General features: G+C 43.6%; 3 protein-coding genes across 3 annotated transcripts; 1 reads left to right on the top strand and 2 right to left on the bottom strand.

Annotated features, from left to right (window-relative positions):
* The first annotated feature begins 16,692 nt into the window (after positions 1 to 16,692).
* Positions 16,693 to 75,441, top strand: fam222a (family with sequence similarity 222 member A). The gene is made up of 3 exons (XM_036527362.1): positions 16,693 to 17,784; positions 50,086 to 50,226; positions 70,407 to 75,441. Exons 2-3 carry the CDS (start codon positions 50,130 to 50,132, stop codon positions 71,891 to 71,893), a joined length of 1,584 nt encoding a protein of 527 aa, XP_036383255.1. The 5' UTR covers positions 16,693 to 17,784; positions 50,086 to 50,129; the 3' UTR covers positions 71,894 to 75,441.
* Positions 75,442 to 85,350: 9,909 nt separating this feature from the next.
* On the bottom strand, positions 85,351 to 111,160 carry trpv4 (transient receptor potential cation channel, subfamily V, member 4). Its single transcript, XM_036527551.1, has 16 exons — positions 110,829 to 111,160; positions 104,253 to 104,656; positions 102,331 to 102,506; positions 101,342 to 101,494; positions 97,227 to 97,367; positions 93,212 to 93,510; positions 92,902 to 93,081; positions 92,417 to 92,575; positions 92,214 to 92,306; positions 90,487 to 90,560; positions 89,966 to 90,131; positions 89,574 to 89,640; positions 89,164 to 89,471; positions 88,804 to 88,931; positions 88,546 to 88,667; positions 85,351 to 88,036 (listed from the first exon to the last, which is right to left on the bottom strand). Exons 2-16 carry the CDS (start codon positions 104,612 to 104,614, stop codon positions 87,906 to 87,908), a joined length of 2,559 nt encoding a protein of 852 aa, XP_036383444.1. The 5' UTR covers positions 104,615 to 104,656; positions 110,829 to 111,160; the 3' UTR covers positions 85,351 to 87,905.
* A 1,795-nt stretch (positions 111,161 to 112,955) lies between these two features.
* gltpa (glycolipid transfer protein a) lies at positions 112,956 to 121,526 on the bottom strand. The gene is made up of 5 exons (XM_036527253.1): positions 121,315 to 121,526; positions 115,990 to 116,048; positions 115,552 to 115,685; positions 115,307 to 115,457; positions 112,956 to 115,204 (listed from the first exon to the last, which is right to left on the bottom strand). Exons 1-5 carry the CDS (start codon positions 121,415 to 121,417, stop codon positions 115,022 to 115,024), a joined length of 630 nt encoding a protein of 209 aa, XP_036383146.1. The 5' UTR covers positions 121,418 to 121,526; the 3' UTR covers positions 112,956 to 115,021.
* Between the last annotated feature and the right edge of the window lie 2,963 nt (positions 121,527 to 124,489).

Raw genomic sequence — 124,489 nt, forward strand, 5'->3', positions numbered from 1 at the left:
CCAGTACAGTGGTTGGAAAAGCTACCTCAGATGAAGTCAGGTGTATTAACAATAGGACAGGGGTTCAGTTTTATACCATATTAATAACTTTGCTGACAGCCTCACAGTGAAAAGGTTACAGATATGCAAACAGTAACTGATACTCATGACATTTTAGATAACATTGAAGTAAGGGACACTGAAATATTGGAAAAACTACAAAAACTGAAACAAAAATGTCAGCAAGCCTGGGAATATATCAAATATAGGTCTTTAAAATGAAGTGAGACAATCAGCAAACCACTGACTAGAAGCAGTCTATGAAAACTGCAGAAATCCTGGAAGGCTAGAAACAAAGCCAAAGAAATGTGAAAACAAATTTGGAAAGAAATTAAGAATGGAATCAAATTAGCCCAAGAAGCTTCTGGCCTGTCTGTTTAATATGGATCTCATGTAACATATTGGGGATAAAAATGTCAATTTAAGGAAACTTCAGAAGGGGGACATCATGTTTAACTTCATTTACAATTAGGATTTATTGTTATAATTGAAAGTCCAGATTTGAGACGAGAATTATTAGACAATGCCTGTATACTTAAAAACCCATCTCATCCTCAAGTGTAAAAAAACCTACTCACCACTTCATTTTCATGTCAGCAGTTCACAGCATCCCTCCTCTACCCCATCTCCTCCTTTTTTCTATTCTTATGTATGATGTCCAAATGGGAGGGTCAACAACCTTGGCCCACAGCAAGGTGCGACCCCTTCCTCACACTCCAAGCTAAAGAGCTGTACCCCTATAACCTCATCGACAGCAACACCAGTTATTAAAATACATATCTACTGAATTCATTTTAACAGTATAAAACTTAAGTGTATGTTTTTGAGGAAGTTACAAAACATTTTGTCTTGAATAAAATGTGTGATATAGTGGATTTTCAAAATGACTAACGCAATTATTGCATGAGAAACACATTAAAGGATCAGTCTCTTAGAGGATTATAACAGGTTTCAGCGCAGAACACAAAGCGAAGTAAGAGGGATCAAATCTGAAAAGGGTGTTGTGGAAAGTGGAGTGCCCCAGGGATTAGTGTAGGGACCTCTGCTTTTTCGTTTTGATTATGCAGATGACTCAAAGCTGGGAGGTAAAAGCAGCTTCGAAGTTACTTAAAACAACACTGGACTTTTGAATAAAATCTGGAGAGAAGGGCACAAAGTATCTCAAAGACATGCAAGATGTTCACAAGACGAAAAGATGTCTCATAGGGAAAAGCTGTTATAATAGATTAAGCTGTGTCAGAAAGAAGACTGTGTAGAATTATTTAAAAATGCTACCAGGATGCTAAGATATATAGATAAAGTGTAAGTTGAAGGAGGTTGTGGTAAAACTGTACAATACCTCCAACTATATTTACAGAGATGTGTTCAGTATATCGTGGTTGAGGTCAACACTCCATGAAAAGGATATAGAATCCTCACAAAAAATACAGAGAATTGCAACAAGGCATGTTGTAGATCTTAAACAGATGATAAACAGAGAGAGTTAAAGCATTTACGATACTATCCAGATACAAAAGTAACTTTTTTCAGTTGCTTTAAAAAGGAATGATGTGGCATTGCAAAGTATAGGCAAAATAGTTGTGTTTTATGCAGCAATAATGAGCATGTGTGAGTAATCACCCAGTTTTCTACAATTTTTGTCTTGTATCTTAATGATTTCTACCCTAGTAGTTGTCTTGACACAGCCTGAGGGAGGATTTAACTGAAGTATTTAAAATCTTAGGGGTCGGGAATGAGATGGGCTATGGAAGCTTCAGATCATATTAACAGAACCAGAGGGCACATCTGTTCATCTCTATTCTAGTCTCTAGTCTAGACTCTAGTCTATTCTAGCTTTTAATAGATGTCCATGGCTGTAAATTACTATTACTAATACTATCATGACTATCACTAGTATAGACATGAAGATACATGATTCGTTCAACAAATGGCTTGTTCTTGTCATTGTTATGTACTTATGTTGTTAGGTTATTATTCTAATACTGTCTCAATTAAGTATCCAAAATCGTTGATATTGCACAGCTTCTGGAAAGGTGGCAAATGTTATGCTCATTGTATGACTGAGTTTTTGCTCTTTAGGAATGAAAAACTCTTGATAGTTCACCATTGTAAGGTTTTTAAATGCTTGTGGAATTTCCCAAATATTTCTCAAACCCAAGTTTGCTTGTGACAATCATTCAATCATGTCAGCTGAAATTGTGGCTTTGTGTTATCATATCAAAATCACATATGTAGTTTTGATGGGAGTCCAGGGGTTGGTCTGTGGGGCTGGTGAATGGACATCATACTTGGTGAGGTAAAAATCATGTAACAAGACAGAAATGACACCATGCTGGGAGATTGCACAGAAGGTAAGAAATTACATGGTGACAGCAGGGGCCATGTAGATGGCACCATTGACTATAACATCCTCCAACTTTATCTCTTTAAAACCTAAAATCCCTTAAAATTGCCTGCTGACATGGAAGGCATATTACTCACCTTACTGCCAGACCAAAGCAAATCAAACCTAATCCTGATCCCCTAACAAAATAGAAATCTGCATGATGGACCGAGAAGGCCATGATTCAGCCCTCATGGGATATACATTGAAATATTAAATTCAAAATTTGACAGAATATAGAACTGCATGTAACATGTGCTCAACTATGTAAACGTACAAGTGTATGTATTAAAGTGGCAGTGATTTAAATGTCAAAATATTTGCTCTGTACTCTGCATGTATGTATTTCCTATATGTAATATTTTATATATTTCACTGCATATCAGCGCATCCATAAATTCCATATTCTTTACAGATTTTCAGCTACTTTCAGTTTCATTCTGATTTTTAAAGAAATAAGTCCTTGAGGTTAACTCAGAGAGGAAGCATCAGACATGGCATTTTGAGGGGGGAGGGAGAGGGGTGGGGATGAGGATTACCTTGCCGCCTTGGCCGCCCATCGGGCAACAGGTTCAGATCCTTTGTTTCTCATAAGCCAGCGTGCACTTTGCTCACACAAATCCTGTCTTTTTCACAGGGCCGTGCAAAGTGGCTCGATTAGTTTCCTAAACTTTTTTCCTTTCTTCCAAGGGATTAGCATGACAGAAGCCAGGAGGGAAATGTGTTGCCGGGGCAACGGATTGCAGCCATTTGCAGTTGAAGCAGAGGTGTTAATAGCAGAGTTGAAGCCCTTGGCACTGAGTAAGGCGGACCCAAAAGGCTTCAATTTGTCAGCCTTTTGAAAAGGGGGATCAGTGCAATTGCACTGGTCGCTGATTCTGTGTCAAGATTGCAGAATCGAGACCCAAACTGGGGGAAATTCACCTGAGACTGGGATGTGTTATATTAGTGTTGATCGTTCCACACTTTAGTGCCATCTGAGCACTCAGGGGACCCCGGCATTGACCCAGTGTGTTAAAAAATGAGCAAAATGTGTCCAAGGACACAGCAAAAACAAGAGTCTACTCTTTTATCAAATTAGAGAGTTGATAGGTTAGAACTTCCTACACGTTTTTGTTATGGGATAGTTGTCAATATTCAAGCCCTTAAACCTCCATATTTCTTTTAAGAACAGAGAGCTCTTAGTCTGGGCCAGAGAAAAAAAAATGTAATATGTTTTATAGTACATTTACCTGCAAATGAAAAGCCAAATGTGGGAAAAAGTTATGAACAGATCAGAAAAGGGGCATTCTATGGCAATCTGTTTAATAGAGAGGAAACTTCACAGACTTTACAATCATTTACAACACCTCTTGAGAAAAAAAGTGTTTCTCCTTGGCTATGCATAAAGCAAAAGTCTGAGACCGCCACAAGGTTTGGCCAAAATGCAATGAAAGGATGATTTTTGAATTCCAAATGGGGCAAAACAAAGTTCACAAACTTATTCAGCTCTGTATGCGGGTTATCTCTGCTGCAAGCCACTTTAATAAATTGTGTAAGAAACCACAATCAAAAGTGTCAGAGGGGGCAACTTTCACTGTCTCCTTTTTTGTGAGGAAAGAAATGCAGCTAGAATGTCAGTGTTCCCATTAATTTGGCTGTAGTGATCTTGCCAGGTATTCTGTAGAAATCATCAAAAAACACTTCAGTGTGTTTGCATTAATAAGAGCCATCAGCCATCAAAACTGTCAAGTTGTTGAACTCACTGAGTTTGCTTATTTTTTTCTGTTGCAGAACAAAAGCCATGTTAACTTTTTTCTTGTCTGTAGGAAGCATTGACAAAGCCAAAACCTTAAAAAATGCCTGAGGTTTACTGAAGGTTTACTAAATCTTTGTTTTCTGGTATTCTGGTGTTTAATGTAATGCTCTGCACACTACGACTGTCTGAAAATTCAGGTATCATTACACACGCTTTCACATTAAGATGTAATAAAGAAAATCATGCATTGGTTCAATCCAATTTATACTTAAAGTAGAATGATTTCAGAAGGATGTTTCTTACACACCTGAGGCATCCCTGATCTACTGACTAACAGTGCAATAAACAAACATGTCACTCATTTTTTCTGCAGCCCAAAAGGCCAAGTGCCCTAAGCATTAAATATTTACATACATTCATCTTGTTAATGGTGGAGACACAATTATATTGCACATTCACATGTGCACATACACACACAATAATCACAATTGCCTTTACAAAAATAAAAGCAGTGGACTACCATTGCCCATTGTCCTGTTCATTGAAGAACTTCATCTCCGTATGGCTTGTTACTTCTCTGATTCTTGTTATCCAGACCTAAGCTGAATTATTTGATATGCATGAAAGGAATAAACATAAGGGAAATAACTAAAATGCACCAAAATGATTAAGGAAATTTGTTTGTTGGAGAAATGCAGTTCCTATCCTACAGGGCACAGCTCATTATGCATTCACCTTTATACACCTCTCTTCCATTGTACATATTCACTCTGTTCTTGTCTCCTAATTTAAAAAGTAATTGATTTTAAGGCCAGTTACCATTATTTGCATCTGCTGCTCCATGTCCATGGCAACATGACCATAATGTTTCTAGCTTCCATTGTAGATGACGTGATTGGGCTCTAAAAGAACTGAACTGGGATGGGGGGGGGGGGGGGGGGGTAGACCTCAGGACCCATTGCACCAAGGGTATTAGTGAATAATAATAGCAGCTTTCAGCAAACGCTAGTCCCGACAAATTGATTTCCAGGTGTGAAACAGAGCGGCCCCTGGGCTATAGCACCTAAATCCCTCTCCACTCACAACCTGCTAATTCAAAAGCAAAGGAAATTAATGTGAGGCAGAGATGGGATTGCATGGTAAAGGGATATTAAGAGGCAAAGCGGGGGGCGTGGGTGACGATTAGCAACAGCGGTTACGAGGCGGAAGGCATAGTCACAGAACGTCTCTCTCATGCCAGCTGCAAATCAAACGGAGCCTAAATTGAATAATGCAGTTTGCGGAAAAAGAGGGATTTGCACACAAAGACTGACTGACAGATGGGAAGGGAAGAGAGGCAGTCAACCTTTGAGAGAGCCAAAAAAAAGATAGTTAAATGGCAAGTCAGATTAATAGATAGGCAAGGCAAGCAGTAGACGGGGTAATTCAATTCAAATAGAGATTTTTTTAGGGGTCAAAGGTGGGAAGCCGAGAGTGAGGATATATGAATAAACAAATGGAACAGTAGAGGGAGAGCAAGTGAGAGAGTAGTGGATCAACACAGCAACACCCAGCAGAAAAGAAAAACAACATCCCTTTTTTCGTAGATATTTGAGCAAACAGAGAAACGAGTGACGTAAGAGGCAGACATGGTAATGAGCACCTGGCTCTTAGTTATCTAAAAGCTTCTAGAGGGTCTCTGTTTTTTCCCTTACCATAGCATAAGCTGAATAGCAAAAAATTTCACTTCGAAAGTCAATTACATCCTGCAAATGGGAAATGGACTATTTAATTGTACAGCGCTCCATCCTGTAACCTTACTAATTGCACACTGCTTATTTCAGCTGGATTCCCCCTTGTGTGTTGATTGCACGTTTCTTTTTTGCTCTTGCACTTTCACTCTTGCATCTAATGACTGATTTTAGCCCCCTCTCTGCCCCATTGTACTTAAGTGCTGTATTCAAGAACCGCTCTGGTGTACAACAGACATCCAGGGCAGAAGACATTTAGTGGAGGTGTTTCTTTTAAGTTGTCATGTCTGGTTCCTATGATCAAACATTTGTTTCTCTAAGCAATCACATTTTCAAGCCTGTTGAAAGGTGAAGCTGTTATCATCAGCAAGGGTTTCTTGGACTGATAGATCTGTCTTTGGTAAATCAAAAGGTTATAATCTTCACACAGTCATCATAGATAATATGACTCTCTGTTTGTGCAACTTAATATATCACTCTGGAGAGCAGGAAAATTTCTTATGATACCATCATATTAGCCAGGCTGGTTTCCTTGATGAATCAAACCATGCTAACATGAAACAGGGCTGGATCCACTTCAGCTTTGTGTCTGCCAGGGTACTGATACAAATTAAATGAACCATTGTGATGTGAATACAGAGCATACATTTCCTCCTTATTCAAGAACATTGCAGGATGGTCACCTATGACACAACTGGTGCATGCAATGTAATCAGACCGCAGTGATTAGCTTGAAAAGGAAATTACAAAATGGATCACAGAGTTTATACTTGCCAATTTTCCTGATACCAATTTAATGACGTCAAGCAAGAATGAAAAGCAGATGATTATGGAAATATATAATTCTGAAGTCAACAAATCATATATGGTTCTGCCCTTAATAAAGTCACAGTCATCCTGTGAAGACATTGAAAACCAGCAGACAGTAGCTAGTTGGCCAGATGTTCAAAATCAGAGTTACCCAGTATCGAGCAAAGACAGGATAAATATTAATTGTTTAGGCACTGAAGTATTGTAACAATTTGAGAGTAAACATAAAAGCAGAATGAAGAACTATGCAGATTAATTCAGAGAACACCTTTGATTAAAGGCTGACATCTCGTTGAACATAGCCCTGCGACATAGCATTAAATACCATATGACATGTTGTACTTTGAGACAGAATAATTTGTAAAAACTGAACTGCGATTTGACCCAAGAGGCTGTCACATTTTTAATGTAAGTGATTGTTTTACTGTAAATAAGGAGGAGCATTACAGTAATATAATGGGAAGTTCGCTGTGGAGTAATTAGCTGTCCATTTGAATTGAAACTGGGGTCAGCGGGTCCCATTGTCTTGAACATCCCTGCAGATCACTCTGTGTGGGTCTGAGGTTTAATTTCAGTCTTCTTTGACAGCTTTTATTCCCCCTTTCATTTTCAGCCGTCTCCTAAGAGAGCGAGGGGGCGAGAGAAAGAGAGAGAGAGCTCTCAAATCCCAGTGGCTCTGGGGAGCTGTCAGAGCTGGTAGCGCTCTATCACTCGTGAGTGGAAGTGCAAAATTGGGCAAAACCAAGTGCTCCGTGGAGTGGAGCATGAAGCTTCGCTTGGGAGCTTGGCTAGCTGTGCAGGAGAGGCCAATGAGTGCTGGCCAAAACTCATCGTGGTCCTCATATTGCAGTGGAATGAGGGAGCAGGTGGGATGTGCCAGGACAATCTCAGGAAATAACAATTTGCTAAAAGTACATACACAAACAAGATCACCACATTCTTGTCCCACTGTTTTCAACGATGCCTATTTTGCAGCGGTATGACTGATGATATTGTTGGTCTTACTTGGATCTTTTGCTGTATTAACCAGTGGAAACATTCTGAGTCTCAGTGAATTTCAATGTCTCTACGAAGGGAGATATTTCCACATTAATTCAATGCTTTTGGTTTTTACAGTCCAAATCCTTGCCCAAGGAAGAATTGCCCTAAGGTTTAACACATCACAGGCAACCAATCTCATACTTGCTCTATTCAGTATGTTTTTTTTTTCTGCTGATAATCTGTTTATTCCATAGCTTTGATTACAAGGCATACAATCCCAGAGGTAGGGCCGATTTTTTTGACGTGTCACACATAGCAAACATTCTTCTCTGTTTACAGGAACTGTAACTCTTATCAGGGCTGAAACTGTTCTTTAAAACCCCTCCTTTGTTCTACCTCTGTATGTGCAGGTGTGATGTAGTGCTCTCTGAACTGTCAGAGCCACAGACTGTTTCAGGTGCAGGCGCGATGTCATCGGGTCAGAGGGGGTGGCAGCTGGGACAGCTCTCAATGAGAGGAGATGAAGGGTTGCTTCTGTCAGCGCTGCCGAAAACAGCCGTCGAATTTGAGCAACCTTCAGTCCACAGCTTGGTCAGAGACAGAGGAAGTGGTGGCGGGCAGCTAGAATGCTGCTTTGTAGAAGACGTTTTCTTTGCTCTTTGTGGTTTTGTTGCGTCAGCCCTTCATAATTCCAGATGAGGAATAATGATTTTAAAGCCTTGTTTCACCAATGACAAGACCTCTTCGATGTTTCATTTTTCAGAGGGGATAAAACTGTCCTTAACATTTCTCTGCAGTTTAAAAAAAACGAGGACCCCATGGCCATTTTGATTTTCTTCCGCACACAGACACGTTGCCATTTTTGTTTTTGCGCAGACACCATACTCAGCACCTATGTTGTAAATTGGAAGTGTCTTTTCTGAAGGCCCACAATGGCATCTGACCCGGGCTCCTTGACACGGGCTGTCTTTCCATGTGAACACGCTGGGAGTGAGGGCCAGGGCCGGAGGGGGATCTGGCGTGCTCACTTGCCCCCGTGCGGATGTGTGAGCGGGCGCGCGTGCTGTGATTCACGCCGCCTGCCCCGGTGACAGGCAGATCTGTGTCATCTCGGGTGCGCTCCACTCCTCACGCCTCATCAAGCCTGCTCCCCTGGGACCGGGGTCTGCGGTGCAGCCACCACTCCATTCTCCTTGGGAATGGACCAGAATTAATAGTTCAGCAGCACCTCTCTTCACATCACAGTTAGCATTGAAGTTTATTGTGCCGGAATCCTTTCGGCCAATCAGCTCTCTTGTGGGCAAAAGTCCCCAATTATCCAGGCCTCACCGGTGGCCATAGCGTATAGCAGAACTGCAAGTTTTGAGGCAGTATGGCATCCTTCTTCAAAGTGAGTGCTGAGATAAATTGAAATAAAATTCAGGGGACATATTGCTATGATGAAGCATTTTTCCACTTTGCTTTTCAGTCAGCATTTGTCTGAGACTTTCTTCTGTGCTGTTCACACCTGAGGCGAAAGGGTGTGCCCTCAGTATAAACTGCAGTGTGGAGTAGCTTTTTGAGTAAGATATGCAAATCATAGTTTTGAGTCTGAGAGCACAAAATAACCCTTCTTTCAAGCCTTAATCTATAGACCAAATGAGCTATAACTAACTCATCCATAATTTACATTTGAAATACACTTTCAGCATCTGTTGCAATGATATGGTAGTGGTACACATTGCATATGCATTCTAGAGCAATGTAAACAGTCTTTGCTGAAAGGAGGTTTGCCTGTTGACAGGTAATATTACACCAAGGCACAAATATTAATTTCACCTATGTATGCAGTTTCTAGGTAGGGTATGTAGCTCATTTGATAGATTACTTCCATCTTTTGAGAAAGGCAGTAGGCATTGGTAGCAGCTGAGAAGTGTTTTGTGTTTGTCTTTGTGTGCAATGATGAGTCAGAGTGGAGCCTGTGGCTCTTTGCTCAGTATCAGGACTCTGACGACTGTCCATCACCTGACGGCATTAATGCGACTGTGGTACTGCAATCAGTGTCTCTTTGGCACATGATTTTTAATCCAATGTCTTCCTCACTTTTTCTTCCTCCTTTTATTTTTTCCACTTGTCTTCCTCCTTCTTTCTCTCTCTGTATGCACCCCCCACCCCCCCGTGCTCCCTATGCCCTCTATCCACTTGACACCTTTTCAGATTCATTCCCATCAGTTGGCAGACGGTGCACGTTTGCGCCCAGGGCACGGTGCAGTGATCCCGCGTATCGATGGCAGATAAATCAATGCTATCTCTTTTTTCCATGCCTTTGCCGCGATCGATTTTTCGTTACCTTGCTGTTTGTGGAGCATTTGAACTTTGCACAACTGAACCATTTCACTTTGCGGGGGAACAAATCGAAGCAGGGTACGAGATGCAGCTTTGAAAGAGAGAGAATTCACATTATAGCTTATGACAGACCACACTGTTTATGAGGTCCCCCATGAAAAACGGCTGAGGTATTGTCACGGTTAATGAAAACAGGGCCTTTATCACTTGAGATTGATTCCAGAAACTCTGCCATACATCTCTTGTAACTCTGTGAGACTTGTCGTTTGGATATGGATAGAGTTAGTCAGTGGCAAGTTCATTAGTCTGCACCTGCACACGGTGCAGTCTCTAAAGAGCTGCAGCAAAACTTACCCATGCTATTGGCCACTACCATGGTTTATTCTCACTCATTGACTTGTAGGACAGAGGTGTAGATTCATGGCCGCAGGCCAGAGAACACTGGATCTACAATTCACTTTTTAAAAGATGGGACACCTTTTCTGTATGCGTTCTGATGGCTTCCCCTGCGAGGACAGATTTCTCTCAACCATCCAAAAAAGTCATTTGATTCTGGTTGTGAATGCCTTGTTGGCTTTATTCAACACAGTCAGGCTGGAATTCATGCGGTGGCAGATAATGAAAACCTGTACTCTTGTCACACACGACTACTCTCCACTGCTCCATCACTGTACTGAGAAGGACGGACCAGTAATAGTATCAACCTTTACCCATCATAATTAGCTTGATGCTATATTCAGCTTAAGCTAGTGCTGATAAAAGCTTGAAAGTATTACCGAGACTTAGCTGCCTGCTATTCAGAAATCCATCTTGAGCCAGGTCATCAATTCTGCCCCTATCTGATGGCACTCAGATCAGCGGCAGACCTCTGCTGTGAGACGGCTCTGGTTTTGCACATTGGGATGCATGCAATGCAAGTTCAGGCAGGAAAAGCACAGACTTTGTAAGTGGGACTTTAATAATGGTGTGAATTTGTACGTGTTTCACTAATTGCCATCTCCTGCCCATGGTGCTGATGTTTCCTAAGCTTTTATTTGGTGCATTGCTGTTTTAAAGGGCATTGGCCTCCTCCACATCTCTTTTATGCATGCGCAATAAAGCCGGTACACGGCTGGCAACAGGGTTGCCGGCTTTGACTTTTCCAGCCAATTTGGCTGAATTGTGTCTGATTTTGCACTGACGTGTTGGATTAAAAAGCCAGCTGGCATTTTAGCTTTTTTTCTTTTTTTTCTCTGTAAATCATGCTAATCAGTTTACCTTTTAAGAAAAACATTTTGAATTGGAATTTCCAGATTATTTTTATAGCAACCATTGTGTTGTAAGAAGGCAGTTTGCTGTTTAAGCCTTTTTTGCCATTCCAGAGGTGTGATGTTGTCTATACCCAATAGTCCTCTATCAACTTACGGTCACAGTGCTTCTTATCACATTTAAACAGAGCAATAACTCAGCTGGAATGGCTGTGCTTGATTTTGAATAAAGAGTTCAAAATCTTAAATGTCTGTTGTCTTATATGTAGGAATGGCAAGGATACTAGTCCCAACATAGTGGATATTCCAATAATGCCATATGATAGGGTCTGCAATGTAATTACAATAGCAAACTGAACTGAAACCATGTTTCAATCACAGCATAAATTTTTGCATGATCAACATTAACAGTAACTACAAAGACCAGGAAAAATACAACAACATTGTTTTACACGCTATTATCCTTAGATTGAACAATTTAGTCCAAGTGTCAAAACAAAACTCCAATACATAATTGGAAAGAGATGCTGATGAGATGATGATGATGATGTTTGTTTTTTTTTGTTGATTTTATACATTATAATTTCGGCTTTTCTTCATTACACATATCATCCTGCCAAATATGACAAGCCTAAAATTTCTTGTGAGTTATGTTGCCTTGGTGAATATTTCTAACTATAAAAGCTATGTAAATCACTTTGAATAAGAGTGTCTACTGAGTAAATGTACTGTATTTCAATTTCATTTGGAAATTATTTCTCTGGCAAAAGGCCTCTACGATCCCCTTCCTGAACTTAAAAGGGCCTGGTGTTCCTGAGGGTGAAATTCGCCCTGTAGCCACCTGTTACAACTTTCTATACGCATTTGAAATACAGGAAGTTGGAATGAAAAATAATTACTGCAGATACAGATGTCAGATGTGTTGCCAAAATGCATCCATTGACATGATGTGATTATTTCTCTCTTCTAAAACCGCATTGAGAGAATTTTTTTTGTGAAAATAAAACGCAGGGCAAGTGTTTGGCTGTTTGGCTGCAGCGTGCTTAGTGAACTAGTCTTACACGCTTTGTAGTCACAGAAGTTTTGTGGAAAATGTTACATTGATTTCATGTTCCAACATGACTGTAAGATAAACTTCTTTGAGATTTTTAGAAAACAAGTCAATACACCCACGAATAATAGGTCTTCAATGACAAGGGTATAATAATCATATGAACAGAGAGAGAGCAAGAGTGATCTCTCTTCCTGATTTTATATTGTCAGTCAGGCAATCAGAGATGAAGAGAATATCAATTTCTGTTTGTTGCTGATTCAAAAGCATTAAGCCCTGTTTTTGTAAACATATACTTCCCAGTGCTATACACTGATCATGAGAATGTTAGCATTTCATTTTTAAATTAAATTGTTTGGATAATGATAATCATGGCTTGAATGAATACTTCTATTGATAGCAGGCCAACATATTTTGCAAGACAACTTGGCATGGAGGCCTGTGATTTAATTTTATTATGGAAATTGCTCATTTAAAATTTTGGGCTGCTCAAGTTTATCCTTGAATGCGTTTAATTAATATAAAACTTTGAAAGTTGATAGGGAAAATAATTATATTTCAACTAAAACTTCATGCAACTTCTCTTTCTCTGTTCTACACTTCATCTGCATAAGGACATACTGTGTTGTTTAAAACAGGACATGCATATAAACCATGTGATTAAGTTAAAAAAACAGATGAATAAACAAATATTCAAAGCATGTTGGCACTAGTTTGATTAGAATACACCCAACATGCACACACCACACACACACACACACACTTGGCATAAATATGGTATGAAAACACACAGTTCTGGTTGTCTTGTGGGTGTGGATACATGAAGGTGATTCTTCATACTAGAAAAAGCAAAGGTATGTGACAAAATATGACTCTGGCTTATTTTTTGCTGGTTATTGACCATACATGTTCACATTTTTAACAGGAGATATTTAATTTCTATCTAGTTTTTTTAATCTAGTTTCTAATTTCAATGCTATGCAAATTATCCATGCTGTTCAATGTGATATTACAATGATGATATAAAACAGTGGTAACATTGTGTCCAGTGCATTTAGTTAACTACACCCTGACAAACCACAGTCTCTTGCTTAATTACAGAGTTGTGTATTTACCTGCACAATCTAGCTGCTGTGGAAATCACTTTCTAAAGTCACAACTATGTACATTTGAGAAATCTGTATACAAAACTGGGAAATCAACATTTTCATTTTGCCAGAAACATTGCATTAGAAGTAATCACCTCAAATTCATTTTAGCATTCTGAGAAAAAAGTACATAAAAAAATACATTATTATTACTGTAAATTATGCACATGCTCTGACACTTGCCAGAATTTTCAAACTTCTGGGGTAAATAGATATCTCAAATAAATGCCTGCACATTTGGAAAATTATTTATATAGTCAAAAGAGGCTCCTATCAAATGAAGGTAGTAAATATTAATATTATTATCATTGTTACTAAGGTATTATGTGCGCTTCCACAGCTACTGCTTCTAGCTCTGCTAATGATAGTGCATCTCTTCTCTTAACGGAATCTCACATTAACAATCCATCCAAAACACAAGGTCTTTTACAAGACATTGTCCCTCTCATTGTCTATGATACAGGGGTCTTTCTTAGTTCCCTGGTACCTAGACACCATGCCTATGCTTCCAGTGTCTGTTTGCACCACATAAAAGATATCAGTTGAACATATTCCCTTAAATATGAATTCCAGTCCCTTATGCTGCAGGAAGTGGCATCACTGCTTTAATAAGGAACCATTTAATGAGGCAAGAAATGTCTACAGTGATGAAATTATGTCAACATACTCACAACTTCCTAATATGAAGCACAACTCTTTCTAGCCTATAACATTTGGAAAAAATCCTGGTGAGCTAATGTTAGTTTGTCAGCTAACTAGGTTGTTCACTAATAAACCAAATAAAAGTTAAGGTATAAGCATAATTTTATACAGTTGAATGTTTTAGCGGCATAGGAAGCTAGCTAACAAGCAAGAATAGGTGATCACATGGTTAGCTAGACTTCATGCATAATTTGTTGAACTATTACTCACGCCGCACTGTAGCTCAAGGTGTATGGTCGGGGCTCACTTATCTACTAAGGGTTGAACATAGCTGAACTGTTTTCAAAGAGAGCAGGGACGTAGTGCTGCACTGTAAAAGGAATTATGCAGTAAGCCAGTGTGTGTTCTGCAATTCACAACTGAAAACCTTTTCCAAACATAATCTAAATTTTGCTTTTGTAAAAAATTTGATTTCCTTCAATTATTTTGTTTTCAAATGAAGACATAATTATTTATGCATAAAAATAATAAGCCATGGTTGATTTAACTTTTTTGGAAAAACATGCTTTTCAAAGTGAAATTTTAGTACAAATCCAGATCCCAGGAAGCAGGGAATGACCAAAGTTGGTGTGTCTATTATTAGTTGTACATTTGAACAAAAATGCCATCAGTTACAATGTAGCTGTAATTACTTGTAAACTGGCTATTGCTGCTACATTGAATAAATCCATGAGTGTTTAAAAGGGAATACTCCTCAATCATATGACCTGATTACGCATTCTGACACCTACAGTGAATTCACACTAAATTCTTTATTAGATTTGAACTTATAAAACCAACCATAACGTTTGGAAACATTTGAAACAATTTAAAGCCACTCCCTATGCCTGATGGGTGGTGAAGTCCACAGTCTATGAAAAAATACTTGACAATAATTAACTATGTACTTCACCTCCCATCAGCAAAATTGTGGAATGGTGTTCGATATTTGTCACATTGGTGGATGTGTCACATGCACTAATGTGGAAAAACTGCATTAAAACAGAGATGAAATGTTCCTGTATTGCCGTCAGATTGCGATTTCTGCTTTTGCATAAGAATATTATGACAGTAATTGTTTGCTAGTGCTGCATGAGGTGGGAGTGTTTAGTAGGGCAGTCAGCCCTTGACATGGCACCAGGAATAACGGTAAAAACAAAACACTGTTTAGAATGTATGATTATGAGGGACATAACAAATTTGCCAAGAATGAAAACATGCGTTATTTTGATGAGGAGAAACTGATGCAAAAAGTTATAGAAACATGTACATTGATTACTGTAAATAAACTGTCAAAAGCATAAAACAGTTGGTCATTCCTTGAAGCACACATTGCTGATATGATAAACCATGGTGATTTGAGAATCCAGTCTGATCGTCTTTTGGTATTATAAGTCATCTAATACTCAGCTCATCTCAGTAAGGGGGAGGACCAGTGCAGCACAATGGTCTTAAAACGTGTCACTCCTCCCACAAGAACCCAGATAGTCTGACAGTCGACATCTCATAGTGGTAAAATTCTAGATTACACTTACATAAAAATTTTGTAAAAACTCATCACACACAGTTGAATTTGAAATGCAGTCTTTGTTGAAATGTTATCATATGGCAGATGGAGAAGTAAGAACAATGACTTTGTGTTACAGAAGTCGCTGCCAATGTGATATTGCCTACTTAGAGGATTTATCAGAGTAATGTTAAATCTCATCAGATAAACCCAACCTTCAGATAAACCCTAAGCTACAGGTGGATGGGGCTTTAAGCCCTGCTGGATTGTGGCATTCAAGGACCAGGACTGAATATCCCTGCATGCTGTAGCAGACACTTCACAGTGGTGGATAATGGGAAGTTCACAGAATGCTCATGCACCTCTCTCCTCTCTCACCCTTTTCTTCCCTGCATGACCCCCCTGATCTTGTCACTTCCAATTACATAAAGCAGGGCCTTTTGTTGAATGGTCATGGGCAATGAGGAGCTGTGTGTCTTGAAATACCATATCAAGGTATTCTGGTGTAATGCACACACACGTAAGCCTGCGTCAATTTTGAAGTTCTTAAAATACCTTAGTAAGGAAAATAGTATCTATCTATGTATCTATCTGTCTATCTATCTATCTGGATAAATTTAGGTGGCTACAAATACAGTTATAAGCATCGCAGACTTCTTTACATACTATAGACAATATTTGTACCTCCATCTGCCATGAAGGCTTATAATATATTAAACATTAAATAAGAGGACCAAGAGGTGAGATCCAAAGGGATCCATTGCGCACACAACCTGTTTGGCTTGTAGTATTTTGGTTTATAAACTTGACTAGCAGCCTAGCGAATGTATTAGTTTTTGGTCCTTTAAATTTTTCCGCGAATAAACAACGTGGTTTAGGACTTGTCGCCAGGACGCTTGCGGCGTCACCGTGGTAACAGCCCTCTATTACCAATGATTGGCCGGCCCGTGGGAATGTTTCAATCCCCTCTGTGGAATGATTGGTCGGTGGGCGGTCTGTGGAACCGTGAGAGTCTGCATCGTTCCGGGTTATTGTCAGTTTCGGCAGCTCGGTGCAGGGGAAAGGAAGAACGCCTATGAGAAACAGAAAGCTGCACGAAACATCCAAATTATTCATCCGTCATAATCGCTAACCGCTGGTTAATTCGATTTATGACTGGAACGATACGTAGGAGTAATTTTGGACCAATTTTTGTATTTTGAAAACAAGATTTTTATTCCAGGGGAAAGAGGTCTACGAGCAAGGGATGAAGGAACAGCCGCGGAGAACCAGTCAAACAAACAGAGCTTTATCATCAAGAATACATACCGTTAACTAATCTTTGCTAGCTTCAATTGATCAAAAGGATTTGGCCTTAAAAACTGTTCGGGGACCCAGTTCTTCAGTTTCAGCGAATTATTTTAGGCAGCTCCAGCTAGCTGCACTGGCAGCCTTGTATGAGAAAATTAGCTGCACATAGCAGGTGGATCCGATTGAATTATAAAGCACTTATCCATTTGTATCAATCATCGCTGTGTAGGGGAAACATAATATTTGCTGTTGGATTTATATTTGTCGGCGACAAATTGTCGCTCGCTTCCTTTTAAGATATCGTACTGTACAGATTGTCTCCGAAAACTGAAATATAGCCTACGACGAAGGAAACGGGCAAGAGAAGCTGGATCGTTTCGATACTTTGTTTCGGAGAGCAAAAGGTTCAGTAGCTATATGCATTGGCAGAGACCGCAGTTAATCGGAACGATTAACTAACGCGTTCCCTTCCTGGAATTGCTGACGGTGAGCTTTTTCTTCCCGTCTTTTCTCCATTGAAACAAGCAAAGAAACGTCTCAGAACAACCACATTTGTCCGTCTGGATTACTGGATCGCGGAGAAAACCAAATCACTAAGCGAGCGTCGATTTGGAACTTGATTCATTGTCCACTGCCATTGTGTCCTATCGCGGTGACATATGAAATAGGGGCAGAAGTAAACTGGACCGTTTCAGCGCAAGGGAAAGTAGGGAAATAAAGATTTAGGATTACTACTGAATTCTGGAATACGGGATGAAACCTTTGATTTCTCTCTGGACCGCAACGTTCTGAAGCAGATTGCACGGCGCAGCAACCTGCATGGAATTCTAGCCTGCACCACCAAACGATTTATGGTAAATATTCGTCTCCTTTTGTCCTTTAACTCGAGCGGCGCCAGATGTTACCTTTTAAAACATTGGTCTTACCGCATCTTTTTTGCTAAGTAGATTGAGTTTTGTGTAGTTTTTGGTTCAGTCTCGGATACGCCGCCGTATTCAAGTTGGCTACGTGTTCGTAGGTCATGTGTGGAAATGATTGCGTATAGCTAACGAGGGCAGTTGTATGTAAATCTTTGGCGCTTTTGTTACATATAAATTGTCGGTCGAATAGAAATGAGAAGCAAGAGGTGTTCTCGGAAATGCGAGTTGCCTTTCAAGCAAATACCCTTTAATTGTTCTCAGAGATTCATGTGCAACCTGCAATAAAGGAAGTGCTGTAAAATCAAGGTGTCAGAATCTGAATGGCTGTAGGAATTGCTTTGATGTGTAATATTGGCCTTTTAAAAGATCCCTAGCAATTACATATACTGCCGGGACGTGGATGGGAGGAATTGCACCTATGGCAAAACAGCTAGGTAATATTTGGCTGGCGAGATCCTCAGAGTTGAGGTGTGAAATTCTTTTTTACACGCCCCAATGTGTCAAATTATTTTCAGAGAACGGTGACGGGAAATTGTTACAGCAGCAATTAGCTGGCTAATGCTTTTCAACCCTGACCGTTACTGTCGCCCTGTTTTCCTTATTAAGTCTCAAGGAAAGTTATTACGGCTCTAAGACGTTGTTGATTAAGGCTCGAATTTCCTGTGAGACTAAACATATATGCCGGGAGCCGACCATAATTAACAGTTTGAAAAAAGGCAAAATCAATAAATCTGGAAAGTTCCAAAATTGGATAAACCGGCGTGCGTGTATTTGCAAAACATTTTATGTTCCTTTTGACGGTTTCCACAAAATTATTTGAATAAGATCAACACCCAAGCTAAATGTGCCCTGGGCTGTATTGGAAATTGGGGCAGTTTCCAAGAACAGGCTGTTTGCATATCTCAACAATCTAATCTTTAAACACACTCACAAGAAGGCAGGTTAAAGTGTACCCGGCGGCACATGGTTTCATTTGACTATGAGTACAGGTCAGTTGAAAAAGGCGTTTTGTAAGCGAGTGGCAGTATGGCACTGTTCCTTGTTATTATTTATTTATTTACTGTTGCATTCTAAACTTGTCTGGGGTTCACTTGCTTTCGAGTGTACTCAGTATGAAAGAACTGAAACTTTGAAGTAAGTTTCTACCGATCTGTAGTATGTAGCTTTTCCCACGACTTTATTTATTTAATATTAGACAATCAGTTTTGGCGTACATGTTTTAAAAGCTTATTTTGAATATGCGCCACATGTTGCTGTAATATTTCGCACGTAATCATTTGACTGTAGCATCTATGTGTCACAGTAGTTAAGAACAATGGTGAGATGCTTTTTCGAATTGGCTCCGGCAGGGGCTGAAGCACCAGCTATTTACTTTTACTGCCGGGTTCATTAGTTATGTGCGTGTTTGGTGCTTTCAGTTGGATGCAGTAATTTTTTGGAACGTTGTCGTTATTTTAAATGCCGTTTACAAAGGATTGACATGTTGCGTCAGGGACGTTCTTCATGCTTATATTATGGGTATGGTAAGCAGCAAAGATTCGCCTTTTTCAGTGCCAAATAGCAGCGTGCTATATGCAATTTATGGAAAATCGTACCCTTAGCAATTTCATCGCTGCAAGTTGTTAAAGGGTATTTTACGGGGCTGTTTATTTTAACCACCCGTATCTGCTGACCCAAGGCTTGTACAACATTTTGTAACGCATAAAAAGCAGCTATTTGAGAAGTTTGTTTCAGAAAGGGCAAAGGATAGATACAGTTAACGACAAAATTTTAAATAGGAGTGTAGTCTTGTGTAATTTGGGCTTTTGCACATATTGGTCTTTCATTATAAAGACATCGTTGTAACTATTCTAGCTGTAAATACATGCTTCTAAGTGGAACAGTGGGGAATATCGTCATACCTTCTGTTCCCCTTGACTTAACTTGTTTTGTTTTAAAACTAAACTAACAGAATGAAAAATTGTTTTACCACTAATGACCTTTTTTCTCTGTGTCAGTATTTCTCCACTGCCTTCTTTTACCTTTACAGTTTTAAACCATTCACATGTTAATCAATTCAGTGTTTTGCAACATAAAAAAATTCATTCATGCACGAATTATTATACTGCACTTGTCATTGTCATTAGTGCCTTGTGCATTCTGAATTGACCTGGAGAAGGTTGTCTGCTAAATGACAAAAAAAAGATAAAACTGGGCTTGGTGTTGAAATTTTTTTGTTATTCCTGGGTGACGAGATGGTACTTGTCATGGGATGATGACTCCTATCACGCTGTGGCTGAATATAATGGCACTGCCGCACCGCGGTTGGTTTTTGGTTGCAAGACATCAGTTATCACTCTGAAGGCTCTCTTCCTGCCTGCTGTACCTGAGGGCTTGGCGAGCTCCGGAGATGACATTGAATCTAACAGGGTCTCTCTGCATAAAGGAGCCCGGCACCTCTCGTCATTGGCAGCATACACCTGCCACACTGCCTGTTCTGTTCTATTGAATAAAACATCCGGTGATGTATGAGGCCTCGGCTACAGCCTCACCTGGGGGGAGAGAATCGCCTCATTTACTCCCCTACTGTACATTTATGACCTGCTGAGCAAATTGTGCCCGTATTAGCTATGTGGCTGTTTCTTTCCTAAACAAATTACGTCTCCTCAGCCTTGCACTGGCCTTAACTCAATGTGATGTGTCGACCATGGGGTATCCAGAATGGCCTAATATCTAGGTCACTGAATTACCTCTTGGTTTCTTTTTCTGTCTCTTGCTCTGTCTACTTTTTTCCTTTTTTGCTATGACTCATGTTGCCCCCTTAAAAGCTCCAAGTCTGTCAATAAACACACTGGCCTTGCAGCATTTTAGTTTGCTATTAAATTTGAAGTAATTGCAGTTTTTTCTGAGGGAAGTGACTTTATTAATATATCATAGTTTGACAGCTAATTAGCTTTACTGGTCTTATCTCAATTCTGTCAAGTTCATGTGGTTTGAATGGTTGTGGTTAAAAATCTTGACTTCGGTATATCACTCTGACAAGCGTAATACAGTTTAAAGATGACTTAATGAGTGTGAAATTCCCCTTTCTTTGACTTTTAGGGGTATCATTTTTGGAAATTAAACCAAGTGGAAGAGTTGAAGGACACAGTTAACATTAGGAAGACATCTTTATGCAAGGAACATTAGTTGTGAACCAGGGCTTTTTAAAGACAGCCCCCTTAAACTTCTCAGTTTCAAATTTGATTGATTGATGGCAATAAAACAATTCAGTGAGTATATTCTGTAATCATTAATACTTTAATCTGCAGAATAGTACGATCTGCTTATGAATATCTTTAGCATAGCTGCGCTTTAATTTCCTGTTCAGTGTCTTAATCTCTTTTTTCCCCATAGTGGCATTATTGTTGCAGTCTTTTGTAATGGCATTGGCCCATAAACTAGAGCAAAGTGTCTCAGACAGGGCAAAATGCAGCTGCAGACAGGGGAGTCCTGTGTTGCGTGTGTGTATGTGTCAGTCGGGGGGAGGGGTGGAGAGGGGGATGTCTCTAGTTGCTTTTCCATGCCTGATCAGAGTTGTCCAACCATCCCCCCTGAATTTACTGTATTTGGGACCTCTGCTCCTGTTCCCTTCACGCTCTGTCTCGTTCCCCACATTTCGCTGTGTGGTCTGGGGCCTGCTGTGCTCTCTGCTCTGCTTGTCTTTGTGTCCCGTGTTGTCACCTTATGACATGCCTCACTTGGCCAAGTGTCCACCCCCAAGGGCCGGCCAATCCGATCGCCCCCACCCTTCTCATACGGTGTTGTGCCTGCACGTTATCCCTGGACTTTCCTATCTATTGGAATCTGTCCTTCCCGCAACCCGCAGAGTCAGTGTTCTCGGGTGAACACCTTGTCTTTTGTCTGTCATTAGCTGTGTCCTTGAACTTTTTTTTCCTCAAACGTACCCAAATTGTATTCATTGAGTCCTGAGCAAAGCTTTTCAGCACTGTGTTTATTCCAAGTGTTTTTTTTTGTGTCCACTTTGCAGTGGCCTAACAGCTTGCCTTTTCTTTTAAATAAAACTGAAAATATGTAATTGGCACAAGCTGTGCATCTCTCACCTGGAAGTTAATCACTGTGGAATTATAAAGTGACCCTGGAGTTTTTAATGGCATTTTAGTTTTTGGGCAAAAAAAGCATCTACAGAATGGGCAATCTGCACAGGTGCTTGTGTGTGTTTTTCCAAAAGCTGCCATTTTCTGACTCCGTCGCAGTTCATTTCTGAAGCGGTGCATGCTGTGCTCTGTGGCATAGAGGTCGTTGCAGTGGGAGGTCTGTGGCAATTGGAGGGGGGGGGGGGGGGTGGAGGGCAGCGCCCTGTGCCGACCCCCCCCCCCTTCCCCTCCAGATCTTTCTCACCTGAGATCCCGGCTTGGGCTCAGCCCTCTCCCCCAGCTGCTCCATCACACCCGACAGCCGTCTGCCAGGGTACACGCCATCACCCTCTCCCATTCCCCTGGCGTTACTCCCCAGATCACAGACACTGTTTGCACAAAGCAATGCGTTCCGTGTTTGCACTGAAAGGGTACATTTCGTCTCGCTCTTATGATCTGTAATGGGTTCTCTGCGCAGCTCCGGTCGAGTTTGTGGTTAAATGAAGCTGTTGGAAATGATGAAATTTTCCATCTCTGTTTTTTGTGCATTAATGTGTGCAGAGAAGGATTACAGTATTTGCCTGTTCCGTGCTGTCTGTTTAGTGATGATGCGAAGAGGAGGAGCAGGCAGGGGGTTGGTGGCATGTTGTGGCATTGTGCTGATGTTCTGAGTCCTGTGCTTTATCTGTGTTCATAGTGGTGCATGTCCTGGATTACGGTCCTTTCACTGTGAGTAATGTGACTAACAGGTGTTAACCTGATATGACCATGCAGAATCTGCATAAGCAGGATCTGTCTTTTTTTTTTTTTTACTTTATAGTCTGCCTCCAATGGGAAAGGGTCTTCATTATGGGGAGTGACAAGTGTGGCGATGTGTCTGTTTGATTCCTCTCTCAGGCGTAGATTCCCAGGACTCTGCAAGACAAATGCTTTATTCCATCTTACTCAAACCAGTCACTTGGATGTTGCTCGTGGCAGGCGTTTGGGTGTCGTTATTACTGCTTTGCTAACTTCCAACGCTCCTTACAGGCTTGTCTGGAGATTAACAGATTTCAAAAAGCAAACGAACGGACCGCTACTGGGATCTCTCTTTCCTGCTTGTGGAAAAAAATCTCAACGAATCTGAAGCTGTGCTGGCTGTCGGTCCTCAGGGACGAACTGAGCATCAAAGCGTTTCCCTTTAGTTGAAACTGATGCATCCCACGTGGCATTATGATTGTCAGAATGATTGATTTCTGTTGGTTTCATCTAGTTGATGTTGAGCGGTGTCTGAAATGAATAAATTGCATTTCGACTATTCTTCATGGTTTATTTAATTCGCTTTTTCCCCCTCTGACTCTCTAATATGCAGTGTGGGTCTAGAGGAACAAAGTGCAGCGGGTGGGGTAAATTCAGGGTGCAGTGGATGAACGTGGCGGCAGCGCTGCCGTAACGACAACTCTGCAAGAAAACCTCCTTTGCTAGGGCATCTGTTTGCTAATCATCCACGAAAGATTTTTCTCCCTGTATCACGCCTCTGGGGCTCCAAAGCTGATTGGAGATGATACAGGATTGGTGTCCTTCGCTATCAGCGACAGACTGCTTTCATACTGGGCTAGGGGGATAACTCCAGCTTAAATGGGGTACAAATTAGAGCATGCTGCTGAGCCTGCATACTGTGCCCAGGCACTTTTATTGCTTATCGACTCAAGAAGCGATGGAGACATGTTGCTTTCCGCATCAAAAAAAAAAAGATTGTTTGGAGAGTAAACGGTGACCTCTTAAAACAACGACCCTACCTCTGCTCATAGGCACATTGATTTTCTTGCCCGTCAATGTTCTGCGGGATACAAGCAGAAACATGCCATATGCAATTGATCTTCAGCAAGGGGTGGGAAGAGACAGGGATGAGGGAACACTGGGAATGATGGATTGATCTGGGTACACACCTCTAGCTCATGCTTATTTATCAATAAGCTGGAAACGCAGGGAAAGCGAATGACTGCCCATCTCTGCCAGCACATGAATATGTGCATATGTTGATGCAGTGCATACTGTTCTTTGTAGGCGTGGAAAAGCTTGAGAACCGTGCAGAAACTTGAAGACTTCTGAAGCTTTATTTCTGAGATAGCTCCTTATTGAAGGTTTTTTTTTTTTTTTTACAGCCTGAGGATGGATGTTTTGATCCTATGGTTTTGTTTGAATAATCCTTCTACGTTGCTGTACTGTAAACTTGCCCTGTTAGGGCGCCATCAGATTTTTCACAGCTGTTGAGGAAGATCTGCTTTGAACATTGAGCTAAGAGATGCAAGCCATCCCCTTAATCTCTGCAAGGTTTCATTCGCCGCTGTGAGCTGTGTGTGTAGGGGGTTGTTCTTACTACGATGGCCCTCTTCTCTTTGATAGCAGGACCCAGATCACCGTAAAGGTGTGCTCGGCATCCAGCCAGTGAAAGCAGTAACGAGATCTGGGAAAAAAGGGCTCTTCTCAGTTGGTGAAGCTCAGATGGTCTAAGATTCTCCTTTTCAGATTTTTTTTGAGGCATTCAGACTGAAGCTCTGGAGAAAGTGGTGTTTGAGAGAATATTGATCTGTCTGTTCACCTAATAATCTCTCTCTCTCTCTCTCTCTCTCTCTCTCTCTCTCTCTCTCTCTCTCTCTCTCTCTCTCTCTCTCTCTCTCTCTCCCTCTCTCTCTCTCCCTCTCTCTGCCTCTCTCTCTCTCTCCTCCATCTCTGTCTCTCACTGCCCTTTTCTGTGTATTGTTAGGGTTCTGAGGTTTCTTGTAATGTCTTTGAAAATGTATGGATTCTCGATGCTCCTTTCCGGAGAGGAAAAACAAAGAAAGAATGTATTTTTTTTTCCATTGGCAATGAACATCCCCTTTACAATGCTGCTGATAGAATTCTGATATAGAATTCAAGAAATAACAAAGCAAAAATGACCATTCTATAAATGATTCACTGGAATAAGTGATTATGGGGCAGTATTATTTATTCCCCACATTTCCAGTCCCTGCAGCCATTTAAGTTGGTTTGCTCTGACAGCATTTCACAATGAAAGCGCAATGTTCTGTACATATCAGCAGATGTATACAAGTAATGGAGGCAGTAAATGGCTCCGGGGAAAATATTAGCCTATTCTGTCAATGGAATGGCAAATGGGTTCTAGCAGAGTTAATGGATCAGAGTTTGCTGTGTATAATTACATTGCAACGGTGCTAAAATGAGCTACAGAATGCAATTTGGATGTTTTTTGTTATTCTGAATGCCTGTGTGTGTGTGTGTGTTTGCAGACATTGGGATTGTAACAATGGGGGGGGGGGGGGGGGGGGGGAATGTCAATAGCAAATGGATAGCACTTTGAGGGGGTGACTCACTCGCCCGTCTACCGTTAGCGGCTATGATGAAGAGAAACTGTTACCCAATTCTGGTGGCATACTGTAAGGTAATGGAATTTCCACTGACTGGAGAAAACAATAGCAACTGTGCTGTAATTGCCAAAGCCATTCCTCTCCCTTTCTAACATGGCAACATGATTTAATAAAACTCCAGAGATTCCTATCTGTTATTTCCAGGCCAGAGCTCGCTGCCTCCCGTGGCAACAGAAGCTTGCGCAGTGAAATGCGTACAACTCACCTACCAGCTTTCAGTCCGACTAACTTTGGGTGTGTTTGCAAAGGGGATTCATTTGCTTTTATAATGTTTTGAATGCTGGGAACCCCCCCCCCCCCCCCAGCGACCAGTGACCACAGCAGTGGAGAGCGAAAGTCCCTCCTTATTGACTGCCTCCTCATCCCTGGGCTGCTGGTAGCGAGGAATTTCCGTCATTTTCTCCTGTGTTATTACTTGTGTCAAAGGGTACAAAATCCCTGCGATATTGCGCCCGCAGGCCCTCCAGGCTCCACTCATGCAGCCTGTGTTCATATGCAGAAACTTAGAAAGGCAAGCATGAAGACACACATGGGTGTGCACACACTCGCGTGCACACACACACACACACACACACACACACTCTCTCCCTCTCTCTCCCTCTCTCTCCCCCCCTCTCCTTTTCTCTCAGCCTTGTTTTATTACCTCCTGGCTGGTGGAATTGCTTTCCTCCCTCGAGTGAGGCAGGCAAAGCCGGCTTTATTGTGTTAACCTATTTGTGTGTCAAGAGCGATTGCGGCGTTCTTTATCTCTGTTTGTATTTGGTCGGGAGGGAGCGGAGGGGGTGCAAGCAGGAGAGCAGGGAAAGGGGACCCGAGTTAGACGGATGGCCGGTCACCTCGCTCCACTCCCAGGGATAATGACTGGTTGCTAAGCAATTTTTTCCCCCTGCATCCACAGTAATCACTTTTTATCTCCCAAAGATGTCATGCATAATTATAAGCCGGCTGCCATCTTTTGAAATCTGCCTAATGGGTCTTTTAATTTATTTGGGTGGGGTGGGATAGGGTGGGGGTGCTGGAGGTGAGGTGGGTAAGGGGTGGATAGATTGTGAGTGGGGATGCATAGGCTGAGGGTTTCCTAGATTACGGCATGGCAGGCAGGACCCCCCCGTATGTACATACACACATCCCAGTGATTACGTTCAGTGTGTTGGCTTATTTACTTATTTGAGTTTATTTTCCCCTTTCTAATTTATGCCTATACTGCCATGTTGATTGCGTTTTGCAAAGCGGCATTATCTGCCTTGCAGGGTAGGCAGTCTGCAGAGGTCACTCTGGATTAATCTGCGGAGCAGAGCTGTTTTCTCCGGGAACAGTGGGGCTTCTGTGCCGCCCCGGTGGAGATGGCGAGATCATTAGATGAAGTTCTCCCCGTGTGAATGTCCTGAGGGGGGACCCTTGCCTGGGCTCTTTTGTGAGCTCTTAGTTTTATTAACATTTTTATTGAGTTGAAGGAATCGCTGACCCTTAATGGCATAATGAATTGTCCCACTTGCACTGTAGCTTAGGGGAAATAAGAGTTTTGGCAGACATCGGCTCCTACACTGAGCATATCCTCTGCATATAATCTCTGTGGAGGCTGTGTGGACGTTTGTACACTTTGTGTGTGTATGTGTGTGTATGTGTGTGTGTGTGTGTGTGTGTGTGTCTGTGTCTGTGTGTGCGCACGTGCATGTGCATGTGTATGTGTGTGTGTGTGTGTGGGCGCTTCTTCACGTGTGTGCGTGTATGTTCAGGGTTCAGCGAATATTGGTAGCAGCCACTCTGGATTAATTAAACAGCCTCTTTGAGTATAATTGTTTTGTTGGTATTGTTTTGGGAATGAATGCAGAACTAGCTCTCAACATGTTTTTTCCTCTATGTACCCCTCTTAGATTTTTTTTATGTTCCAATGATTTGAGATGAAAACCTATTTCCCAGTATGGAAAAGTGACTGCGATGGTAATAAGCACTGTAGTGTTTATATAACAGCATGAAGGCACATTATCTTTGCCTGACCCCAATTTACTTAGCCCCTTACATCCTGCAGTCATTGATGTTTTTATAGCCCTGTCTGCCAATAGCCTCTCATAATTGTATCCAATTATCTTTCCTGCTTTTGGGAAAAAACTTTCTTGTATAAATCTGTAAAAAAAAGAGCTATTGGGGTATTTGAGTCTTGTAGCACATTTGACTTAAGTCAAAATTGTTTAGGTAGTTTTATGCAGATATAATTTTTCCAGTGCATTACTGGATGAATCCAGTAATTGAAGGGCATGTTATGGGGGTGAGTTTATTAAGTGTTGGTTCTTCTGCACAGACACATCCCCTTCCAGTGGGGCCCACCTCTCCTCATCCATGTTCGCTCAGATTTGAGCTCAGCAGTGTATTTCTCTGGAGAGGCCCATGTAGCGTTGCTAAACTTGACAGCCTGCCTTGTTCCTAGAGACATCTTCCAGCCACAGACGTGTGCAGCACCCCCCTCGGGTCCTTGAGCCCCCCAGCCCCCCCCCCCCCCCCCCAACAACACGCTCCCTTGCATGTTTCTGATGCCGTCTCTGTGAACAGCTGCCCAGCTGTCACCTGGGCCCAGCCAATCAGCCGTGCCCGTCTGCAACATCTGCGGAGGCCGAGGAGATGCCGGCGTGCTGTGATGCTGTCCTGCTCCCAGTGGACCGTGGAATCACGTCAGATCATTTCACCATGCACTTAAACTTATTGTACAGACAGCCTGGCTGTCAATGTCCATCCACGGGCCTCTGGCCTTCGTAAATGGGATGTGTCCTTTGTGTTCATTTCCTCTTTTTTCTTATTAGCCGTTTCTCTAAAGTGTCTGTGACCAAGTGGCTGTTATGCACTTTATGGCTTTCCTGGAGTAGCAGCTCGTCACTCAATCCAAATGGTTGTTCTTTGAGGTATATTGTAGTTCTTTGTGATGTTTGGGGTTTTGAAATTGAATATATTAATATAGTGTCACAAGAAGGTGACATCTTCACGTTTCGTGTCGACACCGTTGGGACCAGCCTGTCCTCGAAAGATCATTCTCAGATGAAGAGCGGCGGTTTCTGACCCAGCAGTGAAAAATCGTAGATTCGTAGATGTTTGGATGTGAAGCGTATTCCCCCCCACCTCATCCTCACGTCTTCTCCAATTATTAGCTCCACGTTCTCCAGCTCATTTTGACGCCTCTGTGCACGTGCGTCTCCACAGACTCCAGTATGAATTCCCCCTTGCAGCCTCCGCTCCGGAGCATTTCGGAGGGAGGAGGGCCTATTTATGGCTCCTTGTAAACAAAGTCCCAGCGAGTGAGGTGTAATGGCCTGGAACTGAAGAAGACCCACTGGGAGCTTCCTTCCGTCATGTCCCCCCCTGCCCCCCCGACTCCCCATCCCTCCCCTTCCGTCTTCTTGGCAGCACAGATTTCTCCGAAGAGACGGGAGCAAGGCAGGAGGCAGCGGAGAGCCACCGTAGCGTCAAGCCGCATGAACGGAAAACCACACACAGGCCCCTCCGCAGACCGGGAGACAGATCTGCAGGCCAGGTTCTGTGAAGCTGGATGCGCGTTCCCCTCCTCCCATGGGGCTTCTTGTAGAGGGGGGAAAAAACAGCTGTTCTCTTCTTTATTACCGTGGTTTTCTGATATATGTTCCCATTTGGGATACAGTTCTGGGGCCAGTGCTGCGTGGTTCTGCATGAGTTGGTCAGGGAGGAGATGGAAAGGTAGTCTAACTATGATGTCCACTCTTGTGAATGGGTTAAAGTGGTTTAGAAACATTACAACATGATTCAAATATCCCAATATATAGTTGCTGAAGCTTGATTTTTTTTCAATATCTTTTGATATAGATCAGATATTCTTGTCCGTGTCAACAGACCCATTAGAACCACTAGATTCTCACTTTCTGTCCTGCTACAGTGCTAAAACACACCGATCATGCATAACTGCCTTTTTTCAGAGATGGTCGCAAAAGCTTAAATGGGGTTTGAGCGGAGTTTGATTGATCTACTGTGTTTGAGCTCAGAAGCTGCATGAATGTCTCCAATTAAGTGTCACTTAGACTTGTCTTTTAACAAAACTGCCATTCTGTTCCCCGTCTCTGGTGACAGCCCTTCGTTGCAAATTGAAATGGGGGAATTGTGAAGAAGACATCCGGTGATTATGCATTGTGCCGTGATTGAAGGGCGAAGCTGCCGTCTGAAGGCGAAGCGAAATTCCATATGGCTCGGGAGAAACCTTTCTATTCCCCCCCCACACGCTCAAACCTTCAACAACCTCAATTAAATGAAGAAAAAAAATCCACTGATTATGATCTATTGTTTAGTTATTCAAATCTCTCAACTGATGTTGGCTGTTGTGATTGGCAGCGGGGGGGTTTGAAAGGGGAGGGGTCTGCGGCTCTCACCCGTCAGACCCCCGGCAGCTCGCTTGTGACGGTGACATTGGTTGTCTTCGTCGCTTTGTGTTGTCACTTCTTTTTTTTTTTTTTTTTGCGGCGCTGGGCGGAAACCTTTACGATCGTATTTCTGCCATAGCGGGATCCTTTTAATCTCTTAAATAAGGGTCAGACTGTGGCCGTATTGTGTGGCAGAATGAAGAAAGCCCACTGAGACGACACTGAAGGGCTTTAAAGGAAACAGGGTCTGCTTGTGCCCTCTCTGCAGCAGGAAACTTAACCTGCTCAAAAATGGCTAATATTAGAAATCGAATCCATCACTAGCGTTGCTCAAGGTCTGGGTACTGACAACAATCTGTGTGTAGCCGATACTCTCCGGGCCACCAGTTTGTTTCTCTAGTCTCCTCTGAAACAGCTGAATGTGATCATATCTGCCCAACATGGAGGAATAAAGATGTCTTTTTTTGGAACAGAAGGATGGATCCTGCCCATCAGAGGCTTCATTGTCTCCACATGAAGAAAGTAACCTTGGAAAAGAAACCTTGTTTTCATCCACGACGCCAGCCCATTTAACAGTGTCCATGCTGATGAAATAGCAAAGCATTGAGATTTCATGGTTTCCATTCATATACATAAATAAAGCCAGGTTGGGCTTTCTCAGAGCATATGCTTATGATTTCCATGGAAAAACAATGAGCAAAACAGTGGCGTGGTGTTTTAAATGTTGGGGCCATTAATTTCTTGTTGGAGGGGGGGGTGTCATTCATTATGAATAATGTTGTAGAGAAATGTTTTTCATATGGCTTACACACACAGGCATAGCTGTCCAGTTGTAATAAAGCATTGCCTTGTCACTGAGCTAAATTATTCCCTTTAAAGGCAAACTTTAAAGGCAGGGGCAGGTCTGCAGTAGCAAGAGACAGGCGGATTGAAGGTTTTAATTACAAGTATCAAAAGAAAACAGGCTGATACTTAGACACAGCCGAAATGTTTATTGGCCTGTATAAGGCACCCATTAAACATTTGCTAGGAGACAATATACTGGTGAGAGAAGACATAACAATTCTTTCTTGCGTGTCTGCACGCAAAACCAATTTTTTATTATTTTTTTGATTTTTGAAGTTTTTTTTTTCTTCTCCAGTTCAAAACAATAGAGTTCCCAGGAAATGTAAACAGTATTTTGTTTGAGCGGTGGCGTCTCTCGTTCAGCATTATTCAGACTTTTTTTTTGATGTTGTCGGCGTCCCAGTGTCCTTGTCTCCCCCGATGGGGACGTGGCACTCCCTGCTCTTAGAAACCAGATCCTCCCTGACCGGCATGTCCAGGCCATGCTTTGTGATGGCCCTATCACTGCCACCTGATAGGACTCTCCCTGAGCCAGACCCCCCGGTCAATGGAGCGGGATTGACTTTCCCCTCCAGCTAATCACCCGCACTCCAGAGATCACTCCCCATTCCTAGGGCCCAGACCCACTCATCTGCAGAGCTTAGCTGCAGGGCATTTAGCAGCTAAGTAATCTAAAAGAAGTCAAAATGGGGGGAAAAGGCAGTCCCTTACAGTATCTACTAGGTTGTAGAATTTTTTTGAATCTTGAGTTTTTGTGTCACTTTTTATCTGGTTCCTAGCTATGACCACATGCCTTGTGTTGGTACAAAAATGGTTTCATGTGCTGCTGACCATGGACTGCATTGATGTAAAAATGCTACACATGCAGTTTGTGTGAATTTATGAGATCCTCAGTTTGTGCTGGGACTGGATTGTTGAAGTCCATAGAAGGAGAACTTTGTCATACTTAAGTTGCAGGCGGACCCGTAGATACGGCTAGCAGTTTGAAGACTACTGTGTGTTTGAGTGTGTGTGCGTGTGCTAGTTCCCCCTGGCCTTGCAAAAGTGTGTGAGAAGGGATGTCTCTTTCATTCTTGTTTACTGTCGATTAGGTTAAAAGCTAACACTGCTGTCCCAGGCTCTGTGGTCTCCCATCCCCTCTCCACAATGTCTGTATGCACTCCTCGAGGGAAGATGGGGTGATGGCATGCAACTGTGAACTGAAAGCCAGTCTTTCAGCATTTTCAGTTTTTTTTTTTTTTTTTATGGCCCTCGCATAGCTTTACCGAGCACATGCGTTTCAGAAAAAAGTGCGTTCTCAGCCAGACCTCACTTTTGACCTGCTGGCCATTGTTTTCATTGGGGGGTGGGTGGAGGCCGCCCTGCCGGCGCGATCCTTCACTCAATGGCGGGTCCATCTGTCGGCTCTGCGACGCAGGGCCTGCAACCGGGCCTCCTTCGCTCTCTGTGTGAGCTGTGAAAAGAGCCATCTTGGGGGCCGGGTTGAATAGGGCCTAAGACAGCAGCGAAGGGGTGTTCCTCCCAACACAAACACAGCCGGCTGGGGCGTGTGGAGGATGAGAGGCCCTCCTTGCGCCTGTTCACAGGCCCCCAAGCGACAGGGTCACCTTGTCCCCAAACAAGTGGGGGGCGGGGAGGGGTGGAGAGAGGGGGAGATGGAGGGGCACCATAACGCCCCATCAGGGAAGGGGGCAGTGGCCTAGGCTGTGGGTGCATTTATCTGCCATCTCCCCCCCCCCTTTCAGATGCCTGCTTTCCATTGACTACTCAATCCAGCCTGTCTTATCTGATATCCCCCCACAAAAGCAAGCTTTTAATTTTTTTTTACCTTAGAAGAAGTGTAACAATCCCTTTTCAGGTCAAATTAAGCTTCTGGCTAATAAAATGGGGCGTGTATAGCTTTGGGGTGGGGGTAGGGGGAGTTGTTTTAGTGGCTGTGTGGAAATGAAAGCCTCTCAGTTTCCTTATGTTGTTGTTAGCTGTCGGGCCTCGACGCACTTATGATATTTGTTAGCGGCTCTAAAGTGAGGTTTGTTTACTGGCAAGGCATTCCAAAGTAATTGAAATCCTTGGATATTTTGACAGTTGGTTTATCTTGAGTGAGCAGTGCAGCGTGAAGAGGGACCAGGCCTTCATGCCGAAGCCCTGGGAGCACCTTCACCCTGCCACATTACTGTTTGGTCGCCGCCTTCGTTATTTGAACGTTGACTGCTTCTGGTATTCATTCCATCTGTCTTATTGCTGCCGTCTCCTTTGTCCGTCATCTCAAGCAGATCTTGGTATCACCAGTGGTCTTGTTCCTTCTTTGTATCCTCCCATTACATTCGGGGACAATAATCAATAGAACCCTCGCAGTATGCGGCTTGTGTGAAGGCCTTGGACTTTGAAGATTTCTCTTGTCAGATTCTCACCGGTGTTATAATTGTTTGTTTTGCCTGTTTGGCTGTTTCATGTACCTGCTTTGTGAATGTCTCTTTCACAACCATATGTTGTCACTGAATACACAGAGCATATATATATATATATGATGATCATCTTATACGTATGATCATGTTGCGTTGTGATGCTTCTTTGTTTGCAGAAGGCTCATGTTTGTTGCGATTGTTCTCCGCTTCATGTTTGTCTGAGATATACTTTGATGCTCCTCTGTTGATTCTTACTTAAATTCCTTTATTTATTCACTGTTTTGGTAACACAATGTGCTTTCTTCTAAGGCAACTGCATGTACAGTATTGGATGATTTATGGTAATGACACAAAATTCGCACTGGGACTGAATTCCCATCAGCCAGCATTGTCTCTTAAACCAGTTGTCTATTGCTTGGATTCAAGAAGAGTATAATTTATATTGTATATTTATATATATATATACAATGCATATACTTATGTTCAAAGTGCAACAAAATACACAATATCAGAGGTTATAACACTCAAAACTTTTCACCCATGAATCTGGAAAAAAAAAAGATGTCCTGAATTCCCCTAATGTGGAAGTATTTATTCTTTCAGTGATGCTGACCTCTTTCTAAACGTTTTTTTTTTTTCCTTTTGTTTGGTTCCTCTGCTCTGTGTCTAAGTTGGTCTGTGATGTTGGAGCAAGTAAAATCCAAGAAAATTGAATTTGGTCTCTTTCAATTGCGGGAGCAGTTTGTCATGACTCTGCTGTGAACATCCTGGAATTAAAAGTGCTTGCAGCCCCAGCCCCTCATCCCAGAGACTCAGCAGAGATTAATAACACACATTTTATACCACCTTATGAAAAAGGGTACGCCGTTTGCCGAAATGAGTGTCATTAAATAACCCTTACCCTATAATGATATTTCTTGAATATTAAAACAGAGGGTGTATAATTCACTCAAGCAAACAGGCATTCCAGAACCAATTGCAGAGCATGTTTTTAAGCTTGGTACAGTCCATCTTTCACTTTTGTGTAATGTATAGTCACAGATATTTTGTATGTTGATGAGAGTTCATTTTGGATATTTTTGAAGGTGCATGGTCCAAAATGGAACATCCATAGCCGTAGTAATGCCGTCAGGTCCTGAAACCCCTGTTTAGGACCACCTAGACTAGGAAATGCGGAGTGTGGATGGAACGCAGGAGCTGAATATCTGGTCATAATAAAGAATATATATAGTATGGTAGAGTTAATGGTAATTATATAAGCCTGCCTTTTTTCTGGCCTGGTAAGAAGGACATAATTAATGCTGTGGTCTGTAACGCTGGGACTGTAAATCCTTTCATAATCTCAAAATGAGAGCGAACGCTCTCTCCAAAGCTGTTACCGGGTGTGGATGGTGTCAGAAAGCAAAATGGTTTTCCCCTCGGTCGAAAAAGTCTGAAAAGAGTAAGTAATATTCCATTTGCTGAAACGCGTCGGTTGTTGGGAGTTAATGCCGCGTGCAGTGTAGCGCCGGGCCCCATTTAGTCTAACAGCCAGCTGGAGCCATCGGTTGGAGGCAGGTGACGGACTGGAAGAGGGAATCGATTACTGACCCACTCTCTGACGAGAGCTCTTACACGCTCGAGAACCCGTTTACGCCAGAACCGACCCTTGTGTTTGCAAGGAGTCCAATGGTGGGCTCGATTCTCCTGCTGAACAAGATTTTCTGCCTCTTAACTGTCCAGCTGGACAATTGGGGAATTTGGAAGGGGCAGGGGCGATCATCACTTGCCCTCTTTAGAATAGTGTCTCCAGACGCGTCCTGATTTGACTCATTTGTTTTATTGGGCTAAATGTCGGCCTGTTTGTGCTGGAAGAATAATAACGGACCTTAGAAGACATGAAGGATAAAGGAGGGAAATGAGCCAGTAAGTGATTGTAGATGTCTTAATCGGAGTGGCAGTGTGAATAATAAATGTCATGGGCAGCATAGCTGGTGAATTAATTCCTGATATCACCCGACCTTCAGATTTTATGAATATGAGGAGACGGACTGGGAACAAGGTAAAAAAAAAAAAAACTGCGGGAACCAGACTTTTCTCTCTTTGTCTGTGGTAGTATAATCACAATTGGGTTTCAGACAGAGTTCCTCTCGTCTTTAATTCATGCTCTTTCTCTCTCTCTTTTTCTCTTTGATTTAGCTAATGTACATATTGGACCTGTCTGTCATGTGAGGTTGGCTTGTTTATTTCCCATGACAGCTTGCTGAAACGTATTGAATTCCGCCTACAAAGCAGGAACGCTGCAGGAGTTGCTGATTTCTCCCTGTTTTTATGGGGATAAATGGATTGGCCGACTGACAGCCTGACGGTTGGATTGGAGCGGTGTGCCTCCGTCCACTGAGGATTGCAGCTGTCTGTTCCAGTTTGGCCCCCTGTTCTTCTCGCTGTAGCTCAATGTGATTGTTTACAGTTCAGGCCCATTGAAGTGGGCCAGCAGGGGGAATATCTGCGTGGAGGACCGCGAAAGGTTGGTAACGGGGCGCGTCAAGGTTTATTGCTTTTCTCCTCCTCAGTCGGCCGAGGTTCTCCTTCCGAGCAGCCCCGCCATGGACCCGGCCCTCCAGATGTGCGAGCTGACATCTATCAGCCGCCACATGTGGACCGCACACGTTGTTTAGAGCGGTCAAGATTCGACTCCAGACTGCCCCCCCAGTTGAGGCAGGAGGTCAGTGTGACCTCTCTTGACCCTCAGCTGCACTGGTAGTCACTTGCAGTCCTACACTTCCCTTCACCGCCTTTCCTGGAGTCTCCACGTAAGCCTGAAGGCAGCACCCTCAACCCGCCCCCTCCTGGGCCCTCGCGATACCCTCCGTTTTCAGACTGTTTCGGTGTCGGGGGGAAGTGTACGACATTATTCAGCGCTCCCTTTGTTTACCTCCTAATGGAAACACTCCCCGGCTATCTTCCCCAGCCAGGAGCTAATTTCTGACAAGCATAGTGAGGCTCTCTGCTTTTTTTCCCCCCTTCCCTTCAACGGTTTTATCGCGGTGCCTCAGCAGCCAAAACCCCCCGGCTGGGTGAAGCAGGCGCATGTCTGCCTTTTGTGTCTCTCTCGGCTTGCATCGGAGCCCTGACGCGACTCCCTTTCTATTAACATGATTTAAGCCACCAGTGCTCTCCCCCCTCCCCAATCCCACCAAATGCAGCGTCCGGCCGCGCTAGGACAGGTATTCGCCCCGCCAAAGATTGAGCGAGAAATCTACGTGGCCCAGACGAGTGGCGGCTGATTCGGGAGGCGAGCCCCTCCGTGGGGGGAAAAAAAACTGCAGTGACAGCACAATGAATAAATTGAATAGGCTCCCATAGTAAATTGTCTATCGCTTGTGACAAACGATCTGATGGGAGTGTGCAGGCTTCCGACGTTTACATCCCAATAGAGCCGTGAATAACCGTTCCTATCTCCACGCTGCTTAGCACAGGCCCAGCCGCTTAATAATTTATACAGTGTGAAATATTTCTCGGCTCAGATCTGCTGTCGAGCTGCCATTGCCATTTCCAGGGGCGTCCCTGCGGTGCTAATTTGGGGACGACGACGTGTGCTGATTTCCAAAGGCGCTCGCTGAGGAAAAAGGGCCTCTTTCCTCTTCCCTCTTTTTTCCCCTTCTCTCGTTCAACCTGCTGAAAGGGGGGGAGGCGTGGTTGGGGTGAGCTCTCAGTTGGTGTTTAACCCCTCTGTGAACCAGGCGAGAGAGAGAGAGAGAGGGAGAGTCAAACGCCATTAAATCTGACCTGGCAGGAACACTAGTGACTTTGGGGAAAGTGCGAGTTTGCGAACCCGTTAAGTAGATTTTGCTGTTGCCCTCTGTGCATGGACACCAGCACTCACTCAGTTTGTTTGGTTGGTTGGGGTTGGGGGGGGGGGGTGTTTGGAGGTATCCAGCATACGGTGTTATGGCCATTAGCATGGGTGAAAGATTTCCCCTTCAGCCCTGGCTGGGATCCCAGACCAGGTCAGAGATACAGAGGCCACCTGGCCTCTTTCCCCTTTGGTCTCTGGCAACAGGTTCTTCAGCAATCCATCTGTTAGACATTGCTGAAGTGAGATGTAATTTGTGGCCCAAAGACTGCGTAGACATGGGGAACAATTGGCTCTTTGTTATATTTTCAAAAACTGTTTTTTTTTTTTTTGTTTTATTTTTTGAAAATATTAATGCTCATGTTATGAGTGATTTTGTTACATTGTTAAGAAAATAACAGAGATGTAATAACTCTTCACCAACTATTGTTCAAAATAATAATGGTCTCCATTGTGTAGCAGGGGAATTGCTGCATGCATTTCCTTTGTGTAAGGCACACGGTTAGTGGCTTTGTTTGCCTGTTCCACACTTTAGCCTGGTAAAAAACTGGGTTTCTCACATATTCGGCTCTGATACCAATTATGCAAACTATTAAAAATTTAAGGAGGACAGTCTTTTATAATTTAATCCTAAAGTAATAGATTCCATTAAAAATGCATGAGAGGAGCTTTATAGATGAAACTAGAATTAGTGTCTATCAAATACTGTATTCCCAGCCACACAAGGGATGGGGGTTATCTTTTCATTATTCTAATAGGATCTGATTTCAAGTGAGTGGGAGTCTTTCCGTGGCAAGATACCATGCAGTGGCCAACAGTATCATGGTAGGTAGAAAAGACTATGCACATGGAAAGCTAAATGAGAGCTTTGATTTACACTAATACCCCAGTCCCATTTTGGGATACAGTGCTGAAGGAAATGTTTGAGATTTGCTCATATTCTCTTATCTGTATGAAACCGTACTGGTCAGGCACTCAGTTCAGTTTTTGTGGTTGTGTTTGTTGTGTTTTTTTATTATTATTTGCTCACAGATATGTGAGAATCAGAAGTCCCCCCCCCCCCCCGCCAACTCCCTGTTGTTTACTTGGTAGGCTTTTGTTTTTCCCCCACCAAAAACCATTCTCTGTTTAATATAGCCGGGCTGAAAACCATGCAGCTGAAAGAACTCATAAGTTCATGACCTGAATGTGTTGAGTTGTAGCCCTTTTACCAGCTCCAGTGCTCTAGGGCCTGGTTGTCAGTTGGTGAAAAGCAGGCCTCTCTCAGCACAGCTTGTCCTCACAGATTTGGGCATTACTCACTCCAGCGAATAATGCCAACCACTACTCGAGAACTCCCAACTTAGGTGTGCAGCTCTTGGGCTGTTCTTTCCCTATCCTGTTTTGAGGCTTTTTTGTTCTGTTAAAAATACAAATGTCAGTGATTTTCACTCAGAGTAGCTGGGTTCGCTCAGATATTGGCAGTTATTCATGTAGTAGGCATTCAGGGAGCTCTAGCTGCCTTTTTTGGTTAATATCTATCAATGAAAGTAGGCATTCAGGGAGCTCTAACTGCCATTTTTGGTTAATATCTATCAATGGAAGTAATGAAAAGTACAGCCAGAAATAAAAGAAATGTTAAGCTTTTTTCATGACAAATTTTACATAGGAGAGCTAACTAATAACTTTTTTCATTGCAGCACATTCCTCTGTATTTTCTTATTAATTGTACCTCCATGGAATAAATTGATAATATCTGTTGAAAGGTCAAGAGGAAGCCGGCTGTGTTTGAAGTGCTTATCCCAGGGTAGGGTACCAGAAACGTGACACCTTAATATTGGCAGCTGGGGCAGAGGGGATTAGTATGGAGCAGTGCAGCCTGGGGATGATTTGGGGATATTGAATTCATAATGCACCACGTATATCAAAAAGTGTCTTGATATATTAAAAAAAAGTTTTTTAAGCTGCCTAGTCCAATCCCCATTTTCAACAGAAATGCATATTAAAAGATTTTTTGAAAAAGTAAATTAAAAAAGCCGGAGGGGTCAACACTCGGGGAAAAAAAAGGAAAGTCAAGGAAGGTTTAACGCCCCGCTGGTGCATTTTAAAAGTCACCGGCCTCATCCGTATAATCTAATCTGGGGCCTGTGGTTTTGGGCAGCTCCTGCATGGGGAAGGGAGACAGAGGCTCCTGTCTAATCCTCGCGATTCTCGCCAGCCCAGAGATCACACAGCCGGGCGAAGACGATTACCATCCAGCTCTCTCATGCTAATGTAATCTCTAACTAGATCTTCAGAAAAAAGAGGGGGGAAAAAAGAGAGCCCAGCTAAAATGGGTTTTTAGATTAACATTTAATTATTAACAGGACCCTAGTTGAAAGGCCTGGGGTCAGGAGTGAGTGTGTGTGTGTGTGTGTGTGTGTGTGTGTGAGAGAGAGAGAGAGAGAGAGAGAGAGAGAGGGGGAGAGAGAGCAAGAGGAAAGGAGAGAGTATTAAAACCATTTCTCTCTGCATTAGACAGCACTAAGTGCAGAGGAAAGCAGGAGTGAAGGAGAGGATAGAGAGCCGAAGGTCGCTTGTTGGTACAACAGAAGCATGGCGTGTTTTATTACTGCCTTCGGCAAGGTGTCAAGCAGGGGGAAAAGGCTCCTTTTTTATTTGCGTTAATATGCAGGAATTTATAGAATGCAGCCTTGTGATGGGGAAGGAAAGGGTACCGCAGCCTCCATCTGCACTAATTACTGGATCTTGGCAGTGCTGCTTGTTTTCAGTGAAGGACAGACCTTGGTCCAGTAACTGCATGGGCCACATGAGCAGACATTTCCTTTATGGTGTTTGGAGAGGGGGGAGTAAAAGTTTCTGGGGCCTGATAAACTGAACCTCACCTTTTTGTATATTGCTGTAGAAGGCACAAGCAACAAACTGGAATGATGTAGGGGTGTAACCTGACGTGTAGGAATGATTAAAATTGAAATTCAGGGCCCTAGGGCCCCCGGTATATGTGAAATTCATTAGTTAAAGAAAGAATGCCTGAGACCTGTTTACTCAGGAAAGCTCTTGTGCAATGAGAAATGACAGACCTGGGAAGTATGAACCAGTGTTAACTTTGCTTTGGCATTATTTTATTATGAGGGATGGATCTAAGATCAACTGACAAACCTGTGTAGAAGGATTGTCACAGTTAGTCAAAAGCTTGGTGTGCTGGCTTGTTTTTAGTTCATGCTATTAGTATGGAGTTATCCCAGACAGAGTTTGGTTCTTCCTTTAACTGAAAAGCATGTACACCCCTTGAAATATTGCTGTGTGCTACAAGGGTCTATTTGTTAAAAGGACAGGGTGATGCCTGCAGTAGGATTCCCAAAAGGCTTTAAAAAACAGTTTAATTGGTTCAGTTGTTTCATGAGAAAGGAAATTGTGTCCTTTCGGCAAACAAAAAAAAGAAAGAAAATAGAGGACCAGGTCTGTGGAAAAATATATCTGTTTACATCGAAGTCAATATCTTTTTGGTCACGCTCTCATTGATTTTCTGCAAAAATGGACAAAGTGAGGTCTTTTGTCATTGAAACTGACAAACGGAGGCTTTTGGGAAGACCAAGCCTCCAAACACACTGCTCATCTCCTTTTGCAAAGTGACCTTTTTAATCTTGGCACACAAAGCCAGGCCTTGCCGGAACATCACCAAGATAATGGCCAGCCAGTCCCGTGGCTCTTAAAATTGGACACCTTTTCACGCCAAAAAGAGGGGGGAAACTTATCAAAATCCTTGGGAGAGAGGAGATAATCAGACAGCACGTGGGTGCGCTATCTCTCCGACAAACCCTCACCAGGCCACATTCTGTGATAAGGGGGGCTTATCTACTGCCGGTGTCACGGAAAGTGCCAACGATTTTATGTCATTACTGCTTGAGAAGTTTTTCACTTTTTCTCATTATTAGAAGACACCAAGACCTTGCAGATATAAATAGAGGGGAGAAGAGATCTCAGATAGGGAGTGCAGAAAGAGCTCCCTGGAGAGAATTTCGATATGGAAATTAACAATGGAAATGTTGGGGGGGGTGGTGGGGGGTGGAGCGCTGAAGCCCCTGGGTGGTAAGGGGGGAGGGGTGGTGTGCTGGTTGGCAAGAGTCTCCCACCACAAGTATCAGTGTAGCTGATGAGCAGCGCACTGTGCCGATTTTTCTGTTTTGCATACTGTAATTACTGATTGCATATTCTCAGAGTCTTGGACGTGTTTGTGTTTTTCTGTGTTTTTCTTAACAACTTCCTCTTTCATCTAAGGAGCTTGTGCGCGTGGGAAATGTGTTTGCCTCATTTAAGAATGGCCAATAACATTTTCTACCACTGCAGGCATGGCTTGGCTCTTTTCCGCAGCTCCTCTACCCTTTGATTAGGATTGAGCTCGAATCTCACAGCTCCCCCTGTCCAATGGGCTTCCCCCGATGCCGGAGAGGCAGGCTGACGTGAAGGGGCCCAGCAGAAGCAGGGCCAGCTCTGGGAACACAGAGGATGACAACAGCTGGGCAGAAAACATTAAAAGTAAAGAGGGTGTACTGCATCTACGAGGAGCATTCCGGAGAGGAAAGCGTGACAGAAAGGGGGGGGGGGGTAGGGAGGGAGGTTGGGGGGGGGGGGGGGGGGGGGGGGGGGTTTAATTGACTACGGAAGGAGGAGGAAAATACCTGCCAGCTTTTTAAGCGGATTTTCAGAAGCACTCACATGTGCTGTTATGAAAAAAGATATGGAAGTCCTCCCCGGCGGGCCTGTTGGGAATATGTGCCAGCACAGTACATGAAGCAAGGCCTTGTCTATCAGAGGCAGATTAGACGCAGTTTAATGAGACTGGGAGAGGAGAGGCTGGGGCTCAGTGCAACCCTTCTCTCGCTGTGTGTGTGTGTGTGTGTGTGTGTGTGTGTGTGTGTGTGTGTGTGTGGAGGAACACATTTTCTAACCGGTACCAGTTCCCAGAACAGTGTGCACACTGGTGAGTTCAAATGGAATTCCTCAGTGCGATCCTCAGTGGTACGCTTATGTACTATTAGGGTATGAGAAAATTAAGGCCTTTAGTGATGGGTTTTGAGGCTGTTGCTGAATGATTGCTCCTCTGTATGGCTGGTAAGTGAAAGGGGTTCTACGATTTCATCTGAATGGTACCCAGTGACTGACAAGTACAGTTTTTATCAAAGGGAAGGAATATGAGTATTAAACACAGAATAGTGCAATTTGAGGAAGACTAGCATTTCTGAGAAGCCACCTTATTTTTCTGTCTTCCGCTCTTGCAGAACCACAAGATGAAATCAGTCTACTGTCTACAGATGTGTAAGACAAAGTGTCATGTCTGCAGTTGTCATATTGTACTTTAATGATCCCTTGTGCTTCAACGTACACAGATCATTTATTAAAGGATACAGTTAACAATAATGATAATGAGTCAGTAAAGGTTTGTCTATTACAGCTCTTTGCCTTGTGAGTTTTTGGCTTCCTTCCTCAAATTACATGCAGGCCTCCCCTTTCCATTATTGATGCCCAACCCCAGTGAGCATAGGGCATGGCTGAAATTTCGCCATCCACTGGCTCTGTCATTGTGAAGTGTCCTTATTGGAGGGAAGTAATAATAATGGATTGCACTTATATAGGGCTTTTCATGGATCTCAAAGCACTCTACAGCAGGAGGGGAAGCTCACAGCAAACCATCTCAGTGATGGACTGCACATCACCACATATCAGCTGAGATGAACGAAGGATTTATTTAGCCAGTTAAAGACCATTCTCATTAAAGTGGGGGATGATTAGATCGAGAGCCAGATTGAGAGCGCTAGATCGGGAATTTTGCCAGGGCACTGGGGAGCTCACTAGTCGTCGCGATAAGTACCATGGGATGTTTAATAGCCACAGTGAGTCAGGACCTCAGTTTAACATGTCCTTCGAAAGAGGGTGTCTTCCAACACAGAGCTTCTTATCCCTGCAGTGGGACAGTGGGGGTTTTTCTGCCCGGTTCAGAGGGATGACAGTCCCCAGTGACCCACCGATTCGGCTTCCACGAGCAACCTTGTTTTTCTGGAAGGTCTCCCATGCAAGTGCTGGCCAAGTCCAGCCCCACTTAGCTTTAGCCACCAGACAGGGGGAGGCCACAGGGTGGTATGGCTGCTGGCATATGGCTAGGTGTGCTCCTTTGATGGCCAGCCCACTCCCCCCACCCTCATCATGTGGGGGAAAGAGGAGGGCGATCGCGCGGGGTGTGTTGGGGAGGGTCCTCCAATGGCAGAAGCTTTGCGAGGAGGCTGAGGGCTCCCCTCATTGTGTGGCATGGCAGGGGGACGAGAAGCATCCAAATTGAATCCGGCCCATTTGGAAGGAGCTCAGATGCAGATGGGAGGGTTGACGGCAATGCTGTGGTGTCGTTGGCTTGGTCCAACGCCAGCCCGTGCCAGTTCCCAGACAGCCCCCTCCTCATGGCACAACCAGATTGCCTCAACGCACCCATCCTGTCTGATGCCACATCAATGCCCAGTAGGAATTCCCCAAATCCAGACTTTCAGAATGTTTCCTGATCTTGAGCCAGTTGAACCTGATGGTTTGAAGTCATTTGGTTTCCAGTCCAGGGATTTGTAATTAAAATTGTGTTCTTTTTTAAATGGCCCCATCACTAGTCTCAAAATGAATTAATTATAATAAAGAGAAATGAGGGGAAAATAACACATTGCAGATGAACTTAAGTAAAGCAGATCTGTAGATCTGTATCTATTTTTTTAATGATCCAGTGACTACACATCTCGACAGTGTGCAACAACGTGTGACAATACAGTTTAGTTTTGGAAACATTTCTGCTTTAGCTGAACACGATAGTCTGCTCCTATTATCTATTGTGCGCCTCAAATGAACCTTAGCTGTGACACAGCTTAGCGCCTTTTGTTTGGAGAAATTGTCTCCTAATACGATGGTAGCCTGCATTTAAAATGGGAGCAGCGAGCAGCAAAGTGACAGCACCAAAAACAATAAACAACACAGGAAAAAGAAAACGCTTGGGGTTTGAATATTCAGACGATCCGGCTGGCGAGAGGGGGCGAAGAATGGACCATTGTTTATTTTTTTGTGTCCTAATCTGCAGCCGGGCCTATCTGTGGCAGATTTTCCGCACGTGACTCCGCGTTAAAGGAACCAGTCACACTCTGTGCTGTGTGAGACGAGGACCCTTTACGAGTCCATGTGTCCACAGATTAGAGCATTGTCTGGGGGGGTTAGTGTTTGCCGTTTCTATTTCGGGCTCTCCAGGCCTTGTGCAGAGCCCAGCGCCTGTGCTTTTAGGCTGAAACTCTGCAACAGGGGCCCCATGCAAGCCTTTGTACTCCGGTCCCACGTGGGAATGGAGATGTCAGACAGGAGTGAGGTATTATTTTAGATCTGGGACACAGGGGCCCTGTCGGGCTCCAGCTCTGAGCCGTCTTAACTGGCTGAAAGGGAACTAATTCTAGCAAGCAATCATTTCTTCAAATAACACATGCTCCCATCTGCACGTTCCAAGGCTGAGACCGTGAGGGCTGTGCCTTCAAGTGCGGTTCTCGAACGTTCGAGTGGCACAGTGCACGCTAATTGTATTTTGGTGCACCGGGGCTAGGGAAGGATATTGATGTCAAGTTGGCGTTCCCCTGCTACGGCTTCTCCGCTGGAAATGCAGATTGGTAGTCATTTTAAAAGCCTTTTTTGGGCTGTTCTTGGAGAACTGCTGGGGGAGGCTGCTCTCGGCTGGGTGCATCAAACATGAGTCAGCCTCGTAAGTGCCATTTACTTGCCTGGTGGTTAGTACGTCCAACTAAACACTTTCCCTGAGGTTCATTTTTAAATCTTTATTGACATTTTCCAGAAATAGCCCGAAATTGAATTCAAGCACCAGTGAGACGCACATGTTACAGGATACCTGTAAAGGAAACTGCTGGTAATTGTTGCTGGAGGAGCCATCGGTGCCCTTAAAGGTGGGCTCATCAGTCAAGCTCCTAATGACTACAGCAAATCCGTTCCAGTCCCGTGATGAATGCGAGGCGGTGCTCCTGTCGTGCCGCGCTGCACGCCGCAGAAGTTTCAGTTATTCGATTGCGGCCCACCGGAAGGCCAGATCGAGTGTGATAAAGGCGGGGGAAAAGCTACCACAAAACGCAAAAGCAATTGGTGTGGATGAGTTCGGCTCCCTGCATTTACCTGACAAGTCGCACCCCTGGTTTCATTTCTCACAGAAAACAATAGCAGCCAGAACTGCGCCAGCAGGGCGTGAGTTGCCAAAAGGTTGCATGGGAAGACAGCCACGGTGGCCATTTGAAGCGGCAAATGATAAATCAGCCAAGTAATTATCCTCAACCTTTGTGACTTATCATTTCTTACTTAGCGGAAGCCATTAAAGATGGATTAAGCTGCTGTTTGCTTTCTCATTGTTGTCACCTTTTAGCTTTGCCCATTGGGCAGATTTCACTTAACTCCCATGATTTGTTAACAAATTGTTTTGAACAGAATTGACAAAGATAAAAATGGCTCTGGAAGGGCATTGTTTTTTATCAAAGGTGACGCCCATGTCTTCTCAAATTCAAGTATAACTTACCACACCCATCAAAAGCATTTCCTAAAGTTTCCCCAGAGGCTCGTTTGTCATTTCTGCCACAATTTACATGACATGCCTGAACCAGACATGGTTTAAGACAACTGTGTGTTCCATCAGGCAGGCTAAAAAAATTCCTTATCATTCCTTGTTTTGTCTACTCCAGTGGTGTCATCACTGGACCTGAAATTGTGGAAGGAAATTGAAAACAAAAAATGCTGCAGGTGCTTAAAAGAAAAAAAAAGGATCTTTTTAAAATTGATGCACAATTGTAACTTTAACAAATCAAAAGACACAAGACCTGTTACAAAGCAAAACAGAAAAACAGTAATGCAGGGCAATCGCAGAGGCGATTGGGGTTTTGTTTTCTCCTCGTCATTAAGGGTTTGCCGTTTGTTCTCCTGAACCTCAGATTTGGGGACGGGGTGGGGAGGGGGGGGGGATGTCTATTGTTAATGAATTGCCCGCTCTTCTGTGCACCATGGAGTCTTGTTAACAATGCCTGGTTTTATATCCCAGTGTGTGTGCTGGTTTGTAAATAGTCTCTCAGGATGTGGCATGTGTGCGTGTGTGTGCGTGTGTGTGTGTGTGTGTGTGTGTGTGTGTGTGTGTGTGTGTGTGTGTGTGTCAGTAAGCTTTCGTGTGTGAGTGTGTGTGGATAAGGCTCTGTGTACATAGCCCTTTCCCATTGTGTGCTCTCCCTGCTATGTGGTAGTTTACTCAGATGGATAGGCAGTGTGTTTGGGGGGATATGGGTAGGGGGATGAAGGGGCAGGAGGGGTTGTCAGGCTCCTCTGAACGGAGTCTCCCTTATTCATTTGTGGGTGGTGGAAGCGGGAGGGGTGCGCCGAGGGAGGGGATTAGCTAGCGGTGCCAGTGTCTAGTTAAAGAAACTCGGGAGTGTGAGGATGGAGTGTGGCCATTGGATTAGCTTGTTTAGGCTTATTAAGAAGAGGCACTGCGGCTTGTTAAGAGCACTGGATGGTGTGCTCGCATTGAGCCGTCAGGTTGCGATTCAATCAGGGACTGACACTCGGCTCGTTTTGCGACGGGGCCCGTCCTCGAGTCCCAGCTACAGTCCCGGTTTTGGGGGGGGGGGGGGGGCATGACAGCGGCCACCCACATTGGTGCATCCAATGACGTGTTCCAAAGCGGAACCCTGGTGGAGCCCATTTCCCACACCTGTTACTCCACCACTGTTACCCAACCGCGGCCAGGAATCTCTTATCGTGATTATTTGCACCCCCTTGTAGGATGCTTATCAGCAGACACAGCTCAAGTGCAGAGAGATGACTCCCATGATCATTGCTGCAATTTGGAAGCCTTTTAACAGAGCAATGCCCCCCCCCCCCCCCCCCCACTTTCCCAACCACAGACACTCACACACTCACATACACATTCTTAGTCTCTCATCTCATGATATTGATTTTACACCCCCTTTGCAAAATGAATCAGAGTGACAGGAGCAAGCAGGGAATGATGAAACTGCCTTTAGAGTAACTCTCAGGTGTACAAAAGTGCCGTGAAGTGGGTTTGCTTAGTAAATTGAGTGTGTGGGTGTGTGCACCTTCCACATTTCTCTGGGATACACCCCAGATTTGTTCTCCCCTGCCTGTCAATCCACATGTTAGTGATAGGGATCCATCACATACCTTTGGCAGGACAAAAAGCTCATCCACAAAACAAGGTTGGTTTTTGGTCATTTGGACGTCAGATGGTCAGGAATTTTCTTTTACATGAAGGGATTGGGATCATTTCTTTCCATTGGCAGACATCTGCCAAGGAGTGTAAGAGCCAGGAAAAAAATGGGAGGGGGGTGTGACAAAGTAAGTCTTCCTCTTTTCCCTCTCTCTTAAAGGCAGTAATAGGAGAAAATTGGTTTTTGAAATGGAATAAAAAAAGTGGTCTCTTTCAGTGGAGGATAATGCCTTTCAGAATACATTTGCAGAGGAGCAAATGGAGAATAATGGAAGGTAGTTACAATTGTCTTTCATTTTCAGAAGGGAAAACGTACAGGCATTCCCCATGAGGCAAGGCTTTGGTCTCTGTATTCTTTCAGGATTTTTTCCCCTTCCGTCTTAACAAATGCTCTGTAACGGAAGGCTTGTTGTGAAATTAGTATCCTCACAAAATGGAGATGGAGGCTTTTAGCTTCTGAATAGTCAATAATTAGATGAAAGTGGCTGTGTGGTTTGAAGAGGGTTGCCTGTGTGCATAGGGGAAATTGTGGGGGGGTGATATCTTCAGGCACCTGGCTGGAATCAAATCTATTGTTCCCTTCCATCTCTTGCAGTGTGGTTAAATCGTGTTGATAATGCCAACTCTCCCATTTAGAGACGCTGTTCTCCCCTTTCAGGGGGACTTCAATTTAGCCGCTCTTGTGAAATGTATGTGTGGAAAATTAGCAAAAAGTGTTTTTTTCCCCTCTAGAAACATGCATGTGCTTGGGGAAGATAATCTGTTAACTTTGGTTTTTTCCTCAATTATTGTTATTTGTTCTCTCCGTTTTCTTTGATATACAGGACTGTGAGAACATTAGCTGAATTGATGAGTGCTTTTGTCAACACTGTTGCTGATGAAGTGGAGTAATTTTGTAACCTTTCAGATTACCAATCCATTATGCAACATGAAAGTGGTGAATCATCTTAAATTAGTCTCAAGCGATGGCTTTTGTCTTTAAAAAGAAAAGCTGACTTTTAAATTCTTCCCATTTGTGGTTTGGGATCGAAACCCTTTCTTATCTGAAAGGGTTGGCTGGTTGAAGGCCCTGCACATTGACATCACTGGTGATTTGGCTTGAAGTGAGGTGAAAGCGCTTGTGTTTGCTGTTGTCCGCCATTTTCTGTCACTTACAGCCCACGTTTCATTTTTGAAGTGTCTGTGTTTGCTGAAGAGGTCCCCAAAAGAAAGAGGCATGGGCGTCTTGTTAAGCGCCAGTCTGTTAACTCCTAATTATTGTGATGGCTTTCTTTCACATTAAAATGCTAATCTATAAAGCACAGTAATGGATTGATGGCAGGTGGCGTCGAGCCACTTTTATTTTCATTTAGTGGTTCATACAGAAAATAAATAACACGGGACAAGCCTCTGACTAGCGCATGAAAAATCATTTTTCAATAATCTGCCGTACATCACATCTGGAGACAGTGGCGCTGACAGCGAAGATGAAATATTTAACGGTGCTCTTTGTTTAAATGTGTGGAGACTGGCAAGGGTGGAAATTATATTGTTTGATATTGATGAGCGCTGACAAAGAGATGCAGGGTACATATTGACACACAGACACAAACAGACAACTCTTCTCACGTACTTGAGAGGTTCAGGGCTGAGCAGTGGCTTTGAACATTTATTTCTTTTGTGGCTCATCTATTGTGTGCTGTGATTGTGATTTCTGATGGAAAAACCAGAAGTCTGAACCATTTTTTTCTCCAAGGTCAGCAGCTGTTACTCTGCTCTGTGTTAGAGCATTTGTGAGCATGAACTGCTACCCTGTGTTCATGCAAGGCTTTGTCCAGGCCCTTTGTATGCTGTCCAGAGAGAGAAGTACACCAAGGGTATTTGTATGAAATACCCTTGGTGTCACCCTACTGTTGGTTTTCTGTTTTTTTTTTTTTAATTATGCATCGTTACAGGCCTGAAAATATTTTCAAAGTTTTCTGGAACTGGAACTGGAATTAAATATTGGAAAATGAAGCCCAGGGGAAGTGTTGTAGATATAGATGTCCAACCAAATACACTCCCGGGGTTTGATGACCTTTGATAATTGTGTTGTAATTGTATGTATGTATATATGTGTGTGTGTGTGTGTGCATGTGAGTATGCGTGCACTCTACCTCAATCACAGGCAAACTCAGTAGCATGGGCTTGCCTGCTGTGTTATGGGCTTCAGTTTTTTCTGTCTTAAGTTCCGTTGGCTCTGATGTGCTTTTGAGAAAGTGTTGGCGTTTCCTCTGGCGGCTGTCGGCTCGCCCTTGTTGCAGTTCCTCTGAAGCGGTGAGGGGGAGCCGAGGCAAGATTTATGGCTTGGTGGGAGATTGATTAGTGCCGTCACTGGCCCTGATGTACCACTGGCACTAACCCCCGCCCAATCCCCCCCCCCCACCTTGTACGTATACACATACACATACACACTCACACACGCAGACGCACACACACACACACACACTCACACTCCACCACATCCCCAGGCCCTGCCGACAATTTCCCTGAGCTGTCGTGCGCTCAAGTCGCCACAGACAGACTGCTGTTTTAGGCATTTCCATTTTTTGCTCTCGATAGATACGGCCATCAATCACAGAGCTCCCACTGCCCCAAAAGGGGGGGGGGGGGAGTTGGGGGTGCGGGGGGTGGGGGGGCTTGTAAATGAATGTCAGGCGAGTAGAAGTCCTGTTTCAAACTGCAGCACCAGAGTGAGGCTGCACAGAGGAGAGAGAGAGAGAGAGAGAGAGAGGCTTTGATGTGAACGCAAACGACTCCTCGTCCTGACGCCTCGGTGCAGGTGCGCCTTGTAATTCCGCACACGCACTCCGGAGGCCATGGCGTTTCCGCGAGCGGGCAAACGGCGACGCCGCAGCCACAGCCGCGGCTGCAGTTCGACGACGAGGTCCCACTTGCGTAGAAAGTGCGTGCTGGTACAGCATGCCGACGGTTAACGTTTTTTCCCTATATGTGTGTGTCTGTTTTCCTCGCAGGTTTGACACAGCGCCCCCCGGCTGCAGAACCCCCTCGCCCCATCATGTTGGCCTGTCTACAGAGGAGGCAGAACCCCCCGCCACAGCACCGGGTATGCGCTGGCAAGACCCTGGAAGCCCCGCACCCTGTCAGCCGAAAATGTAAGTGTCGGAAACGGAGCGGGGATAGGGGCCTGGAGATCCTGTACCTGTGTCAATGTGCAGCAGCAGTATGTCAGACAGAGGCAGCCCTCAGACTGGCCTACAGCTACAGCTGACAATGTGGTGTGGAGAGAAAGGGGAGGTTGATGGTAGTCCGTCTGAAATGGCAATTGGGGATTGTTGTGTTTTTGTTTTTTGTTTTTTTAGAAGTAATCCTGTGCTTTGTTTTTTTTCATAATTTTTTTCTCCACACATATGAAAACTACAATAGAGCAATGTGATTTTCCTTAACCCCCTCCAACTCCTATCGTCTGTTCTCATTGGCTGTCCTACTTGATCTACCTGACCCTAAATTACCATCTACATTTCCATGGACTGCATACTATTGACAATGTTATTTTCCTGTTATGGGGTCATTTCAAAGGGACCCATGTAGTAGTGGTTGGCATGTGAATTACTTTTGAAAATGAATGGAGGGTGAATCTAAATGAGGAATGAAGCAGAGTCGTAGGCCGGGTAAGCAGACGCATGGGGTAGTGTGTGGGGAGGCTGGGGAGGCTGGGGGGGCTGGGGGGGGACCCATCATTCAGTCACTTGTGTGCACTTGTGAACTTTTTTACTTTGCTGCCTGGAATGAAAGCAGCTATTTCAAGTGCTGAGTCGACAGGAGGGGAGCACTGAGCCAGAACACTGCGCTTACGGTCAGAGGCCTGACCAGAGAGGATCCGTAAACATTTACAGTGTCTGGCCTATCGACGCTGGCCATGAGTTATACTCCTAACAAGGCCGTAAAGGTCGAGAGCGGTTCTGTTTACGAGATGGGTCGTTTGCTCCAGACCTCCCTTGTATTGAACAACATCAGTCCCTGCAAGGCAAGATATAGAAAGACAGTAGGATTCTCTGAGCCCCGGCTAGTTCTGGTTGGCTAAGGAGCAAGGCAAAAGGTTACATCAATTTGACATATATCATGTGGCCGAATGTCTCGTGATGCACGCAATTGTAAAATGAAACAACTCATGTTAGTGCAGTCATGACTGATGAACATTTATCGGAAGAGGCTGGTTATTGTGGTGTAACTTTAAAGTTGTTGTATATATGGCCTGATTCACTGTGCACATGCCACTTTAATTTTTCATAAACTGAATGGATGGATGTGGTGTTTGAGTTCAAATGTGAATGCCTAATGGGCTTATGTAATTCTATAATTGGCTAATTATATTTCATAGGTGCTTATTTGTTATCAATTTGTCATCAAATTGCCTTTATTTCACCTGTGTGAGTTTTACCTTCCCCAACAACTCAGCCAGCCAGATCACGGGGACTTTATTTTTCTCTTGCCTTGTAGTTAAAATATTTACAAAAGAAATGGAGATGACTGAACCACAAAAAAATTTCTTCCATTGAATGCCTCTCTCCCTTTGCTGCTTTTGAAGTCATACATATTAGGGAATGAGAGCCTTATGTTTTCATCTGTAACTGAAAGATTCTTGGAGATTTTATGCATAATGATTAATAAAAGCATTTCAGATGTAGCTCTTTTTGTATTTTCTTGAGTTTTTTGTAGCCTAGAAATTGCCCAGTAACTGAACTGAATACCTGATAAGTGAGAGTTTGTTCTACATTTTGGAACTTCATTTTAGAAGGTCTCAATCTTGGTTATTGAGTATCCAACCACTGCAAGGTGATAATGAGGAAGGGCAATAATTAAAAACAAAACATATGCATAGTTTTGCCCCAAACTCAGAACAGTTTAAATGAGAGAGCACTGGTCTTTCCTCCCCTTCTTAGACACCATGTCTGTGCCCCCCCCCCCCCCCCCCCCCCCCCCACTGTGAAGCGGAAGGCATTTAAAAGACCTGATTGGCTCTTGGCCAAGGCTGGCTGGGGTCTTGCTCCTGTACGCAGCTTGGGCCAATCACCCCCGCGGCTCCCGCCCTCCCCAGCCTCCGCTCTCCACAGGAGAACAAGGACGAGGCTGCACCTCTCTGTGCGGCTTTCATCCCGGCCACACTGGGCGCTTTTAAGAAGTGCAGGAGAGAGAGGGGCCGGGGAGCGGCTGAAAGCAGTCGAGGGGGAGGGGGGGGAGGTTCAAGAGCGGAGAGCAGAGGGGTTCAGCCAGGTTCACTAATGAGGTTTCGGCGAGGCCTCCGCGGGACGAGGAAGAGAGGCCGCCCACGGCTCCCTTAATCGATTCCCTCCTGCTCATTTCTGCAGGATTAGCCCACTTCCTCCCAGCCTTTATTGAGGAGTGCCAATGGGAGTCAGGGCTGGAATCAATGGAGAAAGAACAGTTTCTTCTGCCCTCCACTTCCCCCGTCCCTACCCCCACCTGTTAAGCGGCTGATTGAGAGATTACTGTAGTGGCGGAGCTGAGGTTGATAATGATTGTGTTTGAGAATAATAACTTGACATTTCCTTTTCTCTGCCCATTGAGGGGCAAGTTTCGGGTTTCGGTGCTGCGCGGCGTGGGTCTCAATGAGGGATTGTTCGATGAGGGAAGTGCAGAAAGGCAGATGTCAGATTTAGCCGGTGAGGTAGACTCACTTGGTATGCAGCACAGAGCTGGCCCCTCATGCCGGTCTGTGAAGGGGGGTCGGTGCTCAAGGCGTGGGCGGTCACAGGCAGGGACATGGGTCGTTGCCCTGGGGGTGGAGGCCAGGACATGTGAGGCCACTACCTAGCAGCAGGAGAGAAGTGAGCTTTGAAACTTGTGTCTGCATTTACTGTCCTTTACTCAAACATGGTGGTGCCAGAAGAAGGTGGGGTGGGGGTGGGGGGGTGGTGCATGTGGTGGTGGGGTGGTTATGTCTGGGGGGGGTGCTGTGTGCAGATGCTGTGCGCCTGCACAATTCATTGACGTGGCTCACATTAAAAATCCCTCATACCCTCAATAAAAAAGGGCTTAACTGGCTGTGCCATCAGCTGGAAGCGCTCAGATCAGCTCACCAGACAATCAATTTCCCGAGCGCATGGGCTTAGTGAGCGAAACGGGAGGTGGAGGGGATGTTTCCATTATCACAGTCCGCTCATCGTCTGAGCAAGCAGAGAGAGGCAGGGAGGGAGGGAGAAAGACAGAGAGAGAGAGAGAGAGAGAGAGAGAGAGAGAGAGAGAGACGGGCATTTTAAAAAGCCATTGACCGCCTGCCCTGAAAAATATCATATTGGATTAGCTTCACGGGGGCGGCCTTTTGATTTTTGCTCGACGCGAATTAAAAGGAATGCCGAGCATTACTTAAATTATAAATCACAGCACTGCTTTCAGCGTGCCCAAATTCCCTGCATGTACGACTGCACTCTCCAGCGCCAGGCCCTGTCGTTTTTAATTAAATCCTCCCTTACGGGTGACATTTTTAGCGTGCCCCCCCCCCCCCCCCCACGCCTGTCTGCTGCTGCCCTAGATGGGGACTTAAAAGCCGGAGACTGTGATGGAGCCGGATCGCTCATTATGTTCAACCCGAAGAGGGCACTGGGTCCAATCAGACGAAAAGACCCGGTGGACACAGAGACTCGGCGCTGACCCCCACAGCCTGGACCTTTATTTTTTTTTCACTCTCCCCTGCTTTCCCCATGTCTCCCCGCAACAGAGTGGGGAGTTTAAACCTCAAGAGTGCTGACGTGAGAGCCAAGGTCCGAATGCCCTGGAAAGAAATTGGGGGGGGGGGTTGAGGAGGAGGGAGGTGTGAGGACAGTAAATTAAGGTTACAGTGCAGCCAAAGGAAACAGAACACGCTACTCCATGTTACTTCAGCGGCGGCCCAGAGGAGCCAGGCCCCAAGGTCAGGTCAGCTGCAAATGTTTCCGGCCCTTGGACACAGCATGCTTCGTCCTCTCATTTCTTTCCCTTCGACGGATGCTGCTGCTTCTTTTACAGATGCAGTTGCACAAAATCACAACCACAAAAACAGAATGCGTCCTATCTGTCCTGCTACTAAGAAGTTGCTAGAATAGCATATTTGATAACATTGTTGTTCCACAGTTTGTTCACTCTTAAACCCGTCGCTGGCTCTCAGCTTCACCCCGGGTAGTGTCAAGGATTTTGCCCTTCGCACAAAAGACACTTTTGGGTAATGGATGGCTCTGTTCATTCCGCCTCCCCCTGCCTAGCTGATGGGGATATGATGGTGACTGAGGCCTTTGTGAGCTCTCCTGCTGAAGCTGAATGCCTGTCTCCATTATTAATAATGTCTGTCTCACGTACTCTAGTTAGGGCCATCATCGGGGTATTGATCGGCTGCAGCGACGAGCAGAATAACCCTCTCCCTCTGGCTTTACCCACCGAAAACAGCTCGCTCTCCCCATCCCGCCCAGTATGAAGATATTCAGCAGAGCTCTTGTCTTAGCAGATGGGTCCCTTGCAGTGAAAAGGAAAGCCTTTGTTTTAGAAAACAGATTATGGGATACAGTACATAGTACACAGTGCAGTCCATAACTGTTAAATATTATTCCCAATCTTCAAATTGACACTGTAAAAGGAAGACATTGGGGTATTTTTACTGAACTTCAAAAAAATAGGATGTCATTTTTAGAAATAGCACATTTCCATTCTCTCTTTTTTGCTCTCACTCTCTCTCTCTGCCCTCCTCTCTCTCTCTCTCTCTCTCTTTCTCTCGCACCAAGATAAAGTGTGTTCTGCCAGGTATCATAGGGGCCTTATCTTCCTATCCACCACTGTTTAGCCTACTGCTGACACAGGGTGGGCCCACAGCACACTGAAGCGTTTCAGACAGGTTCCGTGAAAGACAGTGATAATGGCACTGGCTGTCCCAGTGCACCGGTTCACTTCCCTCCGCTCTTCATGGCTGGCTGCCTGGTGGAGCTCTGTGGGCAGTGACTGTACCAAGCGACTGGGAGGTCGTCCTTGTCGTGCCAGTCATAGCGTGTGCCAGCGGAGGCCTCCTCCGGGGGGCATGCTGGGAGCAGAGGTGGGCTGTGGCAGGCAGAGCGCCTGCAGCCCGGGTCAAGTGCTTCAACTGCCAAACACACTTTTTTTTTTCCCAGCCACCCATTCCCCCCTTTGCCCACTCCTGTAAAGGCTGGCTCCACTTGGAAGATTCCAGGAAGTCGCCGTTTTGTTTGTTTTTTGCTTGCTTATACTGTCGTTCTGTCCCAGGTGTGCCAGTTATGTCCTTGACTCTCCAGCCTCCAGGGCACTGTCCCCCCCCCCCCCCCCCCCCCCCTCAATCCAGCTCATTTGCTACTGTCACAGACATGTTATCCATCTAATGCTTTATTTCTCTCTGTTATCGGGTGCGCCCTCCCCCCTCAAATGTTTACAAGTACAAATTAAACACGACATCAGGAGGTTTGACCCTGAGGTTTGTGTGGTTTTAATGAAGGTCAGCCAAGATCAAAGAACCATCATCATAAAGAGGGGAAAAAAACACCCCATTAAATGGAGGTTAGCTAACGCCAGTTTGCTCTGCTGTTTCATCCACTAATGCACCTACAGGGCTGGTCTCTTCATCTCTGCTCTGCTATAGATCTGATCCGCAGCACACAGACATCAGAGTGTGGAGGGGGCTTATGTGTGCACCTGGCCTCTGATGGATCAGAACAGAGGCACAGTCTGTGTCCCACTTGTCCCTCTGGCTCAGCAGGTCCTGGCTCTAAAACACCTGTCCATATGGGACGGTGACATCATCCTGTAGCCCCTGGGGCCAATAGGAAAGGGGGTTATTAACACAGAAGACCTGACTACAGGTTCATTCCGTGTCAAGGGGGCTTCACAAGCAAGCCGTGTCCCTAAGAAAGACATCATCATTATCTCCTTCCCTCTTCGCACACTCCTCATTTGTCTGATGGAGAGGCCTTCTATGTTCACCCACTGGTTTCCACAGAAACCGGTGCAGGAACATGACAGCGTGTCACCTGGGAATTGTAGTCCTGTCTATTCCGGTCCTCCTGAAGGAGTCCCATAAGGCTTGCAGTACATTTCAAAATGCACCTCAGCCTTAACTAGCTTAAATAAGAATGAGGTGATTTTTATTGGAAAACACTGGTGTTGTCATTCTGGGATACACACCAAATTTAATGGTTGAATATGATCTTAATTAATTTTAGAACAAGACATCTTTTAAGAACTGCTGTAAGTCACTGGTTTCAATGAAAAGAAAAAACTATTCCCTGTCATGCTGAAAAGGCTTTATTAGTGTTGTATATAAGGACATAAATTATCAATGCTTTTAAGAGGACAGTCTCTCTTTTGTGATACTTTATGCACCTCATAAACGGCTCTGCAATATTTTTCGAGGAAAGTAACTTTCCATTGCGCTCTGCAACACCGTAAGCACCAGCCAGTGCTCCAGCCTTGGCTTCTTTTGTGTTGTGAGAAAAATGGGTGCATTTTTGGTAAAATATTTAAATGCGGTCACAAGTGGAGGCTGAAATAACAACCTTTTCCCTGATTGCGTTTGTGCCCTGGAGGGAAAGGGGAAGATCGGAGGAGCAGTGTGAAGCCGCATGCTGCCAATGAAATCTGCATACAGTTGACCTTTTCCATTGATTGAACCGCGCTCCGTTTCCCACCTTAAATTTGCCTTTTGACTGTGCAGCCGCTGTCATTTTTACGGTCCTGTTGGACCAGGAAGCAGGCCACCGTCTGTGTGCAAGATAGCTGAGGGCCCGCCCTTGAAAAATCATCATGGAACATCTGTGAGCATCTTTTTTTTTTTTTAATTTTTTGGATGGCACACCCAGGCATCAGAACCCAGTTCTTCTATTAGGAGGGTGCGGTAAATTTTTTTGGTTTACTTTCTTTGGAAAGGAGCAATATCCATAGCCTTCTGTTTAAAAGCCCCTCCTCAGCGCTGTGTGTGCTGAAGAGCACAATGACGGGTGTGCTGTGTCCGGTGGGCAGGTCCCTGTGTGGTGTCCTGTGTTCTGGTGTCTGTTTAAGATGCGCAGGCTGTTCATTACAGGCCAGGGGGCTCCTGTGTGAAGCTATAGGGGCGCCGTCTTTTTTTTTTTTTTTTGGCTGTGACAACGCTGGTGGAAATTGAGTTTCCTCTTTCCAACCTGCTGCCATTTGGGCCTCCCAGGTGCATGTTAGTCATGCCATGAATCCCAATATGTTTGAGGGCTGAGGGGGGTTCAGGCCGCCTGCAGCACCACAGGAAGTGATGCACTCTGTTGCCATTGCAGAGCAAAGCTACTGTCTCTCAGGAGTTGTGACTTTTGAGTTGGTTTCCAGATATAGTTCCGTTGGTCCCCAGTTAGTGACATTGGTCTGGGTGTTGCATTTCTCAAAATGGGTGAGCCGAAAGATTTTGAATAGGCAATTAAAGATGTATTGGGCTCATTTGTTCGAGAAGTCCGCATCAGTTGATGATATTAAACGTATCCATTTTTCAAAGGCTAATGTTCAAAATGCTTTTGTTGACTGCACTCCGCCCCTGTTGTCAATGCACGTTACAATCAGCTTAATGAGGTATTTTTGAGATATGAAGCCCCGAGAACCTACATATAATTGCTACTCTCATGCATCTTTTGTGCACTGGGCACAGCGTAATGACAGTCACTTTAATTGAAATGTGTATCTGAGTTACTCCTCCCGCTTCTTCCCAAGCTGGGAGAGTTGATTTATTTGAGCAGAGACAGGAAGGCAGTGTAAGATGATAGACGGTAAAAGTCCATCCGAGAGGGAAAAAAAAAAAAACACGAGAGATAAAGAGATGGAGGGAATGCATGCTGGCTGTGCAATGCTAATATCATTGCTCCTGTGGGACCTTTAACATCAATTAGTGTGGCTTGCTTGTCTGCGGCAGTCAATCTCAGCTGGGTAATGTGCTTGGGGCAAGACCCCCAGGTGCTGGTTACAGGCCTTGGGAGAGCACTCAAATTGAGAATCCTGGCTTCACTTGCGGCCTGCTTCTGGGTGGCTGATGGGGGCAGCCATACCCATCTTTAGCAATAAAAGAGTATAGATCAACAGATCCGAGATATGATTTACATGATTTATCAGGCCTGTCTTTTCAGCCTTTATGAGCTGAGGGCCTTTGAAGGCCCTGAAAGGCCAGGACTGGTTAGGAGGCCAAAAGAAATAGACCCTGCTCTCTTTGCAGCTTCAGTCGACTTGAATTGATTTCATGATTATTGTATTACAGTTTGAAGGGAAATTCTTGTGTACATCTACAAAAAATACGAACGCATCTCTCCAAAACAAGTATACGAGGCAGGTGAAATAAATATATAAATGAAGCTTTTATGCGTTGACCTTGCTTTGCCATGAAACATTGAAGCTGTTTACTGTTTACTGGAGAACTAAGAGGGACTCTTCCTTCCTCCACCACCACCCCCCCACCTCCCCCAAATCCCCCACTCCCCCCACCCCATCTCTCCCCGCTCTGTATGGAATGCGTTGTTGTCTGTGTGGTATTAAATATTAATTGAGAATCAGTGGAGGACTTGTCTCCTAAATGATGGAACAGAAGGGCCCGGCTCGCCCCAGGCAGCCCGCAGGCGCCTTTCTTCTCCCATTTACCTGCGGCCCTGCGCACCAGCACTTCCCCCACCCTGACAGGCCTGCCCAGACGCAGTAGGGCTCTTCTTCCCCTGTTCATACAGTGTCTTTCTTCCACTATCTCTTCCTTTGAGCTTGTTGTCCTATAATCTCACCTCTTTTTCTTTTTTTTTTTTACATACACCCCCCCCGCCAATGTGCATGTGTTTGCTCTCAGGCATACTGTTGTGGAAAAAAGAAAATAAAACTACTAGATATCATCTCCAAGAGAGTCATAAGAAAAGAGGCATTATCATGAGAGGAATGTTAATTCAGATGGCAGGCTTTTAATGTGTAGCTTTGCCTTTTTCCATTTCCCTTGGCTTTTTACCTATATGTGCATGTACTGTTTATTGTTTTGGAATATGTACTTCATCCTAAGTCTAAGTAATTTTTGTGTTTTTTTTTTTCCAACTTCCAGCTTCCCAGTAGAATATCATAGGAATATTATATCATGGTGGCCACACACAAGGAATCTGTCAACAGGTCCTTTTGTCATTTTGGTCTGATGGGATCTAGTTTGCTCATGATTTGCTAAGAAAAAAATGAGCAATCTGGCACCAGAGGTTTTCACTTGATTTTTTTTTTTGTATGGTTTGGTTCAGATGGATAGCAGCGCTGCACAGGTCTGTGGTCTGGGAGGGAGAGAGGGGGATGTGTGTGGAGGGGGGTGGATCTGATGCCGCAGGAATGAGTTCACAGGCTCGTGAGCACAGCCCTAATCGCACATGACAACATGGGCTGGTGTGCCAGTCGCAACGCATAACGGCTCACTGTTTGTGCTGAGCCGGGGTATTTGCTGATAAAGCTGTGCTTTCTAGACCATGCTGTGAGCACAATGGGATGGCCAGCGCTAGCCGAGGGGCACGCTTGCCACAGCAGAGAGGGACTGCCCCCCCCCACACACACACCCAACCCCCCCCCACCTACCCCCTCCCAGACCAGCGCAGTGGCAAGGCCATGTTCCCCTGAGTTGTGTCTGCATTTACTCTCATTTTAACAGACAGGTCTGGTAACTCGAAGGCAGGATTTGGTTGGATTATTTTTTAAATCTTTTTTGTCATCTTGCCCTCCCACATCCCACAGAGGGCATGTGAAAGCACTCTAAATGGGAGGGGGGTGCTCTCTTCACTAAACCATGGGTGTGACACTTTCGCCAGTTTGACTGGGTCACCCCCACTGGCTGGTCCAGAACAAGTGGGGTCTTCTCTGGCATCTCGCACGAAGCGTGGGGTAAACAAATTGCCCCAGATTCTCCGCTGTACACAGATTTCTCACAATGGGGTTGACACGCATAGTGACGACTTGCATTCTCCATCAAAACAAAGGGGCTCACCGGCGGTAGCTGGACAAAGTTCAGGGGTGTGGTCTCTGGGGGGTGGGGGTATTCACGGCAGACACCTTGGTTTGGTAGCATTTGTCATCAGTCCTCCCCGCTACATATGGCAAAGAATCACTGCCCTGCCCTCGCGGGCATTCCAGACGACATTAAGCAAACGAGTCCTAATGGCCGCTCGGATCGGAGTGGGGAAGTGGCGATGGGGCAGGAATGCGCCGCGGCCCGTCATTTGTTTTCCCACGCTGTTTGTTTTCCTCCGCCAGGCGCTTTGAGACGAGAGCCCGGGCTGGCTGCGCTCGCCTAATGCCGCCGAGCAGAGACAAATGGAAAGTGACACTTGTGTGTGTAGAATGGTATTTGTGGTGACGCTTCGACTACAGATAATAAAGTGTTCGCCCTGAGGTGATTTCGCTCGGCGAGCACCCCCGATGAAACTCACTTACTCAGAGAGGGAGAGAGAGGAGACAGACAGAGGCTCTGAGAGAGAGGGAGGGAGGGAGGGAGAGAGAGAGGGAGGGAGAGAGAGAGAGAAAGGGGGAGAGAGAGGATAAAGGAGACAATGTGAGAGTGGGGGGAGAAAATCCAGACTCATCGGAAATGACACACAGAATTACTAAAAAGGAAGTGAGATCCAGCTGGCGGGCGGGTGCTGGGATCCCAAGGCCTGGTTTCAGGGCCAGGGAGGGTTGCTCTGCGGCGTGTGTGTGTGTGTGTGCACGCATGTGTGTGTGGCCCTGGTGGTCACAGAAATCAATCGGTACAGATCAATCAGCAGCCACGTTCTCCGGGAGTGAGCCTTTATAGGACAAAATTCCTCTGCACAGCACTCACGGGAGAAGAGGAGACATGTCTAAGATGGAGTGACAGGCACAGCCTGACCTGCTTTGGGATTGCTTGTGGACTGTCATCTCGGCATCTGTGTGCCATGCTCTGACCTGCATCTATACTTCATTAGGAGCGCAGCAAAGAAAAATAAAATGCTTAATCGAAAGTCACAGCGATCTTGGCTTCTCACAAATGTAAGCCCCCCTCCTGACTCCCCACCCCTCCCGAAGGACAGATCCCATCTCCTTCCTAATAAAGGCCAGCAAAAGGCTCTGGCAAAGAGGAAGAGAGAGGGGTAGAGCAGACGAGACTTTCTCTTTTTCCTCTCCTGGAAGAGGCAGGAAATGAATTGACTGAATCAGAGACGAGATTGGCCTTAATGAAATAAAAGATTAAATTTGGAAGGCACGTCCAAGCTTTTACATTTTAATGACAAAATCCATTTTTGACAGCGTGCCATGTTCCCCCCTCTGTGATGGATCATGGCTGAGATTGCAAAGTGCTGCAAGTGTCTCCAATCAGACCGTCATTTATGCACATTCAGCCTCCTTTCACCCGTTTTTTGAAACGCGGGTCATTTGTAACCCTTGACAGTCATTAGAGACAGACAGGAATTAGGGTGCAAAGTTCAGCATGTTGCCCCGCACACTTGCAACCGCCATATTCTTGGTGCATTTGCAGAATGGGCGATCTTTTGAGAGAGAGTGCGCGGCGTCTTCGATTTCTGCATGTTTTCTCGAGCTGTATTCAGGAGAGAAATCTGAAAACACGGCGGTGGCAGTTAATTTGAAGTGGCAGGCAGTTGTTAATGGGTGAAAGGATCTCTTGCAGAGCCCATCCATCAGCAGATATTTAGTTCAGACGTTTTTTGTGTGTGTGTGTGTGTGTGTGTGTGTGTGTGTGTGTAGATTCAGAATGCTGATGCACCCAGTAGATAAGACGCAATAGTGGGGGAGCTACAGAAAATAGTATACCAAAATTAAAAACCGAGCACTGTATGTCTAGATTGGAATCTGTAAAGCTTTTGTGTCTGAATACAATACATATGCATTAGAGATATTTGAAAAATGTAATAATTATGATTGTTACTATAATTATTTGAAAGAAGGGCTCGGTCAATTATGGATATAATTTGCTTCCATTGTCCACGGTTGAAATCACTTTGAAGCAGTTATTGAGGACAACCGTTGGGGTCTGGATCAGTAGATTACCCATAGAGCAATTGGTTCTCAAAGCCGGGGACATACTCCCTTCCCAGTCTCCTCCAATTAGAACAGCAATTGATGTGGTCAATTCATCCCCGGCTTCACCTTATCCAGCTGGCTCTTGTGTCATTGGACAGTACAGAACCGTCTGTCAACCTGACCTAGTAACGGCTACCTACGGCTTTCTGGGTGAAGACAGAAGAGAGGAGAACAGTGCTGCTTTGTGTGAGGCTTTTGTCATGCCTGGTACCTCTGTGTGTTTGTAGCAAAGGCAGATGATGCTTCAGAGGGATGGTAATGAGTCTGGAAGTTTCTTTCTCACATGACTATGATTTTGTCCCTCTATCTTTTCTTCCTGAGAACATTAGCGAAGAGGGTTGAAATGAGTTACCTTCCTACTCAACTGTCATGTCCTTGTGTTCTTTATTGCTGTTTATTTTTTATTTTACTGTATTTGATTGAAATAACTTACACCTTTTCAAGTTTTACAATGCAATTGTGTGCGGGTAGTTATGGTTGTGTGTAGGTTTAGGCTTCACAGGCAAACTGTGACTAGTAACTGTAACTTGTTCTGTCCCCGAACTTAATTCCCATGGATTTTCACTGAACTGCTCCAGAAAGACAGAATCACAAAATAAGCACCTTCAAAATGTTTTCTTTGACTCCAAGCGGTTTTCTATGTGTGCTTGTCAGCGTGCACTTGAATTGTTTGAGACCTCTCCTAAGCATACAGCATTCAACACATCTCCCTCGTGAAGCAGTACCCCGCTGACTGTCAGCGCACAGATGCTCCTCCACTTACGCCAAGCAGGAAACTCCCGCCGCGTGCTGTGACTTTGATTGACTGACAGCCGAGCCAGCAGGACGCCTCTATTTTCTGAGCAGAGGGCCTGTGCTGAGGCTGCGATTCGGGGGGTCTGGCGGCCAGAATTGCTTGAAGTAGCCATGCTTTGTGTGAGCAATAGTCAATTAATGGGGCTGCGGCTGAAGCCGAACGGTAGCAGGGTTAATTGAAGGGGCCCAAACAGCTGGCTCTATCAGGGCCTATTGTGTTTTCACAAGCAGTTGTCACGGCGATTGAGGCCTAGCTTTAATCGCTGACTAATCAGCCCTGTGCCAGATGACACCTCCATTAGCACAAGGCAGGTATTGTTTAGGATGCAAAGCCACTGGCTTCTCTGCCTCTACATCCTTAAAGCCCCCTTTGTCAGCCACAGCACAAGAGGAAGAAAGGGTACCGTGAACTCTGATCTTATTAGGACTGAAACCAAGGTGGTTACAGTGCACCACAGGACATTGTCAAACAGGATGGGTGAAAATATTCCTGTGTGTCAATACTGTGAGCCAGAAAGCAGCCAAACCTGTGAAAAAAATCAGCCTTCACAAATATCCTGTCAGCCTACGGATTTTTATCAGTCAGGCATTGCATATTCAGGGCAGGATTTTAACCATTAATCATTGATTAACTTGAATAGCTACATAGCAATGAGGTAGAAAAGGGCATGACATTGCTCTGAGGTGAATAGATTTAAAATTCAGCATGACTGTGGAAAAAGTAGATTAACTTACCACGACCCAAAAGCGTCATAGTCATACGGTACGGACTGAATTGTGTTAAAAGGACACCGTCACAGTGGCTGGACTTGTGTAACTCATAAGGTCCTTTCAAGCTCTTTGCAGGTCTGTAGCCTCGTGTATGTTGAACAGCAAATGTCTTTTAAAAGGTTTGGTGGAATCTGATGGAGATTTTACTGCAACCGATTCCTTGTGGGCTTCGGACCACGACTTGTTATTTTTTCAACAATTGACCTTATTTTTTGAAATGGTTTATTTACTAGTTCTGTGTTTGTTCGTGGGTTGCTCATTGTTTGTGCATTCTTTCCTTCATGCAAGTAGTTACATGCATTGATGCCTTTTTTTTCCTCAGGTCAACCCACTTTGTACTTTCATTAGCAAGCAACAAGTGTTTATTTAAGTTTATTCCAACATACCCCACATGTCAATAAGTACAGCGCAGCAGTGTTTCCCTGCTTGTTGGTAGACAGAGGAACATCACTCAGCCTGTCCTCTCGAATTGATATCTGAGATCTGAGTCATATTACTGGAAAAAAAAATTGTGCAGATTGTTGTGCTGTTTATTCAATCTATTATTTATTATTATTAACCTTTATTTTAAAATTAAAAGTATATTTTTATTCTGGGTTCCCCTTTATACTGTATAGCCTCAAGGACGCTGCACTGGTCTGGAGTGTTGTCTGGTCTCCATTATTGTCTGTATCCCTCGGAATTGAAATGTTTTCCATCCTTCTCTTTGTGAAGAACTTTACTCCACCGTTTCCCCTTTATCACATTCCCTCTGTCATTCTTCCTTCAGTTCTCTTTTTTAACCCAATCTTCCTTTGCTCTCCATCTCTCTACCTTCACTCTCAAGCCAGCCTCATCTGTCACTGCTCTTTGTGATTTCCATAACCCTTTCAAGAAAAAGACTCCCATAAATTAATGGATTTTTTTTTTTATTTTATTTTTTTATGAATTATCTAAACCAGCCTTTACCTCCTTTATTGCATTTTATTCAACCACCCCCCAGCACCCCCCAGCACCCCCCCCCCCCCCCCCCAACCTCCCCCCCCCCCCCCCACCCGCAGCCCTGAAATGAGTTCATCAGAATTCAGAATGTGCCAGTGGCTAATTAGCAGAGTGTTAATTGAGTGTTCAGGATCGCGCCACCCCCAAGGACAGCACAGGCCGCATGAAGGAGACTGCAGCTGGGAGTGTTCCGTGATTCAAAGGCTGCCCTTTGTTGTGCGGCTCGAAGACCAGTAACAGCAGGAGCAAGGCCGCTCGTCGCCCCTGTACCTAACCCTGCTGCACAGAGCCATCGTTCCCATTTGGTCTGGGTGTCTGGCTGTGTTCAGTCAGTGATGACAGGATCTGAGCGTAGTTTTACAAGCTCCTAGACCTTTCCTCTTGCACAATGTGTTGGAGGATGTCATTGGAAGAGCTGGTCTTCACACATTGGCATTGTGTTCCAGGTGCTGTGCTGTTACAGATTAAGGCTGGGTTGTTTACTGCCTGTCTCTGTGGCTCTTCCTGCATGCGTGAAGCTGGAAACTTTTCATGTGTTTCATGCTGTGTTCTTAGATCCTGTGTTTTGTTGGCAGGGTTTCCAGTTCCCTCATATCGGGCTCCAAACTCTGGCCCAGTTTGTCTTTCCATGTAGTGTGGGGCTCTATTCAAGTTTTGTGGGCTGTAAACATATTACAAATGGCTGTGGAAGAGTGGATTATTTTGATACAAAGTTCATCATACGAAAACTATTGAAATGTACGAAAACTATTGAAATGTTTAAATCTTGTGAGGGTTTTCCTATTTTAGGTCTTTACCCATAAGGCAGTGCTGCACGAAACAGACGATAACTCCCGCTCTGGTGGTGGCAGACGAGCACAGCCGTGCCTTCTGAGGCGTCGTGAGGAGCTAACGCTGAGCACTGAGCTGCCGGGAAGCCAGAGTCTACATTCAGAGTATATTTGTCACCACACGCCATCTGCACGGCATTCATAACCGTGATCGCCAGCAGCCGGGGCAGATAAGTCACACAGCGATGGTCTTATGGAGGCGGCGCGCACCTCCCCGCCCTCAGTGTTATTCCCACATCTAGAGTTCCAGGCATATAAACCATGCGGGCTTCCCGCCAGTCAGACAGAAATGTGTGACCCGGGATGAAAGGGGTGGCACCCGAGGGGAAGAGTGAGCGAGAGGGAAGGGAAGGAATCGTAAGACCATGGCTCTTACCAGAGGAAAGGAGAGGAAGGAAATTCTCAGCAAAAAAAGCCGGAATCTAAATAGACTCAGACCCTCATTTGTGTCCTCCTTGCCGCTGGTGCCACTCTGGGTTCTAATAACACGAAACCTTTGTGGAGCCGAGATGGGTTTTATGGGGCTGAAAGGCCTCTAATCCCCGTGGCCTATGAAGTGTGAAACCCTTTGAAGCCAGGTTGGCATTTGAAGCCTCAAATGTTTACAAACAACAAGCGCGGTAGAAACCAAGCGGGTTTGCAAATGCAGGAGAGGCGCAAGAGCCAACCCGAAAAATATCGACGCGGCCAGGAAGGACACAGAGTGGAGCGAAATTAGTGGCTCTTCAATTAATTTCATCTTTGTTTTTCTCACAGCAGTAATTAGGAAGAGCGATGAGCATGCAGGGGAAAGGGGCGGAGCTCAGGATTTGGCGACACCGAGCATCGCTTCTCATTTAAACTGCTTGATGATCAAAGATTTTTTTTTAAAACATGTAAAGGAGTTTGCAGAAAAAATTTGCCATTCCGTTTGCATGCAGGCTACCAATGTGCTTTGAAATGAGCATGTTTTTGAGCAAATTAAATGAGTCCGCTGTCAGCTTTGCACTGACTCGTTTCATCGTGGGTACATCAAAGCATGTTGATACTCTGCATATTTTTGGTTTGGGAAGATCTGCTGTCTTTGGTGTACAAAAGCATTTAGGTTGTGACCTGTTTCAGCCACCTCCATTTCAAATTTAACCACTTTGGCAATGATTTTTAAAAACAAGGTTAGCCAACCCAATTCTTTAGCGGCCACAAACCAGCAGATTTTCTAGGTCGTTGCAAACAGTAAAGCGCTAATGACCTTGAACCCATAATCACTTGAATTTAATTTGATCTCATAGTTAATTCAGTCTCATAATTAAAAGTTCAGATGGAACTAAAATATAAGAGCGTCTCTTACACTCAAAGACAAGGCTTTCCATCCTTTGCAGTAAATTGTGAAACCATTGAATGACTGGGGCTGAGCTCAGGTGGTGCTAAAAAGAGTCGGGCATTAGGAGATGAGCTTGTGTCTCTGAATAAACCATAAGAATGTTCTGTCAAGGAAAATGTCCCATTGTTGTGGAAACTAATTAGGCATGGAATACAGCATTTTGTTGGTTGTAATTTGTGATTTAGTGTCAAATAATACCTTTGCAAAAAAGTTGGCCATGAGGGCTATCAGCCATTGCAAGAAATGTACGGTGTACATTTCATTTCATCTTTCTGGATTACGCCGGGCAGCTTGCTCTGGGACTGCGTTTGACGTTTCCAGGAAAATGCATTGACACAAAGCCGTACCTCGTCTCTCCATTTTAAACACCCAATTTATTTCCTTTATGAGATGGATCTTGTAGATTTAATCATTTTCACAGTTGGAGGCTCATTGGATACTTGAAATAAACTCCCAATGCAAGCTCAAATGGGAACAACAAATGAGTTCTGGCTGCCCAGCTGCAGAGCTTGTTTAAAATGACTTTGTTATGGAAAAAGAAATGAAGTGCGGTTTCTTCATAGCCTCCATCTCCCTATTCTTTAGGTTGCGTCGTCTTTTGCTGACTGCGTTGTTATAGCAGTTAATTTTAGCACTTTTTTGTTCATCTGTAAAATTGCATAAAAGTGTCATTTTTAGGAGGGTGCAAGTAATTTGCAGCAGTTGATTTATTGCTTGTAAATGGAGTGCTTTTTTCCCCCCTTTTTTGTAGCAGTGAGCTAAGTAGCCATGAAATTGCCTGAATAATGTAGTTTAAATCCAATCTCGGCACGGCCCTTCGCCTTCCCCCCACACTGACACACGTTGGGCCCTTGGAGATTGCCATTTCCCTGCTCTCAACTTCTTTTCAGACTGGTTAAGCTCCGGCTTTTTAAATAAGGGCCGATATGGGTGCGTGACCTGGTTTTATCACTGTGGAATTGAATTTCGAAGTCAGGGCAGCCTCAAAAACTATTATCCAGCCTGGCTGTGAAGTCAACTGGGTTGCGCAGTCACCGGAGGCACAGTCTGCATGGCGACAGAATTAGAGGGATGGATAAGCCAAGTGGTTTTCTTGTGCCAGGCAACTAAATCTTAGCAAAGCAGAGGAGTTACCAGTTATTTGTCCTCTCGTCTGGACAGCTGGGGCTTTGGGTTATTAATATTTAGTAATAATAATATTTATATTAATATAAGAGTTTATTTGTATTAATAATAATATTTTTTCCCACTGTCGTAATTGCTTTCAGAAAAGAACCACGCTCAAGATTTTTTATAAGTTGAGGCTAGATTTGAGCATGCTGTATGTACCTGTGAAATGATTTTATTCTGACCAAATCAGTCGATTTATAGATCTTGACTGTGTGAATGTTACTGAATTTCTTTTGATCTTCACACTTCTGTTGTTAATCCATGGACTTTGATAATAATTTTTTTTTAAAAAATTATGGATTTATTTCCATGAGTATAGAGCTAGTTGAATAGCCTTTATGGAAAAAAGAGGTGCTTATTATCAGTTCCTCTCTGATTAACTGGTACACCTATGATGACATTGTACACTAGGTTTGTGTATGTAAAAGCCACCAAGTAGTATTACCAGTACGCCAAAAGATTAGAATTTTTAGCCTCATCTCATATAGCCGGAATCTCTTAAGAATGTAGTGACTGAAATTGTTTTCATTACACTAAGTACACATTTTATCAAATTAAGTTAGCTAGCGAGATACCCAACTATCAACATTTTTCCCGTCAAAAAGAGTATAAGAGCACGTTCTTTACACAAGTGCATTCTTGCACTTGTGATCCATGTGGGGGAGTGAGGGGGAGAGTGGGCCTGCCATGAACCTACCAATGGCCTCTTCTGCTATAGCTCAGCAATGTTACCACCTAGGTAAACTCTGATGTCCCGCTAATTAGTCTAGCCTCCTCTTCTCCTGGGATCTGCACCAGTATCTGATCAATTTGCTCATGTAAAGGCAGAGCGGCTGCTTTGTGTAGCCTAGAGTTAAGAAGTTAATTAAAAATGGTCACTCTTCTCCAAATATCTAGAGATGTGCATCAGTAAAAATGTTTCCTACCTGCGTAAAAAACATATCCAAGCATTCCTACCTGAATTAAAAACACATCCAGGCATATCTAATTCATTGTTGATGTGTAGATCTGAAATAAAGTTTAATTTGTAAGTATTTTTAGCTTTGTTCTTTTTAAACATGTGGCTCAGGTGGTCATTTCATCTTCTATGTTTTTCTCTCTTTTATGTTCTAATGCTCTTGTAAAGCACTTTGTGACTTATGTCTGTGAAAAGAGCTATACAAATAAATTTTACTTACTTACTGTTTTGAACAAGGCACTCATTGGGCGTTAGAGACTGGAATTGCATCATGACATTGGTTTTTTAATCTTTTTTAAGTTTCTGTCATCTATTTATAGAAGGGATGGATCAAAAGTGGGAAAGATGTCCACATTGTTTTCACAAGCAACTACAAACAGACCACATATGATGTGTAGTATACAATTATTGTCTTGTCTGTTTATTTCTTTTTATTCTTGTCTGCTATTATTGTTATTATTAAACAGTATAGTAATGCATTTGGCAATCAGATGTTTTTAATACAGGTATTTGTTATGAAGATGACACCAAGCAGACATAAATGGTATAGTACTGTCCATTATGAAGGTTTATGCTCTGGGTCTGTGACTCTTTGTTTGACTAGGTTCGCAGTTTCTGGCTCACTCAGGTTTATATTAGCATTCCCATCAGCAGGTTTGTAGGGCTACAGGGTTTTGTAGTTGTATCTCTGTCGTCCTGGTCTGATTGAATAATTGAGGAAGTCACGTGGCCGAGGGTAAGACCAGAAGAGGCTTCTTATAAATCTCAACTGAGCCACTGCAATTAAATGAGTTCGTATTCCTCCTCCTCCTCCTCCTCCTCCTATTCCTCCGCCTCCTCCTTCTGATTTCCCAGGGTAACCCAATTTTGGACTAAAAAAAAGTAAGAATTAATTTCACAAAGCACTGATTTAACAGTGCCTGAGGTGTCTCCTTCGACAGAATGAGTTTTTAAAAAGATGCATTTGTCTAGGGATGAACTTCCACGGAAAGAAATAAGGGATAAGAGAGATGGAGAGAGAATTAAGGAAGAAATGCTCGGTAAATGTCTTGTTTGCTAGACGATTGTAAAGTTTTCTTGTCTGGAGCTGTTTTGGCTGGGTTTTTTTTATTGCTGTGTTTCTACATCACGCTTTATGGTGCAGCATTGTGCTTGTTGTTGTGAATCTCGGGACCATGATGGTGGACAGAATTTGATGTTCCACACTGATCCCAGGTTTAATTTGCAGTGTTTATTCTGTGCAGCCTGACCAAGCTAACAATAGTACATGTGCTGCAATGGGGGGAAAAAAGAACAACTTGTATGAATTAAATGTCTCACTTGCCCCTTGGTGTAAGAGTCCCTGGAGATTAATTTCCTGTGGTGATATACCTTGTCCCATTCACAGCCATTTCTGTGCTTGCCTCGCAGGTGAGCTGGCGGCTCCCACGCACTCCCCACGGTATCCCAGCGTGGCTGAGCTCGATGCCTACGCACAGAAGACCGCCAACAGCCCGCTGTCCATCAAGATCTTCCCCACCAACATCAGGGTCCCACAGCACAAGCACCTTAATCGGACTGTCAACGGCTACGACACTACGGGCCAGCGCTACAGCCCCTACCCGCACCTCCACACGGGCGGCTACCAGGGCCTGCTGGCGATCGTCAAGGCCTCCTCCACGCCCACGGCCAAGGGCGTGCTCAAGAACTCTGAGGGCAGGCGGACTAAGCTCTCCCCGGCCCAAATTGCAGTGGCCCCTTATCCACCACCCAACAGCAGCACTTTAGCCCACGGCCACGGCCAGATGACGTACCACACAGGGCCGCCCAAGCCCCCCGAGGCCCCCGCAATGTCGGTACCCCCCAATGTCACGGTGGCGGCTTCGGTGATCCCCATCACAGGAGGCCGAGGTCTGACCCTACCCCCCCAATCCAATCTCCCCTCCATTCAGAGCATCATCTATCAGATCAACCAGCACTGCCAGGCCCAGGCCCTGCAGCAGGTGTGCCAGGGGGTGGTGGTTGCCACGCCAGCCAACCCTAGCCCCTCCAAGCAGGCCACGGCTGCAGCGGCCGCGTCCTCCAACTCCTCGGGCGGGGGCTTTGCCGTGGGCATGGTGCCCCAGGGCAGCTTGGCATACGCTGGAGCAGTACTGCCCACCCAGGGCGCAGAGATGGTCAAGGCCGGGGCCTACGTGGACAGTATGGATTACATCCTGTGGCAGCAGAAACAGCAGCAGCACCAGCAGCAGCAACAGCAGCAGCAACAGCAGCAGCACCACCAACAGCAGCAGCAGCAGCAGCAGGCAGTGCTCCGGATGTACAGTGGTGGCAGTGGGGGAGGCGGAGCCATCAGCAAGTCTCCGGAGACGTGCGCTCCCGGGGGCGGGGCTGGAGTGGTGGTGGGCGGTGCCCAGGTCTCCTCCAGGCCCTACCCCCTTGCCAGTGCAAGTGGGGGCGGGCTGGACAAGGTCAGCTCTTCCCCTTTGAACTGCGTTGGCATGCACGGCAACTTCTCCGTGGGCCAGTACTTCGCTCCCCCCTGGAACAGCGTGCTGGTGACCCCCGACAGCGACTGTTACAACCCTCAGGAGCTGCCGGGGACGAACACAGGAGGTCCGGGCACTGGGCACCGAGACCTGGGCTTCCCTCCCCACCATCACCACCACCACCACCATCATCATCATCATCACCCCCCCATAGACAGTGGCGGAGGCCTCTGCTGCAGTTTGCCCAGCAAGAGCCTGTGCAACACCTCCATCCTGAGCAGCAGTCTGCAGTCACTGGAGTACCTGATCAATGACATCCACCCCCCGTGCATCAAGGAGCAGATGTTGGGCAAAGGGTACGAGACTGTTGCCGTGCCGCGGCTGTTGGACCACCAGCATGCGCACATCCGGCTGCCGGTTTACAGATAAGAAACTGCGACGCCGGGAAGAATGAAAAAAAAAAAATCTTAATTGAAGACAAACAAAGACACAGAAGAGGAGATCTTTATTATAAATCAATAGATATATGTGTGATTGGCACTGCTTTAAGAGGACAGAGGGCTCAGAGGGGTTAGGCTTGCTGTGGAGCGGAGGGGTCCTGGCATCAGTGGCAAGGGGTGCGAAGGTGTAAAAGTAAGAACGATTGGCTGGGGAGGGAGGGGGAGGGTTATTTCCGCGTGGGCCAATCGGAAGTTCCGTGGTGTGGTTTGCCAACAGGGATTTGCTCGTTGATTTTCTATCTTAGTTTTGAGGTTTTTTTTTTCTTTTTTTATTTGTGGATTTTTTTTTTGATTTGATTAAACTTTGTGACAAGATTCAAGGCTTGACATGACGTGCACACAACCTCCTCTCCCCACAACCCTAGCCACCCACAACGGAGAGTCTGGACCTTCATTGTTACCTTTGTATTCCAAAGGGGCATGGGTCAAGACTGCTTGAGTAACTCCAGGAAAATACACACACACAAACAAAATGTAAAATGTTGCTAAGATTTGATGGTCATGAAATCAGTACTTTGAAATGTTGTAAGAATCATTGTGCTTAAGAAAAATGATAATGATAGTAATTGTATTCAAATTGCACTGTTTGGAGTTAAAGAAGCTAGTAAACAGATTGGGAGGTTGGAGTGGGGTGGTATGGACATACAATATATTTAAGAAACTTGAATACTTGAACCTATTTTTTGTTGTTTTATATATTTGTAGGTATACAATATGCGTTGGCTGCTAAGGGGAAAAAGTGTCTGATAATGCTTAGTTTTTCCATTTTTTTTAGTTGGTTTGTATATTCTTCCTCTGGCTGCAGCTTCTGGTGTACGAGTTGCAAGGCTTCATCACTGCTTTGGTTCCATAGGAACCGTGAGCAGGACGGCTTGCTCTGGTAACCAGCACTGGAAACTACACGTAACCTTAAAACCACAAAAAAGTAACAAAAAGGTTCAGAAGTGTCACAAATGAAGAATGTTATTAATAGGAGGCTGACCATTAGCGGCCTCCCTTTCCCCAACGTCCCCCCCCCCCACCCCATCTGACTCACCCTATACAAAATACTACAACATGACTCTTGTGTTTGTGGTGTGCTGCTTGGATGTTTTTTTTTTTTTTTTTGTTACCTAAGCTTTTTTGTTCATTTTTTCAGAGCTTTTAAGGTATTAAATTGACCTCCCCCCCAATCTGTCATTCTGAAGCATCATTTAGGGTTCTTCTACGGGGGGAGATCGTGGGATAAAAACATGTGAGCTTTGACCCCAGGAGAGAGGACCAACTAGGGACCTTTAGTAGTGCCAGTCTAGAGAAAAAAAAAAAAACTAGCCGGCCAACCCCTGTGGCTCGGCTCACTTCATTGGCAGACGTGGTACAGGGGACCGTGAACTTCGTCTCTCAGGCTTTTTGAGAGGATATGGAGAACATCATCCACCTCCCTCAGCTCTCCCCTGTCCTGCAGTGGGGTAAAAGAGCAAGCCAAGACAGGTTGTGCTTATAACTGGAATAATTTGTGTGCTACTCACTCATCTCGCTCATCTCACTCATCATCTAGCAGGGCTTTAACCTACCGAAGGAGCTGGTTGTGATGGACCTGAGGGTGAGGGTGGTGTATTTTTGGGAACTGAATATGGGAATGGTCAGAGCAGAAGTGATGCACCATTTTTCCTGGCAGTTTTTTAAAGGAGTCATCCTCCTTTGCACTGAATGCAATGCACAGGGCCAAAGTCTGACAGCGGCTCTCAGGTCAGAACCCTGAAATATTTATGACTGCGACCTTCCTATGAATGTTCAGCGTTGCACTTAAATTAAGTTTTCAAACTGAATGCCTTGTTGGACTGTAATGGAAGATAAAGTAAAGAACTGGATCAGAGCCTCAGTTCTCTGTTCCAATTAGGGCTTTTCTCGTCAGCCAGATTTTAGCAGCACATGAAATTAATTTCACTTCAGATAGGTAGCATTCTCCTTAGGCAAAATGTTAAGAGGCTGAAATGATACAATTTAGTTACAACTGTGCTAACGTTCATCCAGACTTTCACCAGAAGTCGAGTTGTGTGGAATGATTGCATGTCCCTCCCTTTTTAATTGCCATGTAAAACAAGTCACATTTAAGAACATTTTCAGGACGCAGACACAATCTTTGTTGTTCTCGCTTCTAATAAGCCAGTCCTATGAAAGCAGCATGAGTAAATGCTACAGCCCTGATGATTTGTGCTGATCCCTGCTATCGGGGTTTTTTCAGCAGTGTGGGGAAACGTTATTGTGGGAGCTCGCAAAACAACGCTCGTGAATCAAAAGAAATTCCTTATAACTTTGGGAACTCAACAAAGGGCGTCGGCGGTGCTCTTGAGCAGAATCGTGCTTTTCTGCGTGAGTGCACGCGTGAATATATGACTTCATAAACACTCGTGTTTTATGACGGAGCCTCGGAGACCGAACCAACTTATTATCTTGCCACTCTGCAACAACACCGCGAGCGCATTCATCATATCGCAGCGCCGCGGTAGGAGCCGCGCATTCGCCTCACCCCTGTTCCCAAACCATGAATATCCATAAAAAAGAACACCCTGCAGATAGATTTGGAGCAACTGCAAAGGAAAAACGCTGGACTCCCTGAAAGGAATTAATTGGATCTTGTTTTCCACCTTCAGACAATGCAAACGTGGAATGCTTAATTTGATTTTCTGTTAATAAATATCCCTGCCAGCGAAGAGAAAAAAAAGAGGACCTTGGAACTAATAAGCTAATAGTTTATGTAAAAGCAGCACTGTCTTGGAAAGCTGACGGAGCGAGTGGGCTGTTGAATACCCAGCCCCTGTGCTTGCTCCCCATAAGCCGCCTTAATGATACGGTTTAATCTTTTGGGTTGTTGCATGGGCTTAATACCCCTGCCGCAGTTTTGTGTTGTGAATTTCTCATAGAGCTACTACACAGCTTTACAGAGACGCATCCGCCTACAAATCCAATCTTCTTTGCAAGTAAAACTAAGCACATATTAAACCCTTCACTTGACATGGTTGTCTTTCGTTAACTCCGCTGTAACGGAGCTCTTTGCTCTAACCCTTTTCCTGTAAAGCCTAACCTGGGTGATGTTTTGGCACAGATCTCCTGCAGGAGCCAATCATACTAAGAATCTTTGGTCAGTGCGGGCTAGGGAGGGGAGGCATGCCTTGGTTTTGAAATGAGTTGTGTTGGCCATTTCCTGGGGACGTTATTGATCCACAGTTCATATTCTTTGGGTTGCGATTAACTCCCATATTGATTGGAGGCGAGGGTAATACACATAGAATGTAAATGTAAAATCTCCACACCTTCCGGTAATACTTCCTCTCTCTGCATTCGATCTGAAGTGTAACTTCATTTTGTTGCTTTCTGAACTTTCCATTGAACCACTTACCGCTGGAAATTTAGTTTAATGGCATATGTAATATGCATGAGGGGGCCTCATTTAATTCTTCGGTAAATAATTCTACATACATAACGCATGCATAATTGACCAGGAGATGAAGGTAAAGATCAAATGAATACCTTTTTCGTATTAAGACAAGTATAAGTCAGTGATTGCGTTATGGAGGAGTTTGAAGATTTTATTTAGATTTACTGATTTCTTTCCAACTTAGGATCAGATGATCAAATGAGTAGACTGAGACCATGCTTCCTTGCTAGCTTTCACTCAGAAATGTCATCAAAGACTCTCAAGCTGGCCAGAGTGGTCTCTTAGGATTTGGGTGTGGTTGCGGATTTCTTTCAGATCTTTGTCAGCTGAAAAGAAATTTCTCTTGTCGTGTCCCTCGGGGCCTGCTTTTGGTTTTCCTTCCCTCCTGTCATCTTTTATCTCTGTTGCTTTTTGTCTTGTTATTGTAAATGGATCTACTGGAAGTTGGGAGGGGGCTTTCTTTCCCTCCTCTTTCCTTCCCCCCTCCTGGTAGGACTCCAGTGTGGGATCTCAACTCCTAAGCTCTCTTGTCCTGCCCCAAAGTGCGGTTTTGATGTTTTAGCTGAGTCAGCGGGGGGTGTTTCTGTCAAAGACTCTAGCTGGTGATGCTGGGGTATATGGGATTTCGCTCTGCTGAGGAAATGAGACCTCTTCATTTTTATTATCAAACGATGGTGCTGGGCCGGGGCATTGATAACCGAAATGATTTTTTTAAATTGCAAAATTTCATTCCATTATTCAATTTTTGTCCCACCACATAGCTATTTTTCCTTGCGTTGCGCTAACTTGGAGACTGCAATCTTGTCACTGCTGTAGCAAGTCATGCGTCCTTTTCAGTGATTGTGGATTGGAGGGAGGGGGGCCTCCGTCTTTATTTTGGGGATGCAGAGGCTCCATGATGTCTCTTTGGGGCTCTGGGCTTTCTGTGGTTCTGTGCCTGTCTGGGGGGGAATGTATTCCGCCCACCGTAACCTCGTCCCATTCTCGCAGAGCAAGCGGATTCCTTCCCCGGACAATGGGCGTGCGGCCCGCACTGGGATAATGGTATTAAATTCCAAATAGATTTCTACCCGCAGCTCCTCCACACTGGGCTCTCTCAGCTGTTGAAGCACAGTGACATATGGCGAGTCGTTATCTAAACCCCCCCCACCCCCCCCACCCCCGCCCCTCCTCAGGCCAAGCGCCTTCAACAGACTTAGTGCTCAGCGCTTAAACAAACGGAGATGCCAAGTTCGGGGACAGGCGTTCATCCGTGGCTATGCTCTGGTCTCTGAGGGCCCCCTCTCTTCTGAAAGCTCCCTTTGAAAGCCGGGTTTTGTTTGATTGGTGGGGTTTGTCTCATGTCAGATTATGCACAGGCTGTGCAGATCTTTGGGGGGGGGGGAGTATGTGTTCTGTGACACGTCGTTCTGGGAGAGCGGGTCAGAGCAGCCCTGAAGCATTGGAGCGCCCTATTTGGTAATCAGGATAATTGCTGCGTTGCTGGTGCCGGTTCCAGTCCCGCGGCCTGTGACTCGGCTCCACATTCGACAACACCCCCTTCCACCTCCACCCTGAAGGCCAAGGGTGAACTGGGCCACTCCAGTCTTTGCTGTAGCAAAGAGTTTACCATCTCTGGCACACCACCACAGTTTTTATTTTATTAGCTCCTGAGGGACAGAATACTTGTGAAATTCAGGTTGGTGCTAGAATAAAAGAAGTATTTTTCTCTTTGGAATGTGGTGGGATTTTTTTCTTCTGGTGACCCTCCACATACTTCTCTCGCTCTAATTTCACAACGCCTGTGTTGCTTCACCCCTGTGAGGCCTTACCACTTGACCACTGTCCACTCAGTCACTTGAAAGCGAGTGTGTATGTAGGTGGGGGAGACTGAAATACAGCATAAGTTCCTGTTGTGGCTGCAGTGGGCTTCTGAAGCAGAAGTGAAAGGCGAGAAAAAGAGGAGCAGTCTGTAGGATGTGCACATTTTCATGGGAGGAACATGTCATTGATAAATTTCCTCTACTGCTACAGGCTCACTTATTTTTTGCCAGTCATTTTCACAAAGGACTGCGCTTTGGAGAGCTGCAGCATATTTGCAGCATAGAGTCCTTCCAAAAATGACATGGAGGATGGAAAGGAATGCATTTGTACCTCCATATATGAATATCTGTACCAAACAGAATACAATAGATTAACTGGGAATGAGAATTATGTTGCAGTTTATTCCCACACTCTTTGTTATGGATTCTTTGAAACTGAAGCCCAACTTAAAATGTCCCATTGCAAATTATCCCCCTCTAGTGTTGGGTCTGGGTATGGTCTAGAAAGATGCATGCTCCTGGATCTGTTTTTTTTTTTCCTTCAATATTATGTCAGGTTGAGTCTGAGTTGGTCCTTTTGAGACCTGCTGGTGCAAGTGGATGTATACACCGGCCCACTCGGAGGGTATAGCGTGAGAGCCGGCGTTGGCCGGCCTATCTCTTGTTTATCCCCCTATGGCCCTGGGGACAGCCGCTAATCAGCTTTCCGCAAGACCTCAGCTCACACACATTCCTCTCAACTCGTTTTTATCAACATTTCAAGCATTTCAAGGGCACGAGGAACAAGGAGAGCGAGAGGGTCCTCAGAGACCAGGAGGAAAGGCTAAAGGCGGTGGGGGTGGGGGGTGGGGGTTCACAAGCTGGCTCATTACTTGTATCTTTTCTACCCATTTTTCATCTCCAATTTGTTAGGGTGAATAAAATAGAGAGTGAAAGAAATGAACTCCAAGGAGAGTCCCAAGGCCGTTGATAGGCAGGTGTAGTTTAATCGCGCATTCAATCATTTACAATTGGTTCCTTGGATGCAGTTGATTGGAGGGCCTCATTGGTGGGAGGGGTTTGTTAGACTCAGCTGTTTAAAGGCCCCCTTTCTGATTTGCCTTTATAAATGATTGGAGCTTTTCTGTTGAGTGGAATGACCTGCCTAGTCATTAAACAGCTTGAGAGGGCCCCCGAAGACCTTGGCAGTCCTGTTTTAGAAGAATACAATTTGAGAGGTGTATTCTTTGTCCAGAAATAAAGAATTTGGATGATTGCCTTTTTTAACATTTCAGGATCCCTTTTATCTTCCCTGTGCTCTCCCGTTGTTGGGACAGATGCATATGGCCTTCTTGTGAGGGTTTTTTTTGAAAGCTTTTAACACATGTGTTTGTGTGTGAGGGGGGCTGATAATATGTGTCGGACAAACAGTGGTAATACAGTGGCAAATTCCTTAGGCCAGTCAAGCCATGAGCCTTGACCTAGGCTGGGTGTGTCCCATGTTTGCCCCAACAGAAACTGCCAGGTAGCAGTGGCGAGCAAGCCTGGGGCAGAATGAACGAGGAGAAAGGGCACGACGGGCTGGGCAGGGCCCCCACCCCAAAAAAAAAAAAAATATCGAGAGGCAGAAAAACAAGGGCAGCTGCTTGCTCTGTGGAGATCGGCACTCCCTCCCGGGCCCGCGTGCGGACAAATGGGGTGACTGTCCCCCCGGCACATGCACGCCACCACTCTAATCCCCAGGCCCGAGGAGAAGCTGGAACGGGGCCTTGGCTCCGTCCCCCAGGCCCAGCGCGCCCACTCATCATCTCCTCCCATCGCTTCCCATCTACCTCTCGCCTCCGCCGGCACGCCTGCATTCGGAGGGCACGGGCACTCTTGTGTCCGCTCGCGGCACTACGTGCCGGGGTTGGCGTTCGCAACCATATCATCTCTTATCGCTCAGCGGGCCGCAGGGCCACTGTCCTTTATGACATTCCGCTAAAGCAAAAAAAAAAAAAAGAAAAAAGAATAAGGGGACGGTTATGTGGTTTTTGGACGTCGCAGATGGAGTGTGCTACTTAACGTTGTGTCACCCAACGAGGCTGCCAGCTCACGCGCACGTTGCTGTATATGGGCAGTGACACTCGGCTGCTTTGCTGACGGATAGCTGGCTGCAGGCTGTATACTCACTGGTTTGTCAGAATGTACTGTTCTGTCTTGGTGCTGAAGACTGCTGCTTGAACAGAGGGGGAGATGAGTGGAGAGTCCTTCTCTAAATTTGAGACTTGCTGATCCTCCAATCCATTTGTACCTGAAAGGGCTTTGTCTGCTAAAGACCCTGCGTTCCCTCTTCACTGGCTCTGTCCTTTACTCATGTGAAACTTGGCACATTTTCTTTGTTTTGCTCAAATGCCGCTGTTTAAAACATAATAAAATTACGATGTTAGCCAGAGAAGGCGAAGACACAAACATATGTGTGCTTTCAAGCTGACCCTGTGCATCACATCCAGTGATCTGAGGTGCTCTGGTGCACATGAGCCAGCAGAATCCTCTTGTTCCCTTTGTCAAAATGCTCATTTACCGAGATGAGAACAAAGGAAGCCAATTCATATTTTAAGTTGCGTGTGCAGTTGCATTTCTTTAATGTTACTATGTAACTATGCTTTGATGCAGCTTTAAGTTTTTTTTTCCCCTCCATTCATCATCTTATTGGTACTTTTCATCACAGCAGCCATCGCAAACACAAGAGTCTGGGGATTTTTATCTTACTTTTGTTATTGTGTGATTCAGAATGTCCCTGCGAAGGAGAGGGGGGCAATTCTGGAGCGATCTTCACTGCACCAGCGCTGCCAAAGTCTGGGGGTGCCGCAACCTTGGAAAAAATAATATATATGGAAATGGAAATCTATAAAGCATCTCTTATTGTTCTCCCTGCAGTGTTGTATTTATGTTTGAAAATGGTTTGTCTCCTCAGGATAAATGTGTAAAGAATATATTACTTTTTTTTAATAATATATATAAATCTATGATTTTGAAAGAAGGAGCCTGACTCAAACAAAGCTGTAAAATCTTTAGCCTTGGGATTTTCAACTTTTGAATGTGCCTACAGCCTTGTTTCCCTGTGACTGCTTACTTCAAACCCCCTTCCAACCCTTATCTGCCCCTGCCCCAACGACCCTGCCCTCTCCCCCCTCCCCCTCCTAATACCGCCACCCTGTCCCCAGGTACCTTAGTGAATAATCTTACTGTACTTTCAGAAACCAACCCCCTGCTTTTTTGTCAATCTCAGGACTGAAATCTCTTTATTTTGATGTAGATGTTTAATTTATTCTCTCCTCCGTTATGTTATTATTGTTTGACTTGAAGTAAATAAAGCGGATAACTTCTACATTCCAGGCTCTGCTTCGGCTCTGATTGCTTCGGCTTACTCTCATCCCCTCCCGTTTAACCCCAATTAAGGGGTTAACTTAAGGGGGTCACACATTGTGCAAAGCCTGTCCCATGAAATCTTAAACCAAAGTCCGTATTTAGACAGCAGGAAGAGCCTGAAACACAACTGAGTTCAACAGTGAGTTCAACAGTTAAAACATGCAATGCAATGGAGGAGGAGGCTCTGGCAATGGATGTTCTAATGGGTGGTTAGGTCCAGACCCTCTTTAATTCACAGTCTGTAACTAGGCACTTCACGTCCCCATATAGCATAGTAGGTCAGCATTTATAAATTAACACTCCTGGGTATGCTCATCCCTGGTTTGAAGATACCGAGGCTCATCACTGTATGTCAGTGGCATGGATTCAAACGGTTTGTGTTCCTTTCAGCTGCAATAGCAAATAGGTTGATTTATACATTCTTCACAAGTTTGAATGTTGCAGGTTTCTGGTCAGCCCCCAGTATCATCCAGTAGTACCGTGAGGCTCAACACCTGAATTCTAACAGTCTGCTGAAAGGCAAAGTCTGGATTTCAACAGCAACAAGTAGTTTGAACAGTAATTTCCTGTTGAACATTACTAGTGTCACTTTGCAGCCCTTTGAGGGCTTTCAGTGGGCAGAATTTAAGCCCTTATTCAGCAGAAAAACGGAGAGGGGATGCCTTTTCTGATTGTGTAACGAGATGAAATTCCTTATGGAATAAGATTGGCAGGACAACCCGGCAGCCCAAATCCCCAGGAACCTCTAAAGATGGGCTTAGATAAAGAGAGGATGAGATAAGGCAAGCTTTAGATTATGCTCTCTTTACACTTAACTTTAGCAAGATGGCTGAATCGCAGTGGCCTTCCTGTGGGATCTCAATGCGGAGACAGCCTTTGCGGGGGGGACAGTAGCATTTCTTCTTGACCCATTTCTAAACTGATTACTTTGAGGTTGGCCCCCAAAGTAATCAGTCCTGCCCTCCCCAGTGGTCACAATTCTGTTGTCCCGATAGACATTTCTGTAATCCCAGGACCAACAGTTTGGTCAGATGGAAACTTCCGACTGGCCCCTGTGACCCTTTTTCCATTCCCAACTGCCGTCCTTGAATTTGTGTGAGCAGAAATTCTAAAGGTGCTTCTATTTATACCCCTGCAGGTTCAGCGGCTCGGCGCTGGCCGAGCGGCTGAAATCTCCGCGGGCTAATTGGCTGATTAGCTATTGTGTTGGATTCCCGCTGAAGTGCACGTCCGGGGCTGTGTGTGCATGCATGTCACAGCCCAGTCTGGGTCGAGTGCATTTTGCAAAAGCGCCACAGCAGAATTCCAAGCATTCAATTTAAATGTTTAATGACTCGCCATGCTAAACCCCCCCGGGCTTGAAGTTTGGCTGTCCTCGCCAGTCCACCGCAGATAAGCCCCCCTGACTGGCGATACGCTGGAGCGAGCGGCGCAGCTACTTTATACAGGGTCGCTCAGACAGACAGGGGCTGTGGAGCAGAAACGCGACTCTTATTAGCAAAACTCATTCACCTGCACGCCGCATTGAGTCCCTGGCAATTTCACAATAAATCAGGGCTCGCCCCCGTAGCGGGGCAGCCAGTGGGCCGTCGCCGCGCCTTCTCCTGTCACTCAGCTTCTCTGAATCATGGCTTTAGCTGGAGCAGGGATGTATGTATGTACGTGTAGGGGGGAAAGGGTTGGTGTTTGGTTCCTTCAGATCGGATTCTAGGTCTTCATGTGGGCCTACACCCAGATTTACCTCGCACTAATAACATGCCTCCTAGAATCTCTTTGGTGAGTTTAGTAGGCCTTCCTTGTAGGGGGGGTTGGCTGATAACTGCCACCCTCTACATCGCAGTATACTTGCAGTCTTCCGTCTTCCTCCTGCGAACATGGCTGTTGATAAGATCTGTGGACCCAAGGCCTTTTGGGTTTGGGCTGGAACCTTTCAATCAGCACATCACGATTCAAGATGGGGGATTAATGTGTGTGTTTTTTTTCTGTCATGGAGAACCTGAGAGGTTTAGGATGAGGCCATAGTGACACTTTGAAAGCAGGGATCCCTGGGGAGTGTGGTTATTTGTTTCACATTGATGCGGTTCCCTCTCCTGGGGCATCTCCCCTCCCCTTCTCCCTGTACTGTCTAGGCAAATTGATGGGCCTCTGCAAGCCGCAGGAAGTGCTGGTGGCTGGGAGAAAACAATACTACCTACACTAACTTGAGAGGGCAGGAGGAGGTTGAGGGGGAAGAGGTTTCTGCATTGTTCAGAGGTTGTGAATGGAACATGGCCACCTGATTGGCTAAAGATGAATGAACAGGGATACAGTGATTCCACAGTGCCACCAGGCTTTCAGGGCAAAAAGAATTTTTAGCATTCAGCTGAAGCTGGTGTGTGTGCTTGTGTGCGTGTGAGTGTGTTTGTTTCTTACAAAGAGAAAAGGGCCGCCTGCCTGACCACAGACCTCCCTTCCTGCCCTTCTAGGCCTCTCAGTCCATATTGAGTCGTCTGGCTCATCAAAAATGTCCCACCTGTGTGTAATATTTCAGTGGTGAATATGAAAATTGTTTGAGTGTCTGCCTTCAAAGGCAGTAAACATTTGCTTTGGCAGTATGTGTTTGTCAGACAGTGAGAGAGATGGAAAAAAGAAAGGAAGGGAAGCGAAAGTCAAATGACACGTCGTTTTTTTGTCCGTGACTTGAAAGGGCTTGTTTGATCTGATGTCTGAGCAACACTTAATGGTAGCAATGATGTGTGCAGTGCTATGAAGAGCTTCTCTCTTGCACCCACTTGAAAGCTTCCTTTTACGTTTCCCACCATTGTACACGTGAAACGATTGGACTCTGCTGCACCCCTACTCCTTTCACAGGGAGGAATGAGTGTGTTATTTTTCAAGGAAGACTTGAGTTCAGCTACACCCATTTTAATTCCTATAATCTACATTTGTTAACATTAAAAGGGATCTATGTCCCCAGCCATTGCCAAGGTTATTTCGTCTGATGTAAAGCAAAGCAACTTCTGAAGCAATACGATGGCACTGTTGTGTTTTCACCTCCCAAGGGCTTTAACTAAACTGCAGGTGTTCCCATGATATCACTCTTACACAGGGGGCGAATGAATGGATGAGCTTACAGTCATTAATAGATCCACAGGGGCCATGGCTGTGTGCTTGTCCCTGGTCTTAATGTGCTTGCTCTGGGGAAACAGCCCAAAACAGCCCCCCCCACCACCCCCGGATCCTCAACATGAGCCTGGGACATGCCGGAAAGATTGTGCTTCAAGGTCTCAAGAGTGTTTGAAAGTGCTGATGCCACAGCACCAGGACTAAATGAGTTTTAGAATGGGTTTTAAGTGACTTTGAAACCGCCCAAGCCTTTGCGCTGATATTAAGCAAAGCGCTTCATGCAGCTGCTACACCACAAGCAGAGCTCAGGTGTGAGAATTTCTTTATCTCCATGCAAACTCGTCTAGCGCTCACAGGAACCACACGTACATACGCAAAACCACCACCAACGACAACAACAAAAAAATACACACAGAACAAGGATCACTGGTAGAAAAGGTCAGACAGCAGCACAAGAGACACTCGCGCTGTGGTTACAGTCGCTCGCCCCGTGCGACTACATTCACTCCTGCAACGCTTTCCTTCTCAAACATGTTATGAGGGCGCCAAAGAAACATTTGTTAGCCGCTTACATTTCCTGTGGAAGACTGTGGTTAAAGACTTGCTGACTATGACACTCGCGGCCTGGCCCTGCCCTACTTAGCAGTGCAGGAGGGCAGGCCAACTTGTCAGCAGTGCTAGGTGCTCACTGCTAGATAAACCTCGAGGATTAGTGGCCTAGTTTAAGTTGGGCAAAGAGGATTAGCTTCCCCTGTGAGGTGAGATTCCCTGTGTCCTTCAGCAGCAGGATCCCTGAGGGAGAAGGAGGGTAAGTGAGAGGTAAGACCATGGGTGACTGCTAAACACGCCACAGCAAGGGGTCCTAAAGCCCTACAGCAATTACACAACACCATTAAGTCACCTCAGTGTCTTTTTCAGTCTATAGGAGAGGGGTAGGGAAACATGGCTGCCAGACGTATGTACACAAAAAAGGAAAAAAAAAAAAACACAGAAGGTGGTCCTGTCCAGTTTGTTACAAATTTATGCTTTTGAAATGCATTTGTTTGGAATTTTCCAGCTGTTGTGATGCCACTGAGCCACAAGGGGGAGACACATCTTGTCAAGTGCACACATACTGTACTTGGTTTGGTGTTATCACATGTGCCCTGACAGATTCCTTCTTGCAGGGATTAACTTCACAGTACCTACAATATATTTTTCACTAGTTTAATTAAAAAAGGTGGAAATGGGTAAGTGTGGTAGCAGCTTTAAGGACTCATACTGTAAAAGTATTAGTGCTATAATTTAGGGAGTAAGATATTCAAATATTAGGGTTTATGTGAGTATTTAATATTATTGTTTCTTTTAAGATTTGATTTAGGTGCTGCATTAACTTAGATTTTGTCCTAAACTAAAATATGAGGTCCATAGATGTCTGTGTTCCCCCGGTGGACAATGTCTGTATTGCAACATAATGTAAATGAAATCACCTGTATGAAAAAAAAATCTTTGGCCAAGACTGAGGTGTTGAAATTCATATATAAAATGGACAAGGAAAGAAACACTGGTATTGTACAGCAATTATATTTATAAAATCGCACCCTTTTCAATTCCAGTTGATAGAATATTGTATAAAATATAATTGAAACATATTGTCATAACTGAAACACTTTACCCACAAACCATAGAGGATGGAGGGTAAACAGAAAGAAGGACTTGAGAAGATGTTGAGATAGAAAAGCACACTAAAGTATACTGTATGTAAAATGAGGTTTCAGGGACATTTTTGGCCGTCATACATACATAACAAACAGATGAAACACCTTTTCACACACACATTATGAAAACCCCTCTTTAAATAAACCATTTTAGTCAAAACCTTTATAAGACTAGGTCAATCATAAATGTTCCACCATGACATTTCATTTGGAGACATTTTCATTTTGGCACATGATCCTCATATATACCTTTGAGTATTTTAGTTTCCGCAAAACAGATTAAGTGCATCTTTTTCCTGATCTCCTGATATTGTTTTTTAATCTTGGAAATTCAGTGTCTTCCTGACCAACATTACAATGGCAAAACAAATGTGCACATTGATAGTCTAATACACTATTGAATACATTTAAAAAGTTTCATCATGGAGGTATTTTTGTAACAGCAGGTCTGTACTCTATTGCTCTTGCGCTGTACTCTTTACTCTTACTGTACCCAAAAGAGAATCTCAACAGGACCAGATCAGTAAGATCCAATCAGGAGGCAGGATAAAACTAAAATCCAAAGAAGGCCTCAAGTTCTGTTTTGGTCAACATGTAAAATGCACCCTTTCCACATCTTCAATGCATCTAATATGAAAAATTCATTTCTATTTTCAAGGCAGCAGTAGCTGAATACTGCAATAAGTTGACTCACTACATTCACTATGGAAATAATTGAGAAATAAAATATCAAAGAGTATGCTGACTGCCCCTAATCAGTACTGATATGGTCAAAACTAATGCCAAGCTTTATACTTTGATGTGCTAAATTACATGCCATGCAGTAACTTTCAGCTCTGATTCTATGCTGAATACATATATATGGTTTATGTGCTATGTCTAATCTTGAAATCTAATTTGGTTTAAAAACCAGAAAAATAAAAAATATGATATATTAATCTTGCAGGTTGGTATTAGTGTTTCACTACCTCAGTCTAGTGCTTATATTGTCTCTCATAAACAAATACAGGCCCGCACTTCGGTGGTCTACCAGAACTTTGTGTTCACTACCTAAATGAACCACTTCAGGTCTTGGTCTTCAGATTAAAAAAAAAAAAACCCAGAACAAAGCAAAAACCACAAGTATGTCTGAGGTCACAGAGCACTACAATACCTGACTATGTTCAAGATTCATTACTTTGGTGGTGGTATTGAAGCTGGAAATAACACAATCTATAGTCTACTTCAAACTAATACAAGTCATTTATCTGTTTTAGTATTAAAATTTAGTAGTAGATATTTGACCTGTGTCCTATATGTGGCATTCATAGTACAAAACAAATAACTGAGGCAATAAAATATGATGGAGATGCTGGCTAAGAATGCCTTCTTTTTAGGTTACTGCTCAATAGCACGATAACCTATTGGCATCAGGAATTGTCTGTCTTGTCTATCCACGTGTTAGCAGCTCAGTCTCAGAAACCACACACACATTCATTTGAGTAACTGCAGGATTTCCCATGGTCCAGTATCACCAGAAATCTTTTTTTTGTGAATTGGCTGTGAGATTGGTTTAAATTTTTTGGTGAATTTTTGAAAATATTGTCCGATGATAAAAGATGGAGATGAATATCGTCCAATGGTAAAGGTTTCTCAAAATCCACGACCCAGGTTATCCATCTACAGTTCTGAATAAGGAATCTGAACGCAACAGTTACGACAGTGTCTAACAGTGTCTGATTGTGTATTTTGTCGAATCATCCTAAAAGTTTTGAAAATTTTTTTAAAAATTGGCCCAGTGTTAAAAAAATCAATAAACCCACAGAGCCCTGAGCTCTGCTTTCCTAGTGTATAAAATCCCTGAGCAAAGTTCACAAAACACAAACACGTATGACATACACATAAATAGATTTCTAGTCACCGACATTCATTTTAAAATGTCTTCATAAATACGCCACCTTCCTAGCTGAAAAAAAAACAGGTGCTTTGCTATGCAGCTTGATGGATGGGACTGCAGACTCCAAAAGGCTGAGCTCCAGGTGGCTTTCATGTCAGATGAGAGGAGGGGAGGCCACACATATGACCAGGAGTTTCCTACCTGGCTACCTGGAGCCCCTGAGCTGCTCATTGCTTCCATCCATTTCCCTGTCCATGTTCTTTCATTATAGCACCAGAGCAGTGCCTGTACATTGGACCACATTCATAATATGTACAAAATTCCTTAAAGGAGGGCCCATATGTTTTTGGCAGTTTTGAGAAAATAACAGTCATTGTAATTTATGATTTAAGCATCTTGCATATGCTTAAACTGGGTTGATTCAAGTGTGCTTTGGAATGAGGGTGTTTTTATGCTTCTGAATTCTCTTTTGAAAGTAAAAAGCTTTCTGATCCTTGTCTTTTCTCTGGAAACAAATAATATACTTAACTCTTCAAAGACAAGGCAGCTGATGTTTGTGCAAAGTGGCAAATTTGGGCCATGGCCAGAGCCTGTCTCCTCTCCATTCACTGTCAGTCTCTTGTGAATGGAGGCCACTCATTGGCCGCTCTGGGTCAAACACGACCCTCGGCACTTGTCCTGTGCCTGTGTCCCGGGCTCAGGGGCTCCATCTCCAGCACCAGGTCCCCCTGTGGGCCACTCTTATTCAGCTCCATCACCCGTGGGACCACCGTGGACCAGCGATCTAGTACAGAAGGAGGTTGAGATCCATAAATACAGCTCCCTCAGCCTGTCTGAGAATGTGTGTGTTTGTGTGTGCCTGACTATACATGTGCGTGTCTGTGTGTGTGTGTGTGTGTGCGTGTACGTGTGCCCATCTGATTGTAAAAGGATGCAAGTAGCATAATTAAATAAAAGGAGAAAATTAGATTGACAAATAAAGGAGTGCCAACTGGATGCAAAGCAAGTGGCACGAATGAAACTAACAAATGCCATTTATAATCCTGACATATTCGGTCTGAATTTGCATGCACCCAGTGTGCACAGACTAATGACTGTGCATAAGTATGTGACTTCATGAGTGCTAAGGGCTCTGTTTGAGTATTTGAGTGTGTCCTGATTAAAACCTGTATTTGTATATGTGTAAGAGTGAGTGTCTGTAAATGTATGAATGTATCTAATTGTGTGTGTGTGTGTGTGTGTGTGTGTGTGTGTGTGTGTACATGGGTGTGTTGGACAGGCATTGTTCCTCACCTCTCCTAAGGCCCCAGCCGGTCTGCTGTGGGCCGTAATATTGGTAAGTCTCATTCCTCCCAGGATCCTCGTTAATGATTCCCAAGTTCTGGTTCCAGTGGGACCAGTTCACCTCATCCACCCTGGGACAGGAGGACAAAACAGAATGGGGGCTGTTAGTCTCACACACGTGCCCATGCACTGACCACCACACTGCTAACTGTACTTATCCCCATTTGGCAGGAGTAACAGTGAGGGTCGAGAGAACCCAGACGGTACCTGAAGCACCACCTGCGGTCAGGTGTCCCGTCACAGCTCTTGCCCACTGTCACCATCTCCCCCGCCCGGAAGGACTTGCGCAGACACACAGGGAAGGAGCGTTCAATGTCCAGGATGGTCGTGGCCCACTGGATGATGCACAGAGGAGGTGACATTAAACAGGAGGAGAGAGGGAAATGTGGCTGTTGATACTCAAAGTAGCATGAAAGAAGAAGCATGATGTGTTTGCCTTTGAGTCGTCTTGTGCACAAGAATGTGTGAAAGTGGCTAGAGATCAATCAAGCCTGCTTGATCGTGGCCACTAGAGGCTAAGGATGGTGAGCTGACCTAGGAACCGTGCCCCGTCTCCCTGCCCCTCACCTGCAGCTTCCAGATCTTCTTGCTCTCTTTAGACACCTGCCCCACCGTCTCACCCATCAGGGCGATCAGCATGTTGAGCAGCAGCACGAAGGTGAGGATGATGTAGGTGACCAACAGGATGAGGAAGACGGCCGGGTACTGCGCGCTGGCGATCATGTCCATCTCGCCCATGCCTATGGTCAGCTTGAACAGGTCCAGCAGGAAGTTGCTGAAAGTGTGATTGTCGCGACACTGTGGGTAGGTGGGGCAGCCCTCGGGAGGGCACGGGGCATCTGGACCGGGGCAGACAGCTAGGAGGGACACCAGAGCTGGAGGGGGGCGCAGAGAGGACAGTTACTAGTTATATGCAACCCAAGATGGAACATGTTAATTGTATTGCCCTGGGGGCCGAAAGGCTGGGTGTACTGTACCTGAGGCATATCCAATCATAAAGAGCACATAGACCAACAGGAATCGGAAAAGATCCTTGAAGAGAATCTGAAACCCAGTGGCGGAACGTTAACATATTTTGAGCTTATTGAGTCAGCCGCAAGACTTTTAAATAGTGCTGTGTCAGTGACTTAATGACTTAAGTGACCTAATTAATGTTAATGGCTTAAAATGCATCAATCATGTGGTTTTCCCAAATATGCCAAAGGAAAAAAGGCCAAAATGTTGTGAAAGTCAATATAGTTCTCATTCAAATTCCAGTTAAGATTTAACTCTTTACTGTGACCTAACTGCACATTTATACACCAAGTCCCTAGTGAGATCTGAACCTCTGAAGGGGTTGAAGATTAGGGTGCCACCCTTCTGTCCTCACCTTCTGAATCATAATGCTGTAAGTTCCAGTTAGTTTGAGGCCTCTAGTGAAGTACAGAGTGTTCATCCAGCCCAGCACCAGGGCAAACACCATCACAGACAGGTAGGCCTCAATCCCAGACAGATAGAGTGCTGCAGTGACCAGAACCAGCACGGAGTAGATGAAGCTGGAAAAGGAAGCAGGTCTTATTGGTCTTACCGGTGAAGGCACTGTAAAACAATCACCTTTCATTTCCTACCACACTGCCGCAAAGGTGTTTTAATCCCTAATAACGTAATGATTCAGATGCAAAATAAACATGTCTCTCTACCAAATACTGCAGGCATCCTCAGCACCTTTGTTTCTTTGTTTGAACCATGGGTTTAATTAAAGGAGATGTTAATTATTTAAAAAAACACCAAGGGGGGGGGGGGGTTGTGGAATTAATTAGATGGCTCAGTGAAAAGGAGGAGAAATTAGACTCTGGAAAAGTCAGTGGGGCTGAAAAGGAGGTACTTGGATAAGGGTCCTGAGTTACTTACTAGAGCAGTTGAAAAGAGCCATCAATGAATAAAGAGTTCACCCCTGGGCATTTCTTCAGGAAGAGATCCTTAACCTATACAGAGGGAGACAGACTCTGGTTATGACAATCCAGGAGAGAGAACATAACACACAGAGTGACAGACAGATAAACAAGCAGACAGAAAGAAAGACACAGACAGACAGAAAGTTAGACAGCTAGATACACAGATAGATAGACAGAATAGATAGAAAGGGGGGGAGAGAGATTGAGGCAGCTAGAAGTAACTATATAGAAACCTTGTAAATGAGCTGGGACTGAAGTTGAACATCCATCTAAGAATAACACACCAGTCTCAGACCAGCACTACTACAATTTCCATCCACAAATGAGGAAAGACTCAAATTATAACATAAAACATTGCACGAGGAACAACTGGAGAATGAAACCAAGCACAACACTAACACCACTGCTGCCTGGTTTTACAGAGAGCATTCACTCTTGGTAGATATCCTCATCCTGTCAAGAGACAGATTCTAACAATGTACAGACTGAGTGGCCACAGGCTGACAGAGTGAAATATGCTGTTCCCACATCCCACACATGAATAACCCTACAGCAATCAATCTTGTCAGGGGAGGGACACAAAGCACCACTGGCTGCCTTAGTGTGTGGCAGCGTATCATAGCCTAAGGAATAGGGGCCAGCCAACCCGCAAAACCAGCCACAGCCTTTGTCCAACAAGCAGATTAATGCAAAATATAAATATTATATTAAACTAATATTATATTAACAACATTATACTGAACTGAATTATTCATAAATTAGTCATAAATGGATCAATATTTAATCAGTTAATTACCCCCGCCTGAGGGTATTGCATTTGGCATTCAGTATGTTTGTCTGTCTGTCTGAATCAAATGGGGTGGAGTCTCTGATTCCTATTTATTTAGATGCCAGTCTTTTTTGGTCTGGTATATTAAACACATAGAACAAGAGCAACGGCAATAACAAGAATGTAGGCATTAAATAACCAGTAACCAGTAGTTGAGCATCAAAATTAAAAATCATGCTAAAACGTAAGTAAACAACAGTAACTGTTATCCTTAAAAATAATATTCCCATATCATCTTAACATTTACAGTGAAACTGACAAAGATCAGTTGCAACAACACTGGTAATACCATAGAATTCATATTTTGTAAAACAATGCTCCATAAGACAAGAAGTATCTTTACACACACTCAGTGCCTACAAAATTGCCTAAGAAAAGAGCAGCTACTGTATATACTACATACATCACACTTTGTTACTCAGGCTTTGGAATGATCAGGCTTTTAATACGTCCAGGTTCTGGGGAGGTTGAAAACCAACCAAGACACATCACTTTGTGGGAACTTTTTATTACTGTAGTAATTAAGAATTATCCTATGTCATAAAGCTTTGGCAATACTCTACCTTCCGCAATTATGCCACTAAAGCATCTTTGAATTGGAATCTGAGACAGATAAAGGCTTTCAAGAGGTGAAACTGCTGGCAGAGGGCAGAAAATGGAGGCATTGAATGAAAAACAGGTGAGAGAAGAGGGGAGATGGGTGGAGAAACAGATATTAGAAAAGGAGTTTAGAAAAGGAAGGAGAAAAGCATGCACACTGCTGAAACATGATCTTATTCAAAGCACTGTTAACAAAGCAAAGCAGCTTGTGAAGAGTCACATGAGAGTGATTCTCTGGAAGGGAGTGGACGCACGTTGGTGAGGAAGAAGAAGACTCCAGATAACAGGATCACAACCTCCCCAGCAAGGCGCAGGTAGTCTGTGGAGGAGCTGTAGGAGTACGGTGGCTGGGAGGGGGTGAAAGGCAGGACACAGAGTTAAACCTAGGGACAAAACGTTAAATCTATAACATATGAGGCACCCCACTCCACAATCTGTGCTGCCCAGCGGTACACACCTTTCCCTCAGATGGATGGTAATATGCCACCAAGGTGAAGATGATCATGGTGACCAGGTAGGACACCACGCTGATGTAAAAAGTGGCAGCTGCAAATTTCTGCCACTTGGCTCTCAGTAGCTCATTGATGGGTTCCACAGCCAGCATTTCATGACGATTCTACAGAGGATAGGAATTGTCCAAACGGGTGGATTTTTGACACTAAACAATAACTGTCAAATAGAGATTTTTCTTGCTAATAAATTCATTTCACATTTTGAGCATGTAAGCAGGTAGTCCAGAAAAACAGTGGAGATATCTCCCATTTGCACAAAAGCATCAGAGAAATACACAGTCCATTACGCCAACACTGACAATTGGGAAAGCATTCTCTCACAGACATGAGACAAGCACTCACAAGCATACACGCACACACACACACACGTACACTAACATGTACACACACACACACACACACACTCTGTCTCTCTCTCTCCCTCTCTCACCTCAATGCGGCTGTTGTACACCAGGATTTCCAATACGGAAACTTCCTCCCCGCAGGTGTCCAATGAAGAGAGGTCATAGAGGGAGGAGTAGACGGGCCCGTAAGCCCAGTCCCTGAACTTGCGGGAAAGGTGGCGCACCTCCTCATCTTTGATCTCCCTGCGGATGATGTGCTGGAATACCTGGAGGGAGGAAGGATCGCACAGGGTCAAAGTTCACAGAATCAGAGACATCGATGCTCCAATAAACTGCCCGTTCTGCAGCCGCACGTTCAGCTACATCTCCCTTGAAACTGAAAGTGGCCCGGCTCACCCCGATCTTGCCCAGCTTGGCGGCCATCATGAGCGGGGACATGCCGTCGTTGTTGAGCACCGTCTCCAGGTTGCAGTCAGGATAGAGCTTGGCCCCTTTGATCAGCAGCAGGTCGTACATCTTGGTGAGGAAGCGGGTGTTGTCGCGGGTGTTGTCAGCGATGTGCACCAGGGCATGCAGCACCGTGTTGCCGCGGGAGTCCTGCCGCCGCAGGTCTGCCTTCTTGTGAGCATTCTCTGTGAGGTAGTGCACCATGTCCGGCTGGTTGGTGCAGGCTGCCAGCGACAACGGGAGCTCACCTGGATGGAGACAAGCGACCCTGACTGGTCACTCAAGGGCTTCTCAGTCTGCCCATCTCACCTACTGGACCCTGACAATATGTATTAGGACTGTGTTTTGAAAAGGCAACCCTTCCTGAATCTTTCTGCTCTACATAAGATAGGTACATAGAACAGACGCCCCATTCATGTGGGATGGAGTATCACGAGAAAGAGAAGGGACACAGAAAAAAGGGATCAAAAACATACAGCTCGTGTGGGATTTGAAGCCATGACTCCCACCACAGGTGGAAATATACAGGTTAAGTGGTCTGCTTTTTAACCGCTACACAAAGAATCCACACCGTCAGGTAGCATTTCTAAGAGCAACATTCAGGTCAGCACACTTCCTCATCCACTGAGCAGGTGTAGCATGCCAACAGTGACCACTGCTGTCACTGCATTCCGATTATCTACCATTGATTAGGAACTTGCTCACTCTCTCTCATGCCTTCAGAAGCATTGGATTGGGACAAGTCTGATGGGAGAGAGTTTCCACCATATTCCATTCAACAGGCCAATGGCTGAGAATGGGAGAAGGGAGGCATCAGGTGGGACCACAGAGAACTGGATCACAGTGTGATTACCTGTGAGAACTGATACTAGAAGCTGGATTGCAAAAACCAAAGTAGATAAGAAACATCAGAGAAACAAGGTAAGCTACATTAAAAACCACAACATCGTAAAAGCCGATATTTCTTCTCAAAGTCGGGTAAAGCTCAGAAGTTGTTCAATGAGGTGAGGGAAATATGGAACTGTTGATGTTTCATGGATGTACTAGGCCTAGCTTGAGTCTATATGGAGTTTGTAGTAAAGCTGAACTGTTTATTTGATGATGTTACTTGATTCTTATATCTTTTTGTAGAAGCTTTTGCTTTTACAACTTGGACAAGCAAAGAGGTATGCCAGTGTCTTGAGAAAGGATTTAGGCGATCATATAAGCTCTTTCTGGTGAGAAGGTTTAAGGCACTTTTTATTAGAAAAAATGTGCTCTAGAAACACTAAATACAACTTGAGCACTTTGAGGTATATCATCAAGTCAACCAAATGATTTCTGTGATTTGGTGCCAATCAATCTATTCTACTCTCACCATTATAATATGCCCACCCTCCAACTGCTCCTGTAGGACCCTCTGTTGCTTTATGTTGTTTATAGATAGCAGGGTCAGATTTACTTCATCTGGTGTACTGAGTGGACTTGGTCATGCTATGTCTCTATGGCCAGAGGTTACACAAAGACATCTGCTGAGGACAGCCTGACATGACTAACTTGTGCCTTTTCAGCCATGTTGATGATTCCTCTGCTCCTATTTGCACGTATCACCCCTTCCCCTTGTGAGATGTTTCCACTGGACCCTCCTGCCCTGATTGCTCCTCTTCGGAGGATCTCCCCACCATTGCAGCAAGATTTCAAAATAAAACTGTTTTCTAAATAAAACACTCTCATTTAAAATATGTTAATAATAATTGTAACAAAGAATGTGCTAAAATGATGATGAATGACAAAAATCATTACCATACACAATCTATGTTGCAATCTATGTAATTTTCTAACCCTTACAACACAAGATGGTTCTGAGTAGGCTCTAGGCAGAACCCTCTGGAAGGCCAAAGCCAAAGTAGGAACCATTGCCCTATATTTTATAAAGACTTAAAGCTAGTTATAACATATGACCTTAGTAGATAAAATCAGCAAGATTGTGAGTTGATGCTGCCAGAGCACTATTATGAATACTTGGTGTGTTGGTGTGAAGCCAGGTCAGTCTGGTTTGCTGCCTAAGTGAATATCCTTTAGCTGTCAGACTGGGCTATTCAAACAGTCAAACACAAGTGGATATGGTTTCATTCCCCTACTGTGAAAGCCCCATTGGTGGATGTCTGAGGAACCATCCATCCAAATAAGAGTGCCCGGAGCCCTGGCTGCCTCCGAGAGTGGGGGCTGGCGGAGACTGAGCTGTTGCCATGGGTGACAGATTACTTTACGCTGTCACCTCACATAGAAACGCTTCTCTTCATCAATTTGCATGGGTCCTTGGTGTGTTTTTGCATGATTACTAAATCATATTAGCTGTCAACTGTGCCAGCTTCTCATTCAGAGCACCGTGAGGCTCCACAACCAATTACTCATTCAGTCATGTTTGGCTGCAGAGGGTTTTGAGATTGACAGCTGTAGTTTACCCCTAATGAAAATTATTACCTGCAAGTTAGGGATGAAAGTGCCACAATGAAACCATCAACCTAGAAAGAGCCAACTGAGAGGTGATAAGGCTTCTTCTAACGAAGGCAACTTCGTTTAGAAATGGGTGGTTGGATGTGAGGACTGATCACTTGAAAATGACTTGTCCTGTTCATTATGAAAGTGGTGCAGCAGCATTAACAGCCTCTGAGATGTGTTGTCGCTGGCAGAGAGAAGCTGGTGTGTACTTCCTTTTACGAGGAATTGGACTAAGCTCTCCTGACAGCAGAGGGCAGTGTGGAGCTAGGAGCTTCAGTCAGTGGTAAAGTTTTAATGCCCTCTTGGCCACTGACCTACGTCTGTTTAATGTGCCAGGGACTCTGAGAAAAAAGAGCACTTTTTTTCCACAGGAGAGACAGGGGCGTCTTTCACTAAAGGGCGTATGCTCTTCCTCTTTCAGGTGAGCTTATTTTCATTCCTGGTTTAATTTTTTTTATTTCATTGTATACCGAATTTCATTTACTTTCACCTCAGTCTCTCCACACGTCTCTCCTTTCAGTGGAAGAGAAGAGAGTCAGTTTTGGGGGCGGGTTGTGCATCACCTCACTTTGCCATGGCAATGTGTGGCATGTTTTAAGCAAGAATCAGAAAACACCCACCAACTGGAACAGCAAACTTCATATTCTGTCACTCATCCTTTTTAAAGAAGCACTGCTATCCATTATTTTGTCCTGTATAATCTGCTTTATCCTTCATCTGAAACTCATAATGCAAGCATAGTATAAGCCCACATGATTAGTACCATGAGGCTGTTCTTAAAATAAGGCGGATACTCAACAGATTGGCCATGAAAACAGTACTAGTAAAAGGCACTTTCAGCCCTTTTACGACATGACCTAATAGTGTCTGGAGAAGCAAAGGAACAAACATGTAAAATTATTAACAGAAATAACGGTTAGTAGAAAGCACTCTTTTGAGGGCAGTTCCTGTATGACTACATCCTCATTACTGACAGAGGACAAAGGAACCTATAAATAGATGGATGACTAGAACACATATGCTGATAAAGGCATCACAAAACAATTACTATATTAATATTACTGACAGACATATTTTATTGGTGACTGCACAGATTTCCACTTCCCCAAGAGGCCTGCCAAACTTTTTGTAAACTTCTCCCAACTTAGAGTAGTGGGGAATGTTTCAATGTCATGTACCAGGTGATTGCAGCTTGACAGCCATTCCAAAGGGGGCATATCCTGTTCCATACCCTCCTGCCCATTCCCTCAGTCTTTCTAAAAGTATTGAAGAATAAAAAATAAAATCTGCCTATGAAACAAGATGTGAGATTGACGAGATTGATCCCATGAAATAATGATGGTGAAGTGGAATAATAATAAAGCAGAAAATGATGCAACACTACAAAGATAGGCAGTACTCGACCACACCCCGCGTCAGACACAGTTCACACAGACACAGAGACAGTTTGCCCTGAGTTATGGTTAACTGAGAAGCCTCTCACCAAAGTAGAAGTATCCGCCCTCATCCCTGGGCTGGAAGAAACGGCCCCGCGCCTGAGCATGCACGTCCGCCCCATTCTCCACGAGCAGCTCCACATACTGCTTACAGCGCCTCTCGATGGCAATGTGCAACGCAGTCTGGCCTGCAATGAGAGGGAGGACATCACACGTCCATGTCAGTCTTCCCTCAAACATTCAGGGCATTCCTTCATCAACGATGTCACTGTGACGGCCGTAAGAACGACTTTGAGAGGAAGTGCCCTATTGGCTGCACTTCACATGGGGAAAAAAATGACTGAGTGTCCTCTAGGGTGCCCCTTCATGCAATAAATTATGATGATGTGCCCTCCTGAGCAAGAAAATTCGGTAACATGTCTTAATGAGTGCCCTTCTAGTGAAGAAAACGTGATGCAGTGCTCTATAAGGTGCCCTTACAATGGTCTAAACTTGACGTTCTTTATGGGTGCCCTTACAATGGTCTAAACATGAGGTTCCCTACAGGTGCCTTTCTGAAGAAAAAAAAACTCATGAAGTGCCCTCTTAGATGCCCTACCAAGTGAGAAAACATGATGAAGTGCCCTTGCAATAGAGAGAAAAAAATCCCAGTGAAGAAAATGAGATGCAGTGCCCTACAGTCTCCCCTACAACGTGCCCTCTAGGGCAGGCTTTCCCAAAGTGTCATAAATTAGGCTAATATCTAGCAAGCATTTTGATGTAATCTCATCTGCACTGTCCCTGTTTTTTTTTATTTTTCAATGTACCCAGGGGCGCCACTAGAAATTTTGGGCCCTATGAAAGAATATAATATTGGGCCCCCCAAACCTAGACCATCCACCAACCTAGAAAACCCATCTGATGACCCAAAGTTTAATAATTTGTAGACTGGTAGTTCTAGTGTAGTCTAGTGTTAATTACCTAATACTTAGCCTACTTTCATTGACCATTGATGTATGGATGGTCAGAGGTACATGAGTGGCATTAGTGGCACCTCTCATTAGTGTTATTTTCTAGCAAAAAGGCACTAACGTTCTGCTGATTGATTTGAAATGAGCTGGGCTGCATCCTTAATTAGTACCAGTGGTTGATTGGAAAAAATAATCATAAAAAAGGTGACAAAAGTGTCAATACCCCCTTTATACCAGATGAGCTAGCTTAAATGTTATCTAGCTATCTAACCATTACATTTTAATGTGCCAGTTGTCAATGTTCATTACTGGAAGAACTAGATAAGCTAAATGTGACTATTAGCTAAAGTTGTATTCCTAGTTCCCTCTGTGTTTTACTTCGGAGGTGTCTGTGAAATAAAACATTTTAAAGATTTATAGTTCCCAGTGTGTTTTTAACATAGAGGTGTGGTTACACTTTTAATCTGGATCGCTTAATAACATAATGTTAATCTTAATCAAGGATGAAGACTATTTCATCATACATGATGCATCACAGCTGTTTGCGTGCTGGTGGGGCCCCGTGTCGTGCACTAGGTGCCCTTTTAATTTTTTCACCCCTGCCCTTCAAACAGCCTGAGTCCACCACCACCACATTGTTTTAGGGAGTGTTTGTGCTATGAGCACAATATTAAAAGGGGTGTTTTGGAATTTTTGACATTTCCAGGTTCCTGACTGGATCCCATCAGAATAATGCTAATTTGGTCAGATCACAAAACTCCAACCAGCAAATTCCTGTTGTCTTGCTTGAGAAGTAATGATTAAGTCATCGTGACAGTATACAATCTCTTTTGATGGGTTAAGACCACCGTCATTGGACAGATTGGCGTAAGTCTTCAACAATTAAGCTGACAGCATGTTAGGATCGCAGCAACAGGCTTGGCAGGGTGCTGAAATGAGGCCCAACAGAGAGCATGCCATAATCCATAGTGATATCACTGTTTAGATTTAAGCCATCGCGTCTCTGCTAGACTCTGGAATCATGATGGGTGGGCTTTTTCAGAGATCCACTACAGCCATACAGGATACTGATGGGAGTGACAGCACCATACACCAAAGTATTCACTTTTCCTATAACGAATAGTATCACATACATTAATATTTGAAAATTATATTGTTGTGATGTTAATATCGACAATATTTGCTTTAATATGACTGTGCATCAAGATATACGCAAGACGATCTTCAAATGTGGTGGTGAAGCAATGAAACACATTTCCCTTTGATGGCAAAATTGCAAAGGTACCTGTGTATCTGTGCCACTGATACAATGTCAATAAGATTTTCCAGCACGTTTCAGTGAATATTGTGACCCGTTTTTGATCACTCTGAAGAAACGTGGACAGGCTGACATTTCTCACTAAAACCTATAGTTAGCTTAAGTTAAAACAACAGTGGAAACACTGTGAAGCTTCAGTAATGTAATTTTTTTTTTTTTTACGCACATGCACTGGTTCACATGGAGTGTTTGCAGAAGGAAGTGATTACAAACTTTACATATGGTTTGCATAAAGAAAGAAAGAAAATGTTTGTAATCTGTATGTGAACCCTATAGTATAGGCCCATAGCCTATAGCAGCTAGTAAATGGACTGTGCAACTTTTCATGTTTGATCAATGTGGGCAATATAACAAATTGAGATGAGCGAAGAAAAAATACCTTACAGTAATCCATATGAATATGCCAAAGTTTGTTGTAGGCAAGATATAAAGAAATCTCAGTACCTTTGCAAAGAAAACAGAGGCATGTAAGTAATGCCATCACCCCACTTAACAACGTTAACAATGAGAATGAGAATTTTGCAATATTGCCCTGCTCTTATGCACAAACACATTTCATTGTGCTAAAAAATCTATGCCAGTAGGAATAGGACTGTAGTGAACTGTTCTACATAAACCAATTCTATGCCTCAGGACTCATATATGAATACATATATGATTATAACATTTTGGGGTATAACATACAAATTAAAAAAAAAAAACCAAGGCACTAACAAAATTTCAAATGCTACCACCATGACAGGGGTTCACATTCCCTTGTCATGGCAGTCAGACTTGAAAGTTGTTTCGTGAAGATGGTGGACACAACTTGCTTTGGTTATCTTACATGCAAGATGAGGCCAGTTTTACAATGACAGCTTGTCATCACTGTCATTTTTGTGTATGTTATGTTTGTATGGTTAATTGGACAATCATCAAGAAGAGTAATCTATTGACAGCTATTGAGTCACAAAGTGTACCAGCCAGCCAGCTCCAACCAGCTGCCAACCGTCTCCTATTGCATGTTCACATCACGCAGGTTGCCAAAAAACTATACAAGTCTATACATGTAGTGAGTGTGGGTGTGTATGATCTTAACTCAGTACAGTCCCAGCATCAGTCAGTGGCTCTAAAATAAGCATCATCTCATACTTCACAGCTGGAGAGGAACCAATGCAAAACAGTCTAGCAAAGGTATAAGATCTTGGCATGGCAGGCGTATTCCTTGAAAGTAGTTTTTCACAGTTTAATATCAAACTGTCCATTCTGAATTCCTCTACGAATATCACCCTGTTGGTTGCTGAAAGGTTCAAAGGGGTTACAAAAAGCAAAACCTCAGAAAAGACTTTTTTACTTTCGACATGGGCAGCAGGGAGTCGTCAAAGTTAAGGTACTTCAGACCAAAACACTATGAGGAATGCACACTAAATTGATCAAACAACCCAACAGCGTAACTAGAATCCATAAGATATTCTTAAAAATGTAAGCACTGGGGACTCAAGAAAAGGCTGGAAAAGGAAAAGGAAAAAGGAAAAGGCTGTGTGCTTGTGAAATAAATATGATTGTGACATCAAATTACTCCTGACCAATCAGGAAATGATCCTGCAGTTGCTGAGTCAAATGGTACAAAATATTATCAGCATTTAGAATTAAAGAAAGCCCTCCAGAGACAGAGCCCAAGCAAGACTAAAGGGAGCTTATTTTAGAGTGTTGTAAGCATGCTAAGCACAGACAGCAGTCCCACGTCCCAGGACACGAGAGCTCTTTGTGTGCGTTGGGAGACCCTCTCTTCCATAGTAAGTGCCCACCCACGGAAAAAATGAGTCAGGTTATAAGCAGCAAATGCGGTGTGGAGGCTGGAGGTATGCTGGGAAGGAGAAGTGGGAGTACACAGAAAGCGGATGAGTGGCCTCACCCCTGTAGTAGACGTCTCTGAAGGGCGTATTGATGAACTCGCGGAGGTTGCCTGTCCTCTCCGCTATTTCCACCAGCATGGGAATGGTGTTGTTTCGACCATTGTGCAGGTTGAGTAAGGCTTTGGGCAGGCAAGTCTTCCCCGTGGATGGCTCTTGAAGGGGAGAGAGAGAGAAAAAAGAAAGAGAGGGGAGAAAGAGAGGAGAGAAATGGGAGAAAGACATTTAATTGTCTCTTAATGAACACAACATTTGTTCATTGTTCAACATTGACATATTTTCATTTCAGAAACTGAGAAAGACAGACTGAGATGGGTGTATGTGTGTGCGCAAGAGAGGGAGGGAGATAGACAGAACAAGAGAAAGAGAGTCAAGGGTGACAGGAGAGAGAATGCAAACAGATTGGAGTGGACAAGGAAAGAGTTGAGAGAGTCTCCTCTCCTCCAATCCTGTTGTTTATTTTAAAAAGTAAGGACAAACATAGACGTTAGTCATCTTTATTTGCGTTAAAGTGGTGTGATTTTCGTGCTCTCCTTCAATCACTCTTTTGTGGACAGACAGTTTGCTGTGATTTTTTGCTGTTCCCTGTGAGATGCACATGAACCCACCTCCTTCCTTCAGACAGAAAGCTAGCCTCGGACCCACCCCTACTCACCCCCAGCCAAAAATAATAGCCACAGGAAACACATGCCTAAGGTTAATGATAAGACTAATACATTAAAGTAGGACTTCTGGCAGTGTTAAGCCATTAAGGGGAGTGTGTCAGAGGTTCTGTTTTTTTTTAAGTAACTCTCCGCTGGGTTGTTTGTAGTAAATGTTAACTTTAGTTATGAACTGTTACATGAGGGGTACTGAACCACCCTGAAAAAAGAACTCTGGGCTGGCAAAAACTAGTATAATATACATATATATAATCATAAAATACGTGCTCTCTTCCTCCTATACCTAAGGCACTACGGAACTGACACTACTGCTTCCTCCTTGGTCTCACCTTTGAACTCCTCATCCGTTAGCCTCTTCTCATGGCTTTCCAGGTACTCTAGTAGGCCCTGGAGGGCCTCAGTGCCCCCCCGGGACACAGCATCAAAGAGAAGGGCGCGGTTGAACACCTTCAGCACCTTGGGTGGGTCAGGTGTTGGCGCTCTCTCTGAGCCTGTCTCTGTCTTCCTGTGGGGGACACCATTATTTTCCATTATTACATTAATTGTTTGCCCAGCACACACCCTTATGCAAGCAACTCATATAGCTTAATTCATTCAGTTATACAGCTGAATATTTACCGAAACAATGCAGAGCTAAAAGGGCACAGCAGAAGTGCCACCTGAGAACCCGCAGCCTTTGGCCATAGCACCAATAGCACCAATGCCCATAAAGTGTCAGCAAAGAAAAAGACTCCTATTTCAGCAACATATGCGCTCTACAGGGGTGACTGGATCAGGTTGCCATTCAGGTTTTTTTCCAAGAATATTTGTTTTGTATCCAGAACATTTCTTCCAGATATAGAAGTACCAGACAACAGAGGTATTACCTCTCTGAACGCTAAGGAAAAAAACCAAAAATGTTCCTTTTCTCCTTCACGGCTGTATAGTTTTTTCCCACTGTCTATTTTTTTGAGTTGCACTTTTCAGTCTCCACAGACTGGCTTTCAGTTCAACAACTCAAGCAGTACCCATTCTCCCATTGCAAAGGAATGCCCGGAAGCTACAGGTTGGGTAATTGAAAAGTGTTTTGCATTTCATTCGGAGGAGCTAAGCGCAGCTTGTAAGTTCAGTGATGGGGCACACAGCAGAAGATCAGATGTGTCACACTCCTGAAGGAAAATACTGCCTGGGAGCCAGGGGAATGTTGAGATCGGAATAACTGAATTTCAAATAGAATCTTCCATATTATCCTTATGGTGGAAAGGCATCAAATCTGGTCACACACAGATATTACAAGAAATTTAGCTGTATATTTATCTGTCTGCATGTATCTATGTGTGTAAGCACTTTATGTGTAATGCACTGTATGCACTGTATATATATATATATATATATATATATATACATACAGTGCATACAGTGTGTATGTGTGTATATACTGTGTTTAAAGCTTTTTCACAGTTCAATGTGGGGAACATTCTAAGGACTAACAGTATTTAATAAGTCTATCATCATTAGTAACAAGGTTTGCAATGGGTGTGTCAAAGTTTTCATTTAATTCAAGACTTGACCATCTTGCTCAGTCTGGAGTTGCTGTTTGAAAGCAGTTAGGAATACATTATAACCGTTCCTCCACCCAAACAGTGTTACCATGGAGTGTTTGATAGTCTCCTTGTGGGTTGGGCTAACGGCCACTGGCCAGGAACTGTATGGAAGCACTGTTGAAGGGCAGATCACTCAAAGCCGAACCAACCTTCCTCACCTCCTTCCACTGTCCAATAAATAGACCTTACTGTGCAATGGAGCAGCACGGGAGCCAACAACATGCCGCAACCTAAACATTACCTCACCGGCTGTGCCAACAATGTTGTTTCTGTGGACTCTTGAACACACCTGCAACAAAAGTTGCTTATGTGTGATCCCCTGTTTCATATGTATGCGACACTGTGGCCATTATAAGATCTCTCCCTTTTTTGTGAATTCCTTTTGAAGCCTGTATTTTTGAAGAACAGGATATAATGAACTGTAGGATACAGATATCAATGTTACTGAAAGATAAAACACCAGAAAATAAAGAACCCACAGCTGCCAATAAACAACTTTCAATATTCAGGTAGAATATAACACTAATCTATGGTGTGCATTTAAAAACAGCAGTTTGCATCCATGAATGTTTAGCAAATGTATCCTTATACATTAATGTGCTTATTTCTTTTTACAGTTGCCCATTACACATGCCTGAATGAGCTCCAGGACACAACCAGCCACTCACCCTCGAGGCAGCATTTTCCTGCGGCGTTTTTGGTTGTTGGGCTGGCGGTAGGTGCCATAGTCAAAGAGGGAGTCCATGGGCGCCTTCTTGGGGCCAACCACCACAGGTGACTCGTAAATAGTGGACTCCAGGAGGTCCATGGGGTTGGTGATGCCCTTTTTGAAGGCCCCCTGGAACTTCATGCGAAGGTTCTGCCGGTTGTCCCCAGGTCGGGGGGGCTCCTGGGCAGGTGGGGTCTCCTCGCTCTCAAAAAGGTTTGCAAGTGAGGACAGGGGGAAGGAGGTGTCATTCTCCGCCTGGGAATCCCCACTGTCCCCTGATGCCGTGGCTGCCGTGGCAGGAGGGTCTTCGGGCTCTGTCATGGTGAAGCGGTATCGTCCCAGGATGGTGGCGGTGGAGCAAACCTGTAGAGGCCAATACATAATACAAGTGTAAGCAGGCCTCACCCCTTATAAAAGCAGTGGAGGAAGTTTTCAATGGAGGAACTTTTTTCATTTGATTTCAACAAAACCAGTAACTGACAGCCACTACTTGGAGTGGACATTTGGTTAGGTAGGATAAAATAATCTGAGATGTTTGTGGAGACTCTTTGTGATTGTGTCCATAGAAAAACTGAGGTCCAGCTACCTATGGGGTGGAGTACTGAATGCTAGCCATACAGCCATTTGCCTGCTGTATGCTCTGGCAGTCCTGAACTACATCTGGAATTACGGAATACAACATTGCTCAACTCTGATCTAACACAATGCTGGTGGAATTTTCCACCAGATGCGTCGGTCCTGGGAAGAACAACTTTGAAACTTTCTGAAGGCACCTCTGAACGCTCCTACATATTGCTGATTTATTTTGCCTCTTGGTAACTCCATTTAAAGCCTTAAAGAGAATCACTCCATCATACGATGGGCTTTTTTTTGGTTAAGGATATCATTAGGATTTTAAAGATTACAACAATGAATGTAACAGTCTGTAAAACAGACATCAGTTCAACTTTCAAACAGTAATCTACACTGTAGTTCAAACAGTAATCTGTGCTGTAGTTCTCTTCTTTCTTCTTTCTCTACTTAGGTCACACAAAATAGCTGTCTTCCATAGACAGCAGCACATTATGAGATGAAACACTGATGAGCACAATACACAGCGGACCACACTATTTGTAAAAGTCATCCCTTATAGAAGACTGTCTTCACTCAACAGTCCTGCAGAATCATCACAGCAACAAATTTAACTTATTAGCCTCACAGTCCAATTTAGCAATAAGACACCAACAGCTCCAGCAGATCTATGTTTCTCAGCCGTATTTCATTAAGCCTGGAATGAAACATTTTATCTGCGATCGATTTGTGTTCAGACACAAAATATGATATCACTAGCAGTGAAAACAACAACATCATGATCAGCTTCATCATATTGAGTGAAGAAAACAGACACAAGAAGCTATCTTTGGAATCTTCCCCTACTTACCCCATAACACCTCATGTGAAAGAGAAATAGATATTAGAGGCAAGAAATAGAAATAGCACCAAGAGAACACAGGGCCAAAAACTTAGTTATTTATTTAGTTATTTATCATCTTATCTTATCAACTTATGCCAGTTGAGTAAACAGTTACAATTCCACTTCATTTTGTTTGCCATAGGGTGCACATGCATGATTCTGGTATCAACTGAAAATCATAATCGATGAAATTTTCACTTAGCTCAGGATATTGTACATTATGTGTATTACATATACTATGCATATATACATATACACACATAAATAGTAATACTTTTCTGTATTATGGCTTTTTCTGCTCAGATTACTTTTTAATGTCGGTGAAATCAGTGAAGCGTTCGCTCCTTTCTACCTGTGCCCTTTGATGCTGCTCATAAAAATTGTAATAACCTTGTGCTTCACCTTAATAATCCCTTTTATTTTAGTCGCTTCAATCAAAATTCCCATTAGCCTCCTCTTACCAGGATTAAACACATTTGATTAAAATGGTGTTCACATGTGCATGTATCCTTTAAATTGAACTTTTTACTTGTTTCCTGCCTTCGAGTTCTGCAGAATGTGGAAAGTGAAAATCACCCACCTTCCCCATCAAAGAGAAAGCTTCAAAGTGCTTCAGTGAAAAGGGTGGTTATAATTGGCTTGCACTCCTCCTATCTGCGCAAAGGATTGTGGTCTTAGAGTCTCGCGCTAAAACACTAGAGGTGGTGTCAGGTGAAAGAATTACACTGGCTTGATTCATGAAAATTTTAAAATAGTAAAACAGCAAAAATATCATCAAAAATCTGTAATGCTTCACACCGCATTATATGATACACTGGAGCACTTAACAATAATAAGAATGGATGTAATTCTAAACATAAATCTTTCCACTGTGAACGCCTGCATAAATGAGAATGAAATTTACAGGACAGTTTGAGAACCCCTGTCTGACTGAGTAGGGCAAAGGTCCAGCCACAGCACCCTGCAGCAACTCAATCAGTCTGACCTACAGATAAGATGTGAACCGACAATGAACTTTTGTTTTTCCTGAAAGCATCAGTATGAAATAGAACAGGGATGTTCTCACTTATCAGGTTTCACTTGGTCTTCTTCCTGCTTTACACTTCACCACTATACACCACTCTTCACGCAGCTCTCCGAAGGCTTCCTGTCTCTCAGCCAAACTCCACCCAAAACTCTGAAGGGCTAATTGCAGAGGACCGGCGCCCACAGCCACACAGTCTCGGCCACATCTCAAGGAGCCACTGGCTCATTGCAGCGCTGAGGACACAATGAGCGATACTGAAACTGAACTCTTCTTTTTTACTTTTTTACTTTTTATCAACAAAAAAAAAAACTATTGGTACGGAAGGCATGTAAATATTCCCTACACAATTAAAATTCAGCAATCTCCTATCATCCATACCAAGCTTCCCTTTTCACTTGGCCTGCTATTTATGACATTTTGACTACCTGAAAAGCAGCTTTCAGTCAGTAAGTCTGGATTGTTCACTTACAAAGAGAATCACATCCAGTACATTTTAACCCTGAAACTACATTACCGGGGTCCTGTACAAATATTATTGCCGAGAAACCGTAAGATACACAGCAAACTGCAATCATTTCATTGATCTTTTTACAAATGGTATTGTCAGGAACTTCTATCTGTAGCATTGTTGTTTGCTTTTGAATTATTTCTGGGGACTTTTCTGATACATATATTTTTCTGTAGACATTTTAGCTCTCAATCATTGCTGCTTCAGCTTTTCCTGGTTTTCCACTTTGATGAGGTTTGCTCACCATAACACCATTTCCTGCCTTTCCACTTAGGTGAAGTTTGCTCTGTACATACAATGCCTATTACCAAAAAGGCAAATGATGGCTTTCAAGTTAACAGGAAGGTGTTATTACTACGGACATGAAGAAAAAGTGGAATTAGCAGAAAAAGAGGAACATTTTACATCCTGTACCAGGCTACTACCATCACTAAAGGATCACATACATTTGTTCTGATCCTGTCATATAACAGCCAAGTATACTATAAGAGGATCATTTTGCATCCTTTTACATCCTTTACTGTAGTGCTACCAACATTACTGAATCACATACCTCCTTTCTGATCCTGTCCTATAAGAGTCAGGTCTACTGTAAGAGTTCCATCCACTTTTTCATTTCCTATTCTGAGTAGCAAGGGATGCTATTGTTCATTAAAATTGCATGTAATAGTCCTGTATCACTGTCTGTTCCGCTGTGACCAGATTGTCTTGAACACCCCTCTGATCCTTTGACCACCATGTTGTGCACAGCTACTGTTTTGAACAATAATAAATAACATTTAAAAAACAATGTCCTGCATCTCACTCCCACAGAAGAGGACATTCTCTCAACAGATGTTTCACATTCCGTAAATACTTCTACAATACACCACTTCAGCTAATGGTGTAATTTTATCACCACAAAACAGTCACAGACATTGGGTTAGTGGCTTCATGTCTCAACAGGAAACATGCATAATAATAAAAACAGATTTTCCTCTGTTAATTTAATATATCTTTACTTTACACATTTTGTGTTTATAGAATAGATGGGATGCTGGTTGTTGCCTTACTCTATTTGCCAGTCAAGTCTGGGGGGAAATAGCGCAATTCTTTCCATATCCATATGCATGGCCATATGAGTCTCAAACACACACACGCACACACACACACATACACACACACACACACACACACACACACACACACACACACACACACAGAAAGAGAGAGAGAAAGAGAGAAAATCAGCATCTGAGTCTGGACTATGCATGAGGCTGGACAGAAACTGCCCTATCCTCTCACAGGAAAAACAAACAAATGTATCCTGCCAATTTCAACCTGGTGGCAGTGCATTAGTTGTGAGAGGGGAGTTACGTGTTCCTGCTGGTGGGTCCCATGTTCAGACTACGGCTCATGCCACCCTCCCAAAACACTCTCCCAAAGAGAGTGATCCAATGAAAACAACCCCACCCCTGATCCAAGGAAAAAAGGTAGTGACTGAAGGGTTTTCTTGCGAGGAAATGTGAGTACAAACACATACATAAATAGACAAATACAGAAAAGGATACACACACATCACACATGACGGTAACACATATTGGGAGTAAGTTTAAAGTAAGCAAGTCCCACAGGTGTTGACACACGTTTGGTGATATTTACTAATCTTACACACATCATATCCAGTGTTATCTACTGCTTGTACATCTTGCAATGGAGCTGTGAATAATAATTTACCAGCACGACCAAGATTGACTGAACTAATCCAACCTCCTAAACATTTTTCTGGTTGACCCCCTCTTTCCTGACATCTGCTTGCATGACGTAGCAAATGCCCTGACTTTTGACAGCCATGGTTTTTTGTTTGTCATGAGGGCAGGGGGTTCAGTGTGCAAATTTAGAGGAGCCAGCATCAGTCAAAGTGGAATATAAACATTAGCCCTGGTGTCTGGCCAGGGAAAACAGAGGCGCTCTCTCCATAGTGCTGTCTATGGGGCGTATACACTCCACTAGATAGTTGGGTGTAGTGTAAAACAAAAACAGGGGCTTAAGTTCTTAGGCAGTCTAAACAGATGTGTGAATCACCCCAGAGGTTTTGGGAAAGCAGACAGTGTGCTAGGTAGAGGCTGCAGAGAGACAGCTAGAGAGATGAAAAAACAGGGAGATAAAAATAAATAACTGTCACTAAGTCCCCATCTAAAACCTTCTAACAGCAAACTGCAGAATAAATGAAAAGTGTTTTCGATAAGGTATGAGTAGGAAAAAACAATTGCTTATCCTTTCCATGAGAGGAAAAAAAAAAAAAAAAAAGACTTCCTCTTTGGAGTGCAACTGTTATGACGTTATCCAGAACTTCTGGGGGCAGAGGTGCAAGACTTTATGGGAAATGGGAGTTAACCAAATAAACCTCACTGTTGTTTCAGCACAACTCGGACAATGGCTTCAACAATCAAAGAATGTATGGAACAGCTTGCCTGTCAGATTTGAACTGGACTGTACGTGCTGTACAGTGACCCTGTGCCTTGCTCTCTCACCATGGTTAAGGTTTGCAACTGACATTCTGAGACAGATCTTCATTTCAGTCCCATGTCCTAAGAGTTAAGAGAAACTATTCAAATGTGCGATTGATTTCACTATATTTCCATTACAGGCTTAGCAAGTGGGTCTTCACAATACTGCTTATGTGCCAACCTCACCATGTAAATAAGGAAAAAAATTGAGCTGACAAGTATGTTTAAGACATTTTATGGTAATTGTCTGGCCTTCCAGCTTTGTATAGCATAAACTGTGCTTGTAGTCTCTGTGATTTTTAGATTTTAAAAAGTCAATCAAAAAACTCCATGAAACAAGATGGCCACCATCTAGAACCTGCTGAATATGGTCAGATTTTTGGCAGTTTTGGCTGTTTTTCAGTGTTGTACTAAATTGTTTTGTTTCATTTCAGTGATGCGGTCGCTCTGCTTTGGTGAATTAATTTTTCTACACTTATTGTTAACTGTGAAACCAGATTGCAAATCAAAATAAGAGTAAATACGAATAGGAGTAATTTTGTTATACGTACAGAAGAACATCAAGAAGATGCATAAATGTTTATTCATTTAAAACTGCCCCGTTCCTTTAAATAAACAATTAGTAGGTTGACATTACCTAACAATGCATCATTTTCTGAACGTCTGTCGTTACTGTGCGCTTGGGCATAGGCTACACAGACTAGCTGTACCCTAATCAGTGTTAGAATGAAGACATTCGGACCACCGGTCACGATCCCAACGGCAACTGTAGCTGTCCACGTGTTAATTGGAATTTGAGGGGGGGGGGGAGAAGGACCGCTTAGACATAGCCTACGTTAACCTGAGCATCGATAACTCCGGATCGTCAGATCTGTCAGATCGTCGTAACGTTAATCCAACCCCCAACAACATTGTACGACATAATTTATGAAGTTCAAAATCTGAATATTTTCACACTTTACGACAATTTAAGTAGTGGAAATTAACTTTTTGTAACAATGCACTAGACACAGGAATCTGCTAGAAAGCAACTGGAGAACAAGCTGAAGCTTGCCTACCTGAGTCTCGTCAATAAATCCTTTGTGCAGCTGCCAAGTCCGTCGTCAGTGCCCGACTTGAACTTTTTATCCCAAAACGAAATCTTTACAATGCTGCGTTTTGTTCGGCATGTGCTGTATATCCTCGATGTAGATTTAAAAGTATATCGTTATCTTCGGCATTTCAAGCAAGTATTCCTTTCCTTTTTTCGCTAACACTATCTACGCTTCACGAATGCACCTACCTACCTAGTTCTCAGTCGGAATGTGAGTGACTTATTAGTATGAATGCAGGTAAAGTTTCCATGCTTAGATTTCCTGTACACCGCCCTTAAACATCCAGAAACTCTCTAAGAACGGCACAGGGTGGGGATACAGCACAACACTGTCACTGTTTCGGACGTATTACTTTACGTTTGCCAAGTCAGGAAGAAACGCCCAAGCAAAGGACTACGTGCTGTTGTAACCCAGTCTCCCCTAATTGGGGAGTTCTTATTTTCCAATGCCCTATGTGTGCATCCTATGCAAGAATAATTCACCTAATCCATCTTCACTGTATATGTGTACAGTCAAGGTCTTCAACGAGGCTGAAAGCAAAAAATGTTTGCCATCTTTTTCATGAAATGGAATCATCAATTTGAACATTAAACATCTGGACCAGTTATAAATCTGGGATTCAAAATAACATTTAGGGCTCGCAAACTCCCCATGGTAAAAAATGTCCATGGAAAGGGTTCGACCTGAGCGTATGAGAAAGAAGAGTAGTTATAGCTGGAAGTAAACAGGTCTAAAACCTTTTAAGAAGTTTTAAAAATACTTTGTTTGGTCATATTTGTGGAATCCGTTGAAGCATCCCGTAATTTCATGTATTTTCCCCCAAAAACGCTTGACAAGAACAGATTTACCCAATAAGTGTTCCACAAAAATGTACTTGTAACAATTTTTTAAGATGACAGTGACCTCCAGTGGCTAAACTCTGTACTGCATGTAAAATGTTAAAACGTCAGGGGAAGCCAACCCGACCCAAGGTAAGGAGCAAAAATTACGAGTACCCTTGTTGAAGGGGATAATGTGGCTTAGGAACAGGGTTCATAACCAAAAGGTTGCTGGGTCGATTCCCTGCTGGGGAACTGCTGCTGTACCCTTGGGCAAGGTACTTAACCCAAAGTTGCATCAATTAATATCCAGCTGTATGAATGGATAACGTAAAAAAAAATTGTAATGTATGTGAGTCACACCGGATAAGAGTAAATTTCAGTATTGTAATGAAGGGCCAAACGTACATTGTAGTTCCACTGTTTATTCTCAAACAGATGAGATGAAAGGGGCAACCTGAACACTTGCTCCTGATCCTTGCTCAAGAGTATACCCCATTTGTTAATACTGTGACAGCATATTGCATATTTCATGGGATTGAGCAATAACATTTTAACGATGGTCTTAATCCCCATCATAATGGACATGTTTTTTTTTTTTCCCTCATCAACCATACTGCAGGGGATACACATAAATCTTTAAATAGACCTGAGGCCCTTGGGCCACAGGTTGGCCACACCTGCCCTACAGCTTTAGCCTCGAAGTCAAATACTTCTAATATTATTTATTCTAATATTATTTATTAATAATATTTATTAATAATATTATACTAATATTTTTTTAATTTGTCTGTGTTAGGTGCAATTCTGAAACATTTGTTGGTATGGGCAAGTACAGGTACACAATTTATTAATAAAATGATAAATATTACATAATTTAAAATATACACATTATACACAAAAGAGTTTCTCTTATTTAGATGGTCATCTTATATTCTTAAACTTAATTCTGTGATCAAATCCAGAAAAATTTGAGCACAATATAAATATTGCAGTATATATTCACTCTACTAAAGCATATCATTTCAATTAAATTGTAAAGATGAACAACACATTTAAGTTTACTTGTTTTATTCTCAAAATATTAGCATAAATACAATAACACATAGGTGTTATGCTGTACACTGATATTCAGCCCAATAAGATCATATTCATACGCAATGACACATGGACAATTAATAAATTAAGAAATCTCACACAGTTGTTCTTAAGATTGTTAAGAAAGGATCCACAAGTTCAAACAGAACCAGGTAAATTCAGAAATACAGCCACATTCCTGTAAATACAACATACCAACAACCCAGTAATCATCAGTGAAATGAAGTGGCAAAAACTAAGATATGCAAATTATTTCATTCAGCTATGTGCCCAACTCACCAAACATAAAGTCAAACACACACAACAGATTACTGCAAGAAACCCCCCATTAGACACCCTGATGATGTACATTGAGTATGTGCTAAATTATATCCCACACACAACAGATAAGACATTCTGTGGTACATTTCCTGCAGACCTTTCACATTATCTCCATAAATGTGTATTTAAGGAGACCAGTTAAAATTCTGTACACCAGTGGTGTAATTAAAATTGCCCAATATTTTCATCCACATTAAAATACACTGATATAAACAACCTTAGGAATCATAATTAAGATACTTCCTTACTCTGAAAGTCTCAGACAGAGGTTCTGACAGTGGGCACAGCATTGTATGATTCAGAGTGAGGAGTAAAAGAATAATCTTAACATTAAGATTCTATTTGTTTTGCACTATTCAGGAAGCAAACGCCATGTAAACTCACCACAAAGATAGTGTAAATATGCACTTCGGTGTCATAGGCTGAAGGCAATGTCAGCTTTATCTGCATAGAAAATGTTAAAATATTCCCACTCACATGAAAATATCCTACAACATGAAGAGATCACTTCTTAAGATCTGCTTATCTGATTTTTAAGCATTCCACATCTTGTCTAAGAAAAATAAAGTACATTACCGTATAGTTTAAAAAAAGCTTGTCACATTTTTTGTTAATGAAAAAGGCTGGAATTCTGTGATACTATTTAAAACATATTCCTATCTAGGCTAAGTTAACTGCACATATATAATTAGAAATTGCCACCAAAAGACAAATTCTCACAATTCATTAATTTCATGAAGCCCTGAATAATTTTCCTGAATTGACACTGTATTAGTCAACATTTCTTTAGGATAGGGCTTTTGAGTCCATGATGACAAAGCCACTGAACTCACTCAGAACCTGTATTCCAACTTTTTGTTGTACCTTGCCAGAGACCAACATCTTTGGTATTCCTATGCCATGTTTGAAAGCAGGTCACACGATTAAGAATTAGTCTGCAGTCAGGATTAGAACTGACAGTTCCATTACACTAAAACACATTTGAAATGTGAGATAAGTTACAGTCAATGTTAAACAACCAGTGATTCAAAACTTGCATCTCCTGTGATCTCCTCTCACCAAACATTCCAGGAGTCGTACCATTTATCTATTTGTAAGTCAGCATCCCCTTTGCAAATTAAAGAAACAACTGAAATATTTCAGTCATGTGCTATTCATCCCCTTAATCTGTAGCCATGCTACAAGACAGGCTGATATTACTTACTCAGGCAGAAAGGGACCACCATTCCTGGACAAAACCCAGCTGGTTTCAATACAGGATTTTGAAAAGTGTGTGAAAGTAGTTTCAAGTAATTTCTGTTAATACACACAAGGTTTAATTAAATCCCACAAAATGAAGAAATTAATAAATAAAAATAAACATTTCTGGTGGTAAATGGATTTAAAGCATGCATTAACCGTGAATGCAAGCATAAATTACATTTTGGTGATGAAATATTTTTGGTATGGATTAAAAAAAAAAAAAACAAAGGCATCTGTGAAGATCTACTTCAACAAGTAGTTCTAAAAAAAGAAAAAGCAAAACACCCGCAGAGTTCCAGTTGCAATGTCTTCCTGTCCTGAAGACCGGGACCACACTAAACTGCATAATTCCCAAAATGTTAGAGGTCTGGGGCCTCTACAGTGCTGATGTGTACGTGGGCAAAGACTAATTACAACAGGCTTCATACTGCAAGAGTGCATTGAGGACACGTACCAACGATGTGACGGGAAGATTCAAGCCAAGGCACTCAAGTAAACAAACAGCAGAGTACAGACACGTGTGCCATCAACGCAACAGAACTGGGTCATGTAGGACCTCCAGAAGCGGGATGGCACACAACCTGAGGGAAACCATGAGACGCAAACTAAAAAAAGGGGGTGGGGGAGGTTAGGGTGTTGGTCCAACAACAGGGCAGAGCGTGAGGACCAGAGGAAGGGTCACACAGTGTAGTCCAGCTCAGCATTCATTTTGGTGTACATGTCATAGATGGCGTCCACTGTGGATGTGAAATTGACCAGAAACTGACGGACCTTCTCCAAGCAGTCCTCCTCCTTGACCTCCCGCCCTTTGGACAAGGCCTTCAGAAAGTCTGATCTGTAGGGGGCTGCAAACAGTGCCGCCTGCAGGAAAAAGACATGATTGCATGCATTCCTTTCAAAGGCACATTTCTTTTTTCCATGGTAATTATCAAAAAGAACAACACTCCATCAGACATGTTTTACCTTGAAGAGCTTTTGGACCAGCCAGCCATGGTACTTCTTTAGTGCCAGCTCATAGGCTTTGGTGACGTTGACACGGATGAGATTGGGATTGTTCTCGTCTCTCTCACCATCCACAAGACTTTGCAGCAGCACCTGGATGAACCGAAGACCCCTGGCGGAAAGAAGAATGGCGTTGAGGCCCAGATGACACAGCAGAGACCCATCAGAGCCTATCAGAAAACACGGCTGCATCAAAGCCTCATCACCTTTTCAGCCACATGAGCGCCAGGGTGGCTCCAACTTTGGGCCACTCTGACCCGTGCATCTCCTTCTCGGCCTCCAGGATCTGCTGCAGGGTCTTGAACCTGGAAGGGTTGCTGTCATAAACCGCCTTGATTTTCTGCAGAATGAGAGAGGGATGCTTTTTTTGAAAGGAGCAAAGTACTGTCTTGTTTTTAAGGCTCCTAGGGCTAATCCCTGAAATATGATTGCTAGTTCATCTTTCAACTGCCTTTAACATGGTCTTCTAATAGTATCTTGTAATCAATTTGAAGCTTCTTGGGGAAAGCATAAACATGAAACTAAAAACTACAAACTAAAGCATCTATGATCTGTGTCGCTGGTACATCCAAACAGAAATGCCCTCTGGGTTTTATTCTCTCAGCAATCCCGGGTGCATTTTAAGATTGGGCTGCAGCACTTACTGTGATGTTTCCAGCGATGTCCGCTTTGATTGGAGCAAAAACCGTGGATCCAAGGCAGTCTGAGGGTAAAAGCAAAGCACTAACATTGGTTACAGGAATGCAAGGAGTCTCATTTACATTTAGTTGCTTAGAATTTGCTCTTGTCCAGAGCAATTTGCATAGGTTACAATTGTTACACATTAAACATTTATATTTATATTCTGGATTAATTATCTTCCCCAAGGGTACAATGGCAGTGCCCCAGCTGGGAATCAAACCAGCAACCTTTGGGTTGGGTACACCCACAGCTACCTGAGTCTCCTCACTTACATAATTGGATTTGGACAATATATTAATCTAGCACAATGTATATAGAGCAAAACAATAAGGAGACTCCCCTTAACAGAATGGTTTGCTCTTACACCAAGTCTTCTTTATGTCTTTATCCCATTTAAAACAGACAGTTTTTTCAAAGTCTCACTTAAAACAAGCTATCAATAATTCAGCCTGCCAAGAGAGCTCGACAGATTTCTGAAAGCACCTCTCTGCCTCATCAATTTTTCAGCAGTGTTTCCAGGTGCACTGTTTGGCAGGAGTCGGCTGTGTTAAACACCGCAGCGGCTCTGCACCATATGGCCTGCTCATATGATTGCCACAGAACTGACTGAACCCATTCACAGTTGAGGTGAGGTAATAACGTAAATGAATTGGCTCCAATTCTGTTTTTTTTTTTTTTTCTTTCCACACTTAAATATAATTCCATTCTGAAATTAGATCTGAATTTGTGAGGCACTGCATCTGTGGTGTTATATCTGTATCAAATCCACAGCAGGCCATAACGGCCAAGTGTTCGCATTACAGGCCATTTTGCTTAAAAAAAAAAAAAAAAAAGAATAACAACAACATGAAACTGCCAACTTTGTGGTTATATGCTCTATTAAAGGTACTTCAGTAGCACCAGTGTTTTTACTGCTGCCAATCCATATTTCATAAAAAGAATGACTACCTCTGACACTAAAAGCAATAATAATAAATATTCATAAATCAAAAATCCTAAAACAATAAAACAGCAGGTATGTTTGCCTTGCAGATTCCTCTCAGCATAAGGCAACATCTAAGTGGAGAATGCGATAAACTGGAGAAAGACAGAGAGACTTGTATTTGAAAATAAAGGCAAAGAGAAAATGCTGACACTCTTAAGGTGTATTTCAGAAACTAAGCCTTTTTGTGTTCAGCATGTTATACTGACATATCGTACACAAACACTTAGGTGGTCTGATGCATTTGCATGGACTGTTGTATCATAAAACACCTAAAAACAAAACTTAAATTCTATATACATACCCCAACATTTATTGAAAGGAAAACACCTTATAGGGAGTATGAACTGAGGCAGCTCTGGTGACCTTCCAATGTTCAACTTTGTCCAAAACACTTGGCTAATGATAAACCCAAGTCAAATACCTCTAATGGCAGAGTTCTGCATTTTGAGATTTTAAAATTAGAGAATGAAATCCATAATAAGCAAACTACAGTAAAAGTACAATATAATTGTAAATTAACTGCAGATCTGTCCATTTGAAGGAAATGATGGTGAAAAGGGGACATAAGCAAACAATGCTAACAAGACCAAAAGATAATTTCAAAGACAAGCTTTCACAGCACCATTTCTTCCAGGAACAGAATGGCATCCACATTCATTGGTTTTGGTTAAGACATTAGTTTGGTGATAATTCACCTTGCCAGACTTAAGAGAGCCTTTCAAGTGACGATTGCCCTGACCTTGTTTTCCTGCATTTTCCTTGATTAAAAAATGAGCCAACTGCAGTTTCTTTTGCTTGCATATTCTATGGTAGCAGTCTTTTTTTCCCATGACACGTTTAGAGAATTTAAATAAGAGATCAATACAGTCAAATCAATGTAATCACCACGTAACTGCATTTCTGACAAGCTTCAAGCATGAACTGCAACAAAAGGCTAGTGAACAAACCCAGTTAAGAGAATCATCAAGTACACTGCACAATCTGCACAGACTAATTCATGTTTATGTCACCAACATGCAGTGGCTGTGGTCAGAGCGGGAGAAAGGCGAATCTATCTGCACACTCACATTATCTGTGGGAAACATAATTGAGAGAAAGGGAAATATCTGAAGACTGGTATGGATTACTCAGATAATTAATAGCTTGATTTGTACCCAAGCAAATCAAATGAAAACAGCCCTGAGAGAAATTAACGGTGAAGTTTCAGCCTCCTCGGTTTCTATCTAACAAGTCATTTCTTCCGGAGGCGCAGATCAATGACAGCTGCACATCAACTGTGCTCCTGGTGAATGAGTAAAAAGTTGGCTTGTTTAATAAGAATTTTAGAGAGGGAAGTCATCCATAAGCATATTTGAATTACTGGTTACAAGAATCAACAGTTTTAAACTGTTTGATGCACTTTCCCAGCCTTGGATCTACCCATACTCTTTCCCTGGGTGTCAATGTCTCATAGAGCCACCCTGGGTCAGGCGGTGAAGGCAGCGGGGGACTTTGGACGAAACCCGATTTGGCCACCTGCGGCGGGCGCGGACAGCCAACGGGAGGAGCGCCTGCTGACAGCCCTCAGCGCCCCATCGCTGCTCCGTCTCACTCATGACAGAGTGCTGGGCTTTGTTTTCCCCTGCAGAGGGAATCTCTGGTTACAGAACATTCCACCCCCGCCCCTCAACACAGCCACTTTTCCTGAATGCCCTCATTATCTGGAGCCCCTTCTCTTTCTGTTCCCCCTCCATACAATACCGCCTTTTCTGCCACCCCGTTTGGTTTTGGATAGCGAGTTTTTGTCACTGTATTGTGTATTTTACAGTGCTGTGGGCACCTGTAGGCTCTGTGCTGGGGGTTGTATTGCAAGCAGTCATTACACTGTGCCAAATCTAACAGGTCACAGAGGAGACATCTGACTACATGACCACATTTATACTGAAATGAAACTTAGTTAGGTATCCATGTTCTGAGAAAAATGGGACATGTCACAATATGGGAAACTTCCTGTTCTTTTTCATAAGTCTATGTCTCATTTACTTGTAGCCATTTTGGTATGGAGGCATTTTTATGTGCAGATAAATGAAGCGTAACCCCATTGTGACACTTTAGATCAAATAAATCTACTCACTTAATGAATGAAAGCCCAGCACAAAGAAAAAACAAATTTGATTTTCTTTGTGTGATGGACGGTCAAATTTCCTGTATTGTTGAAAGGTAAAAGAGAGGTGGCTTGGTGATTAGTACACTCAGCACAATACAATGCAATGGAAAAGAAAGCCAGCCAACATCCACAAGAAAGAGCTGGAACTCTTTGGGTGTTTCAGATGGCAAATGCAATACAAAAGGTTTCATATATGAATACACAATGAGCCATACAATAATGCCCGGGCGTGCTGTACTGCCCACTGAATGGGCAGAGCAACTCAACACCAGTCTAATCAATTTCTCAGCCTAAATTGAGGGCAGGAGATTAAATTATGTATGCAAAAGGTTTGTTGCTTGCTTGGCAAAGAAATCGGATCCAAAAAGATTATCCCTCGTGACATCTAATTGCTTTGGCTTGACAGAAGTGTTTTAATAGACTGCATATCACATTCCACACATTTTGAAACTGCATTTCGTAAGGAGAGGAAAATCCAAAAGGCCCGAAATCAGAGGAATCAGTTTCAAGATTTATGACACCAATGCATTACTTTGGAATACTTAAGGAGACTCTGAAGAAGGTTCCTGTCAACCCTGTTCTCTAGTCGAGCTTACAGATACATAGAATGGAAATGTACCAAATGGTGGACAATTGTCTTTCACAATTGGAAAGACACTTGGGAACTTACATTCCCCTTGCATTTAATGGCCATATTAGAACAAGGTCTAGAAACAAAATTGCATTCCAAATTCCAAAGACAGGAGTCCTATAGGAAGCAGATGACTGTCTCAAAAAAAATACAGACTTTGGCTTGTTCAGATACAATCTAAAGAACCAGTAATCATTTGTGTCCATTGTTGTCCTGCACAACCGCAATCACTAATCAACAACACAAAAGACAAAAGGAGACCATTGTTGGGGGTTGGGGGGGGGGGTGTTTTCCAAGACGTTCAGCACCATTCCCACCTGCTGATTCAGCGAACACCCCAAACAGACCTCAAAGGTTTTCAAGGTATTGCATAAAAACATTAAACTGCACAAAGTGGAAAAAAGAGGAGTGAGCTAATGATTCCATGTAGGCAACACATTCAGCAGATTGTTGTGAAGACATCCTTCCAGGAGCCCCACCTACATCTCCATAGCAGCTAATTTTACACGTTTTTATTTCGCCATAAGAATATCAAAGGGAATTCCCTAAGGCTTTTTTCCCACAAAAACCAAGACAACAAATGATCATATTTCAGGGAGGCACTATATCGTCCTTTAAAAAGGCCTAGCTGGCCATGACACAGTGACTAACGACCCTAAAAAGTCACAACAAACGGATAATTATGGATTAGGTTGAAAATTGTCTACGACAAGAAAACGAATAAAAACAACATGACACTACATAAGATACTACTGAACTGTGCATGAATCTAGTGTAATCTATAATATCGACACACGTTATGCCTGAGAGGGTCCTTGTTTAAATCCCAAACATGTCTGCAGTTATCATCTAACATGAAAACTCCGCTGCTTTGTCTCACCCGTGTGTAAAAGTGAGTTTGTTTACAAAACAAGGTTCCCTGCCTAACTGGTTGTGTTACATAGAAGACAGCAATTTTAAAAATCCGTGCGCAAACATTGCTTTACCTCTTGTTGACTTTGTAGTCATCGTTACATTGCTTCATTGGTCCAGATAGCCATCTGCACTCTAGGTTGCTAACGTTAAACGCCAAAGGAGAAGCCCTCAAATCTCAGTACCGAATGAATGACCCTTACTACCAGCTAGATAGCAAACTACCTACCTAGATAACTACCGAGTAAAAAATACAAGAAGACCACTAACGTTAGCTACTAAAGCAAAAGAAGCAAGCCAGCTGACGTTAACTTTTCAAAGCTCATTAAAAAGTCACCCTCTTGCAAAATGACAGCGCTCCCATTAACGAGTTCCCTAGTTATTTTGCTAGCTAATTTAGCAACGATATTTGGCTGTCTACAGATATCTGCTTCACTTTGCTGATTAGCTAGTTAGCAGACAGCCAATGAAATCTATTTTAGTGCAGATGGATTGCTGGCTAGCTAGATAAGTAAGTTTCGTGGCAACCGTCGTTTATGTAACTAGCTAGTATAGCTATGCCTCTGCGGGTGCACAAGCTAGCTGGCTAACGTTACCCACCTGAGGAAACTTACCAAAGAATGGCGGAAGATAAGACACCGACTCCAAAAAGGACCTGGTCTCCACTTGCTTATCAGCTGGGAGCTGTTTAAACTGGTGCTCCATTAGAAGCGCCATGGCTCACAAAATCCGAGGAGAGATTACTCCAACTACCGCTAAAAATCTAGCAAACCAACGAAAATTATCTAAAGATTTGGTGAGAACCCGGAACTGCCTGCGGACCTCTTCTACTCCACAATGCAAATCTACCGACACTTGACAAGTATACAGGCAGTTCCGAGGACCGCACACAGCGTGGTCATTTCAACAGGTGGGCAACAGAGAGCCAATCCCGCACAAGTGGGAGGGACAAAGCCCGCCCAGACAGAGAAAATAAATAAATAACTGAGGCGAACAAGCAAATAGGCGTCGATAGTCCCGTGGCTTGCGGTGTATGGAAGGCATTTTACGCAGGTGTAAATTGCATGGTAGACACGTAACAGACGGACAAAACGTAGCTAACTGATATAGATAGCTTATTTTCCCACCCAAACACGTGTTTGCCTAATTTTTATTTATTCCTGATTTCCAGTAATGTACAGGTAGTGAACTTTTTTTTTCTTCCATTTGTTTGTAAGGCAAAAGACATTTCAAATATCTCAGCCTGCTAACGGGCCACCGCAGTTATGGTTAATGTAGATGTACACTACTACCTGGCTAATTTTGTTATTTTTCTTGAGATTTGAATGAAATCAAGACGGTGGGCACTACAGTACCCAGCCCATTTTATTTGGTAGCTTACATGTCTATAAGGTCTTCAACAGAATATTCCCGACAGCACATAGGCTACTGCTTGTATTAAATTTGTAGGGTGCTTTTGAATGCCCTTACTCTATGACCAAAATACTCATAAGTGGCACTTTCAGGTTACAAGTGGAGAAGATTATCTAGTCACCATTAAACATTTAGCCGTCTGTAATGTATTATTTATCCTGCAGATAATCAAATACACCTACTTAGGGTATTTCTTTGAGTCAAAATGACATATTTTGTACTATTCTAAATTACAGGGCATTAGAGTGTCTTAGCAAAAGTTCTGCTACAGTATTTAACTGTAAATTTGTACATAATATGGACACCATCACAACCTCTGTAACAGAATAAAACCATACTTTTAACACATTTAAACAGTGTCTATGAAGCAGAAATGTTATTGGCAGGCTTGTTGTATTGCATTGTTCTGAGGACTGTTACCATGTTGTTCAAAGGCCCCTTGGGGTCCTCAGACTGTGAAGAAAACATTTAACATTTGTCATGAATATAAGTGGGCTAAGTATCCAGATTATTTCATCATATAAGTATTTATTGTTCCATCCTTTTCTTAGTGTTACATTACATTATTTTCATTTCTCAGAACAACTTACAGTCTTACAATGTTGTCCGTTTACACAGCTGGATATTTACTGAGACAATTGTAGGTTAAGTGCCTTGCCCACTTGTACAACAGAAGTGCCCTAGTGGGGAATCAAACGTACAACCTTTTTTGGCTATGAGCCCGGCTCCTAACCACTACACACACTGCTGCAGTGTTATCTCCCACATATGTTTGCTAACTCTTATAATTAAACAAATCTACAAGCCAAATATGAAGTCAAATACTAAACCTTTGCAGACACAAAAAGTCAATGAATACAAAACAGATAAAAGCTGGAAACCAGCACGTTATTGATGATTTGCAGCTGGTGTCCAAATACAGCACCCACAGCACCGACTGTATCCAGTATGCAGATACCCACACATCAGTTTCAGCTCTACAGAGAATATGCAAAGTACTATACATACATCTGGTTAAAGATTTCACTAAATTTAACTAAAACTGTGACCATTCTATCTCATAATCTGGTTTAGAAAGCCAAAGGTGCAAAGAAAAAAAAGTTACAGATATCAGCTAGACAATGTGACACAAACAATAATCATAAAATACAAGAGATTCAGAATTTATAATATTTTATTTAAGGACATTAACTGTGCCATGCATTGTAGCCATCGGTGCCAGCAACTGACATTGTGGCACTCCAAAATCATTATTATTGTTTCATATTTTTATTCTGTGCATATTATCATCTTCATTTTATTCAAATTACTGTACATTGCAAAACTTTTTGCTCCATGTTTGAAGAATTTATCTGGGCACATGGGCACTGGGCAAGGGAAATGTTCTGTAAAACATCAACATGCATATTACTCATGCATTAAAGAATCAAATCATCCTGGACAGTGCAATCCTCATAAACTGAGTGACTTGGTTGTTTATATTTTAAATAATTGTATAGACATCAGTTATGAACACACATGCCTGGGATGACAGCTACTACAATAGATGTTGTAGATATGGCCTAATATCAGTAGTTCTGACCATGACATCAACCCCTGTTAATCATCTACTTTCAGTTCTTGCCGCAGCAGCCAGTGGTGTCTTTCTGTGGTACTCCATTTGGTTGAAGACGGAGACGGGAGTTCAAATTATGATTGTTTTAAATAACGGTATTGCTTGTTTCAGTGGCGGTTGGTGAGGTGGAAGCAGAGGAGGCATGAGTTTAACCTTTAAACCAAACATTTTCCACTGTTTCCATTTACTTTCCTCAATTAACAATAAAAAATTAATTCGCTGAATAATCAATTTCACTAGGTGTAATCAGTACACATTTTATATACAAGATTGCACTATTCTTTACATCGTAAACGCGTGCACCGTTCACATTTTATTGCAGAAAAAGATTATTTGGATTTTTTGGACAATTTCTCTCTATTTTTGTCAAAATTCAAGAAATATTGATTTATAATATTTGTTAATATGATTTGCGCACACCGCGTATATGATAACAGTTTCTGTTTGCAAGCCTTTATTCCGCGTTGTGCTCAAAGCTGGATCGATATTCTACTTTTAACGGGCAGTTTTCTTCTTGAAGTTATTAAATCTATTTCACTAAATTGACCTCCTCATCATGATTTGCAAAATTGCATTCTGAAACGTGATGCGAAGAAAGGGAATGACAGAGCGTGCGATGTCTGCGTGATTAACGACCATGTAAATTATCTGAATAATTAATTTGCTAATAATTAATTCATTCCTTTTCATTTTGTCTAGCGTTCTCCGTCCTCTCATGACGCTAGATAAAATGACTTATAATACAGAGTTTAAGTAAGTAA

Source organism: Megalops cyprinoides, chromosome 4 (genome assembly GCF_013368585.1).
Source record: "Megalops cyprinoides isolate fMegCyp1 chromosome 4, fMegCyp1.pri, whole genome shotgun sequence".
In the NCBI taxonomy this organism is placed as follows: domain Eukaryota; kingdom Metazoa; phylum Chordata; class Actinopteri; order Elopiformes; family Megalopidae; genus Megalops; species Megalops cyprinoides.

Coding starts and splice junctions, on each gene's coding strand:
- fam222a (XM_036527362.1), top strand. CDS start 50,130: ATGTTGGCCTGTCTACAGAGGAGGCAGAACCCCCCGCCACAGCACCGG. Junction 50,227..70,406: donor GCACCCTGTCAGCCGAAAAT/GTAAGTGTCGGA, acceptor CTTGCCTCGCAG/GTGAGCTGGCGGCTCCCACG.
- trpv4 (XM_036527551.1), bottom strand. CDS start 104,614: ATGACAGAGCCCGAAGACCCTCCTGCCACGGCAGCCACGGCATCAGGG. Junction 89,472..89,573: donor TATGATTGGATATGCCTCAG/GTACAGTACACC, acceptor GCCCCCCTCCAG/CTCTGGTGTCCCTCCTAGCT. Junction 88,932..89,163: donor AGAAGATCTGGAAGCTGCAG/GTGAGGGGCAGG, acceptor TGCATCATCCAG/TGGGCCACGACCATCCTGGA.
- gltpa (XM_036527253.1), bottom strand. CDS start 121,417: ATGGCGCTTCTAATGGAGCACCAGTTTAAACAGCTCCCAGCTGATAAG. Junction 115,686..115,989: donor ACATCGCTGGAAACATCACA/GTAAGTGCTGCA, acceptor CTCATTCTGCAG/AAAATCAAGGCGGTTTATGA. Junction 115,458..115,551: donor GCGCTCATGTGGCTGAAAAG/GTGATGAGGCTT, acceptor TCTTTCCGCCAG/GGGTCTTCGGTTCATCCAGG.